The sequence below is a fragment of the Onychomys torridus genome, chromosome 7, assembly GCF_903995425.1.
Source record: "Onychomys torridus chromosome 7, mOncTor1.1, whole genome shotgun sequence".
Taxonomy (NCBI): Eukaryota; Metazoa; Chordata; class Mammalia; order Rodentia; family Cricetidae; genus Onychomys; species Onychomys torridus.
This window is the reverse complement of record NC_050449.1, coordinates 51,065,644-51,199,619: the sequence shown is the minus strand read 5'-3', so window position 1 is coordinate 51,199,619 and position 133,976 is coordinate 51,065,644. Positions and strand designations below refer to the sequence as shown.

General features: G+C 48.1%; 5 protein-coding genes across 10 annotated transcripts; 2 read left to right on the top strand and 3 right to left on the bottom strand.

Moving 5' to 3' along the window:
* Nucleotides 1–27,506: 27,506 nt before the first annotated feature.
* Nucleotides 27,507–27,719, bottom strand: LOC118588057 (60S ribosomal protein L38-like). The gene has a single exon (XM_036194364.1). The coding sequence runs from the start codon at nucleotides 27,702–27,704 to the stop codon at nucleotides 27,507–27,509; it is 198 nt and encodes a 65-aa protein (XP_036050257.1). The 5' UTR covers nucleotides 27,705–27,719.
* Nucleotides 27,720–31,365: 3,646 nt separating this feature from the next.
* Nucleotides 31,366–47,037, top strand: Clk3 (CDC like kinase 3). 5 transcript variants are annotated; one of them, XM_036194135.1, is made up of 13 exons: nucleotides 31,366–32,272; nucleotides 35,520–35,671; nucleotides 36,314–36,530; nucleotides 38,610–38,706; nucleotides 38,983–39,049; nucleotides 41,376–41,492; nucleotides 43,039–43,205; nucleotides 44,292–44,386; nucleotides 44,482–44,611; nucleotides 44,957–45,039; nucleotides 45,509–45,588; nucleotides 45,872–45,962; nucleotides 46,615–47,037. In XM_036194135.1, the coding sequence occupies exons 1-13, from the start codon at nucleotides 31,823–31,825 to the stop codon at nucleotides 46,789–46,791; spliced, it is 1,923 nt and encodes a 640-aa protein (XP_036050028.1). In that variant the 5' UTR covers nucleotides 31,366–31,822; the 3' UTR covers nucleotides 46,792–47,037. The 5 variants fall into 5 exon arrangements, with proteins under 5 accessions (XP_036050028.1, XP_036050031.1, XP_036050030.1 ...); XM_036194138.1 differs by lacking the exon at nucleotides 31,366–32,272 and adding an exon at nucleotides 32,293–32,309; XM_036194137.1 differs by lacking the exon at nucleotides 31,366–32,272 and adding an exon at nucleotides 32,464–32,902.
* A 255-nt stretch (nucleotides 47,038–47,292) lies between these two features.
* On the bottom strand, nucleotides 47,293–85,577 carry Edc3 (enhancer of mRNA decapping 3). 2 transcript variants are annotated; one of them, XM_036194141.1, is made up of 7 exons: nucleotides 85,524–85,577; nucleotides 80,655–80,836; nucleotides 77,589–77,908; nucleotides 65,517–65,852; nucleotides 55,437–55,590; nucleotides 52,944–53,161; nucleotides 47,293–49,620 (listed from the first exon to the last, which is right to left on the bottom strand). In XM_036194141.1, exons 2-7 carry the CDS (start codon nucleotides 80,816–80,818, stop codon nucleotides 49,286–49,288), a joined length of 1,527 nt encoding a protein of 508 aa, XP_036050034.1. In that variant the 5' UTR covers nucleotides 80,819–80,836; nucleotides 85,524–85,577; the 3' UTR covers nucleotides 47,293–49,285. The 2 variants fall into 2 exon arrangements, with proteins under 2 accessions (XP_036050034.1, XP_036050033.1); XM_036194140.1 differs by having other exon boundaries at nucleotides 85,436–85,570.
* A 7,010-nt stretch (nucleotides 85,578–92,587) lies between these two features.
* Nucleotides 92,588–95,103, bottom strand: LOC118587590 (cytochrome P450 1A1). The gene is made up of 6 exons (XM_036193614.1): nucleotides 94,267–95,103; nucleotides 93,672–93,798; nucleotides 93,495–93,584; nucleotides 93,280–93,403; nucleotides 93,042–93,128; nucleotides 92,588–92,897 (listed from the first exon to the last, which is right to left on the bottom strand). Exons 1-6 carry the CDS (start codon nucleotides 95,101–95,103, stop codon nucleotides 92,588–92,590), a joined length of 1,575 nt encoding a protein of 524 aa, XP_036049507.1.
* A 22,770-nt stretch (nucleotides 95,104–117,873) lies between these two features.
* LOC118587942 (cytochrome P450 1A2) lies at nucleotides 117,874–123,196 on the top strand. The gene is made up of 6 exons (XM_036194142.1): nucleotides 117,874–118,701; nucleotides 119,284–119,401; nucleotides 119,980–120,069; nucleotides 120,331–120,454; nucleotides 121,232–121,318; nucleotides 122,902–123,196. The coding sequence occupies exons 1-6, from the start codon at nucleotides 117,874–117,876 to the stop codon at nucleotides 123,194–123,196; spliced, it is 1,542 nt and encodes a 513-aa protein (XP_036050035.1).
* The last annotated feature ends 10,780 nt before the right edge of the window (nucleotides 123,197–133,976 follow it).

Genomic DNA, 133,976 nt, shown 5'->3' with positions numbered 1-133,976 from the left:
TTGACTCAGTCTATGAGAGAAACAGCCAGGCAGTGGTGGCACAGACCTTTAATCCCAGTATTTGGAAGTCACACACCTTTAATCCCAAGAAGTAATATGGCAGGTCAGAGAAAGGTAGATAAGGCATGGAGGAAACAGGAGCTAAAGCCTTTTCGACTGAGGAACCCCTTTCAGCCAAAGGCCTATCGGCTGAGGCTCTTTCAGGTTGAGGAGTTGGTGAGGTGAGAGGTGGTTGGTGGCTGTGGCTTGCTCTGCTTCTCTGATCCTTCAGCTTTCACCCCAGTATCTGGTACTGGGGTTTTGGTTTGTTTTTAAAGACCATTTAGCAATAAACGTCTTAAAAGGAGTGAGGGCCTGATGTAAAGGCACACACCTCTAACCCCAGCGCCTGCCCCACAGCTGACACCTAGTTTGATCTGGCAGGAGAGTGCTGCTCCCAAAGCTGTCTCACTTTCGTACATGCGCTGTTGCACATGTGCACACAAACACCACATAAATTCATTCATTCATTCATTCATTCATTCATTCATGGAAGCGGGGTTTCTCTGTGTAGCCCAGGCTGTCCTGGAACTCATTCTGTAGACCAGGCAGGCTGGCCTCAGACTCAGAGATCCAATCCACCTGCCTCTACCTTTTCAGTGCTGGGATTAAAGATGTGCGCCACCACACCCAGCCAATTTTTTATTTATTTATTTACTTTTTAAAATAAGACGGGTCAGTCTGGCCATAGTGGCACACCTTTAATCCCAACATTTAAGAAGTAGAAGCCAAGCCAGGCAGTGGTGATGCATGCCTTTAATCCCAGCACAGGCGGATCTCTGTGAGTTTGAAGCCAGCCTGGTCTACAAAGAGTTCCAGGAAAGGCTCCAAAGCTACACAGAGAAACCTTGTCTTGGGGGGAAAAAAAAGGAAGAAGAGAAAAAAAGTAGAGGCCGTCTGGTCGAGACAATGAGTTCTAGGCTTGCTGGGGTTATAATGCTGAGACTTTGTATTAGAATAGCAACAATAACAAGAATGATGAATCAGAGTCATCCTTGTCTACTGTATTAGGTTCTCCAAAGGAAGAAAACTGATGGAATGAGTATGTATGTATGTATGTATGTATGTATGTATGTATGTATGTATGTATATGGAAGTTATTACAGTGGCATATGGGCTGTCAAAAGACTTTCACAGGGGTTGCCTAAAGACCATCAAAACATTTACATTATGATTCATAACAGTAACAAGATTACAGTTATGAAGTAGCAACAAAACTAGTTTTATGGTTGAAACATTGGGAAGATTGAGAACCACTGGAGTGGTCCAACAGTGGTCAGGATCTGGTAGTTGGGTCCATGAGACTGAATGGTATAGCATCCCAATCTGGTACTAGAGTCTCAGGGAAGTCTAGAGAGCTGTCTGCTTTCAGTCTATGCTGTAATCCTGAGGAAACAAGTTCTAGCCCCAGCAAAGGAATGACTCAGGAACAGGACAGATGAACTTGCCAGTGAGAGTGAGGACAAGCAGGCAAAAAGTAAAGCTTCCTTCTTCCATGTCCCTTTCTGAGCACCAGGAGAGGTATCCCAGATTTAGCGTGGGTCTTTCAGATTCAATCCAATAAGAGAAATCCCTCACAGATGTGCCCAGTTGCTTGGGTTTTAGTTAATTCCAGATATAGTCAAGTTGACAGCCAAGATTAACCATGACAGTTACCTAGGGAGTTCCAGGACTATCTGGGCTACGTGAAACCCTATTTAAAGGGGGAAAAAGTGAGCAGCACTTTAATCACTGGTCACCAGTCACATATGTCACACCTAGAGCTTTCTGTGACACATGAAGAATAAGCTAACCTCTGGCTGGGGGCTGAGAGGTCACAAGTGACACTGGGTCAGAGGTGTTGGAGACTGTCTTCAGAGCCATTCTGTTGCATTGAAGAGACACCATAACCCAGACAACCTATAAGAGAAAGCATTTAATTCTGGTCTTGCTTACAGTTTCAGAAGGTTGGTCCATTATCACACTGGGAGGCAGACAGGCATGGTGCTGGAGCAGTAGCTGAGAGCTTTACATCTTGATCCACAGGCAGCAGGCAGAGACAGACACTGAGCCTGCTGTGGGCTTTGACACCTCAAAACCCACTCCCCAGTGGCGCACCTACTCCACAAGACCACACCTCCTAATCCTTCATCATCCAAATAGTTCATCAACTGGGAACTAAGCCTGCAATTGTATAATCAGCCTCTGGGGGCTGTTCTCATTCAAACCACCCCAGAGATGGAAACAGACACACAGAGGCTCCTTCTCACTCAGGGTGAAGAGTCTGAGGACCACACCAGGCCACTGCAGTTCCTTCTGTTTCAGGATGCCAGAGGAAACAGAAGCCTTCAGAAAAGGAAGAAAATTTCAGACCTGACAACCTCAGCCATTGCCACACACACACAAATGTCCTTCAAACCATAAAATCAAAAGACAAACAGAGCCGGGTGGTGGTGGCGCATGCCTTTAATCTCAGCATTTGGGAGCCAGATCTCTGTGAGTTCGAGGCCAGCCTGGGCTACCAAGTGAGTTCCAGGGGAAAAGGCACAAAGCTACACAGAGAACCCCCCCCCCCAAAAAAAAAAGACAAACAGGAGGGCTGGAGAGATAGCTCATCTATTAAGAATACCTTCTGCTCTCTCCGAGGACCTGAATTTGATTTCTAAACCCTGCAGGGTAGCTCACACCTTCTGTTCCAGTTCTAGGTGATCCAGTGGCCTCTTCTGGCCTCTAAGAGTACCAGGCACACATGTGTCACACGTGCATATATGCACACAAAATACTCATACACAGAAAAACACAAAACACATCTTAAAAAATTAAAGCCAGGCATGATGGCACATACCTTTAATCCCAGTACTCTGGAAGCAGGCAGATATCTATGAAATAGAGTCCAGCCTGGTCTAATAGCAAGTTCCAGGCCAGCCAAGCTACATAATGAGACTCTGTTTCCAAAGACGAGCAAGGACAAACTGAGGGAAGGTACCCGCAAAGGAGTAGTAGTGAGATGGACTATTGAATGTTTCTTCATCATTAAGACAGAGAGAGAGAGAGAGAGAGAGAGAGAGAGAGAGAGAGAGAGAGAGAGAAAGAGAGAAGGGAAAATGGGGTGTAGAGACTTGGGCTCCCCAGGACTTGGGAGGTGGAGGCAGGACTATCAGAAGTTCAAGGACAGAGTTGGCTATGTAAGGAATCAGAGGCTCCCTGGGCTACATGGGACTGAGTCTTAAGAAAAAGGAGGTGGGAGTCACAGACAAGTGTGTTTCAGAAGATGAAGACAGAGCTGGGAATGTAGCCCAGTGGTAGAACGTATGCCTGGTACTCAGAAGCCCTTGGGTAGGGTCGGTCCCCAACACCACAAAGATAGAGTAGCTCAGAAGACAAAATACAGGCCAACCTCACTAAGCACCAAAGTGCACACCACTGGCACAGCTCTGAGGTTGCACAGCAATCCCAGGCCCTGACAAGAATGAGTGACAGGGACTCCCTGCTGCCGGGGACATGGTCTGACAGATTTGGAAACCATTGCTGAGTAAATGGAACATACACTTGCCCCGGGGCTGTGAAAATTCAATTCTGGGTGTGTGCCATGGAGATGAGCGCTGGTGGCAATAATGTGTGGTGATGTATTGTGTACCCTAATAAACTTGCCTGGGGATGGAAGGACAGAGGCAGCCACTAGATTAGACATAGAGGCCAGACAGTGGTGGCACACACCCTTAATCCTATCACTCAGGAGGCAGAGATCCTGTGGATCTCTGTGAGTTCAAGGCCACACTGGAAACAGAGCCAGGCAGTGGTGGCACACACCTATAATCCCAGGAAGTGATATGATTGAGGGGAAAGGTATAAGGAAACAGGAACTAAAGCAGTTCAGCTGAGACCCTTAAGGGTGAGGATTCGGAGACTTTCAGTCAGAGAATTTGTGGAAACAGGATCAGCTGAGGAGTTGGTGAGATGAGGTTGGCTGTGGCTTGCTCTACTTCTCTGATCTTTCAGCTTTCACCCCAATATCTGGCTCTGGGTCTTTTACTAAAAGACCATCTAAAATTTGAACAACAATAATGAGCAGCCACTGAACCTGGTGTGGGCTGGGGTTTCTTCTCAGGCTTTTACGTTAACTCCTTTAATTTCTATGGTGGTTTGAAGAGAATGACCTCCATAAGCTCAGTATTTTGAATACTCAATCCCCAGTTGGTGGAAATGTTTGGGAAGGATTAGGGAATGTGGCCTTGTTGGAGGAGGTGTAACACTGGGGGCTGGCTGTTTTTATGTCACCTTGACACAAGTATAGTCATCAGAGGGGAAGGGCCTCAACTGAGTGTCTCCATAAGATCTGGCTGTAGGCAAGCCTGTAGAGCATTTTCTTAATTAGTGATTGATCGGGAGGGCCCAGCCCATTGTGGGTAGTGCCATCCCAAGGCTGGTGGTCCCCAACACAGGCAGGCTGGAATGCCATGAGGAACAAGCCAGTGAGCAGCATTGGCCTCTGTATCAGCTCCTGGCTCCAGGTTCCTGCCCTGACTTCCTTGGATGAGGAACTGTAATATGGAAGTGTAATACAAATAAACCCTTTCCTCCCCAGTTCACTTTTTAAACCCTAAGACATTGGCCATTCTTTTCCTGGACACCCCTCCCCACCCTGTGGATGTGATCTCCACCGGATAACCCACTCTCGTCTCTTAACCGGCCTTCATGTAAGAGTTGGCCATGGTATCTGCCTGCATTCCTGCTGCGGCTCCTGAGCCTGTAGCCCCCCGCCTTTGGAATTGCTCCAGGAGGCTCCTCTACACAGTCTACCTGGATCTGTGGACCCCTTCCTGAATGGCTGGATGCGCAGTGAGGATAGAAACTGGGAATTTGCCCACTGAACTGTTTCACTCCACGGAGAGAGCTGGAATCTGGTGAGAGCAGATTGCTTCTCAGCGGGGGACTGGATGGGGAGATTTCAGTTTGGCCAAGGGCATCTCGCACATGGAGAAGACATCGAGTTATTCCTTTGGGGGTGATCTTTAGCAGGAGAGGGGTACCATCCACAGACAAAACCTCCCAGGTTCTGGGCCCTTCTAGAGGCCAGTGTGGGGCCAGCTGTGTCTGGGCTTCTCCATATACCCGAGGGGCCCAGACTCAAGCCCTCTCCTCTTTGCTACTCTGGTCTGTGCTGCATCCCTCCCAGTCAACTCACCCCCTACCCCTTTCTCACAACCTCAGCTCCTGTTTGCCTCAGTGGCCCCAGTGTGGGGAAGGCCACTAGCTTGTTGAAACTGCCCACCCCTCCCCATCTTGGCCTTCTAGGACTGACTCTGTAGCCTGGGCTGGTCTCAAATTCCTGGGCTTAAATGATCCTCCTGCACCAGCCCTTCAACGGCTGACACTGCAGACATATGCCACTATGCCCGGCTCCCCTTGTCCTTCATCTGCCTTAGCCACCGTCTGGGTTGGTACTTCAATGTCCCCAAGCTCAACAACCACACTACCCTTTCTATTCTGACCATTCTTTACCAGTTCCTTCTCTCCAGCTCTGATTCTGACCCCCTGCCAAGCCCCTTAGCCTCCACTTCTCCTTTCCTTCTAAGGGTGGCCTCTCCTCCTTCACAGAGGGCAGTGGGTCTCTTCCAGAGGTGGGATACAGTCTATTTGGGGTTTTTGTGCACGGTAGTCAGGCACCCCATCCACGCTCTGCTTCCATTGGCTCTGGGGAAGTCCAACAGAAGAGAATGGCCAGCCACAGGCAGCAGCAAAGGATTCAGGCTGCTAGGGCTGCAAAGTGGTCCCTGGATGGGCACAGCAGGGTAGCAGACACCCGTTGACAAACATCCCTGAATCCTCTGCCTCCCTCCACTCAGGTCCCTTTCTCTTCTCAAAAGGGCAACCACTTTGAAGTCCAATCCTACATCTGGCTCCTCAAGCACATTCCTACTCAGGATTTTCATGTGGACAATGAGCAGCAAGTGCCTCACAGACTGCACGCCATGAGCAATGTGCACAGAGTGCTTGGTATGGTGGTTATGGATGATCCAGGCCCTGCTCACTGTGAGGCCTAGGTGTTCAACCCCCCTGACTATTTCTTCATCTGTAAAATGGGTAAAAATGCTTAATCTTACCTCAAATAGGTAGAGGATGGTATTAGTTACCTTTCTATTGCTAGGGAGAGACACCATGGCCAAGACAACTTATTTTATTGGGGCTCATGGTTCCAGAGAGCTAGAGTCCATGCTCATCATAGTGGGGAACGTGGCAGTTAGCAGGCAGGCATGGTGCTGGAGCAGTAGCTGAAGGCTTACATCTGATGTACAAGGAGTCAGAAAAAAAAAGAGAGAGAGCTGCCAGGCAGCGGTGGTACGCGCCTTTAATCCCAGCACTTGGGAGGCCGAGCCAGGTGGATCTCTGTGAGTTTGAGGCCAGCCTGGTCTACAGAGCGAGATCCAGGACAGGCTCCAAAATTACAAAGAGAAACTTTGTCTGGGGGGGAGAGGGAGAGGGAGAGAGAGAGAAAGAGAAAGAGGGAGAGAGAGAGAGAGAGAGAGAGAGAGAGAGAGAGCCCCATGACTGGCCCTTTGTCCGCTTGACACACAAACTCATCACTGTTAAGGCACAATTTTTCCTTTCTAGTTCATCCCCAAGAGCACACATTAATATGAACATTATGATATAAAATATTCACAGTTTTACAAGTTCTACAGTCTTTACAAATTCAAACACTTTAAAACTCTGTTTATTTTAAAAAATCCAAAGTCTCTTTTAAAAAGCTAAAATCTCAAAGGGTGGTGGTAATAGACATCTTTAATCCCAGCACTCGAGAGTCAGAGGCAGGTGAATCTCTGAGTTTGAGGACAGTACTGAATGAGTTCCACGACAGCCAGGGCTACCTGGTTTTTTTTCGGGGGGGGGGGGGCGGGGAGGGGAGAAACCCTGTCTCTCCCCTCCCCCTCTAAAAAAAATCTAAAATCTCTTTAAAAATTCAATCTTTCCTGGGGCTGGAGAGATGAGTCAGCAGTTAAAAGCACTAGCTATTCTTCCAAAGGACCCAGGTTCAATTCTCAGCACCCACATGGCAGCTCACAGCTGTCTGTAACTGCAGTTCAGTGGGATCCAACACCCTCTCACACAGACATATATGCAGGTAAAACGCCAATGCACATAAAATAAAAATAAATATATCACTAAAATCCAATCTCTCAACTGTGGGCTCCAATAAATAAAATAAATATATATATTTATTTCAAGAGGGAAGAACCAGGGCACAGTAACAATCAGATCAAAGCAAAACTAAGCCCCAACTGTGTAAATGACTCAGTAGCTAATGTCTGGGAACTACTCATATCTTCTGGACTTCTCCAAGGGGCCTGGGTCACTTCTCTGGCTCTGCCGTCTGCTTGTCTTATAGGCCTCAGTCAGCTCCACTCTACCATTGCTGCTGCTCTTGGTGGCTGTCCCATAGTTCTGACATCTCCGCAATGCTGGGGTCTCTGCTGCAACTGGGTAGCACTTCCGCCAATAGCCCCTCCTGGGCTCTCTTCATGGTGCCAAGCCTCAACTTCTCTGCATGACCACTTCAGTCCTAGGCTTTCAACTGGCATTGAGGCTGCAACTTCACCAGTGGCCTCTCGTGACCTCTGCCAAACCTCAGCTGCTCTCCATGACCCCTTCATGCCTTCAGAACCAGTACCACCTGGGTGACTCTTATACTAGCAAGTACCAGCATGAGGCACAAACTTGGCCACCTGTGGAACACAGTTTCTGTGTGCCGACTTTCAGGAGACACTTCCCAGAACTGATGCTGGTCTCTGGTTTTTTGTTTGTTTGGTTTGGTCCCCGCCCCCCCCCCATGGGGGTTTTTTGTTTGTTTGTTTTTTGAGACAGGGTTTCTCTGTGTAATCCTGGCTGTCCTGGAACTCACTCTATAGACCAGGCTGGCCTCGAACTCAGAGATCCACCTGCCTCTGCCCCCTGAGTGCTGGGATTAAAGGTGTGTGCCACCACCACTGGCTGCTGGTCTCTTTAACCACAAATTTCCCAGTTCCAACTAACCAGCGTCAATCAGTAAACAAAAGATTTCACCTCGGTGGTGCTGGTCTCTTGTTAGTCCGTCTTCATCCCCAGCTGAGCAGGCTCCACAGATTCTTCACACAAATGGTCCCATAGCGTCTTTGCTTCCCTCTGAAACTTCACAAGGCAGGCCTCATCATCTGCACGGCTCCCAACACTCTTATTGTCCATGCTCCCACTGACCATCCCACCGAACACTCAGCACTCAGTGGATTTTCTAGCCCAAACATTCCAAAGCCCTTCCGCAATCCTCCCAAAAACATAGCCAGGTCTGTTACAGCCTTACCCCACTCTCCTGGTACCAGTTTCTGTCCTAGTCAAGGTTACTATTACTGTGATGAAACATTATAACCAAAAGCAACTTGGGAAGGAAAGGGTTTATTTGGCTTACACTTTGACAATACTGTTCATTGTTGGTTGGAAGAAGTCAGGACAGGAACCCAAACAGGGGAGGAACCTGGAGGCAGGAGCTGATGCAGAAGCCATGGAGGAACGCTTACCACTGACTTGTTCCTCATGGCTTGCTCATGGCTTGCTTTCTTACATAACCTTACATAACCCAGGACCACTAGCCCAGGGGTGGCACCATCCATGGGCTGTCTGCCTGCCCATCAATCACTATTTAAGAAAACATTCTAGCTGGGCGGCGGTGGTGCACACCTTTCATCCCAGCACTTGGGAGGCAGACCTAGGCAGATCTCTGTGAGTTCGAGGCCAGCCTAGTCTAGCCTACAGAGTGAGTTCCAGGACAGGCTCCAAAGCTACACAGAGAAACCCTGTCTCAAAAAATCAAAAAAAAAAAAAAAAAAGAAAGAAAGAAAGAAAGAGAAAAAGGAAGGAAGGAAGGAAGGGAGGGAGGAAGGAAGAAAGAGGGCTGGAGAGATGGCTCAGAGGTTAAGAGCACCGGCTGGTCTTCCAGAGGTCCTGAGTTCAAGTCCCAGCAACCACCTGGTGGCTCACAACCATCTACAGAGATGAGATCTGGTGCCTTCTTCTGGTGTGCAGGCATGTATGTAGGCGGAACACTGTATACACAATAAACAAATAAATAAAATCTTAAAAAGAAAAAAGAAGAGAAGAAACTATTCTACACACTTGCCTGCACCCCGGTCTTATGAAGACATTTCCTCCATTGAGGTCCCCTACTTTCTGATGACTAGACACAACGAGACACAGTGTCGTGTTGACATAAAACTAGCCAGCACATCCAGATAAATGGAGGGAGAAGCAAATTCCGCCTGTGGCTGTTGAGAATGCTCCTATCAGCCAGCTGAGAACAAGCACCTTTCTGAGACAGGCTAGGAGACCAAGGGCGTAGCTGCTGTTGGGCAGTGTGGCCTGGGGCAAGTTACCTACTCTTCTTGCAGTCTTCCTGCCTGAAAGGGGGTTATGCAGCTGGCCAAGGCATCGGTAAACAGGAACTTACTGAGTAATCTAGATCCAGTACTCAAGGCCTTCCCTAGCAGGACACAGGGTTCTGGGGGCTCTCTAAGGGCGGCAGGCACATGAAGCCCTATGAGGATCTTGACACACCAACTCCCCTCCATTGGTCAGTCTGTTCCCAGCTCTCCTAGCCGCAGGCTGCACCAGCACAGGGGCAAACAAATGGCCCGTCCACCAAGGATCACGAATCTTAGCAGTTATATTAACGCAGGCATTTTAAGTCCCGTGTCAGACAGGGGACAAGGACGAGGTTTTACCCAGAGACCTTGACTGTAGCTACCTACCACACCATAGCTGTAGAGCTTGCTCCCCCCAGGAGGCCTTGCTCCTCTCTATACCGGGTCCACCTACCCCCTAGAAGAGCGCTGGGCTGACCTGGGTCTCTGGAGCTGCCAGAGCACAGCTGTGACAGTCCCCAGTGCTCAGGGACAGTGTCACAGTGCCTGGGCTTGTCCCACTCACTTGTCTTCAGGTGCTCTCCTGGCCTCCAGGGCTGGGACTGGAACAGACGAGCAGAGGCTGACACCGAGAGAGAGACCGAGAGACACACGACCGCAGGCAAGGGGCAGAAAGGGGAGCAGCGGATAGACCCAAGAACCAGCAAAGCCGAGGCTGGAAATCCTCTTAGGACCTTTTCTTTCCCTCCAATTTGTGTCGAGAGACCAGGGCAGAGGGCAGATCTGTATTTGGGCTGTTCAGGGGGGCAGTCACTCCTCTCACCCCTTTAGTGGGTCCCTAGAGACTCCCCTCAGGGGCTCCAATAAGACCCTGGAGCTCTTAGTGTTGAGAACGGCATCAGTCCTGCTCCCTCAGGACAAAGTTCTCGGTTCCAGGATGCCTGGTGCCGTGGTTTGAAAGAAAATGGCCCTCCAAGGGAGCAGCACGATTAGGAGTTGTGGCCTTGTTGGAGTAGGTGTGGCCGTGTTGGAGTAGGTGTGGCCGTGTTGGAGTAGGTGTGGCCTTGGAGTAGGTGTGGCCTTGTTGGAGTAGGTGTGGCCTTGTTGGAGTAGGTGTGGCCTTTTTGGAAGAAGCCTGTTACTGTGGAGGTGGGCTTTGAGGTCTCATATAAAGCTCAAGCCATGCCCAGTGAGCTGCTTCACTTCCTGTTGCCTTTGGATCAAGATGTAAAGATTCTCAGCTCCAACACCATGTCTGCCTACATGCTGCCTCGATGATAATGGACTAAACCTCTGAACTATAAGTCAGCTCCAATGAAATATTTTCCTTCATAAGAGTTGTCGTAGGGGCTGGAGAGATGGCTCAGAGGTTAAGATCACTGACTGCTCTTCCAGAGGTCCTGAGTTCAATTCCCAGCAACCACATGGCAACTCACAACCATCAATAGTGAGATCTGGTGCCCTCTTCTGGTGTGCAGGCATACATGCAGGCAGAATACTACATACATAATAAATAAACAAATCTTTTTTAAAAAGTTGGAGCTGGAGATATGGCTCAGGAGTTAAGAGCACTGACTGTTCTTCCAGAGGACCTGAGTTCAATTCCAAGCACCCACATGGCAGCTCACAACTGTCTGTAACTCCAGTTTCAGGGGACCCTGACACCCATGGCAAAAACACCAGTGCACATAAAAAAATAAAATGAAATTTTTTTTTTTAAAAAGTTGTCTTGTGTTGAGGATTTAGCTCAGTGGTAGAGAGAGTACTTGCCTAACAAGCGCAAGGCCCTGGGTTTGATCCTCAGCTAAAAAAAAAAAAAAAAAAAAAAAAACTTGTCTTGGTCAGCTGGGTGGTGGTAGCACATGCTTTTGATCCCAGCACTCAGCAGGCAGAGGCAGGTGGATCTCTGTGAGTTCGAGGCTAGCCTGGTCTACAGAGTGAGTTCCAGGACAGGCTCCAAAGCTACACAGAGAAACCCTGTCTCGAAAAACAACAACAACAAAAACCAAGAGTTGTCTTCTCATGGTGTCTCTTCATAGCAATAGGAACCCTAACTAAGACGCTTGGAGTCACTTAAATCCCTTTGGGGACACAGACCACTTTTCTAAAGTCCCCAAGAGAAGCTAAGGCAAAGGACAGGAGCCCGTTCCATAGAGCTCCTGCACTCAGAGGACCTCAGGGAGAGTAAAACTGAGCACAAGCAGGACGCTGCCACCACTCAGTGGGCGTCGCATGAGCAACCACTGCCGGCCTTTCAGCCGTATTTCTGAGTTTGGTGAGAAGTGCCAATGAAGCCTTCCACACTGCATGCTGGATAAACAGACGGTGAGTAAAGCCCATGCACAGTGGGTCACTCACACTTCCTGACCTCAGTCTAACAAGATCCCAGCTCCAGGAAGAAACTGAGGGGACCAGGAAGATCGCTTTTTTTTTTTTTTTTTTTGGTTTTTCCGAGACAGGGTTTCTCTGTGTAGTTTTGCGCCTTTCCTGGAACTCGCTTTGTAGACCAGGCTGGCCTCAAACTCACAGAGATCCGCCTCCCAGTGCTGGGATTAAAGGCTGTGCCACCACCACCCGGCCATCGTCCTTGTTTTACAGACAAGGAAATGGGTTTGGGGAAGGCAAGCCTCGCTCCTACTCACTGAGTGCTTAGTGGTACAGTGAGCCAAGGCTTCTGGCCTTGGAGGACACTCTTCTCCCAACCATCACCCAGGCCCAGACACCCCCCACACATACCCAATGCCCAGAGTCCTGGCCATAGCCCCTCCTCATCTTCCCTGAATCCCCTGGCTAGGGGCATCAGGAGGGACATCTGATCCAGGCCATGCACGTTCCCAACTTGACCTCCCTCTTTGAAGGCCCATGTCCCCAGAAGGCCCCTGCCTACCTGCTACAGATTCTAGGGTGTGGGAGTCCCCCACAGGAGTCCTCACTTGTCCACCAGATCCTGCTCTAGAAGAGAAACCAGCTGGCTATGCTGGCTGTGTGGGAGGAGAGACAGCTGATGAATACTGGGCCCAAGCCCTGAGGGTGGGGGTCTTGACTGATCCAGTGTGGGGAAGGGTAAGTAGATGGGCAGCTACACACTAGGAATTAGGTTTGGGGAAGCCTTGGGGGTCTGGCAGAGACAGAGTTGGAGGTGGCTGCTGAGTGCCTGGTCCTGCACGGCCTCCAGAGCTCACAGGAAACCTACTACCCGGTGGCTCTTACTTCTATCATGTCCTAGACCCTTTTCATCCCAGCCCATGGCTGCATCTGCTCCCAGTCCACCTCCTGTGGGGAAGTCTGGACCAGAAAGAGGCAGAATCAGCTCTTGTCTTGATCTGGTCCTTCCTCAAAGCCCAAGTCTGGCAGGACTCAGGGCCCCATCCTTACAGGAGTCCACCCTCCCAGGGATCCACCCTCCCGGGGATCCACCCTCTCGGGGGTCCACCCTCCCGGGGATCCACCCTCTCGGGGGTCCACCCTCATTGAGGTCCACCCTCACTGGGATCCTTCTAGGGCTGTGGATGCACCTAGAGAAGATGCCTTACTGGCACTGGACAAAGGGTTGATGGTGAGCACTGGCGGAGAGAGTTAAATGGCTTATTCTTCCCTCCACACTGCACACACTGCCGAAAATTCTGGAATATTCCTCCCAGGCCCTCTGTGCTTCACTCACGGCTTCCCTTTTACTGAAGTCCTAAAAAAAACCGCCAATGCACTAATGGCCAAATATTGCTAGCAATCCACAGAGTCTGCTTAAAGGAATTTATCAGAGAAGGAAAACTCACTATCCAGAACAGAGGAATTATTGCCGAGTCCTGGAAGGCTGAGGCACAGTCCCATGCTGTTCTTTCGCCTGGTCTGTCTCCAGCATCCCAAACCATGAAGGAGCGAAGAGGGTACCACATTTGTGCAGCCCAGGCCTTAAAGGTCCCCAAGCGGCCACACCCCAGCGGCATGTATTTCAAGGTCATAGGCAGGTGTTAACAGTTACCTGCTACCTCACTAGGGGCGGTGCTTCAAAGTCATAGCTAGAACCCACTACAATGCATGCTTCATGCTGCCCAGTGATCTCTGAAGTCAGTCCAGGGTAGCACCCTGGACTGCATGCCCAGGTCCTTCCATCTCCCGCCACAGGCTCCCTCCGGCACCCACACAGCCTTGGCCTCTGGTGCCCCCTGCTTCATGTGGGATCCTCCTTGCCAAGCTGTAAATTGCCTGGCCCTTCCAGGGCTCCTGAGGAGCTGTGAGGGCAGAGCAGCCTGGCTCTGGGTCTGGAGAGGATATGTGGTCCCCTGAGCAGACTCCACTCTCCCATTCACTTTGTACACCTTGCCAACCTGCTCTGTGCCCTGCCTCCAGCCTGGACTCTACCTCCACTTCTGCTGTTATCTGGCCCAGCTCCTCCAGTTCCTAGAAACAAGGGCCCAGTGTGGCCTTGAGGACTCCATCCCCCGGAATGAGGGAGACCAGAGCTGTGTCCTGTACATGGGAGGTCCGACCCCTAGGCCCTACCCCAGCCTGGTGTTTGGGAGAGTGTGTTCAGACTACCTGGGGCTAACCTTCATCTGTGAACATGATTGTGGCAGCCTACTGCAGCCCACCCCCCTGAGCTCTGCCCATGGCCTCTGCTGGGGCCTGCCCCGCTCCAGCTCTGCCCATGGCCGCTGTGGGAGCCTGCTCCCCACCCCCATGAGCTCTGCCTGGAGCCTCCCTTGCAGACTCTAGCCCCTCTACAGGCCTGCGGCCTCTGGGTGCTGGGACACAGAGCAGCTAATGGGGTGTGGCCTGTCCTCTGTCTCCACCCCATTCTGACCATCACTAGGTCCAACCACAGCCAGTGGCCCACTCTACTGAGACATAAGCCCTACTCTTTGGAGTCACGGAGACCACTGGGTCTCTGAGTGCCCCAGCTCTTCAGAGTCCACTGAACACTGTTCCTAATGGACCCACAGTGGGTATCTGAGCCTTGGAGACAGCATGGGGACCGGCCAGTAATAGAGCTGGGACCAGGAGTTTGTGGAATTCCTGCTGTCTGGTGAACCCAAGAATAGTCCACCATGGTTGCCACAGGCTGAAGGAGTGGGGTACACCTAGTGCCTGCATGAGAAAAACACCTGTGTGATCCCCAAAGTGAAACCAAACTGGGGTCCACCTTCTGCTGGACTCTCTGGGACTTCCACAGGTCCGTCTCTGGGAAGAGGCAGGTGCTAAGGACACTGGAGCTCCTGGTCTGTTGCAGGAGATGCTGTCTTTCCTTCTAGTTGGCTGAACTCTCCAGGTTCTCACGTCCTTGTCCTTGAGTGTGAGTTCAGGATACAGTGAGTGGGGACTAGTTCTCCATCTTAGCAGCTGACACTAGGTCAAATCCCAGCCCTGCCCTCACACTCACAGTCACCATACTTCTGCCCACGTTCAGAGTCCACTTTTGGAACAGAATAGCTACTGCGGCCCCTGAAGCTTATATTCTTGGGTCTGAAGTCTAGGAACTACAGGTGCCTGGACAGGGAGTTTGGGACCCATTATACAGAAAGAAGAGCTGAGACCTCATGAGGAAAAGAGTGCTAGTGACTGGCAGTGCCTGAACCTCCCACTGTTTTTCAAAAGCTTTGGGGTCCCTGGGAAGGGTTCGGGGAGGGTCCTGATCTCTTGTGGGGTCACCCACCTGATGCCCTAGGTCCTTTCAATCCCAGCAGTCATCGGATTGTTTTCTTTCCCCAGGTCCTGTGTCTTGCTTTTGTTGCTGGCCAGGGAAAGCCTGTGAGGGGCAAACTGCACCTCATCTCAGGCCCACATATCCCCCTCGAGGCTGGGCAGGCCCCACTGCAAACACCACCACTCTGCAGCCTAGCGTTGCCTGCCCTCACGGCTCAGGCTGCGGAGGAGGTAGGCATCCTGAGCATGCCCACCACCATCTGAGCACGGGGCCTCTTCCTGTGTGATCTTCCCGGGGTCATGTAAGGAGACAGAAGAGCTGGTTCCTGAGCTCCTTAAGTCACACCCACCCACCCGACAAGAAAGTAGCAGGAAGCAAGGTGGGGGTGTTGTGGGCTGAGCTGTGTCCCCTAAAAAAGAATTCTTGAAGTCTCCTGCACCTCAAAATATGACCATTTTTGGAGGTAATCCAGGTTGAAAAGAGGCCCCTGAACTAGGTCTTAATCCCATGTGACTGTGATCTTTACAGGAGGGGGCAGGGAAATTCAGAGGCAGGTATGGCCTGGGAGCACAGGGGTGTGAGGGCAGGGAGTCAGAGGGCAGGAATAGCAGAGGCTGTGAGATCCAGCAGAGCCCACCGCTAGGAGCCTAGGGCACTGAGCCTGCAGCAGGGTCTCCCACTGAAATTCCAGCCTGCAGAACTGATTAGCCTGAGGCTGAGGTGCTCAGCTGTGGCTAGGTAGCAAACTACAGGGGGAGTGTAGAGGACCAGCCCCCCCCACTTATTTACCCCAGGAATCTTGAGGATTGAGGGGTAAGAGACTTAGACATAGAGGGTGGAGAGAAACAGAGAAAACACAGGAAAGACTCAGGTGGGCCTGGAGCCTTATCCACCAGCCAAGCGCTTTATTCCAAAGGTCTATTTATAACAATGCCAAGGGGTGGAGCAAAAGACCTCCCCCTTGCTAGTTACAGTCCTGTGGTACCCAGGCCCATGGTCCAATCAACCTCGTATGCAGTCCTGCTGGGTAGAGCCACTAGGAAACCTAGTGGGCTCCAACAAGGGAGCAAGGATCGGACCCCTACATGGCAGCTTCTGGACCCCAGATGATCCTGATTTCAAAGGGAACTTTCTCTTCTTGTGTGGCCCTCTTGCAGCCCCAGGAAGCACGTAATAGTTAGATACACGTTGTAACCACGTGATGATGATGATGATGATGATGATGATGATGATGATAATGAAAGACCCCCCGGCACCCCTATAGGAATGCTATGTTTGCAAGGCTTATAAGGGAACAAAAGACAGTTCCAGGAAATAGAATGGCCCCACCGCAGCCCAGATAGCCAATAAGCATTGCCCTGTTGTGCAAACCCCCTAGCTTGTGAGGCACGTAGGGGAACAAAGGAATTCAGCTAGAAGGCAACCAGAGCAGCTGGAATTCTAGATAGGGGTTGAGTCGACACACATATCTGGTTACCAAGGAAACCCACAAACCGCCCTGAGCCTGAATCCACGCCCCATTTGATTTATGCTTATATATTCGCGCCTCACTTGAATTGTCCAATCAGAACCATTCGCGCCTTGTTTAAACTATCCAATCAGAACCCTTTGACTATTCGCGCCTCACTTGAATTGTCCAATCAGAGCTTTGTAACCATTCGCGCCTTGTTTAAACTATCCAATCAGAACCCTTTGACTAATGCTTTCCCGCGCTTCTTGCTATAAAAACCCATCCCACCAACCCAGAGGCGCGCTGGTCTTCCGAGAGGCTTGGTTGCCCCAGGTACCTGTGTTTTAATAAACCTCATGCTGTTGCATCTGATCGGTGGTCGCTGCGTGCTCATTGAGCCGGGGGTCTCTCCTGAAGGGAGATCTCTCCGGGGGTCTTTCATTTGGCGAGCCAGCCAGGAGACAGAGACCCTCTACTCACTGACCACCAACCCACCATCAGGAGGTAAGCCGGCCGGCCTCGGTATTTATGTTTAAGCTCGAGCCGTCCTGTGTCCGTTTTGTCTCTGTGCTGTCTGTTTCTGTGTTTGAGTTCTGTTCCTGCGCAGCGTCCGGAGGGACCAGGAAAGGAGGCGGGCAAGGCCTGCCGTGAGGCCGGGCCACCTGATTGTAGTGCCGGGAGAGGAGGCAGGCAGACTTGCCGTGAGGCCGGGCCGCCTGAGTCCCGCACTAGGGTATCTCCCCTAGTGTTCTGTATCGGGGTGAGACTGAAGGGGCTGACGAGCCCGGACTTCGCTCACCAACCCTGGAAGACGTTCCACGGGAGTCTGAAGTCCTCTTTGGGGCACGGTTTTTCGGGGCCTCCCAGGTATCCGAGGGATACGTGGTGTTGGCAGGGGACGGAGGGCGCAAACCCTCCCAATCCCCGACTGAGTTCTTGCTTTCGGTTTTGCGCCGAAGCCGCGCAGCGCGATTTGTTGTAACGTCTGTCTGTTGTTTGTCTGTTTCTTGTTTGCTGCCTAATTCTTCTTTATCTAGACACCAGAATGGGACAAACCGTCGCTACGCCCCTGAGCCTCACTCTCGACCACTGGTCGGGCGTAAAAGGCCGTGGCAACAAGGAAGGAGTCATCATCAAAAAGAATAAATGGGCCACCCTCTGCGAGGCCGAATGGGTTATGATGGGTGTCGGCTGGCCCCGAGAGGGCTCCTTTAACCTCTCTTTGATTTCACAGGTTGAAGGGAAGATTTTTGCTCCCAAACCCCACGGGCACCCGGACCAGGTCCCCTATATAGCCATCTGGAGATCCCTGGTAGAAAACCCATTTCCATGGGTCAAGCCCTCCTCCTAGGTCCCTCTACAACCCCTTTGGCTTCTCCCCCGCCCTCCGCACCTCCTGCGATTTCTTCCTCCTCCTTATACCCTATACTTCCCCGCAAAGAGGCTCTCAAGCCTTCCATCCTCCCCTCATTGACCTCCTAACAGCTGAGCTGCCACCTTATCGCGCGGCACTGGCTGCGCCAGCCGCGGGACCGGAAACAGGGGCGCCGGCCATCGGAGGGACAGCAGCCCCTGAGAGGATGGCAACTGGTGGGGACACAGGGGGGACCCCGGCTCCCTCACCTATTGCCGGTCACCTTCGGGCCCGCCGGGATGACACGCCCCTGGGATCCAAGGCCTTTCCCCTCAGAGAAGGGCCCGGCCGCCATCTCCAGTACTGGCCATTCTCGGGCCTCTGATCTCTATAACTGGAAACAATTTAACCCCCCATTTTCCAAAGATCCCGTGGCGTTAACCAACTTGATTGAGTCTATCCTAGTGACCCATCGGCCAACCTGGGATGACTGCCAACAGCTTTTGCAGACCCTCCTGACTGTGGAGGAGAAGCAGCGGGTGTTCCTGGAAGCATGGAAGCTGGTCCCCGGCGACGATGGGAGACCTACCCAGCTCCCCAATCTCATTGACATAGCCTTTCCCCTCACGCGCCCGAATTGGGATTATACCACCGATGAAGGTAGGGGACACCTACGTCTCTATTGCCAGTTGCTCTTAGCGGGTCTCCGTGCCGCTGCTAGGCGGCCTACTAATTTGGCCCAGGTAAGAAGCACCATCCAGGGAAAGGAGGAGACGCCGGCCGCATTCTTAGAAAGGCTAAAAGAGGCTTATAGAATGTCCCCTATGATCCAGAGGACCCAGGGCAGGTGCCAGGAGTTATCCTGTCATTTATCTACCAGTCGAGCCCAGATATCAGGACTAAGTTACAGAGGTTAGAAGGACTGTCGACATTGAATCTTTCAGATCTGTTAAAGGAGGCAGAGAAAGTATTTAACAAGAGGGAAACCCCGGAGGAAAGGGAGGAGAGGATGTGGCAGAAGCAGGATGAGAGGATCAAGACATTGGCCGCCGTAGTGTTGCAGGGCCAGGACAGAGAGGGAGTTAGGATGGGAGAACGAAGGTGACCCCCCTTGGAAAAGGACCAGTGTGCATACTGCAAGGGAAAAGGACATTGGGCTCGGGAATGCCCACAGAGACCACAGGGACCCCGACGACCCAGACCCAAGGCTGTGGACCTCCTTAATCTGGAAGACTAGGGGGGTCCAGGCCAGGAGCCCCCCCCTGAGCCTCGGATAACCCTCAAGATCGGGGGGCAACCCATAACCTTCTGGAGGCCCCCTCAGTGACCGTTCCGCTTTGGTCCAGGGGGCCACCGGTAGTAGGAGATACCGGTGGACGGCTGAGCTAGCAAAGAAAATGGGGGCGGAATGGGACTCTGAGAAGCAGGCTTATACAAAAGAAGACAAACTAGTCATGCCTACTTTCCATACCCAATACATGCTCAAGTTCCTTCATGCACTGACCCATCTAAGCAAGGGCAGAATGAAGGCCCTACTGGCCGACGAGACTTCTGGCGCTATACTACTGAACCAGGACCAAATACTCCAGCAAGTGACCTGTAGCTGCTGTCCAGCATGCACCCAAGTGAACCCCGGAGAGGCCCACTTAGGCAAGGGAACCCGCCTAAGGGGCCATCGCCCTGGGACTCATTGGGAAATAGATTTCACAGAGGTAAAGCCCGGACTCTATGGCTACCGTTACCTCCTGGTTTTTGTGGACACCTTTTCTGGATGGATGGAAGAATTCCCCACCAAGAAGGAAACAGCCAACGTCGTTGGAGGACATTTTTCCCAGATATGGGATGCCCCAGGTAATGGGGTCCGATAATGGGCCTGCCTTCATCTCCCAGGTAAGTCAGAGAGTGGCCAGATTGCTGGGGATTGATTGGAAGCTTCATTGTGCATACCGGCCCCAGAGCTCAGGACAGGTAGAACGAGCTAATAGAACCATTAAGGAGACTTTAACCAAATTGACGCTTGCAACTGGCTCTAGAGACTGGGTGCTCCTACTCCCCTTAGCCCTTTACCGGGCCCGGAATACCCCCGGACCCCATGGTTTGACTCCCTTTGAAATTATATATGGCCCCCCCCCACCTATTGTGAACTCCAGAATCGTAGGGGACTGGACATCCTGTTTCTGCAGGAGGGGGGACTATGTGCCGCTCTAAAGGAAGAATGCTGTTTCTATGCTGATCATACAGGTTTGGTCAGAGATAGCATGGCGAAACTCAGAGAGCGGTTGAAGCAGAGACAGAGATATTTTGAGGAAAAACAAGGATGGTTCGAGGGATGGTTCCGCAGGTCCCCATGGCTCACCACCCTCATATCGACCATCATGGGCCCCCTACTGATCCTTGTGCTTATTTTGATGTTTGGCCCTTGCATTTTAAACAGGCTCATTCAATTTATTAAGGAGAGAATTTCAATGGTTCAGACTCTAGTACTAACTCAACAATATCAACGACTCCATCAGTCAGAGACTGAGCCACCACCCCTGGCCCCTCACCTTTATGCACCTCAGTAAATGAAAGATTCCATTTAGTTAAAAAGAAAATGGGGGAATGAAAGACCCCCCGGCACCCCTATAGGAATGCTATGTTTGCAAGGCTTATAAGGGAACAAAAGACAGTTCCAGGAAATAGAATGGCCCCACCGCAGCCCAGATAGCCAATAAGCATTGCCCTGTTGTGCAAACCCCCTAGCTTGTGAGGCACGTAGGGGAACAAAGGAATTCAGCTAGAAGGCAACCAGAGCAGCTGGAATTCTAGATAGGGGTTGAGTCGACACACATATCTGGTTACCAAGGAAACCCACAAACCGCCCTGAGCCTGAATCCACGCCCCATTTGATTTATGCTTATATATTCGCGCCTCACTTGAATTGTCCAATCAGAGCTTTGTAACCATTCGCGCCTTGTTTAAACTATCCAATCAGAACCCTTTGACTAATGCTTTCCCGCGCTTCTTGCTATAAAAACCCATCCCACCAACCCAGAGGCGCGCTGGTCTTCCGAGAGGCTTGGTTGCCCCAGGTACCTGTGTTTTAATAAACCTCATGCTGTTGCATCTGATCGGTGGTCGCTGCGTGCTCATTGAGCCGGGGGTCTCTCCTGAAGGGAGATCTCTCCGGGGGTCTTTCAATAAGAGTTGTCCATTTGTACAGCTGAGGCCCAGAGAAATACAAGTGACTTGCCCAAGGTCACACAGGCAATATGGAGCCAGGATTTCAGACCCCCATTCACACTCTTCATCTCTGCCTTAAACCCAGTAAGGACCACTGACTCCTGGGATTAAGGACAGCTAGGAATGAAAGCAGAAGGCAAAATTTGTGGGAAGATTTGGGGCCCTAAGTGCTGGGCCTTTGCCAATCAGATGGCATAGCATGGGCTGCAGCCAGCCGCTGGCCAACTGCCAGTCCACCCAGCCAAGCCTTTGCCTGGTAGAAGAATACTGGGGTAAGTTTGGTCCATAGTCTGTGAACCACATGCCCCAGGGCTCTATGAACTGCTGTGCACATTCTGTGCCACACCCGTTTGACAAGTTCAGAACTGGGACAGTTCATAGGTGGTCCTTGGCCAGCCACCTCTCCCATCCTTCCAGCCACATCAGCAGGTCAGCCTAAGCAGAGGCTGGGGCTCTGTGTGGACCCCATCCCACCTCACAGCACGGTATCACCAGGACTCCCTTGTGATGCCCCTTGTTGGTGTCCTGCTCTGGGTGCACACTGCTGGAAGAACGTTCCTATGTGATGTGTCCATGGGAGCGTACATGTACATCTCAGTGTGGGTCTGTGCACGGCCCAGGAGACCAAAAGGAAAAGGCTGCTGGGAGGAGCCAGCAACTGGGTTGGGACTAGAGGTAGGGGTGGGAGTGGATGCGCTTAAGGCACCTGAGCCCTTGATCTGGTTCCTGTCCCACATCCCACAGTAACCCCCTCACCAACTCTGCTTGTCATCTGGGACAGGCATTACTTTTTATTTTTGTGCGCATGTGCAGGCCAGAGGACAACTGTATGAAGTAGGTTCTCTCTTCCCACCTATATGTGGGCTCCAGTGACGGAACTCACATTGCCAGGCTTGTCCAAATGCTGTTCCCTCCTGAGCCGTTTCACCGGCTGCTGTGCAGTAGTTTTCCAGGAGATGAAACATTCCATCTTGGAGAGACTCTCATTAAGACTCAGAAAGTTCTAAAGGGGGTTGTTAAGACTCAGGAAGTAGAGCTGGAGAGATGGCTCAACTGTTAAGGGCACTGGCTGCTCTTCCAGAGGTCGTGAGTTCAATTCCCAACAACCACATGGTGGCTCACAACCATCTGTAATGAGATCTGGTGCCCTCTTCTGGTGTGCAGGCAGAACACTGTATATATCATAAATACATAAATTGAAAAAAAAAAGACTCAGGAAGTAAACAACTCAAAAGGCTTCAGGAAGTCCCTGAAACAAATGTGCTAGGACCCCTCTCCCCAAGCTTATATATGCAGTAAGGACTGCTGAAGGACACCCTCAGCCTGGCCCTTGGAAGAGACATTCCCCAAACTGTTGGTTGAGTAACCTGTGAGCTGTGCAATGAGATGCAGGTTTCCAGCTTCCAAGAGTCATCACCAGGGCTGGGGTGGGTTTCCAGTGACACAGCCACCTTTGAGTCATCTCTGCTCTTAAGAATCTCCCCTCATTCATGTATCTGAAAGGGACCCCAGTAAACGGGCTGTTTTCCCTAAATTGGACCTGGGTGGTATCTTAGTTAAGGCTTCTATAGCTGCAATGAAACAAGTTGGGGAGGAAAGGGTTTCTTTGGCTTACACTTCCACATTGCTATTCATCCCTTAGGAAGTCAGGACAGGAACTCAAATAGGGCAGGATCCTGGAGGCAGGAGCTGATGCAGAGGTCATAGAGGATGCTGCTTACTGACTTGCTTCCCATGGCTTGCTCAGCCTGCTTTCTTATAGAACCCAGGACCAGCAGCCCAGGGATGGCACCACCTACCATGGGCTGGGCCCTCCCTCATTGATCACTAATTGAGAAAACACCTTACAGCTGGATCTCATGGAGGCCTTTCCTCACTGAGGCTCCTTCCTCTCTAATGACTGACTCTTGGATCCTTACTGGGTCTCAGTTCCCCATCTTGAGTGAGCAGATGTTTCTTCATGCATCTGCTGGAACTGTTTCACAGCCCAGCCTGGGTCTCGGATCATGCACAAACTCCCATCCCATCTCCTCTTGGTACACACTGCTTGTTCTTCCTCAAGTGCCCTGCATTCCAGCTTTCCTCCTGGAAAATGCCTACTCAGCTCTCGCGGGGGGGGGGGGGGGGGTCAGAGGTTCAGAATCCCCTTCTGTAGTTAAAAGTTTCTCTGGTCCCACCCAGTCCCACAGCTGCTCAGACAAAAGTAAACACACAGAGGCTTATGTTACTTAAAAACTTATGGCCATGGCCTATGGCTCCAGCTTCTTGCCAGCTAGTTCTTATAACTAAACTCAGCCCATTTCTATTGATCTATATGTCGCCACATGTTCTGTGGCTTTTCCTACTGCCCTGCTCCTGGTTCATCTCTCTCCTCACTGGCACACTAAATTGTAGTCACTTATTTCTTTTCTTTTTTCTTTTTTTTTTTCAGAGCTGAGGACCAAACCCAGGGCCTTGCGCTTGCTAGGCAAGCGCTCTACCACTGAGCTAAATCCCCAGCCCTGTCACTTATTTCTTGACCTGTATGCCCTCAAGCCATATACTTTGTGTGTTTGTGTATCCTTCCTCATGATGCAACCTGGGAGGTGATCCCTGCTCCTCTAACTCCCTCCTGAGGGACACTGATACCTCCCAGAAACTGGGGTATGTTGATAGAAATGAGGCATTCTGGACTCAGTGTGGGCCTTGGGTCACTCCACCCCACCCCTTTATTCTTTCAGAAATCGATGTACTCACTGTCTTGTTAGCTGGACGGTAAGGTCTCCTTCATGTCTTCCTACACTCCCAGAATCCCTCCCTCCTGACACTCCAGTTCTCACACATCCTGAGTTGAGCAGCTCTGACATCTTACACAGCCCTCCTCTCCTGTTTCTTGGTGTAGCCATGAGTAATGAAGATAGGGCTTCCATCTCCTCAGTTCTTTGAGACAAGGTCTCCTGTAACCCAGGCTGGCTCAAACTCATTGTGTAGTTGAGGATAACCTCCTGACCCTCTGCCTCCACCTTCTAAGTGCGAGGATTACAGGAGTCTGCCATCATGCCCACCTGAGATAAGGCTTCTTAAAACTAAAATTTCCCCCAAGTGCCCCATAAAAGAGCCAAGATGTGACCAGCAGGAACACAGACACACAAGGAAGGAGTTGGACTCTGGCCATATGACTCAGGGTTCTGACCATTCTTACCAACCAGCGACTGGCCAAGCTCTTGCCAACGGAGCCATCTCGCCTGCACAATCTAAGAGTGCCCAGGCAGCCACCTACCAGGCTCCTGGTCACAGACGACCAGCAGAGCTGCCAGCAGCACTGACTTCTCCCTAGGCAGCTGGGTGCACTCTGTCTTCAAGGCCTGAACATGGTCCTCTAATACACCGGCTCTCCCTGCAGCTGCTGCAGCTGCTCCAAGAGAGCCCTTCTGTGGCTCTGGCCCAGCTCTTGTGAGTCTCTTATTCACCTAAGATCCCAGAACACCCAGAGTAGAGGCTCAGCCTCTGCTGGGGTTGTGGGGCCTGGGCTAGCCCTGAAGGGTTTACCCATGTAGTCCCCTCCTCCCTGGACCCTGGAGCCACTCTTTCTTGGGAACACTTTTTTTTTTAAATGTATTCATTATGCATACAGTGTTCCGCCTGCATGTATGCCTGTGCACCAGAAGAGGGCATCAGATCTCATTACAGATGGTTGTGAGCCACCCTGTGGTTGCTGGAAATTGAACTCAGGACCTCTGAAAAAGCAGCAGGTGCTCTTAACCTCTGAGCCATCTCTCCAGTCCAAAGTAATGAGTTCTTAGCCACAGAGCCATCGTGTGTGTGTGTGTGTGTGTGTGTGTGTGTGTGTGTGTGTGTGTGTGTGGTTTTTTGAGACAGGGTTTCTCTGTGTAGCCCTGCCTGTCCTGGAACTTGCTCTGTAGACCAGGCTGGCCTTGAACTCACAGAGATCTGCCTGCCTTGGGGACACTTTCTTAGTCACTGTTCTATTGCTGAAAGAGGTACCATGACCAAGGCAACTCTTATGAAAGAAAGCACTAATTGGAGGCTTGCTTACAGTTTTAGGGGCTTAGTCCATTACCACTGTGGCAGAGAGCATGGTGGCAGGCAGGCATGGGGCATGGTGCTGGAGAAGTAGCTGAGAGCTGCATCCTAATCTGTAGGCACAGAGAGAGGACAGGAGAGGAGAGGAGGGAAGGAGGGGGAGAGGGAGAAAGGGAGAGAGGGAGAGAGAAAGAGAGAGAATGAGTGAGGGAGGGAGGAAGAGAGAGGAGAGGAGGGAGGGTGGGAGAGGGGAAAGAGAAAGAGAGGGAGGGGAGGATGGGAGGAGGAAAGGAAAGCAAAGCTTAGGCCTGGTTTTTTAAACCTCAAAGCCCACCCCCCAGTGACACACTTCCTCTAACAAGGCCACACCCACTCTAACAAAGTTTACACCTCCCAATCCTTCCCATTCTTTCAAACCATACCACTCACTCCCTGGAGACTAAGCATTCAAATATGTGAGCGTCTGGGGGTCATTCTTATTCAAACCTCCACACCAAACCTTCCAGGTGGTGAGTTCCCACCATTCCAGCTGTAGAGACCAACTTCCACTCTAGACCTGCACTGGGTTACCAGGCAGCAAAGTGGGCCAGCTATGGGAACTGCTGGGTAGATGAACTCCTCCAGTCACACTGTGTGGAGACCTGTTTTTGGTCTCTCCTGGTCACTCTCTTTCCCACCTGTTCTCAGTAGCCCTTGACCGGACTCAGAAGCCCCCAGGAATAGTGCCAGGCCCTCCTCTCTCTGCCCCCCTCCCCTGCAACATGTGCTGGGCCCACTCTGTACCCTGATTTCTCCTACCAGGGGTCTTAGCCCACCTGGGCAAGCATCAGCTGGTGCTTCTGCACAGAGGTGCAGAGGCCATTCTAAAGCCAAGGCGGGGGGCTCAGCTCCCTCCAGAGAGACTCTGCCTGGGCTCTGAGGCATCATCACAGCTCTGCCCCTGGATCTGCTATGGATATACAGTGCAGGATCCTGGGACTTCCTCCCATACAAGCGGCACGTTGTGGCTGAGGCCTCCCCACAACTTGAATTGTGCACCTAGGTAAGCTCTTCCCTACAGTCTGGTCTCAGTTTCTCTATCTGCCCGGGGGAAACTGGACTGAATGGTGAAAGGTGGAGAAGGGATTTCCTCTGCTTGGGTAAAAGCCTGCTGATGGTACTCCTTCCTTGAGTCCTGCTTCAAGATGGAAGCCCAGAAAATAAGGTACAGGGCAGAGTTGAAACTGTAACAGAGCTGCGGGCAGAGCTTTGCCCTCCATCCACTTGGGAGGGGCTCTGGTGCCTGTCATCCCTACCCTTGGGGTCTCTGGGCTAGGTTCTGGGCCAGGGGGCTGTCAACACATCTGGTCCAAATGCCTTTCTCACCACTGTCTGCAGTAGAAAGACAAAGGGGCGGTCTGCCTGTCCTCCCCCTCGGGCTCCACTCTCAGTCCCCCACCCTCCCTCGGTTTTCTGGCCTCCGTCTCTTCTGCTTCTGTTGTCCCTGGGGTCCCTGCAGCAGGTACCTCTCCCGCTCCTGGTGGGCCAGAAAGCATTCCATCAGGGAAGAATGCTGAGGGCAGCCGACCTGCAGGGCAGCTGGGCAGTGCTGGCTCATCCTCCCGACCCCACCGGGCAGGGCAGAGGCTGCAGCCTCTGATAAAGCAGATTCCCATCCAGGGGCCCAGCTGATGGCTGTACTCAAGGGAGGCGGGCTGTACTCGAGCTGGGCTGCTCAGCTGTTATCTATTCCTGCAGGGTTTCAGACACGCTCTCCACCCCCAGCTGATCTCACACACACACACACACACACACACACACACACACACACACACCCTCTCTTGTAGCTGAAGATGGCTCCAGAGCTCAAGACAGCAATAAGAGGACTGAGACTCTGTTGTGGAATGCTAGAGAGCAGGGAGGCTGAGGAAATGGGTTGTCACTAGGGTCCTGAGGGTCACCCAGCCCAGGTAGAGAGAGCAGAGACCCATGAGGGCCATCGCTAGGCTGAGACACTTAGTCACTGAAAACTCGGACATCTTGGCAATCTAAGTGGCTCTACTTAGAGCAGAGATGATGTGACCTTATCAGGAAGCTTCACCCTACAAAGTCACCTCCCCATCTCTGGTGATGGTGATGGGCACTTTATCTGGTTATATAAGGAAGCTCTTGTGCTGAGCACAGAAATCCGAGCCCTTCTGACTCCAGTCAGTGAGTGCCCCTAGACTCACCCAGCACATGACTCCCAAATACAGGCACAGCTCCAGGAACAGCCATGAGAGGGCTGTTCAACAGGGCCTCCCTGCTGGCTATTCCATCCCCCCACCCTTCAGACTCCCTGACTCTTTTTTTTTTTTTTTTTTTTTTTTTTTGGATTTTTTCAGGGGTTTTAAAGGTCAAAACAGAGAGGTCTGGTTCATTTCAGTTCCTTCACTGCCATCCAGGGGGCAGGGACTGTTTCAGCTTCTCAGCCTTCTCCTTGTCTGTGATGACCAGGGTGTAAAGGTACCTGCTGCAGCGAACCTTGAACTTCACATTATCCTTGTTTTTCTTGATCTCGACAGATTTGGCATCCTTCTGCTGGGCTATGAGCAGAAAGTCCTTGATTTCCTCAATTTTCCGAGGCATGGCGATGGACGCTTGGCGCTGGAGACTGCACCTGCCCAAAATACTCACAGCCCTCCCTGACTCTTAGAACATGAATCCAGGTATAGGCAGAAGCTCTGAGCACGCTGGAGCTTTTATCCTGGTACAGATGAATCTAGACTTCCTTGGGGCTGCAGGTGGGCAAAGAGGACCTGAGGGAGAAGATGGGAGACTAATTTTCTGTTTGAGCATTGGCTCACAGCAGGCCTGGCTTAACCCCAGCTTGTGCTCACACTTCTGCAGAATTTGAGCTTGCTCCAACAGGGCCTCTGGCACCGCTCACAGGTGGCTGGCCAGCTTGGTCTACTGCTTCCTGTTCTCTGCCAGCCCTACTCAAAGCTCCTTTGACTGCCTCCCGTCCCACTCTGGGACGCTGTCTGAGCACCTGCCAGGAGGAGAGGAGCCACGCTGTGCCCTGGATCCCAGGAGGCTGGTGCTTACCTGAGCACTTCAGTGGGGCTCAGTGGGTGGACACAGAACAGTGGCCACAGGTGGCAGGGGTCCCAGAGACAGCTGGCAGGGCTGGGTATGAGGGCCACAGACACTATGCAATAAGCCCTGCAGTTTTGGAATATGGAGCTGAGATGCCGAACTAGGGTCCATCCCATGCCTCACCCCTGGTCCAGGCTCCCTCGATGATTTGATTGACACTTCACATAAACATCAGCCTCAGCTCATCTAGTTCTCAGTTCTAGGCTTCCCTGAGCTATGGGTGCTGACTTTGAGTAGCCTTCCTTAACCAACAAGACCTTGTTTGATCCTTACAAGAGCCAGTTTAGGAGGGGAACTGAAGGTGAAAACAGGATGCTGGATGTCTCAGGTTGGGCTGGCACTCCCAGAAAGCCTGGAATTTGCACTCAGTGTTGTCCGGATCAAGAGCCTGCTTTCCCCAACTCTGCCACTGCCCAGTGATCGTCCTCCAAGTACAGAATCTGGAAACCGTAGGGCTCAGGTGGACGTTTGCAAGCTACTACTTTATGATGTGGGGAGCCAGAAGCCTTCATCTCCACTCTGGCGCCTCTCCGGCTTCAGCTCTTGCCCTCCATGCCCACCACTTTGGTGAGGGGACTCACAGGCTAGTTCAGCTGGTACCACCTTTTCTCACCACTGGCTTCTTCACCTCCAAGGGCTGGACCGAGTCCTCCTGGGATTTCCTCCACTCACAGGATGTCGGAGGACCCTGTGGCCTTCCCATTCCCAGGCTCCAGGTCTGCCGCCCTAGCTTTAGGAAAGGCCTAGAGGATATTTCCATTTGAGCAGATGGTGCCCAGGCCCCTCTCCTACCCCACCTTTCACAGCTTTGCACACCTTACATTCCTAGAACGGTCCCTCTCAGGTTGGTACCGACTTCCAGCAGGCCCCTCCCCCTCCAAGCAGATTGTCTCTCTCCACTCCAGGCCCATTCCCAAAGCCCTTCTCGTTTGCCTTCCTACACCAGCACCTCCCAAGGCCACTCAAGACAGACCGTGAGGACGGGTCCCCGGTCCTGGCACAGCGCCCGCAGCTCCACTCTAACTGGGCCTGGGAGAAGAGAGGCTTGCCGTTAGGCTGCCCTATTGTCCTCTTGAGAAGCAGGGCTATGCTGAACTTGTTCTAAGAGGTCTTCCAAGTCATGGGTGTGAGGAACTAAGGGAGGGTGGGATCACATCACAGAGAAGGGGCATCTGACCTCTCTCAGGATGCTTTCCAGGGAGGGGACCTGTGGGAGCCCACAAAGATTCCAACTTGTGGTTTGACTCAAGGTCAGAGAGTCAGAGTTTATGTTGCTCCCCAAGGCTGCATGATAGGGTGCAAAGACATGGTCACCAGATGTCTTATACTCCCAGGCTTAATCACAAGATGCTTTGCCATGGTGCGTGGTTACCAGGTGTTTTGAAGGGACTACACTTGCTTGTACATTATGCTTTGATCTTGAGAGAGGGAAGTCTTTTGCCTCTCCCCTTGCTAGTGTATAAAAAGCCCATTAGAAATAAACTCGAGGGTTGGGGATTTAGCTCAGTGGTAGAGCGCTTGCCTAGCAAGTGCAAGGCCCTGGGTTTGATCCTCAGCTACAAAAAATAAAAATAAAATAAAATAAACTCGAGGCTGCTGGGCCCTCCCAAAGCTATCCTGTGTCTCTTTTTTGGTTTTTCGAGACAGGGTTTCTCTGTGTAGCTTTGCGCCTTTCCTCTGCCTCCCGAGTGCTGGAATTAAAGATGTGCGCCACCCCCGCCCGGCCTGCATCTCTTTTAATTTGTCTACTTCTATATTTCCTATTAAGCATTTCCCAGTTCCTCACACCCCCTTTCAAGGGACCCTTTGATCGGTCTGGGCTGACGCCCAACAGTGACCTTGTGGCTGAGGCTCAAATGTGCATCAATTCATTCCAGGCAAGACAAAGCTGGATTATGGCAGAGGAGAATGCAAGGGCAGCTACTTGAGAGCACTAGGCCCAAGGACCTAGGAGGTTAAAAAAAGTGCTGTCGGGCTTGAGTACAAGCACAAGGGCATCTCCTTGGTGCCCTGGAGTCATGCTGAAGACCAGTCACACAGAAAAGGCTTATGGACAAAGGGCAAAGGCTGGGAAAAGTGTGGTGCCTAGGGGCAGCGGGGGAGCAGCAAGCCTCTTCTGGGGGTGGTCTGGCCTGAGTTCCCTCTCTGCAGAGTACTGGAGAGAGGAGGTGTGTATTTATTAGGGAGGAGTGAGTCAACCCAACTTCACTTCAGGACCGATTCTTTCCTTCTGATAGGTGTGAGTTCTTTGAAGAGAGACAGGAAAACGAAGATCTAACAGGACACCCTCACGGAGGAAGGCCAAACTGCAGCCTCTGGAGAGGACCCGGCTAGGGGACAGTTCCAGTCTAAGTCAGCGAGGGGTGCCTTCTGGAACCGGGGTGGGGGTGGGGAGCTTCGGGCAGACGTCTGGATTTTCCCTGTTAGGAGGGCAGGCAGGAAGACTGCCTAAGTTACCCCATTCCTGACGTCCCGGGGTAGGGCAGGAGACAGAAGCTTTTTAAGGATGTTCGTATTAAACTGGGGGATACTGGTTTCCCATAGCCGTGGAAACGTGGGCGGGCAGGTATTGGGAGGTGTTGACACCACAGAAACGTGTTAAGGTAAGAAATTCTGCAGTGTGGCCCTGAGCCTCAGGTGGGAGCTGCATCTTCTGACAGCAGGATTTTTCAGTATCCTTGGCTCCTGGGGCGGGATCAGTTGAATGTCTGCGTGGTTGGAAGATGACTATGGGGCCAGTTTGAGGCTACGTTAGCAAACATAATCACCCAGCTTTTTTGCTCAGCCACTGTTTATTTGGGTGGTGATGAGGATGCCGGGCCACTACGTCAGAGCCAGAGGCTAAGGTCTCTAGAGACAGTCTCAGCACGGGAGGGAGGCTGGGGGGCGGCAGGGCCTGGGGGGCGCGCATCTCCTCCTGCACGGGGAGAGCAGGGCACCCGGGAAACCCTGGCCGTCCTGGCTGAGTCAGCGGGATCCTGAAGGGAAGGGATGCCCCACCCTGGCCGGCTGCTCCAGCCTCACGGGCCTCGCGTGGCGTGGGGCAATTAGGTGCCGCACCCGCCCGCTTGGCTGCGCGACGCGCGGGGGCGGGGACGCCGTCAAAGCGAGGCCTTCCTAAAGGACCGCGACCTGTTTTTTTTTTTGGAAAAATAGGACCTCATAATCCTGCCACGACAAAGCGTGGGGCAGTAGGTGGGAGGGGTCTGGTCTGGGTGGCCTCACGCCCGAGGCCGCAGCAAAAAGGCCGGCCGAGTGACTCGAGTGGCAGAGCTGGATCGCGGCACGGCGCGGGGCTTTTGTGTGGCGCGGGTTTCCTAGCCCAGCAACCGTGCTGATTGGCAGCGAGACGCTCTGAGGTGTTCAAGGGAAGAGGACGTCCTCGCCGTCAGACCCCACCGCCGAGGATCGCGGGGATCTTCCCGGAGACCGCACGGCCAGCTCGGGCGAGCTGGGGCGTGGCGCCAAGACTTTCAAAAAACCCGCACCAGCCGAGAGCAGAATGTGTCGTTTGCTTCTTGCGCGCAAGCGGAGTCGCGCCCGCCTTCTTCTGACCGGGCGCACCGACCGCTTTCGTCTCTAGCGCCCTCCCGGGCTCCGGGAGAACAATGCCGGTCCTCTCCGCGCGCAGGAAGAGGCTAGAGAGCACGGCCGGGCCGCCGAGGCGGAGTGGACCCAGCCTGGCAGTCCGGTGGGTTCCTCCTTTCGGTCCAGAGCCGGCCTCCGGCCGAACTCGCGGCCGCGCACCCATGCGGCCTCGGGGACCTACGTGCGCTACAGCACGGCGAGGAGTGGGCCGCGGCCCGAGGCTGCTCCCGGGACCTCCCGGAAGAGACCTCCACCGCTGCGGCCCCGACCCCAGAGGGGCAGGCAGGTCCCCCAGAGCCTGCGAGTTGGGGGCTAGAGCGGCCAGGCCTCTGGGCCGGGTCGAGTCCCGGCCGCCGACGGCTGCGTCACGCGAAGGGGCGGTGCTGCCACGGGCGGAGGCCGGAGCCGGAAGCGGAAGAGGCGCTCGGAGTGGGGAGTGGGGCCTAGCCGCAGCCGGAGCCTGGGAGACGGTGAGTGTGGGCCCCAGCCCGCAGCCGGGCGGCTTGGGTGAGTCGGTAGGGACGGGCAAGCTGGTACGTGTACCTCAGCTCCCGGTCGGGTCTCGGCGTGTACCTTTTTCCCTCTTTGGCCCACGTCAGGCCGCGGTCCCGACCTCTCACCCCTGACCCGCCGCTTCTCTCCCGGAGGGCGGTCACTGTAGACCCCTTTTCTGGATCCCGCCGTGTTGGAGGCGGAGCCCTAGCGGCCTCCGAGGCGGCTGGGAGGTTCCACATTGGGCCCCGCGCCGGCCAGCCGGCTGGGGTCGCATCCGACCTAGGCTAACCTGGAAAAGCTTTCCCTGCCCCGGGCTCGAGGCTTAGCCCGCAGACCTCCGCCGCGCGCCGCCTGGAGTTTGATTCTGGCCCAGGCTGGCCTTCCCTCTGGTCGCCGGGTCTTCCCTTGGCGGTTACGGGGAACGGGGCTCGGAGATCCCCGGGATCCGGGCGGAAGGAAGGGACACGAGTGCGGGCCTCCGGCCCCCTCGGTGTTTTGTTATGATGGAACCGCTCCATCCCGGAGAGTGGGCCAGACCAAGCCGGGAGTACCCATGTCCAGGCTGCTCCTCGGTCCGGCCGGGAGCCTCTATGCTTTAGTTCCGGGTGCGGGTGACCTGATGCTTGGGTGGGAATTGCTTGAGTCTGGCCCCCGTCAAGGCGGAGTTGGCGGCCTTCCAGCTTCCCTCCTCCGTGCCCTTGAAAAGGAGGAGCGTTTTGCCCGGTGGCAGCCGCAGCTTGCGAAGTGGCAGGTTTGAGGTTGCAGTGGTGGGACACTGCCAGCCAAAAATAACCATGGGTCGCTGGGGTGGCAGGAATCCGGGAGGGCAGCCGCTGACCTGGCTGGCTGCTCTTCTTGTCAGCCCGGTTCTCCAGCCAGGAACAGCATATGAGAAGCCAGCTAGGCCTGTGCTCAGAAAAAAGCTGGCATTCTTAGCGTGGTTTCATTGGTCACATTGCCTTTTTCTTCATTGTGCAGAGCCTTCCAAAGCATAATTGTGGCCCTTAAGTTTTAAAAAGCCCCTCTGCTGAGATCTCAGGAAATCAGAGGGAATTTATGAGAAATGGGCCCCAGAGCCCTGGCTGGGATGATGACGTGGGACACCTGGTATTTCCCATATTTCACCTGCTCAGGATGAGTTAGTTGCAAGGGAGGTGATCTCCATTACTACCCTATATGTGGTACTTCATGACCACCACACTTGGCCGCCTTTGCCAGTCTGGGAGGTATTATCTTCATTTTCTAGGCATGGCAACCGAGGTCTAAAGTGTGTAAATAAGGCCACGGGGCCAATAAGTGGCAGCACCAGGATTGAGTTCAGGTTTCTGCCAAAACTTCCTATTGGGTCTCTTGGAAAGGATTATAAATTAAGGCATTCATCATAACCCTGAGTGTTACCTGGAACCTTCTCAGGGTTGATGAAAGGCTGTCTCCTTGTGGCCCAAACCTGTGCTAGGCTTTTGACTTTATAGGGAAGACATACTTAATTCTTACAGAACCTGGAAGAGGTCATTGTTCCCTTGTTTGAAAGAGGCGTTGAAGTTCAGCGTGGTTTAATAACTTGCCCAAAGGCAAACAGTGAAGTGGTAGGGCCGTGGATTAGGTTGGCAATGGACTCTGAAGCTGTGACTTTCCACTCAAATAGACACATGGTCATAAAAATTTTCTAGGTCCCAGAAGGAAAGCTTTGGCCTGGTGTATATTAGACCACATCATCACATCCTCCAGATAGTCTTTGTCTGGTGAGGATGGGCAGGACCATACTTGCCTGGTGGGAAGATATGTGCCCTGGCTAGTAGAATGTCTTTTGGGTCAATTAGTGAGACTTGAGATACTGCTTTCAGGCCATAGCTTGAGCATCTGCCATAAGATAATTGGGGAAAAAACAAAAACAGAAACATTATTCAGATGATTGTGAAAACAACAAATCTACTGATTTTATGTAGTGTTTATCTCCAAGGGTTTCTGGGTGGCCCAGACTTTTCAGATGGAAGGTTGCTAGTGGGGAGATCGAAGGCAGTGCCTTACTTAGGGTCCCCAGAGACTCCCAGAGGTTTAGATGAATTGGCCTCCTTATCCTGCTCATATGCAAGTAGCTGTTTCATTTTTGGATTATGCTGGTGAGATGGAGCAGCCTTGATGGAGTTGTTTAAAAGGTCGTTGGCCAGGCAAGCCTAGGACTGCAAGACTAGAGAGGTTGGGTGTGAGCAGTTGCCACTTTGGAAAGCAAACAAGCAGTTGGTCTCGCCTGGCCATCTGGTGGAGAAAGTGTGAAGGGGCAGGACATGAGGGAAACCGGTACCAGCCTCATGTAGCCATCGTCCTCAACTGGTTGCTGATACAGTTTAGGAGTCTCCTGTATTGGATAGACGTCCTATGGCTAGGGATAGTGAGTGGGAAGCCTACCTACTAAGTGTAGACCTGCAGCCACCTCTTCTTGGCACCTCCAGAGATAGACACAGGAAACAGTATTGATCAGGGAGCTTAGATAGGGTGGCTGGCAGTGATGCTGTTGCTGAAAGGTGGAACATCTGGTGTGAGACCATTGATATGTGCCTCAGACAAGCAGCTTAGACTCTCTGAGGATTGTGGCACCTTCCTGGGCTGAGACTGGATGGACCAGCAAGGACCCATGCCCACTTGGCTAGACCCTAGGAGGTAGGGAATATTGATGAGACATTGTGTCTTTGCTCAAGGGTTAGTGTTTTCCTTTCTACTGTGGCTCCTCAGTGACTTAAGAGTTTACAATTTTTCAACTTCTTTGAGTTGAGGCCAGTTCAGCGCTTTAGCCAGGCAGCTTTCAGTCTCTGAACCAGTACGCTGGCTCCATGCCACCAGTTCATTAGCTTCAGGCTCCTCAAACATTTAGGTTATAGGATCCCATAGGCAGGAAGAAATTGAGCAAAGAAGCTCTTCTTTCCCCTGTCCTTGGCATCTCTGCGGCAGTCTCAGCATCCCTCTAAGAGATCTACTTCTATCTGGGCCCTGACTCACTCAGTTCAAGTGTTTAGGCCCTCGGCCATACTGGGGGCACCTGTTTGTTTATTCACCATCCGCTGTTCTGTCATTGTGACCTCAGAGTTCTTCTTTACTTCATAAACCCCTAGTGGGGGAGGAAGGGCTGCCCCTAAATAGAACAATGGGCCTCTTCTTCAGGAGCACCCTGTGGCTGGAAGCAGTAAGCTGTGTGGTGAGCAGGGCTTTCTCTTTCTTGTGGCCTAGATGCATCACTGTAAGCGATACCGTTCCCCAGAGCCAGACCCATACCTGAGCTACCGCTGGAAGAGGAGGCGGTCTTACAGTCGGGAGCATGAAGGCCGACTACGGTACCCATCCCGAAGGGAGCCTCCTCCAAGGAGATCACGGTCCAGAAGGTGAGTGGGAACTGGGTTGGAAGGAAATGCTTCTTTCACCAGCTAGATGAGCAATGGCCTGGAGGCTCTGGTGGCTTTAGGGTCCTTTAGATGATTGCGTCTGCCCAGCTGCCCTGTGGGTCCTTGCCGTGACCGTGGTCCTTGTCTATCCTTCCATTCTCTGTCCTCAGCAGAAGCTACTTTGTCACCCTTTCTTTCTCTGCACAAAGTGACCCTTCTTCTCCCTCTGTATTTTCTAGGCCAGTACCCCACCTGTGAGCCTTCCTCAGTGGGAAGTAGGAACATTGTCCTAGCCTTAGAAAGACTGGTCCTGAGTCCTGTCTGAGCCCCAGACCAAAGGAACAGTTGTCCCAGGCTAGTCAACTCTCTCTGTTGGAGGCTTTCCCCTGTGCTCACCTTCTTCTTCTGTTTCTTCCCTCTCCTTGGCACTGGAGGGACACTTATTACCTAAGACTTTGGAGAGTAAGCTTGGTCCCTTTGTCCCCTCTCCTCTCCTGCTCACTTCCCTCAGTTGGGATGCTTCAGCTCTAACAAGCTTTCCTTGAGAGCCTTTGCAGGGGCCCTGCCAAAGGCCTCTTGCATGCTGGCAGGAACCTGGCTGTAGGGCGCTTCTTGACTCATGTCCCCATCTCCTGTTGGCAGCCATGACCGCCTACCCTACCAGCAGAGATACCGGGAACACCGTGACAGCGATACATATCGGTGTGAAGAGCGGAGCCCATCCTTTGGAGAGGACTGCTATGGGTCTTCCCGTTCTCGACATCGGAGACGGTCCCGAGAGAGGGGCCCATACCGTGCCCGCAAGCATGCCCACCACTGTCACAAACGTCGTACCAGGTCTTGTAGCAGCGGCTCCTCGGTGAGTGGTGGCCAGAGTGCGCTAAACGGGGCCTCAAGGCCCCATCCCTTTCTAGCCTTCTCTCAGGCTGGCCGGTCTGGGTGAGTACTGGTAGCCCTGTGCACACATACCATTGTGTGTGCACACACATATGCGTGTGTATGTGTGCGTGAGTGTTTGGCACAGGGCTGAGCAAGGATGTTATGCCCTCCATCTTCTGGCCCCTTACCAGTGGCAACTGTAGGGGCTCTGGCTCCGGCGCTGGCTGGTTTCCAGCCTGTCTGTGTCTACCCACTGTTCCAGACATAGGCTACATGGTACACATGTCTGGGATACACGTCTCAGGGATCATACTAAGATTGCTGGTCTGGGCTTTATATGGCCTGGTCTTTTTCATATCAGGTCTTATCCCCTTCAACCCCCTCTACCCCCAACACATAGCTAAGTGTTCTGATGAGTGTGGACTTGCCCACCTCTGCCGCCTCAACCTTCATAGCCCTCCTCTCCTGGAGGACCAGAGTCTGTATTACCCAATGAAAAGGGATGCTCTACCAGTCAGATTTTTTTTTTCCTTTCTTTTTTAAATGCTGGAAGTCCAACCCAGAGCCCATACATCCTAGGCAAGTACTCTACCACTGAGCTGTGTCACTCCCTGGTCCCCACACTTCCTCTTGGTTTTTGGAAATCTTATGTATTCCAGGTTGGCCTAAAACTCCTGATCCTGTTGCCTCTACTTCCTGAGTGCTGGGCACCACTGCCTGGCTTTCTAGCCCTTTCTCTTTTTTTGATATGGATCTTGAATTTCTGTGTTGAGCCTTCTAAGTTGCTGGTCTGTAAGAGTACATCACTTTGCCCTGTCAGTCAGCTCAGATTGGGAGCTTCCAGTCTGACCTCCAGCCAGGCTCTCTTCTGCCTTGTTCCTTGATAGGTGGGGTACTTGTGGTGAGGAGAGGCAGCTATCTGTGTGATGGGGCCCCAGGCCTCACCTTGTTGCAGACCACTTACAAACAGGTTGGCCAGCATTCTAGGGTGGTGAGTTGAACAGACCAAGAGCCCACGCTGTATTCAATCCCGTGGAAAAGGAAAGTCACTTGTGTGCTTCTGAGGTTATGTGCTGTCTTCTCTTCTCCCCATCTGTTCTCCCCATGTGGTCCTCTTGCTGGCCAAGAGGCCTCTGAATAGCAGTGGTGAGTTCTCTGCCCAGTGCTCGGTGACTTGAGTGGCATGGGTTGAAGGTTGACTTGCAGGTGAGGCATGGCCTGGGGCCTCGCACAGTGCCACATGCTGCCACTGGATGGCAGTGTAAGTCTGTTGCTCTGCGTATTTTTGGTGCCCTCTGTTGTTGTGGGACGGGTCCTAAGGCCAGGTCAGGAGCTGGCTTGGGGCCTGAAGGTCGGCTGTCCCAGAGGATCTCAGCCAGGCTCATTTCCTGCTGGAGACTGCTGGCAGAATGCTGTGTCTGGTAGTTGGTCAAGTTTGGCCAAGGATGTCATGTGGGGGCAGGTAGTAGTTTGGTTCTCCGTGGCAGCTGTTGAGCATGTTGTAAGGCTGTGGGCGAACAGAGGCAGGCAAGGACAGTCTGAGCATACTGCTGTTGCTGAAACCAGGATAGCCCTCTGACCAGTCCAGAAGGTTGGATCCAGGTTGGGCCAGCCGCCTTTTTGCGTCGTTCACTCTCACTGCATCTTCAGCTCTGGCCAAAGGCATGGGAGGGTCAGGGCGGGGGAGACTCAGAAGAGGAGGGAGTCAGGGCTGTGGCTGTCCTTGGGGCCTGGCCCCTCTGTGTCAAGAGGCTGGACGTCTTTCTGAGCATTTGTGGCACTCTTCTTAGAGATAATGTCCGAGTTTTCTTACATACCTGTAGCTGTTTTTGCTTTTCTGTTTTGAAGTCAGTTTGTGTCTTGACGTGTCCCTTGCAATATCCCTATCGTTATATATGCTGTGTGCCTTATGAAATGCTGGGATCTGGAAAATCCAACCAACCAACCCACCGGCTCCTCACCGTCTCCACCTCTGCCTTTGACTGACACCTCAATCTGTCAATCGGAACCGCCTACCATGCGATTGGTCGGATGGCGTTTCGGGGGGCGGTGCATGCAGAGAAGCCAACAGAGCAGTAAGCGCAGCAGCCGGAGTGTGGAAGATGACAAGGAGGGCCACCTGGTGTGCCGGATCGGCGATTGGCTCCAAGAGCGATGTACAGCCACCTTTCGTAAAACTTTACCTCTCTACTTCCTACCCCCCTTGTTAGATGAGACCTCTCCTGCGTGGAGGGGCCTCTAGTGCGCGTGGCGCCTTAGTGGGGCCACCAGTAATTGCCTGAATGACACAGACACTAGCAACTTCTGTTTTTAAGAGTGTAGCAGTGAGCAAGAACCTTTGTTGTTTTTGAGGATTTGAATGCTGTGAACTTGCAGGAGCTGCCAAACTCCTACCCTCCAGACTCTCATGCCCAGCTTCTTCTCTCTCACAGATGAGATCGTGGGGAACTTGGGCGAAGGCACCTTTGGCAAGGTGGTGGAGTGCTTGGACCATGCCAGGTGAGCATGCTGGGGCAGCACAGCCAGCTCTGGGAGTGAGCATCCTTGGGAGAGCTAGTTTGAGGCGCAAGAGGGTACAGCTCTTTTTGGAGGGTAGCTCCACCACTGGTGTTGGGTTTTGCTGATCTCATGATATAAGGGAGAAATTCTTGGGATTTGACAGGCCTGTGACATCCCTGTCTAAGAACTTCTGGCTAGTGTGTACCTCTGCCCTTTCTGAGCTGTGACATTGATAATAGGATAGGACCAAAGCCCTCTGTGGCCTGGAGCTGCATCCCATGAGCTTTTCGAGATTTTCTGCCAGGCCTCATCCTTTTCTTCTGGTTTCTTGGGCAGAGAAAAGGAAAAGACAAATGTTCTGGGAACCTGTAGGGAATCCAGTGCAAGCCTATGCAGTGCAGGTGGAGTTGGAGTTCAGCTCTGCCAGCAGCCCTGGAATAAGTTACACCTGTGTTAAAGATAAGACCACTGTGGGGAGACCTTGTTCAGAAGTCAAAAGTAATGGCCTCTCCTCCCTCTTGGCCAGAAGGTTGAGAATGCTGCTGGCCTGGCCTGATACTGCCTTTGCCCCTCCGTGTCTACCTGAGTGAGAGGTCCCAGTGAGACTCTGGCCTTCTCATGTAGCAGCTGCCGCCCATCCTAGTGTTAGGGTCTTGAATAGTCCATGTTGAGTGTGTCCAGAATGGAGAGGCAGAGCCTGTCTGTCATTCTGCTGAGGCCACATCACTCCCTCCAGTCCTGACAGTGTAACACTCTCCCTTATCACATGCCAGACTGAAGTCCTTGCTTCTTCCCTGTAGCTGCAGGTGAGAGGCAACCTTCTGGGAGCCAGTTGTGTTCCTGCCTTAATAACCTCTAATTGCTTTAGTGCATTAGCTAAAGAGTGCTGGTGTCCTTCCTCATTTGAGCCATGCCAGTCACTGCTTCAGAGATGAGACATGAACATCCTCTGTGGTTGCCCAAGTTACACCTCAGCCTTTGATGACTGAGCTGGGCCTGCTCTTGATGGTTCTCCCACATTAAGTGGGCTTCTCAGAAAGAACCATTAAACCCAAAGTCAGCCATTCCTTCAGCCCTGAGATAGGAAGTGCTACTGTGACTGAGAAGCTTCCTTCTGCTCCCAGTTTCCATTCAAATACTGTTTCGCCCACCATGACCCAAGAATGAGTGTAGAGGCACATATCCACTGTCTTGTGACCAGATGTAGACAAGACAGATCCAAGAACTGTAACACAGGAAGATAGCTACAATGTGTGGGCTATCCGTCTTTGAAGCTAGGGGTGGGAAATGAGCCTCTGAAGTCACTAAAGGACAGACATAATGTCTTGGGAAACTTTAAGGAATTCAAAGGGAGTCATTGCAGGGCCAGTGGAGGTAGAACTCAGCTCTGCCAGCAGCCTGGGCAGGGGTGTCTTTTGGAATAAGTTATATCTATGTTAAAGATAAGACCACTGTGGGACGAGCCACCTTGTTTCAGAAGTAATGGCCTCTTCTCAGCCTGCACTGTGCAAGAAACCAGAAAAATGGATGAGGGCTAGCGAACCCGGGCATTCTGAAATTCTGAAGTTCTCTTTGCCCGTGGGCCTATGAATTTGTTCCCAGCATCAAGGCCAGCCCCTTGAGGCACCAGAGGGTACATCCTGGTGGGACAGGGCCACCTCATTTCAGGTCTCCACTGGCACCTGAATACTAGCTCTCATTGACAAGTCTTGGCAACCTAGCCTGGCCTGTTTCCTTGTCTGCTCACATCTTGCAAATGGCCTGCTAGTGGGGGAGTAGAGTGTAAAGGGCAGAGCAACGACAGTGGAACTCTGATGGAACACTGAGAAAGAGTTCCTGGCCCTCTGTAGCTGGTGGTAAATGCTGAGGCAGTTAGATAGTTGGGGGAAAGGACCTAGATTAGAGTGTAGTATATATATATAGGAAGTAGCCCAGGCATCCAGTGAAGAAGTTAAGCCTCACTATTGCCCACAGGTCAAAAAGTATATGGTTGAGCTCTGGGTAGGGTAGCTTGGCCTGTGAGGTGCTTTATCAGATAAGCACCAGGGACTGGGGTTGGTCCAAGATTGGCCTCAACTCCTCTGCCTGGATTCTCCTTGGGGAGTTGGAGGTTTCTGAGGTCCTAAACATATATGACAGCATGGAAGCCAAGAACATTCATACAGATGCCAGGGGATCTTCTCTGGTGTTGCTTTCAACCAGCTGGACCTCAAGTACACTGTCTCAGGACCTATAGTTTATGTAGTAGTGTTAAGAGTTCCTGGATTTCAGGGAAGGGGAGAGAGCTGGGCTGATGAAAGCCTTAACTTCTTTTCCCCATCTACAGAGGGAAGTCACAGGTTGCCCTGAAGATCATCCGTAATGTGGGCAAGTACCGGGAGGCTGCCCGTCTAGAAATTAATGTTCTCAAGAAAATCAAGGAGAAGGACAAAGAGAATAAGTTGTGAGTGTCTGCAAGGAGGGGGGGGGTCACTCTGGGGTAGCATCCTCCAGTTTCAGCTACCTGGACCCCCAGGGACTTCTCAGTGTCCTACAGGAGTTTGGTACTGCTTTCTCACAACACTCAGGGGAGTGTGATGGGTTCTTTCTGGAAAGAACTCTTGGACTTCAGGCTCTACCCTATCTGGCTTTGTGGGTTTTTTGTTGTTGTATTGTTTTTTATTTATTTTTTTGAATGCCGAATGCCATTTATTGAAGGAGGGAGGAGATCTTAAATACAGGCTTACAGCACAATGGGAGAACCCCTGAGGGCAGAAGTTCGCTTCTGATGTTGGTTTTTTTTTTTTTTTTGGAGCTGAGGATTGAACCCTGGGCCTTGCACTTGCTAGGCAAGCACTCTACCACTGAGCTAAATCCCCAACCCCCGCTTCTGATGTTTTACAATCTTGCATCTAAGCTGTTAATGCCCAATATGCAGGATACACAGACAAGGAGCTTCCCTTAAGCATTCAGGAGGGTGGAATCTCGCAGGGAATTAGCATAGGGAGGACATCAAGGTCAAGGTCAGCAAGCAATGCAACATTTACCCAAAACGGGCCAGGGACCTATAGGTCCCCCCTTTTTTTTACTAAAAAATGAGCTTCTGACTTAGGTTGCATGGGACGTCAGCAGGTCACCTTACCCTTCATGGAGACACCTGTCCGGGCCACATAGGTGCTCTTCTTAGGTTGGTGAGCACCCCCCAGGCATTACACGTCTCTGAATACTCATTATCATACAGGCTCAATTGTGTGAGAGCTGCAGAGTTAACTGTTGTCAAAGACCTCTAAGTGGCGCTGGGCTTGCAGTCTGTGTGTTCGACACAGAAAAGACCAGCAGGCAACTGGCTTTCTGTTTTGAAGTAGTTCCAGTCCTCAAATTTTTTTTTTTTTTTTAATTTATTTATTATGTATACAGTGTTCTGCCTGTAGGTATGCATGCTGGCCAGAGAGGGCACCAGATCTCACTACAGATGGTGTGAGCCAACATGTGGTTGCTGGGAATTGAACACAGGACCTTTGGAAGAGCTGCCAGTGCTCTTAACCTCTGAGCTATTTCTCCAGCTCACTAGCCCTACATTTATCAGTTGGGGACCTCTCAGATTTGTGACACTTGTTTGGACACTTAAAGAGAGCTTTTCTTTGGCAGTTAGATACCAGTCAATCTCTCAAGCACTTCACTGTGCTACACTCAACAGAGGGGAATGTACCTACCCAGGCCCTCAAGAGAGCTCAGCAGTACCTGGAGGCCTGTGCTCTGTACTAGTGTAATTCTATCTTGGTAACTGTAGCAGGGCTGCTCACCATCCCAGCCATGCGTGAGCTGGGACCAAAATGTCCCTCCACACAGTAGGAAGTACAGTTCTCACTCAGAGCTCATCTGTGTGATAGTGGACTGAGACATGTGCTCTGGCTCTGAGGCCTGCGTTGTATCTTGGTATGCAAAACAATGATCTTATCCTGGGAGTCAGGTGAGGCAGAGCTTGAACCCCACCTATCCTTTTCTTCTAGCCTGTGTGTCCTGATGTCTGACTGGTTCAACTTCCATGGTCATATGTGCATCGCCTTTGAGCTCCTGGGCAAGAACACCTTTGAGTTCCTGAAGGAGAACAACTTCCAGCCTTACCCCCTACCACATGTCCGGCACATGGCCTACCAACTCTGCCATGCCCTTAGATGTAAGTGCCCATTGTTCATTGGAGCATGGAGTACTTTGCCCTCAAAACAAAATTGCCTAGTGGTCTTGCCACTTCCTCTAACGCAAGGTCTCTTGGGCCTAGGGCCCTTGGCTGGAAGGTCCTTCTGTCTTCAGATAGGAGTGTGAGGACGATGTAGGGACTGCATGTGCCAGCTTCTTCCCCAGGTGCTTAGGAAGAAAACAGGAAAGTACTCTAGAAGTTGCCTAGCTACTGACCCTACCTTCACCTTCATAGAAAAGAGGAAAAGGAGGGTGGGGGGGGATTTAGTTCAGTGGTAGAGCGCTTGCCTAGCAAGCAGAAGGCCCTGGGTTTGGACCTCAGCTCCAGAAAAAAAGAAAGGAGGAAAAGGTAGAAGGTGGACCTGACTCTCAGGGCCTGCTCCCCAGACTCTGTCACTCACCTCTCCACCAACCTCGAATAGCAGCTTTGGTGGAAGCATTGCTCAGTGCACTGTAGGACTTGTGTAGAAAGACAACTTGGAAAGTGACAAGTGAAAGGCCTAGAGCTAAGATGTGCAGGGCCTGAGTAGGTGATAGGGGGAAAGAACCAAGTAAGGGGCACAGTTCTGCAAAGGTTTAGGATGTGTTGACTCGGTCCATTGGAGAGGGAATGCAAGTATGGCTCAGATAGGGTTGTGGAATTGTGAGGATCTTACAGGCCAAATGGGAACATTGAGGTTTAAAAGAAATTAGTAGAAAGCGCCAGTGAAAGAGATTGGGTGCAGAAGGCTTTCCTGCTCAGGGATGGCTTCATAGGCATATGATCCAGCAGTCACACCTTTGGTACAGCGAGCCTTGTTATATAGCTAGTGGTGAGAAAAGGATTCACTAATGCTGCAGCTTCAGTGAGATGGGAAGGCTCTGCCTCTGTAGAGAGTAGTAGAAGGGTTTTTTGATAGAAAGCATTCCTTCCCTTACTGTTTTGAAGGCTTATGAAGAAGCCTTTCAAAGCTCTTAAGCTGGGAAGGGCTAAGGCCAGCTCCCTGCTAAGGTTGTGTGTGAGCAGTTCTGGCTAAGAGCTGGCAGGCAAGCCTAGGGTCTCAATATGTGCTTATCCCTCCCCTAGTTCTACATGAGAACCAGCTGACCCACACAGACTTGAAGCCAGAGAACATCTTGTTTGTGAATTCTGAGTTTGAAACCCTCTACAATGAGCACAAGGTAGAGCACTGACTGGGTGGGCAAGAGTGTGGCCCTGCTCCAAGGTAGGTCAACTACCTGGGCAGACTGACCTAGCTGGCCTGCCTTGCCTTCAGAGCTGCGAGGAGAAGTCAGTGAAGAACACCAGCATCCGAGTGGCAGACTTTGGCAGTGCCACATTTGACCACGAACATCATACCACCATTGTGGCCACCCGTCACTATCGCCCACCTGAGGTGATCCTTGGTGAGTGGCTTTATAGCCTCCAATATTGTTTACACTGGGCAGTTGTCAAAATAAGTAGCTGAATCTGGTGGCACACACCTGTAATCCAAGTCCTTAGAAGGCAGAAAAGATTAGTTTAAGGCCAGCCTCGGGCTACACAAAGACCATCTCAAAGTGAGGCAGGTGGTAAACAGTACCCATCAGTCTGCCACCCAGAACTGGATAATACCTGAGACACTGAGGTAGACTTGGTCTTAGTCAAAAACAGCCTTGTTAGTGGGGCTTGGGCAGGAGCTGTGCCAGCCAGAGTGGTAGCTTCCTTGGACGGGGTACTAGGTCTCATTATCTTACCATCTTGGCTTACAGAGCTGGGCTGGGCACAGCCCTGTGATGTCTGGAGTATTGGCTGCATTCTCTTCGAGTACTACCGTGGCTTTACACTCTTCCAGGTATAGTACTGAGTTGGTGGGTTGCAGGGCACATGGTCAGGAAGCTCTGTGTGGTTAAGAAATCGATACCTTCCATCCCTACCAGTTACCATGTGAAAATAGACTCTTAAGGGTTATAGTTGCCCAGGGAAGGAATCAGTTGAAGAGTCTAAAGCAGGTAGGGATGATTTCATCAAGGCTAAGACTGGGTACAAGTAGATTCTGCCTGGGCAAGAGCATATCAAGGGCATCCTGTGGCATGAAGAACCAAACTGGTGTGCTGTCAGTCAGCCAGGTCTACCTATGGGGCCAAAGAGCATGAACCTGGCCCTGGTACCAGGGCTGTGGGCTGCCACCAGGTCAGGTTGAGACAGTTTTCCTTTCCTGGAGCAGGGAGAGCTCTTGGCCTATCTTTCCTCACCATTTATTCTTCCATAGTGGGCAGAGGTTGGGCCTAATTCCTACTTGCTCTGTCCCTGGTCTTCTGCAGACCCATGAAAACAGAGAACACTTGGTTATGATGGAGAAGATCCTAGGGCCCATCCCATCACACATGATCCACCGTACCAGGTAAGAAGTCTCCATGGCTCTGGGTCAGCTAGGTACCAGAGATAAAGACTTTGCCAAGTATTCTGTGGTTCTCCAAGCTCCTAATAGCCTTTCCTGTATGTCCCTTGAACCAGTCTGGTAAAAGCTGTTGCCCCTACTACCCTTTGTAGGGTCAGGCCCATACCTCTTTTCTTGCCCTGTTGCTACCAGAAGACTGCCAGGAACCACTTTTTCCTACCTCCCACCTGAGCCCAGACCCTGAGGGCTCCCACTCCTTGACTCCCCTTTCTCCTCGACTTTCTAGGAAGCAGAAATATTTCTACAAAGGGGGCCTGGTTTGGGATGAGAACAGCTCTGATGGGCGGTATGTGAAGGAGAACTGCAAACCTCTGAAGGTCAGTTTCTGGCTCCCCCAGCTCAGCTCATGCCAAGGAGACCCCAGGCATTGGGCAAACAAGCAGCAGAGACAGGACGGGCAGCCAACAGCTGCCTGATCATCCCAGTTTTCTGTGAGGCAGCACCCAAGACTACTGGGTACTGGCAGTGAGGCTTTCTGCAAGCTGCCCCTGAGGGGGCCCTTAGCCATGCCCCTTTCCACATGGGGCTGAGAATATAATGGGGAAACACACCAGAAGAGCCTGCCAGCTGTCAGACTGCTGCTTCTGTCCCTCTCTCTGCTCTGAATTTTGGGAAGAACTAGGCAGGACTGAGGCAAGGGGGAGGGAAAACCTAGATGTGGCCAGGAAGGAGGCCTGTCAACTGTTATTTGGTACCTGGACAAGTGCATTTCGCAGAGGTGATTTCTACCCACCCATCAGAACTTTGCATGTGGGGTAGAAGCACCAACCCAGCAAGATCCCACCCGGTAGCCTAAGTTCTGAGCATGAAAGGAAAGGAGCTGTTCTGTCCTGGAGGGCAGAAGTAGTCCTCCAAGGAGGCATCATTGCCTCCTCGACCCATCCCAGCAAGGCATCCCAGAGGCAAGGGGACTGCGGTGGCTTCCCACAACCCTGCCGTCACACTGAGGCACCTTGTGTCCTTGAGCAGAGTTACATGCTCCAGGACTCCCTGGAGCATGTGCAGCTGTTTGACCTGATGAGGAGGATGTTAGAGTTCGACCCTGCTCAGCGCATCACACTGGCAGAAGCCTTGCTGCATCCCTTCTTTGCTGGCCTGACCCCTGAGGAGCGGTCCTTCCACAGCAGCCGTAACCCCAGCAGATGACAGGTGCAGGCCAGCACACGAGGAGCTGGAGAGCTGGACTGGGCTGCTGGCCCCTTTTCTCCAGCCTCTCCCACTGGCCTCAGAGCCAGAGCCACCAATGAACAGTGCAATGTGAAGGAAGGCAGGAGCCTGCAAGGGACGGGGGGGTGTGGTGCCCAGCTGCCAGAAAGCACAGATTGGACCCAAGCTATTTATATGTTGTAAAGTTATAATAAAGTGTTTCTTACTGTTTGTAACCCCCTGGTACCAGTGTGTCCATCTCCAGGCTCCTTGCCTTCTCCCTTCTCTGACTGACCTTATTAATAAAGTCTTTCTTAGCAGCTCAGCTTGTGGAAAGCTAAGTGTGGATTGGGCCAGACACAGGCAAGCCAAGAGTAAGCCAGAAGCTGTGACATCCTCTAGGGCAGCAATTCTCAACCTAGGGGTCCAACAACCCTTTCACAGAGGTCACCTAAACACAGATTCATCAGTAGCAAACTGTTATGAAGTAGCAATGAAAATAATTTTATTGTTGGGGCCTGCCACAATACAAGGAACCGTATTAAAGGGTCAGCATTTGCAAAGTTGAGACCCACTGCTCAGAGTTATGTAGAACAGTTTTGGCACCAGGATAGGGATGAGGTGGCAGACTTGCCAGACCTAGAAGGCTCTTGCATCTTTCAGTCCCAAGGGTACACATAGTGTACTACAGCCAGTCAAGAAGAATCCAGTTGGCCTTGGCCATTGTGTCACTATGTACATACCCAGCAACCCTGGTGATTGGGGAAGCTACTTCATACTCTACAAAGCAGTTCAGATAGCACAGAACTCTCACTTTATTGTGCTGGCTTTGGGTTTCCCAAGAGCTGCATGAGTTGCTGTTAGATCTGACCACCTGACTGAAACCAGCCATTAGGCAAAAACTTCCAAAAAGAGCTGTAGGCAGGAGTGACAGTTTCAATAACTCAAGCAGGGTTTAGGCCAAGGGCAGGGAGAAGAGGGAGAGGCTTCTTAAAGTATCACTCTAGGGTCACCAGAATTTCCTGATGCTAGCCATCCTCAGGACTAGAGTTCTACCTCATTTTACAGTGGTCTGTGTCTAGTAACCTGTAGTGGCTGCCTGCTGTTCCAACCGTAACCCTGTGTTCAGAGAAGAGGCCCAGCTTGAAAGTTAAGTCTTGAAGCATGCAGCTGAGGCTCCCAGTCCTTTGGCCTCTTTCCTGCAGCTGGAGAGAGAAGATGGAAAAAAAGGAAAGGCTATCCTCATCTGTTGGGGCCATGTTCCTATAAGAGATAGCCTGAAATGTACAGTACTGTGCCCATCTGCCTGTCCACCTACACACCTCTCAACCAGTGATGGGCACAGCAGAAAGAAGCCTGCAGGGGGAGATCTTCAAAGTACAAATCCTTTGTAAAAGTCCCTGCTAAGGCTCCAGGCACGGTCCTATTCTACTATCCAGGAAGATCCTTAGGATAATGCCCTAATACCCTAGCCTACCAACAGGGTCATCCAGAACTGAGCTCATTTTTGGCATGTTTGAGACAGGCCACTACTCCCAAGCCTGCACACTTGGGAAGGGCAACTATAACTATAAAAGGTTAAAGCCCAGATAAGAACTGGAGTGACACCATGGCATAGGGAGGGGCATGTAACCTGTCCTAGGGTAACTGCAGGGGACCATTTCCAGAGGCAGGCAGAAGGGGAAACAAGGAATATTATTTATGGGCAAGGAGGTAGGAAGTGATGGCCTAGGACAGAAGCACCAAGAAGCCGCCTGTGGCTCAGCACCAAACTCCCCCAGGGTCTCCCCAGTACTGAAAAGCTGTACCACGAAGTCTGGCCCGTAACTAGGAGGTGGGACCTGTAGCTTGACAGGCACAAAACCTCCATTAAAGATGACAGCAAAGCAGCCAGCCCAGAATCTCACCATAGTCATCCTGATACACTCCCCAGGAAAAGTTCCAACATATATCTCAGGAGGGCCCAAAGCTTCCAAACAAACATGGGTGGCACTGGGGGAAAGTAGAGACGCACTTTCAGGATCTAAAGAGCGCACAGATCTACCTTCTGGGTAGCTGCTGTGCAGCCTGATCTACATGATTAGTGTGAACTGGCGAGCTGCAGGGCCAGAGAAGCATGGAAAAGACAAAGCCTTCTGAACCGGGCTGGGTGGAGGCCCCAATAGGCCCTGGCCCATGCCCAGTGGCTATGAACCTGAACCAGTCTTAGAGCTGCCTATGTCTGTGAACAAAGCCCCACTTGAATGGAGGCATGGTAGGATAGAAAGGTGCCTGGAGCCACTGGTCTACCCCTGACATGCATGCCAGTGGGAAAGCCTTCCCTGATGAAGGGCAGGCGGCAGGCAAATTTTAAGTATGTTTTGTTTTCTCACAGAAGAAACAAACCCAAAAGATAATCTACAAAGTCCAAAAAGCTTCACATCCTTAAGGCGTCCGTTGTTGGGTTTGGTGGCAGAGTGCAGGGGAAAACAGGGCCCAGCTGCCCAGAGCCCCTCTAGGCAGAGTGCAGGGGAATGACAAACTTGCAGCCAAAGGGTGAGTGGTAGTTGATGCCAACCTCCTGGAAGACCTGCTGGGGAATGCCAATGTCACACAAATAGACTCGGCCTGCGTGCTCCCCAAGTGGCAGAGGCAGGCCCAGTGCCAGGGACCATTTGGCATCGATTCCTTGTTCAACTTCATGCACAGGAGGGTCTATACTGAGCACTGGTGCCCGGTTCTGGTTGGCCCAGGCCACAGCTGCCTTGTACCAGGGCTGATCCCGCAGGAAGGCATTCTCAGGGCAATCCAGGCAGTTGATAACTAGGTCCACAGGGCTAGTAGGGAGGTCTGTAGATGGAAAGAATACATGTGAAAATTTCCTGAAGCAGTCCAGACCAGGGCTTCAGCAGCTCTATGAACATCCAGTTTTCTAGTTAGTACTATTCTAATGCCTCTCCAAAGGCCAGCCTTCGAAAGGCCATAAGGCCCTTACCTCCTCTCCCTTGCAGATAGGGCTTTATATCTGATTAACCTCATGATGTTTGTTACAAGTTCTGGGAAAGCAGAGTCAGTCTTTTCAGGGGTGCACTCTGGGTCCATTGTCTGGCTGGCAATAAGTTTTTGTTGTTGTTGTTGTTGTTTTTAAGATTTATTTATTTATTATGTATCCAGAAGAGGGCACCAGATCTCATTACTGATGGTTGTAAGCCACCATGTGGTTGCTGGGAATTGAACTCAGGACCTCTGGAAGACCAGTCAGTGCTCTTAACCTCTGAGCCATCTCTCCAGCCCGGCAATAAATGTTTTTAACTCAAAAGGCTGGCCTGCCCTTCTCTGGGAACTCCTTATGTAAATGGGTCCTCTACTCAGCCCAAACTCAGGAACAGGGAAAAAAGATCTCTGCTCTCCCCTTTAAAGGGCTCCTCTAACAGCCAGTGAGATGGTTCAATGCTTGGTAAAAGCACTTACTGCCAAGCCCAATAACCCAAGTTTGATCCCCAGGACCCACATGGTGGAAGGAGAGAACTGACTCCTTAAGTCATCCTCTAGACCTCCACTCACATGCCATAGCATGTGCACACCTACAAGCTTAAGTAAAATGTAATTAAAAAAAAAAAAAGGCTCCTCTGCTCTTGATTAGGCTATAGACCTCTGTACCAGTATAAGAACAGGAAGTCAGCATGTATGCCAATCTTGGATTAACCTAAGAAATCAACCTGACAGGAGCAGAGACAAGCCTAAACTGCAGGGTCATTATCCGCAGGCCAGCCTCCTGAAGCACCTGCCATAGGAAGCTTTTCAGGTAGCTAAAGGACTGGCTGGAACTTGACACTACATTAGAGACTGCGATCCATTCCCAGCAATCATCCTAGCACTCAACGTGCACTTAATAACATTGCTCAGTTAGAGATCCACTGCTTCCCTACTTCAAGTGCATCTGTATAAAGGTCCTGTGGGCCACGAATGGCTCAAGTGATTAAGAATGGACCCCTCTGTGTATACACAGGAGCCTGCGGCTCTAGTCTAGGTTCCTCCTGACTTGTCATGTGTCCCTGGAAGGTCTTTCCTTCTTGGACCATCTTTGGTCCAACTCTTACCCCTTCTCAATTGAGTCCCACTACAGTCTGACATTGATTGTTCCTACACCAAAACTGCTTACTAAGTGTCCCAGGCCGCCGCACTGTTAAATCTAATTCTCAGTCTTCCTGTGTTAACTTAGAGCTCTTTCCTCCACCCGGCTTTCAGCTACACAGGCCACTGCACCTCCTTCTCCCCCCGACCGCTTCTGCCCTTCTCCTTGACTTCGGAAATAAATAACTCAATTCTCTGCCCTTCTTTCCTTTTCCTGGCTAGTCTCAGCTTCCACACCTCCTCAATACCTGAAACTCCAGGCTGGATCCTTCCTTTTACTCCAGAACCACAAAATTTCCTGCATAAGCAGCATCAGTTCCAACCCGAGTGCTCAACAAACATCTAACCTGAGGTGTTCTTTCTCTGTCAAGTCCCACTTTAGAGGCAGTTACTCAGGCCAAAAAATTTAGACCCTGCTCTCTCTCTCTTGTCTATTATTTTAAGTGTCTGTATGAAGGTGAACGACATATGTGGAAGCCAGAAAAGGGTGTCAGATCCCCTAGAACTGGAGCTATAGGGTTTTTGAGCTGCCATGTGGTGCTGTGAATTGAGTCCAGGCCCTCAGCAAGGAGAGTAATTGCTTTTAACCCCAGAGCCATTTCTCCAATCCATCTTTTTTGTTGTTGTTGTTTTGTTTTGTTTTGTTTTTCGAGACAGGATTTCTCTGTGTAGCTCTGCGCCTTTCCTGGATCTTACTCTGTAGACCAGGCTGGCCTCGAACTCAGAGATCCACCTGCCTCTGCCTCCCAGTGCTGGGATTAAAGGTGTGTGCCACCACCGCCCGGCTTTTTTTTCCTTTTTCTAATGTTACTGACCAGCCTAGGCTGGTCTCTAAACTGAGATCTCTGCTTCGGCCTTCTGGGCTGCTCACTGGAGTCATTCTGTATCTTCTCTTGCTTCTTTCCAGTGAGCTGACTTTAACTTCACAAATGATTCAGAAGCTAACTACTTTCCACCATCTCCACCATAGGTAGAGTCTCAACTATCAGCTACCCCTAATTCTCACAAGAGCAGCTTAGAACTCTACTGTACCCCAATCACCCGCTCAAAGTCCAGATGCTTGTCTACGAGCTGAGCTAGATAAGAAGCAGGTTTGAGTCTATGGGTTGAAGGTAGCCTGATCTACAGAGTAAGTTCCAGGTCAGCCATGGATATACGGTGAGATTCTGTCTACTAAGAAACATGACTCTCCATCCCACCTGGAGTCAAAGCTCAAACCCTTGTGGTGACCTGAGATCCGCCATGACCAAACTCCGAAACACTCTGCCCAAGTCTTCAGAGCACTGCCCCTCCAGCTGCATTTTACTCTGTGATATTTAACACTAGCCGACCCAATGCTGCTTCCTTGTCTGTTCATCTCTCCTAACCACGTTGTGCATCACATCATGGGAAACTTACTTTATTTCTTTGAGACAGGGTCTTACTATGTACCCCTGAAATTTGATATGTAGACCAGGATGTCCTTGAGCTCACAGAGATCTGCCTGTCTCTGTCTTCCAAGTACTGGGAATAAAGCCATGCCCCGCAATACCCAGCTGGGAAAATGGATTTAAAAAAATCATTGCCATGTTTATTCCCACAACTGGGAAAAAGTACCCATCCCATAAATATTTATAGAATGAGTTAGTGGGTATCCAGACCTCTCGGAGTGGCAGGAAAAAGGTAGGGCATGGGTTATTTCCTCTAGGTAATTTAGACCCCTTATAAGCAGAACATTCTGTATGCACGTGTACATACATACACATATATTTCCCCCAGATAGATTCTCACTATCTAGTCCTGACTGGCCTCAAACTCAAGAACCTTCTGTCCCCATGCTCTGAGTGCTGAGATTTCAGGTGTGGGTCACCACCATATAGAACATGCAGAAAATTCTATCCATGTGATGCCTTTCTACTTGGCACCACCAGATGGCACCACCAGACTGTCATGCTACCAAGGAAGCAGGAAACCTTGGTCAATCCTTAGAGGGCACTTTAGGTCTTTACACAGAAAGCAGACATTCTCCCCTTGAGCTACACTCCGATGCTGATGCTCACCTTTTAGGCTAGACACTTGCTGACCTTGGGTCTTGCTGAAGAGAGACAGTTCGTTAGTGATAGACTCCAGCATCTTGACAAAGTTGGGCAGGAAGAGGATGACTTGCACATCATGGTTAGCTAGGTGCCTCCCACAACTGATACCCTGAGCCCCCTTCACATGGGGCCCACACAGCAGGGCTACTGTAGGCCTCTGGTGGACATTCTTAGGATTCAACCTAGAACACAAAGTAAAGAAGCAGTCACTGGACACAGACTGGTCAATCCCTTAAGTCCCCATCACAGAAACAGGTCACTGTTGCTCTCAGGGGCCTCTCACTCTCCATTGCTGACCAAGCCCTAGGCCCCAGAGAAACCCAAGCCCACTACAACTCTGACAGGCCTACAGCATGGCCCTCACTGCTTGTTCTTCCCACTAGAAGTTCACCTAGAACAAGTAGCATACAACCCTGTTTGCCAGAACTATGTTCTGACCCAAGAACATCTTCATGTGAACTTCTTCATGTGAACTGTTAGGTTCAAACCTCCATGGGGAAGAACGGCTCCGTCTCTGACCCCAGACCCCCAAGGTCACTTGGTTCCAACCAGGCCAGGCGCCCTCTTCCTCCCTGCAGTTGTACCAAGTCCTGGTCCAACGCTAGTTGCTCTCCTTTTCCCTATTGTCCTTCATTATCTGCCAATCCAAGTGTGCTCTGAGGTGCCAATCATCTGGTGAGGGCAGTGCTGGGGCCAACTCCTAGTGTTTCCTAGGGAGCTGTGTGAGCAAATGGCTGAAAAGCAATAAGCAGCACACAGGTATTCTCAACTGAGAAAGGCACCAGGGAAGGTCCTGCCTTGGAGGAAGCAGTCACTTGTGCTCCTGATAGTCAAAGCTGTCATGCCTCTGGTTTCTGAAAGCTGATGCTAAGGAGGGGCCACATCACTGGCGGAGAGATAGAAGAGGTAAACTGCAAGACTCAGGGGTGGGGCACCACAGGGAAGGTGCAGGAATTGTCACAACAAAAAGGAATTTCAGGATTTCCCTTCCCAAACACCCTTGGGAAAACTTAGTACCAGTCTCTACAGACACCAAGCTAGTCCCTAACCCATTATTTCTGCCTCTAGAGCAGTGGTTCTCAATATGTGGGTGTCGACTCCTTTGACAGTTGAACAACCCTTTCACAGGGGTCGCATACCAGCTATTTACATTATGATTCCTAACAGTAGCAAAATTACAGTTATGAAATTACAATGAAATGAGTTTATGTTGGGCTCACCACACCATGAGGAACTGTACTGAAGGGTTGCAGCATTAGGAAGATTGAGAACCCTGCTCTGGAGGAAACACACTACTTCTTTCTCCCTGCAGACAGACACTGGCATCTGACTCCCAGGTCTGCTTCCCAGTGGGCCCCTCCTCACCCCATCACCAGCCTTCACCAACATCAAGGTAGATTGGTGTCTAGCACCCACAGCACCTATGCAGAGTGGAGATCTGGCTCCCAGTACACCAGCAGTGTTACTTGGGTGATCCTTCCAACTCTGGAGCCATAGTTTGCTCCTCTTAAATCACCGGCCTGTAACATTTCCCTTCAATGTGAAGCTCTGAGGAGCACATAAAAAATTCTGTTGTGGAAAATGGCACTTGGCACACACACAGAACATGGACAGAAAACAGTGGCTGACTCCCAAAGGCCTATTAACACTGCTACAAAGGACAGGGACAGATCTTCTGAGGACCCAGACTAAGAAAAACAGTCCCCATTCTAGTGGCTATTCAGAGAGCTGGGTGTGCAGCAAGCTATTCCTTCTGGGGGAGACTCCTTCCCTCTTCCTACACAGGAGCATTAATCAGGGACCCTGCACAGCAAAGAATAGGCCCAAGCAAAGCACAGAGAGGAACAAATACTCCTAACTCTAAACAAATACTCCTAACAAAGCAAGAAGTAGGGGCCAGAGAGAAATCTATCCATCCTGGAGCAAACTTGCTTTCATTAAGACTACTTTAGATTTAGGAGTCACTGTCCAGTCAAACACAGCTGGAGAAGTCCTAGACACTTTTCTCTCTGCTTCATCACCCCAGCAGCTCAACTTCCTGAAGACTTTCTAGCTACTAGAGGGCATGGTCAGTGCTGTGTGTTGTCACTGGTGTGCTCAGTGTCAAGCACCAGGTCAGTACACTGCTCTGTTCCTAACAACTTGGGCAGGCAGGAACTAGCTCTTCTGCTAGGTTCTTAAGGTGTTTTTCTATGTTTCAGATATGGCACTCAAAACTGATGTGCTTCCTAGTGAAAGGCCAGATCTCTGTAAGGCTTTTCAAAGTCAGGCCTGACAATTAGCAGGAAGCTCAAGGCCAGTCAGGAAAGGAAGAGAGGAGGGACTTCTAGGCAAACAAAGACATCCGGTACACAAGGGGGGCTCACATGAGATGAGCATGCCTGGCAACAGTCCCCGTGTGCGGGCCAGGCAGGACACCATCACCCCACATTCGGCACTGTCGTCTAGAGCCCCTACCTGTTGGGTCCTCCGAGGAGAGTCAGTGCCATCTGACTAGCACACACACCAGTCATCTCCAGCCTCCGCTCTAAGGTCAGCCCATGCTTCTCAGCCACAGATAACAGCTTTTTATGTAGCTCATATGAAACACTTGGAACCACCAGGCCCGAGTCTGTGGTTAAAAGAGGCAAGGAGCAAGGGAAAATTACGATAAGAAACCAGGTTAAAAAATAATAATAATAATGTGGGCATTCTATGCTGATTCTGTAAATGCCAACTTTTTTTTTCTTTTTTCTTTTTTTGGAGATAGGGTCTCTCATGTAGCCCAGGCTTAAACTTACTATGTAGCCAAAGATGACTTTGAACTCCAAATCCTCCTGTTTCCACCTCCTAAATGCTAGAATTACAAGTGAGCACAGCCACACCCATCTTACTCAGCATTGAAAACTGAATGCTGGAGGCCACTTAGAATATATAGCAGATGACAGCTACTATTCAACAAGTCGACCCAGCAGACACATAACTCTGGATGGGGAGCCCCACTTGTCCAAGTCCACGGTCACTGGTGGTTTCCGTCTGTAACTTTCTCGTGCGCTGCCACAGTTCCTCCTAAAAGACAGGCTGTGGGCTCTTTCCACAGGCCACTGGTGTGTGCTTTACATTGTGGGGGCACAATTATGTCTGTGATTTGTCAGAAGTATGACTTCTTCTTACACTGTGTAATTTGGGTGAATAAAATATACTTTCTTAGCCAGGCCTTTCTTTTTCCATGGCCTCAAGACAATTACAGACCTCAGAGCAAATCCAAAGTACACCCTGGAGATGAACTGCTCAATGACACGTTCCCAGGTGTCTATGGTGAAACCAAGGTCAAGCATGAAAAAAACCAACTGAACCCAGAACTTTGTGCATGCTAGGCAAAAACTCTACCAAATGAGCAATATCCTATGTCAAATGGCATCTTTTTAAGACCAAGCCTTACAAGGCATGGTGAAGCACGCCTTTAATCTCAGCATTCCCAAGGCAGAGGCAGTCGGATCTCTGTGAGTTTGAGGCCAGCCTTGTCTACATAGTGAGTTCCAGGACAGTCAAGGCTATGTAGAGAGCCTGTTTTAAAAACAAGACCAAGCCTCACCTGGTCCATTCTCCTCCTTGAGGCTAACTTGAGGAGCAAATGACAAAACACACACACACACACACACACACACACACACACACACACACACACATAAAACTTGCTCTAGACTAGTGGTTCTCAACCTGTGGTTTGAATGACCCTTTTACAGGGGTCACCTAAGACCACTGGAAAACAGAGATTTGTACATTACCATTCATAACGTAACAAAATTACACTTATGAAGTAGCAATGAAAATGACTTTATGACTGGGGTCACCACCACCTGAGGAACTGTATTAAAGGGTCGAAGCACTAGGAAGGTTGAGAAGCAGCGCTGTAGAGAACACGAAGCAGGAGGAAGAACCTGCCCGCCCTCCTCAGCATTCAGCTTTCGGCCACTATGCACAGGTGCCACAGCATAAAGTAGGGAAAAGTCACCGGACATGGCGTTTTCCTCGTGAACAGGTTGCTCCTCTTTCCCAAGAACTGGAACAGACACTAACTAGCCCTTTGACCCTTCCAAACACTGCTATTCTCACCAACTTCTCAGCAGGAAGTTCCACCCATCTGCTCTCCACTTCCATTCATTTCTCTCTTCCGCTCAATTCTTCCTCTTCAAGAAAGTCAGACACCAACTTGTTTTCTCAAATGATGTGTCATTTCCCCCTATTTGCATACTACCCAACCTTCTGGCCACAGCACAACAAACATCTGTCAAGCTACTTAAACGAACATGTTTTCATTCACCAGAAACCAAATCCTAGGAATGCTGTCTGGTAACTAGTATACTTGGAAAAGTTTACGCGGTGTGCCCCGCAAACATCAGTATCTGTAGACCAGGGACATCCTGGAGAGCAGGAAACCAAGCAAAGAAGAGATACCAAAGTAAAAACTTGTGACCTGAAGCCCTTGCCTTAGTAACCAAGATCCGAGGTGCTCTTTCTACCCCTTTCTAAAATTTAAGTCACTCTATCCCACGTGCCAAGGCGGAGGGGGCGGCCTGACTGACATGTGAAGAGCTGGTTAAAACAGCCATTTTTTTAAGACCTGCTTCAGACAGGCACATATGATCAGGACCAACTAGGAAGCTCTCACAGCAGCGAAAAGGCTGTCCTACTTTAAAGCTGTCCAGACTAGTCACACACCTATCCACTTCAAGAACTTCTTTACCTGCAAAGGCACGCAAAGGAGAGCTTTCACTCAATCTGCATTCCTTCACGTGTTTACCTGAACTAGTACTGCTGGGTTTGTAACGGGTGGTCTGCTACCCTATCAACCAAGTTTTCCAAGCCTGGCTCTTGTGTTATACATATAGACGGGAAGCTCTCTGGGAACAAGTAGATCCATTTTCAGCCCATTGCTCCTTCATAGCCCTGAAGTCTAGGAATGAAAGTCTTGGGTATCAAGAGAAACAAGCACTCCCCACCCTGGCTAGGAGCCACTACAGCTGGAAACGGAGGTTCCTACCATCTCCCCCAGTCTGTGCAGAGAGGAAGGGGTACTGCTGATGGACAAGAGAAGCTAGATTCCTCTTTGCCTGCAGGCATATGCTGGGGACTTTACTAGAGCCTGCTCTGTTTGCTTCTCCAAAAGGAACACATAAGAATCACAAAATATTCCTTTTAAACATTATAAAGAAAGTTCAAGAAGGGTTGGGGATTTAGCTCACTGGTAGAGCGCTTGCCTAGTAAGCACAAGACCCTGGGTTCAATCCTCAGCTCTGGCAAAAAAAAAAAAAAAAAAAAGACAAAATAACAAGAACAGTCAAGAAGCTGGACTGGCCTATGAGAACAGTCAGGGATAAATAAGCTCTGAAGGAAAGGAAGAAGAGCATAGCGGGTACACTGTAAGTAACGACACTGGGGGTCTGGCGGGACCAAGCCTAATTTTGTCGGGGTTGGAAGATGGTCTTCATTGTTTGAGAATCAAGACAGTCAAATCAGTCGCTGGGTTTCTCTGAATATTAGTATGTATTTTACAGCTGTACTGAAGCAAGAAAGTTTCAGGCCAGCCTGGTCTATCTCAGAAACCGTCCCCAAATCAAGACAAAAATCATTACTACAGGGGTGGGATGGCTCAGAGGTAAAAGCCTGTCAATCAGTGTTCAACCCCTGGAGTCCACAAGAAGGTTGTCAGAGAGAAGCATGTGGGGTTGGCCTCTGACCACTACATGCTCACTGTGGCAAGCACCACACCACACACTGAAGGTGTATACCACCATCCCTCTTCAAATCCTGTCTCAAAAAGACAAACAACAACAAAAAATGCCCCTCGCCAATCTACAAATAAAGAACATTTGCAAAACATTACAAACAACTGCAAAGCCTTGTATATGTAATATATTTTAGATAATGTTTTTGTATCAAATTAGAATTTCCTGAGAGCAATCTCATAGTCTGATTGTATAGAGCAATAAATATCCCACAGAATATATGTACTTGGGGGTGTAGGTACAATGGTTAAGTGCTGCTAAATTCTAAATGATCTAGGACTGTGCTGTGTACACATACATAAACCAATGTGCCAAACGGTAACCAGGATGTTTTGAATGAAGGATGTGTGGTTAGTCACTATACTATTCTAGTAGTTTTTCAGAATCTTTAAATATTTTCAATATGGAGTTTGCACACCTGCACACCACACACACATACATAGTTTGAAAGAAAAAGAAAAATACAGTTAAGTGCTTCAAAATATGATCATTAAGTGTTTGCAAAATAACAAAGCACTAAGCCAGGGGCAGGATAAAGAGCAGAGTGAGAAAAACAATCATCAGACCCTATTTCCAGAGTTTAGAATCTGAATGGAAACAACATATGCAACACATAGGCAAGAATCAAGGAGAATAATATATTCCTAAACTGTGTCATCTGAGCACAGTGCCAAGTATGAATTTCAAGCTAGAAGCTGCCCAGAAGGTGTTGCCTGAAAAGGCAGGCAGGATTATAGTCCCAAAAGAGGAGCCTCCAGATGGAGAGAGACCAAAGACAAAACTCCAGAGACCAGAACAGGCAATGCACATTCAGTTAAGACACCGTCTCCCTCAAAGACTGGCCTGAAGGTTAGCTGAGGAGAAGGGGCAGTGCCACATTTCAGAAGGCTTTTCAGACCCAACTGTTGTGTAAAATAAATGAAGGCAGACAAAGTGAGAACGGAGGAGAGGCCAAACAGAACTGATCTCAAGGGCTATCTGGGGATTTATGAGGCAGCCCGAGAAAGTAAAAGGTCATGAAAACGTCAAGGGCACCTTGGAAGAAGAAACCAGTTTGGAGGCAGAATGAGCACTCTGTGAGTAAAGGGGCGCTCTACCGGGGCTGCCCCGGAAGACACCGCACTGTCCCATTAGAAAAGGTAGGCTGAGTTCTCTGCACAAGCGAAGATGGAAAGATGACTCCAAAGTCTCAGGCTGAACACCTCAAGAATGGCTATTCCAATTAAATACTGGGAATGACAAGGAGCTGGGGTGTATCTGGGCAAGAACAACTTGGCTTTGATGTGCTACCTTTAAGGAAGATGGTAGATAATCTAAAATCAAACTTTTTCACTCTGGATGAACCACCATGGCACTGAATGAACAAGAAGGTATAGATTAGCAATGCAGTCACATTGGTAGGGATCATCCCACAATCAAACTGGGGATATCAGTTCCTCCAGCCTTTAGTTTGAGTTCAGACTCTTTAAAATGGGGCAACAAGCTGCATGAGTCCCTTCTCAGTGGAATGATAAAACAAGCTGTCTTACTGTACAGCCCAGAAATGCTGACGGTTCCCAATCCTAGTAACTTTTTGTCCTCCGCAATGGAGGCTCTGCTAGGACTTGAGGTGCCCAAATCAATCAAAAGGCCATCAAGGCATTCTGCTTGCAAAGACTTGATTTCAGAAACTAGGTTCATTACTTCTGCTCACAAGGAAATGAACAGCGTAGCACAGGCACACAGCGTTACCAGTCAGTTACGTGTTCTAGTCATAACACACTGAATTCAACCCCTGTTGTCTCCTCTGAGGCTGGCCCTTGGACTGTGCTCCCGTTTTAGCCTAATGGGAAGATGATGAGTCTGGAGGCTCATGGGGAGACTAAGGTAGGAATTAGTGGGTTGGGTCCATGGTCTAAGAGGTCATAAGGTGTGACTCAGTGCCACTGCATCAGACATTCGATTCCAAGTGAGAAGCAGTTGCCTCAAGAGCATAACAGCTGCTGAGGGAGGGGGGCCTCCAAATTCCCCGCGGTAAATACTTCAGCAGCTTCTTCAAATCCAAATTTTCTTCCCGAATTCTTCCTGAGCATATACATTCAAGCATAACAGATTTCCTCACTACTTGGTTTGTTTGAGACAAAGTTTCTTTCTGTAGCTTAGACTGTCCTAAAATCCAGTGTGAAACTTAAGCTGACCTGGAACCTACAGCAGTCTCCTCCCACAGCCTCCCAAGTTGTAAGACTAACTGTTCTCAAGATAAACACACGGTTAGTCTTGGAAATGCTAGAAGGTTCTTGAAAGGTTCTTGGTAACAACAAACAGGGGAAAGTGGCCAGAGCTCAGAGGCAGAATGGAATGCCAACTATGGAAGACAACTGCCAGGTAGGAGTGATGGTCAAACCTGTCCTAAGGGAAGGGGATGTCCCATCGAGACTCAAAGATTCCATTTTCCAGGGTGGGAAGAAACACAAGACGGAGGAAACAAACCATCTCTGGCCAGAGATCAAAGTAGAGCCTGCAGACCAGAAGTCAGAGGAATGGGTCTAAAACCAGAGAGCTTAACTCAAACTTGGGACTGGATCCTTTCAAGACAATCAACATGTTAGTGTGGTTTTTGCTGCTTTCTTAATCTCAGTAGACACAGCATAGAGGTAGAGGATAATCCTTCAGCACAGCTGAGAGGATGGACAGGTGCAAAGGATCAATGCCTCCAGCACCAGTGCCCAATGGCCCGACCTGCCCTCTTAGAAGGAGGCTAGACAGCAGAAAATAAATGGTAGAGGTTAGTAAAGTCTCCCCATGAAACCAGAGATGGCTCAGCAGTTAGGAGCATGTACTGTTTCCAGCACCCATGTCAGGAGGCTCACTACTTCTGCAACTCTAACTGCAGGAGAGCATGCACAACACACACACACACACACACACACACACACACACACACACACACACACACACACAAATTGTTACAAATTGTTTTTAATTAAATAAAACCCTCCAGTTGTTCTCAATGTGTAGACAAGGCTAGCAAAGATATACAAGGCTCTCTGTGCTCAGGTCCAAAGCTATTTTTAGTGCCTTCCAGTCATCCCTACAAATTCCACTCTCAACCAAACCAGCTAGTGAACAATCTTCCAAGCTTTTTACTCACACTAGTTATCAATTCCTTCCTAGTTTATCAATAAACATCCTCTTCTTCTCAGCCTAGCAAATCCTGCCCATGAGCTTCTGTTCTGCTTACTGAAGCTCTCAACCCCATCCTGCTTGCCTGCCTTTCAACACCTAGCACACTTACTATCTGCTCCCTCACACAGGGTCTCTTCCATCTCCTAGTACTCCCCACTCTTATCCTCATGCTGAGTGAGGATTGAGCCCAGGGCCTTGAGTATGCAAGTCAAGCTCTTGACTGCTAAGCTAGTCCCCAGCTCTTCCTACTACAGCCTTTTTCTTGTGTTGTTTGTTGGTTTGAGACAGGCTTCTCTGTGTAGCCCTGGCTGTTCTGGAACTGCTCTGTATACCAGGCTGGCTGGCTTCAATCTCTCTCTCTCTCTCTCTCTCTCTCTCTCTCTCTCTCTCTCTCTCTCTCTCTCTCACTGCTGGTGAAGAAGAGTGTTAAGGGGAGTATGTGCAATTACCAAATAAGTGCTTATATGCTGATGACACCACTTAGCAGGAATATATAGGACAGCATCAGCATCAGCAGCAAGCTGTTAGAATTCTAAACCCAAGCTACCACCAAGTGGGTAATAAACATGCTGCTCTTCTTTCACTACTCTAGGTATCAGAAGAAATGAAAGCATTGGGTATTCAAAACATGAATGCCACAGGGCTAAACTGAAGGGCTCTCCAGGCCACTCCTGTAAATTACTGATTAGACTGGTCCACTTCTGAGACAGAACTTTTTGGAGACTGCAGTCTGTTTGCCATTAATTAGATTTCTCCTTTTTTTTTTGGGGGGGGGGGGCTTATTAATTTATTTTATGTATATGAGTGCTCTATCTGCATGCACGTCTTTATGCCAGAAGAGGGCAACATATCCCACTAGAGATGGTTGTGAGCCACCATGGTGCTGGGAATTGAACTCAAGACCTCTGGAAGAGCAGTCAGTGCTCTGAACTGCCAAGCCATCTCCCCAGCTTCCCAGATTTCTCTTCTTATACTGCAGTCTTCTCTTAACTTGTCCATATTGACAAGAGAAAAGGTATGTCAACTAGACTGTTTCTCCAAGTATTCTGGACAGACTGTCTTACTCTGATATTAACATTTGGAACTGAAAAATGTCCAGCTCTTCAGTATTTGAATATTGCTCAGGGGTGGGGGGGGCTAGAGAGATGGCTCAGCAGTTAAGAGCACTGGCTGTTCTTCCAGAGGACCTGGGTTCAATTCCCAGCACCCACATGTCAGCTTACAACTGTCTGTAACTCCAGTTCCAAGGTACCTGACACCCAAATGTAGGCAAAATACATGCACATCAATTAAAAAAAGAAAAAGAAACAACAACAACAAAAACCAGCCAGGGTTACATGAAATCCTGTCTCAAAAACGTGTTATGCACCACTTTGCCAGGCAGAGGTGGAGCATGCCTTTAATCCCAGCACTTGGGAGGCAGAGGCAGGCGGATCTCTGTGAGCTTCAGGGCAGCCTGGTCTACACAGAGTTTCAGGACATCCAGGGCTATTACACAGAGAAACCTTGTCTGGAAAAACCAAAACCAAAACCAAAACCAACAACAACTGTGCTTTGACTCTGGAAATGAAAATCATCTGTAGGAGAAGCTGCTCAGTGATGTAACTGTTGCTCTGTGTCTAGCACAACAAAGGGTCTTTATTCCTAACCATGGTTAGGGACAACAAGAAAACCAGGTGGCGAGAGCCTGCTGGGCTTCTTGTCCCCTGCTGCCATGCTCTAGTAGAATGCCACTTATCACTACACAGCACAAGCTGCTATCCCTGAGTTCTTGATCAAACACAACCAACACATGTGGCTTATAGTGTATTTTTTGGTGGCAATTTTAGGAAAATAATTTCAAGAGCACAGAACTTTCCATTCCTGTCATTAAAAATAAAAGATAGGGGTTGGGGATTTAGCTCAGTGGTAGGAGCACTTGCCTAGCAAGTGCAAGGCCCTGGGTTTGATCCTCAGCTCAAAAAAAATAAAATAAGAGTTATATGAAAACAAAGTTGGAGAGGTGCAGTGCCTAATAGAAAAAAACAATGTGGTAGTTTGAATGAAAATGACCTGGTAGGTTCATAGGGACTCAAACCTGGAGATCTTCCTGACTCCCAAGTACTGGGATTAAAGGTGTGCTCCAGGCAGTGGGAGGTATGAACTTGTTAGAGTAGGTTTGTCACTAGAGGGTGAGTTGTGAGGTCTCGGAATGCTCAAGCCAGATCTCGTGGGACATTCTCTTCCTCCAGAGCTAGATGTAGAACTCTCAGCTCTTTCTCCAGCACCATGTCTACCTGCACACTGCTATGCTTCCTACCAAGTGATAATGGACTAACTTTCTCTGAAACTGTAAGCTAGCTCCAATTAAACGCTTTACTTTATAAGAGTTGCCTTGATCATAGTGTATCTGCACAGCAATATTAACAAATTAGCACCTGTTTTGGTTTCTTTAGGAAATGTTTTCTCAGGTTCTTCAGGGTCTGAAATGTTTTCCTCATTCTCACTATGGACTCTTACTTTTTTAGTCACTTAACTACAAGACAGACCATAATCTTCCCAAACTCAGGAATTCCTGTGGTCTAAATAATTCCAGGAAACCACATACTTCATAATCCAACCACCTGTGCAGAGTCACAGGGACCACAGCACAGAGCTGCAGCAGGAACAGGCAGTTGGTAGACCAGGCCAGCCAGGGCTCCATAGTGAGACCCTGTCTAACACAAAACAAACCCTTGACACTAACTGAGGGAGGGGCTGGAGTACTGACTGCTCTTCTACAAGACTGGGGTTGCATGCCCAGCACCTCCATGGCTGCTCAAAACTGACTGTAACTCCAGTTCCAAGGAAATCCAAGGGCACTGCATACATGTACAGACATCTATGCAAGCAAAACACCCACACATCAAATTAAAAAGTAAATCTACCTAAAAGAAAATCACTAAGGCAAGAGAATTACACTATAATACAGTGGCTTTCATAACTACAAGGGGACTACTTTGTTAGGTGAGCATTTTAACCAGCCAAACTCTCAATGACCAAGGCTACTGGGAGATAAAAGCAGTAGGCTAAACAAATGTTGAATTCCTTGAAACTCCAATTTTAGCATATGGATTTTATCCATCTTCAATTCTTCTTGCATCAGCCAATAACTAGTAAGCAGAGCTACATTTCTGATGAATATACAGACAGTTATCAGGGAAACCAGACTGAAGATTAACACAGAATCTGCCAGATACAGGACATAAAGGGACAAGTATTGAAACTGCTAAGTTAGTCACTGTCCCCAAGACAGTAACCCTGCACCAACCGCTAAGTCACTAATTTCTGATGCAAGAAGAATGCAAGATGCTGACTCCTCCTCCTCCTCCTCTTACTCCTCCTCCTTCTTTTTGTTTTTTGAGACAGGGTTTCTCTGTGTAGTTTTAGTGTCTGTCCTGGAACTCACCCTGTAGACCAGGCTGGCCTTGAACTCAGAGATACGCCTGCCTCTGCCTCCTGAGTGCTGGGATTGAAGGTGTGCACCACCACCGCCCAACAATGCTGACTTCCAAACAACTGAGTTTTACTATTTTAAGCAAAATCAAAAGGAAGAGTAGCCCATGGTGGACACAATGTAACTCACCTGTGCAGAATTCCTTGTTGACACTGTGTGGTACTGTGATCCTCCGGTAGACAATAGGCTCTGATTCCAGGATGTTTTCGTCGTGGCGGTACCTAGCAGGCCGTTCACTTGGGACACCCCGGGAACGGGTGCCACTTCTCCGTTCATAGGTGTCAATCTCCTCAAACACAGCTGCCTTGTCAAAAAGGGCCAGGTTCCCCTCAAAGTCAAAATCTGTGTCTGGGATCTCCTCAATATCATCTCCAAAGCACTCATCATCTTTATTCTTCATTTGGCCATTCTTTAAACCACTTTTCTTTGGGGTTGCCTGATTTGGGTGCCTGCTACTAGATGACCCTGGGGGATACATAATGAACAAAGTCAGTGTGCAGGAGTCAAAGGGTATTTCTAAATCACAGTAGGTAGATGACCCTGGGGGATACATAATGAACAAAGTCAGTGTGCAGGAGTCAAAGGGTATTTCTAAATCACAGTAGGTAGCAAGGAGAGCAAAAGCACAAACTTCATATAGAATAATATATTTGAAAAACCACTCAAGTAACTAAACATGAAACGAACAATATTCCTGCAAATCTTAATCAGTGCTGTCTTTCGTAAGGGAAGAGGTGATAACAGAAGCTTTTTGTCCATGAGGTTACCAATACACCCCCCAGGCTGGCCTTGAACTCCCAAACAGCTTGGATTACAGGTGTGCACAACCAACAAGACAACAGAAGCTTATCAAATGAGAAGAGAAGCAGCAAGAGCAGCAGCATGTCCTCAGATCAGGATGGCTGCTGCCACCAAGGAAGAAAAAAGGTCCCCAGGGAGACATTATTCAGTTCTTCTCGGTGCACTTACTGGAGTCCCTTCTAACTTAATTTACTCTCAGGCTAGATCACAGCAGGTAAGAATCCAGACAACAGATCCAGATAGTCTTTCAATCTTTGGTTACCACGAGCTCTTTTCTCAGAACTTTATCTCTTCTATACATAACCATTTTCTGGATGATCAAAAACAAGTGACCACAGCAAAATAAATACCAACACTGCAGCAACCAGCCACTCTGTCTCTTAGACCCTCCTTGGCTGCTACATAGCCATCAACACTACTCTGAGCAGTCAAAGAGAAAGCCCTGTCAAGTTCTCCAAACCAACCATTCACAGAACAAATGACACCTACACATACAGGCAGGCAACTCATTTCAGCTCAACTGTATGGTTCCCTTTTCACAATCTTTCAATGTGCCAAGAGTTAGGAGATCTTTAATCTAGTTTTGTCATCAAAATGCTACATAATCTAGGAGCTGAGGAGATGACGGTCATTAAAGTATGTGCAAGCAAACATAAGGACCTGAGTTTGGACACCTAGCACAGATGTAAAAGCTGGATGCAAAAGTGGACGCATGTGTAACTGAAGGATCCCTGATAGCCTATTGGTGAGCCAGCCAGCCTAGCCAAATCACTGAGTTCCAGGTTCAGTGACAGAGATTCTGTCTCAAAAAAATAAAGCGGAAAGGGATGAAAAAGGATATCCAGTGTTGACCTCTGGCACCAACATGCACATGTGGATGTGTACTGGCATGCACACATTCGTATTACCACATGAATACATACATGCACAATGCACATGCACAGTTATATAATTTGTGGATATAGTTGAAGCCCAGATGGCAGAGTACTTGCCATGCATGCACTAACCCCTGGGTTCAATTCCTACCACCACAAAGACTGGGAATGGTGGGGCACTCCTGTAATCCAAGCATTTGAGGAGGCAGGACAGAAACTCAAGGTCATCCATTGGCCTAGGCTACATGAGATCGTTTTAAAAACAAAAACAAAAAGCAAGAATTATATATAATCATATATTCGCTGTTCAACTTCCTAGGGCTTCAATCTCCATTAAGTTAAATGTTCACAGCACAGTTTCTAGGCAGTCAATAAACAACTAACAAATTAATCAACACTAGTGAGGCCATTTTAACATTATTCTGAAGGGTATATACTATGCAAATATAACTCATGTTGTTCTAATGTCTCAGTATGGAAAAGTTGTGCCAGCAGGGAATATGTGACTTTGGTCCCTGAGAAAAAACAAAACATGATGAGGGGAAAGAGTAGAGACACCATTAACAACAGATTATAAACTACTACAAAGTAAGAAGTGGCTAGACTAAATTCCATTTTCAATTGTTTGCCAAACATTTAGTGAGAGAATGCTGAGTGCTATAACTGGGCGTTGGGAACACATTATGGATAACCATTTTCACACCCCCATCACCACCACTGTCTGTTGTTGCTATCACTGTGTGTGTGTTGGTACTCAGGAGGGAACCCAAGATCCTGCATATTTTAAGCACATGCGCCATTACTGAGCTAAATCCCTAGACTTTTCATCATCTTAGATTTAGTTTGAGACAGGGTTTTGTTAGGCATCCCAGGCTACCTTCAAACTAGTTATCCTCCTGTTTCAGCCTCCAAAATGGTGAGATTATAGATTTGTGCTATCATGCCCACATTGTCTTAACCATTTGGGGAGTTTTCTGGTGGTACTGGGGAGCAAGCTCAGGCACTATCCTCTAAACACTTTCAAGTACACAGTTTCGTGACATTAAGTAGTCACACTGTATATGCCAATTTTAAACTAAAGCACAGAAAAATGATTACCTGGCTTTAAAAGATTCCAGTTTTGTTTTTGTTAAGTGCATTTAAGGATACTACTACTGCCAAGTGAACAAGAAAATTGCAGAACTATCATTTTCCCTATTTCTTTGTACTGATTTCTCTGGACAGTATGAGGTCTTTAAAAATTAATCTCATCTATAGTATATTTAATTTGTGCTGAAATGAGATGATATTTTATTTGTGCTTTAATAAAGTTTGCCTGGAGATCAGGGGGAAAAGGCCAGCTATTGTAGTAAACAAAGAAGCCAGGCAGCGTAGAACACGCCCTTAATCTCATCACTTAGCAGGCAGGATCTCTGTGTGTTCAAGGCCACACTAGGGAACAGAGCCAAGCATGGTGACACACACCTTTAATCCCAGTAACAACCATAGAGGTCTGGAGGTCTGTACAGACAGAAAGTGACAGAGTTGTGTTGGAAGAGGAAATGAGGTAGCTGGGCTAAGAAAGCCACTGACAGGGCAGAACAGCAAGGCAATAAAGGCATGGGTAGACAGGAAGTAACTCACATTTGGAAGCTGCAGAGTTGGTGAGGTAAGGTTAGCTGTGGCTTCCCCTATTTCCCTGATCTTTCTCTAAAGCTTTCACCCCTATATTTGGCTCTGTTTTTTATTTAGTAAGACCATTTAGAAATTCATCTACACTGCTCAGTAACTTGTTGGCAGAGCATTTACCTAGTATGCATGAAGCAATGGGTTTAATCCTCAGCAATGGGTGGAAGAGGCACCTCCCAATTAAAAAATAACAAGCTTATTCTGTATATAAATCCACACTGACTACCACTAATAATCTTTATCTTGAATATATCATATACTGAGAGTCTACAAAGTATCATCTAAAGGTCAAATCCAACCTGGCTGTTTCTGTAAATAAGGTTTCAGAAACACAGTAATATTCATCTGTCTACAAATGGTCTAAGGCAGTTTTGTTGGTGTTTTGTTTTTTGTTACAAAGGCAAAATTAAGTATTTGAGATGAAGATTGTAGTCTGTAAAGCCTAAGATATTTTCCATCTGCCTTATTAACTGGGCTTGGAATGACCTTCAAAGACTCATGTGTTGGAGGTTTGATCTCAAAGCATCAACTTGAGATGTGGGGCTTTGGGAAAGTGATCAGACACTGAGACCCCAACCTCATCAATCCGTTAACAATTTGATGGACTACTGGGAAGGGATAGAACTGAGGAAGCTGGATCTAACTGAAGGGAGTAGGTTCTCGGGACAAATCCTTGTCCCCCGTGTCTTATCTATTTACGTCATGTCCCAACTCTGTATGCCACATGGTCTAGTCTAATTCTTTTTTTTTTTCCCCAGGCAGGGTCTCTTGATGTATCCCCTATTGTTCTGGAACAGTAGACGAGGTTGGCCTTGAATTCACAGATATCTCTCTGCCCCTGCCTCACAGGTGCTGGGATTAAAGGCATGTATATTATGCCTGGCTTCTAGACTAATTCTTTTTAATTTGGTTTATTGCTATTGTTGAAACAGGCTCTCCGTAGCCAAGGTTAGATTAGATCTCAGGATCTTCCTGTCTTCAACCCTCCCAGCAAACAGGCATCCACCACTATACTCAGCTAATTTGTATTTTACGTCTCATATCTAATGTGTATAATACAAATGTGGGGTAAAAGTTAGTAAGTTTTGAGCTAATCAAGAGCTCTTATGACTATCACAGAAATGTATAAACTTAATACAAGAAACTTAATGAAGTAGTATCAGTCAACAAGTTTATAAATAGTGTGTGTTCAATATTGTCCTAGATAATAGTTACTGAAATGCCAAGTACAAAATCAAAGAAAACCCCTGCAAAGCTTTCTCAGCATGCTGACAAAACACCCCACTACAGAGGCAGCACAGTTCATGACAGGAAATGCTGTGTGCCCTGAAGATTCTGGGCACTAGACACTATTTCTGTCTTGGCTGTAGAACTCTACAAATTTAACTTTGTGGGGTTGGGGATTTAGCTCAGTGGTAGAGCACTTGCCGAGCAAGCACAAGGCCCTGGGTTCGGTCCTCATCTCCAAGAAAAAAAAAAAATTAACTTGTACTCAGAGCTGTTTATTTAGCTTTCAAGTATCTATTGCTTGTGTTCTCTCCACAAGACTCTTCATTCAAGAGCCATACTCTAAACTAAGTATGATCTATTTTTTTCAATACTGTCAATATTTTTTTTCCATGAAAATACTGATATCCCAAGTCAGGAAAAAATGACCAGAAAAACAAAACGTTTTGTTTTTTTTTTTTTAAACTGAAAAGCAGGTAAGATAGTCAATTCTCTTAGCCTCCCATTTCCTCATACTTACTTCAGTACAAAATACTTGGAAGTTCTTTGCAAATAAGCTTGCTCAGTACTTGGCTCACTTAGCCCATGGGTCTGGCTGTGCATTAAGCAAGCTGGCCTCTGGCCACTGAAAGAACAAGGAACTTCCCTTGGAAAAGATAAACAGTACTTCCCAGGTTTGTATACCTTTCAAACAAGAGCCAAGCATGTACGACTGAAGCTGGCTTTCCTGTGCCATGTTCCTGCCAGCCTCTGATACCCAGGCCCTTTGGCCAGGACACTTTGTAACAAACCCCCTGTTGTGTAACCCTCAGAGTCACTAACTGGCTTCTGTCATACATCTATTGTAAAAGACATTGTCCTACACTTAAGGTTCTAAAGGATACCCAATAGTCAAACTGAAATATTTTAGTTCTAGACTCAGAATTTATGACAGAAAGCCTGACAATATTAGAGACATTCTGGCTATTTCCTAAATCATAGCCCTGCACTTTCTAGAATGGGAAATGGATGAAGCACATCTGAAGAGATAAAAAGTCAAGAAGACTTCTGAAGAACAATGGAATCGTAAGTTCCAGCTGCAGATGACTACCAAATCTAACAGTCTACTAAAGCCCAGCCATGCTGCAACAAGTTTACCCAACTTTTTTTGTTTTGTTTTGTTTTTTCGAGACGGGGTTTCTCTGTAACTTTGGAGCCTGTCCTGGACTATCTCTGTAGACACCAGGCTGGCCTCGAACTCACAGAGATCCACCTGCCTCTGCCTCCTGAGTGCTGGGATTACAGGCGTGCACCACCACCGCCCGGCACATCCAACATCTTTAAAAGGTTTAATTATACTTCCCAATTTCTATCTTCAAAACAGGAAGGGGAAACCTAGTGCCAAGTAGACTTAATATTGTACCTATGATTTTAATGTACTTCTAATTTTGTGTATATGTGTGTCTGGGAGGGCGTGAGGGTGTGTGTGTCTAAGAAGCCAACAGAAAGCATTAGATCCTCTAGAGCTGAAATTACATGCACTGTGAGCCCCCAAAATGTCGTTATCTGTAAGACAACCTCTGCTTTTATAAAAATGGGCTCAAGGCCAACTACCTACTTTCATGTCCTATGAGCAAGAGAGCCGTAACCATTTAATAGTATGTAGCCAATGACTGTCACATTTATGATTGTAATGTGATTTCAAGAGTATTTTTAATCTGTCCCTAAGAGTCACTATTTTCAGCTGACATGGGATTTTAAAAATATGATTTTTTAATTTTAAATTTATTAATTTGCACCCATGACACAATGCCCTTGAACTTCTACCTCTCAATTGCATAACACCAAAGTCTAGTTTATGTAGCACTGGGGATCTAATCCAGATTTTCCTGCTAGGCATGCTCTCTAGCAACTAAGCTACACTACCAGCATGACAAATATGATTTTTACTCATACAATGATCTATACACTTAATAAGAGGTCTCCTGTAACCTGGACCAGATGGTTGATCCATTGACTTATTTGTTAAGTTTTTTGACAGTCACAGAAATTATTCTTTAAACCCATTCTCACCCAACCCAAGAAGACATGAAGATGTGCTCCCTCCCCACACCCCCAAGACAGTTTCTCTGTGTAGCCTTGGCTGTTCTGGAACTCAATCTATAGACCAGGTTGGCCTTGAACTTAAGAGAGATCTGACTGCCTCTGACTCAAGTGCTGGGATCAAAGGTATGAACCACCACTGCCTGACAAGATGTACGTATTCTAAATCTTATCAGTGTTGGATTAGCTAACTAGAACCAACAAATTCTTCAATTTATAGCTCACCTTGGAAGAAGACTTACAAGAACAGAAAAGAGGGCTTCAGAGTTGGCTCAGCAGTAAAGAGCACTGTCTGCCTTCCAGAGGTCCAGGCTCTGTTCCCAGCACCCACACAGCAGCTCACGACCATCTTAGCTCAAGTCCCAGGGTATCCAATGCACTCTTCTGACCTCCTCAGGCACCAACCAGGCATAAGGTGCACATACATACATGCAGGCAAAACAGCCACACACACTTTTAAATCCAGCACTCAAGAGGCAGAGACAGGTGAGTCTCTTTGAGTTCCAGACCAGTTAGGGGTTCTTAGTAAGACAAAACAGCAAAACTAAATATATGTATATATATTTGTTTCTTTGCTGTCAGTTATAAGGATGACAGTGGTTGGCAATGAGCAAAGTCCACATTTTGATTTTTTAAATACTGTTTTCCAAAAAAGCAAACATTCCTCCCAATTCATTTCAGGGCTAAAGCAGAAAATATACATGATAAGCCTTGAGTTATCTTTAGTGTCATAAAATAGGGAAAAAACATTTCCCTATGTCAGTAGTATGTCAAAGGGATATGATACAATAAAAAAGTGTTTCTATAACCAAAGCTGAAATATCTGGCACCAAATGGCACATAGTAGCTAGGGATACCACTCGCAACAACCTGCAATGCCCTGAGTTTAATCTCCAACACCAACCAAATAATAATAAAGTAGGGGCTGAGGAGACGTCTCAGTGTGTAAAGTGCAAACATCAGGGCTTTAATTCAGGTCCCTAGCACCCCATCCCCAACCCCACAAGACCACATCTGAAATTCCAGCTCAGTGACTAGCCAATGTGGTCAATTGGTGGACTCCAGCTTTAGTGAGAAACGGTCTCAAAAAATAAGGTAAGCTGGAAAGTGTGATAGAAGAAAATACTTAATGTCAACCTTCGGCTTCTACTAGCACATACAGATGTTCAGACACATGCACACACATGTGCACAAACACATATGGTACACCACAGGCACAAACACAATGAGCCAAGGACAAAATAAACACCTATGAGTCAAACTCTACTACTATAAATGACTCAATAAGCCAACACTCAGGAGGCCGAGACATTCAGAGCGCTGCGAGTTCTAGGCTAGCTTTGTTTACATAATGAGTTCGTAGCCAGCTAACAGCTACATAATAAGATCCTGACTCAACAAAAGGAAAAAAAAGGCATAAATAAATACATGGGGTAGGGAATCTCTGGTATAGGCAATTCCAAATAATTTGTGGAAACACTACTGCCAAGGAGAAGAAACATTGTTTACTCTTTGGATGTGGGCTACACAGAATTATTTTCCAAAGGAGAAACTTGACATGCTATTTTAATAAGATGACCAAAGTCATGGTGGAAATCATAAATTATGGTCATTGTACATACCCCTGATACAATGTAATAAAAACAGTATTTTAGCTTTTGTGTTTTTCTCTCCCTCCACCCCCCAAAAAACCTACTAATCTAATTATAAGAAAATTATCAACTGAGGGACTTTCTACAAAATACCTGACCAGTATGTATCAAAACTATCTGTCAACAAAAATAGTAAAGTCTATGGCTGGAGAGATGGCTCAGTGATTAAGAGTGGATGCTGCTCTTCCAGAAGATGCTAGCAGGTCACAACTGATTGTAACTCCAGCTTTAAGGGTTCTGATATCCTTTTCTGACCTCCTTGGGTGCGCACACACACACACACACCACCACCACCACCACCACCCCAAAATAAAATAAATCTTGTTCACACATATACCAAAATAAAATAAATCTATAAAAAAAATGTCAATCCAAAATTAATAACTTCTAAATGTAATGAATGATGGCAACAGGTAAAAACAAGGGCAACCTGAATAAAATATGTACTTTATTCAAAAAAAGTTAGAATCTAAGTGGAATGAGTCATTCTCTATCCAAGCCATTTTAACTTTTTCTCAGGATACAGAAGTACTACTCCATGCATTTCAGTCTCTTGGTTCAAGCCATCACCAAGTAATACAATTGCTTATAGGTATTTAAATTGCCTAGAAATGCCTTTTTTACTATTTTTCCACTTAAAGTAGGCATTTTGTTTTGTATAATTTATTTTTACTTTATGTGCATTGGTGTTTTGTTTGCAAGTGTGTCTGTGTGAGGGTATTGGATCCCCTGGAACTGCAGTTACAGATTGTTGTGAGTTAACATGGGTGCTGGGAATTGAACCTGGGTCCTCTGGAAAGCAGCCAGTGCTCTTAACGGCTGAGCCCTCTCTTCAGCCCAAAGTATTCCTGTGACTTAAAATGTTAGCTCTGACACACAAGCTAGAACTGAAGCAGCACACTAAAACCTTACAAGACCACAGAGACAAACAAGGAGCTCAAAGGACAGTAGGTGGCATCTGGAACTTTTTGTAATCAACTCTACTGTGTGCTCCAGAAAGCAGCTCATTCTAAATTCTGCCTTTCAGAAGGTAATGCCTTGGCCTTAGCATGACTCTAGTTTATGAGTTTATATGAGTTATTAAATTTCCAATATATTTTGCCACAACTTCTAGGTATAAAATGCAAGTAAAATTAAGAATAGTATAAGGCTAGAGAGATGGCTCAGAGGTTAAAAGCACTGACTGCTCTTCCAGAGGTCCTGAGTTCAATTCCCAGCAACCACACAGTGGCTCACAACCATCTGTAATGAGATCTGGTGCCCTCTTCTGATGTGCAAGAATATATGCAGACAGAATACTGTATACATAATAAATCTTTTTTAAGAAGAAGGAGGAGGAGGAGGAAGAAGAGGAAGGAAGAAGAAGAGGAGGAGGAGGAGGAGCAGTGTGCTGGATAGTTCTGTGTCAACCTGACACAGGCTGGGGGGAACCTCAATTGGGAAAATGCCTCCATGGAATCGGGATGTGGGTGAGCTTAGGGCATCTTCTTAAGTTAGTGACTGATGGTGGACGTTCTGGGCGGTATCATCCCTGGGCTGGTGGTCCTGAATTCTATGGGAGGACAGGCTGAACAAGCCATGAGGAACAAGCCAGTAAGCAGCACTCCTCTGTGGCCTCTGCATCAGCTCCTGCCTCCAGGTTCTTGCCTTACTTAAGTTCCTGTCCTGACTTCCTTAATGATAAACAATGATGTGGAAGTATAAGCTAAATAAACCCTTTCCTACCCAAGTTGCTTTGGTGTTCCATCACAGTAATAGTAACCATAACTAAGACAAACAATTTATCATTTAGAAGTAATTTTAAAAATATTTATTTGTATTTATATGTATTGTATCTATGCATATATGTATGCAGTTACCCAAAGAAACCAGAGGAGTGCCGTTGGAGCTGGAGTTACAGGCAATTGTGAGCTACCAGACTTAGGTGTGGATAACTGAACTCAGGTCCTCTGTAAGAAAAGCAAAAGTGCTCTTAGCTATTGAGCTATCTTTCCAGGCCTAGAAGTAATTTTTAAAATTGTATTTATTACTTTATGAGTATGAGTGTTTTGCCTACATGTACATAAATAACATGTACCACATGTGTGCTGGGTTGCCTTTGGAAATCAGCAAAGGGTATTGGATTTCTCTAGGACTAGAGTTACAGACAGTTGTAAACCATTTGGGTGCTAGGAATCAAAACAGGGTCTTCTATAAGAACGAGTGCTCTTAACCATCAAGCTGACTATACAGCCTCCCTAGAAGGAATTTATGGTGATATTTTATTTGTGCTGAAATGTGATTTTATTTGTATGTTAATAAATGAAGTTGCCTTGGGGTCTGAGCTAATAGCAAGCCATTTAGCAGAAAAGTATGGCAGTGGTAGCACACGCCCTCAATCCGATCACATGCCAGGCAAAGTCTGTGTGTTCAAGGACACAGACAGCTTGGTGACACACATCTTTAATCCAACTACTAACCATAGAGACCTGGAGGTCTGTATAGATAGGCAGTGATGAAGAAGTCATGTGGTTGGGTTTAGAACCAATGAAGGCAGAACAGAAAGTCAATAAAAATACAGACACACAGGAAGTAGCTCTCTTTTCTCAGGTGAAGGACGGCAGTGTCTGGTAAACTAAAGGCTATTTTCCAGTGCTCTGACCTCTTGGGCTTTTAACTCTTTATTTGGCTCTGTGTTTCTTATTTAATAAGACTGTTTAGAATTACATCTACAGGAATTATTAAAAGAGCATTCATGTGTATTTAAGGAACATTAACAGATGTAAACAAATCTGTTATGTGTCAAAATTACATTACTCTAGTAGACATGTTAAAAAACATTACAGGTTCTAGCTGGGTAGTAGTAGCTCACACCTTTAATCCCAGCACTTGAGAGGCAGAGCCAGGCAGTTCTCTGTGAGTTCGAGGCCAGCCTGATCTACAGAGCGAGATCCAGGACAGGCACAAAAATTATATAGGGAAACCCTGTCTCAAAAAAACCAAAAACCACCCCCCCACACCAAAAAAAAAAAAAAAAAAAAAAAAAAAAATTACAGGTTCTAGTAATCCATCTAGGTTCTATAATCTACGGTTCAACACGTGGAATTCAACAATCTGTCACTAGCAAACAAAATTGGAGATCAATGTATACCAGTATATGCTCTCAGTTATGTTCTAGTGGAGACAGTAAACACAACAAAGTTTAAATGATCAGTTTGAGGGCTAGTGGGAGAGTTCAGAATATAAAGGTGCTGGACACCAATCCTGTCAACCTGAGTTTGATCCCCAGGACTCACATGATGGAAGAAGAGACCCAACTCCTACAGTTTGTGCTCTGACCTCCACCTGCATTTACATGCACACATACACATAAATAACTGTGCTTTAAAAAGAAATGAAAATAAAAGAGTTTGGGCTAGGGATGGAGCTTGGTGGCAGAATGCTTGCCAGGTATGCACAAAGCTCTGAGTTCAATCCACAGTACCTCAACAAACAAATAAAAGAATCAGAATGTCAGAAGTGATGGCAAGAGTGATGCCTACACTAGCCCCTCCTCTCTGAGAACAGAATCTTACTCAAGAATTAACTGCAACAGCCCAAGCAGAGTCAATTCAGACATCACAACCACCATCGGTTATTAGATTCAAAACACCAACACAGTAGAGATCCTCAAATCTTCCCGAAGGAAGAAAAGTGGAAGAGCTGGCGAGAAGCTTAGGGACACCTCCGATGACTCGGTTTCTCTTCCTTGGCATCTTAAGGGACCAGCCCTAGAAACAGATGCATACTATATTTTGTGAAACTCCGGCACTGCTCCTTTTCATAAAATAAGGGAGTCACTTAAAGAGCAACAGCAGGCAAGGGCTTTCAACACTGAAATACTAGGTCATGAGGAACAGCAATCTGACTGTACTTACAAGAGTTGTGCCGACGACGGAAACTTTTGGACTGACTCAAGGATTCCATGTGCCTGTCCACATAACTCTTCGAACACTGCTGCTGCTGAGGAGAAACGGCAACATCCTGGCTCTTCACGTCTGTCCTCTTAGGGATGTTCTGAGGGGTACTACTGGAAGAGGTTGGCTTCTTGACCACCTTGCCCGTACCATTCTGATTGATACCCACTTGGTACCCAACACCAGAAGGGCCTAATTCTGTCTGATGAAGGTCTCCAAACTGCTGCTTGTCTCCAGGGCCTGGTATCTCCAGAATTTTTAATTCTATAATATCACCTGCCCTGCAATACACAAAAGTACAAGTCTCAAAATTATAATAGCAAGAGGAAAGTGGTAAGGATGAAACTGGGATTAATGGAAATCAGTTACCCCTCTGCAAAGCTGCACTTCAGGGAGTCATGAGAAGTGAAAACTAGGAAAGGTAGCAGAGCATTTAAAGACAGTGCTCAGCCACCAACTTTTAACTCACACCCTACCGGCCTTTAGAGAGAAGTGTTAATAACTAAACTCTATAGCCATCTTAGATTTTAAGACTGTTAGTAGCTTTTTAAAATTCTTTCACCCACTTGCTCATTCAACAAGCATATATAGTGTCCTTACTATGTGGTAAGCCCTGGGCTAGGAGCAGGACATACACGAGTACAGTACATACTTATAAACAACTCAGTCTAAGCATTGGAAAAGACAAATGTAAACAATCAAGTGTCAATACCAGGACAGAGATAAGCACAGGGCACTGGAGAGCCCAGAAACAAAATCCATGAATTCATACTGCATATGAATGGTTGAAGCTATGTCTAGGGTGTACACGGTGGGAGACAGTAAGAGCGAATCAAGTAGAGAACAGTAGGGAGAAAGGCATCTCAGCTACGAAAATGTGATGTCATCCTCAGGAAGAACCTCCAATGTTGCCTACAGTATTAGATAGGAAAGAACGCTTGTAGAGGGCCATCAGGAAAATAAAGTGATAACCAGGGTCCAGATCGTGAGTACAATGGGTGATAGGAAGGAGGGAGAAACAGCAAGACATTGTGGCTCCTGCCTAGAACCCTACCCCAGGGAGCAGAGGCAGGATCACCACAACTCTGAGGCTAGCATGGCTTGTACAGAGAGTTAAAAGCTAGCCAGGACTACACAGCCCTTGTCTCAAGAGTCAGAAAGGATCCTTATTCTTTTTCTAAAGCTCTCTCCTGCCATACGGCTGTCTGCTACCACGTGGAGGAGATCTATGCTGGCAACTCCAATGGCATGACTTTTCCCCTTCTTTCTTCCATTTTCCTCCACTGGGTGGCTGCTGAGATAGGGATTTTCTTTCAAACTCTAATAAAAGCATCCTCTCAAGCTCATATTTGGGGAAAAAAATTTTTATGATTCTTAAATTTTCTTGTTTTTTGTTTTTTTTCCTTCAAGCCTGGACAAGGTGTGGTGACACATGCTAACAGATCTGTGAGTCCAAGGCCAGCCTGGTCTACATTTTTGAGATCCTTTTCTCAAAAAATGAAATAAAATAAAATAAAAATTTCCCCCTTGGGCTGGAAAGATGGCTCAAGGTCTAGAAGACTGGCTATTCTTCTAGAGGGCTTACACTGACTGCAGCTCCAGTCCCATGGGATCCAATGCCCTCTTCTGGCCTCCCTGGGCACCAGGCACACATGTGGTACACAATATATAATGCAGGCAGATACTCACACAAATACATTTTTTGTTTGTTTGTTTTTTGAGACAGGGGTTCTTTGTAGCTTTGGAGCATGTCCTGGACTAGCTCTGTAGACCAGGCTGACTTCGAACTCACAGAGATCCACCTGCCTCTGCCTCCCAAGTGCTGGGATTACAGGTGTGCGCCACCACCACCCGGCATACAAATACATTTTAAATATTCTTTACATTTATTTATTCATTGCATGGGGGAGGGTGGGGATGGGAGGACAGGGTGTCCCAGTGTGCACACAGGTGGGTTTCTCTGAGTTTGAGGCCAGCCTGGTCTATAGAGTTCAGGACAGCCAGGGCTAAACAGAGTAATCCTGTCTTGAAAAATCCTGTCTTGCTGTTCTTACAGAGGACTCAAGTTCAGTTCTCAGCAGCCACACTGGCCTATAACTCTACCTTCAAGTTATCCAATCCTCTTCTGGCCCCTTCAAGTAACTCAATATACCCCCAGACATATGTGCATGCATATAATTAAAAATAATCTAATAATCTTAAATAAAAAAAGAAAAATATAGGTACTCACCCAAAAGTTTGTACAGGCATAAATATGAAGGAACTGCTCACACCTGACAGCCTCATTTTGGGAGTATAAATACAGGAGGCTGACTCTCAGAGTGATGAAGATAGGAATGTGAAGATAAAAGTGGGTGAGCTCTAGTGGCAAATATTAAGAAAAAATACCGCAGGGCGGTGGTGGCGCACGCCTTTAATCCCAGCACTCGGGAGGCAGAGCCAGGTGGATCTCTGTGAGTTCGAGGCCAGCCTGGTTTACAGGGTGAGTTCCAGGACAGGTGCAAAGCTACACAGAGAAACCCTGTCTCGAAAAACCAAAAAAAAAAAAAAAAAAGAAAAGAAAAAGAAAAAGAAAAAACTACCGTAACTAAGGACTTTAGCTACTGGCTACAGTGTGCTTCTGAGGATAAATCACACATGTATGCTAAGGGGTGGGGGGAAACCGATGAGACCTTTGATATAGGAAAGCACAGATAATACAATACTGAAAACAACAACAACAACAACAACTTTGAGACTATAAAAGTTATGCTGAATTTAAATAAAATTCCATGTCTAACAGAGAGGTAAGAAACAGGTTTCAAGACCCTAAATCATTAGCTTGAAACTGTATTATAACACAAAGTCTCCAGTGAGATCAGCAACAGAACAGAACAGATCAGAACAGCCTGTAAGACTATGAACTCTCCTTCCTGACAAGACTCAATGCAAAGCAGAACCCAGCCGAGAAAACAGTCAATGAGACCCTGACTCCAGCACCACAGACCACCAGGCTGAGTCTTTAAGGGTGTTAGTCAGGGTACTTACCGAAAGGTGACTTCTGGTACAAGACACTTCACTCCATTGTGGAAGGGCCGAGTAAGAGAAATGGTCTGGCTGACCTGATCCACTGCTGACACTCTTCCCTGATAGACACCCAAGCTTTCGCCACAGTTGATTGACACAATACTGCCTAGCCACTCCATAGCCATATTCGAGACCTGGAGTCACTGTGAAGAGAAGAAAGCATTCAGTGAACCTGGAAGAAAAACTTACTCAGCAGGTATGTCAGGCTCTGTACTCAGTGCTATTTGATGATGCTCTACCAGAGGTGATAAAACATAAAAAAAAAAAAATAAAACAACTTTGGTAAGAAACAAAGCAGAACAGCACACACCTCTGTATTATTTATATTTATATTTCTTTTTTTTTTTTTTTTTTAAGATTTGTTATGTATACCGTGTTCTGCCTGCATGACAGAAGAGGGCGCCAGATCTCATTACAGATAGTTGGGAGCCACCATGTGGTTGCTGGGAATTGAACTCAGGACCTCTGGAAGAGCAGTCGGTGCTCTTAACCTCTGAGCCATCTCTCCAGCCCTATTTTTTTATTTTTGTTTTATTGTTTTGAGACAGGGTCTCACCATGTAACTGGCTGGCCTAAAACTAGCTTGGTATACCTCAAACTCAGAGATCTGTCTGCCTCTGCCTCCTGAGTGTTGGAGTTAAGGGTATATACCACCATGTCCAGCTGAAAATACCTTTAGTCCCAGTGTTAGCGGGGAGGCAGAGGCAGGTAGATCTAAGTTGAGGCTAGCCTGGTCTACACAGAGAGTTCTTGGTCAGCCAGGATACACAGTAAGACTGTCTCAGAAACCAAAACCAAAAACCTTTCTCAGTAGAGACATGCAGATTAATAAGCAATATTGACTATGTATACAAAGACCATGGGAACACCAGCCGATGGTGGCACATGCCTTTAATACCAGCACACCAGAGAGAGAACCAGGGGGAATCTTTGAGTTTGAGGCCAGCCTGGGCTACAGAGTGAGTTCCAGGACAGCCAGGGCTACAGAGAAACCCTGTCTCAAAAAAACTGAAACAACAACACAAAATGAAAAAAATCAAAACAAACAAACAAACAAAACAACCCAAAGACCATGCAGTTGTTTTAGTGTATGCATTACATATAAAGGTACAAAATCTTTCAAAAGAGAAGGCTGGGGATGTGGCCCAGCAGTGGAGGAGTATTTGTCTAGCAAGTACAAAGTTCTTGGTTTAATTTTTAGCACCATCAAAACTTAAAAAACTAGAAAGCTGAACAAAAAGGGCTGGAGAGGATAGGCAGTTAAAAACACTGGCTGCTCTCCCAGAGGATCCCTGTTCAACTCCCAGCATACACATACTGTGGTTCATATTAACTGTTAGTAACTCCAGTTCCAGGGAATGATGCCCTCTACTGGCCTCCTCAAGCACTGCACACACATGATGCGCAGAAATACATTCAGGTAAACACTCATACACATAAAAATAAAATAAGTTTTTAATTAAATAAATTACTACATACACAAGATACTTACTGTAAGCTTACTTCCTATTCCTGATCAGATTTTGCCTATTTTATGTGAGAGTAGCATAAATTTTCTTGCCTATCACTTACACCCACTCCATCATAATCCTATTTTGGCACTTGCTTTAGGTATTAGATACATTAAAAAAGCTGTTATGAAAAAAAAAAAAGTATACCACACCTGGCTATTGGTCGGGCAGCGGTGGCGCACACTTTAAACTCAGGAGGCAGAGGCAGGCGGGATCTCTGTGAGTTTGAGGCTAGCCTGGTCTACAGATCAAGTTCCAGGATAGGTACCAAAACCACACAGAGAAATCCTGTCTCAGGAACAACAACAAAAAAGCTGTCATAAGAAAAAACAAAACAAAACAACTAGAATTAACCAAATGGGAAATAGCTTCTTTTGCTTTTCCAGTCAACGTATATTATTTTTAATGCCCTGGTATTTTACATTCAAATTTATACTGTGTTAACCGAATCATGTTAACACTTTGAAAATGTGACTTTTAGTTGATAAGTGCAGGCTTAATTTATTTTTTATTTTATGTGCATTGCTGTTTTGCCTATCTGTATGTCTATGTGAGGGTATCGGGTGCTCAGGAACGGGAGTTACAGACAGCTGTGAGTTGCCATGTGGGCACTGGGAATTGAACCCAGGACCTCTGGAAGAGCAGTCAGTGCTCTTAATCGCTGTGCCATCTCTCCAGCCCCAAGTGCAGTTTTTTAAAATTTGGTTCTATATTAATGTGTAACTGTCCATTTTTACTGGAAATTCTCCTGTAAAATACATTGAAAATTCATCAAACAGGTTTATTCTACAAAGAAAGAAATTTCCACTTGGGTGTGGTGGTGCACAGTTATAATCCCAGCACTTGAAAGGCAGAACAGAAGGATTGCAGCAACTCTGAGTCCAGCCTGGTTCAGAGAGCAAGTTCCAGGCCATCCAGGGCTACACAGAGAAGCCAGGTCTCAAAAGCAGCAAAATAAACAAACCAAAATTTCCTAGGCCTGAGCATGTAGCTCAGTGGTGGAATGCTTTCCTGGAATATGTGCATGCAATTCTAGATCTACTCCCCAACACCACCAAAACCAAAACTTTCCCCCTAACACAGACACTAAATATAAATCAAACAGTGTAACCCACTGGACTCCTCATCTAACAACTACTCCAAGGAAATGTGTTTCATTCATTATAAGTCTAAGGCCTCCACGCTAAAAAAAAAAAAAAAAAAAAGCTACAGCTGAATGAAGCTACAAAGAGACTTGGGGAGGGGAGGGAGGGGAGGGGAGGGGAGGGGAGGGGAGGGGAGGGGAGGGGAGGGGAGGGGAGGGGAGGGGAGGGGAGGCGCACAGAGCTTCTCTGTGTAGCCCTGGCTGTTCTGGAACTCATTCTATAGACCAGGCTGGCCTCAAACTCAGAGATCTGCCTGTCTGTCTCCCAAGCACTGGGATTAATACTACCACACTCGGCTAGCGCTAATTTTTTTTTTTTTTTTTAACATGCAGTGTGTATGTTTTGCTGGAGATCAAACCCAGAGCCTGTGCTTGTTGCTAGACAAGCTTTGTCACTGAGTTACATCTCTGGCACAAGACAAATCTTGAGACCTTTTATTTTTTAACTTTTCCATCTAGTTATATAAAAGTGTATCACTCCACAGTAGAAAACAAACAAACAAACAAACAAAAACCTAAGACAAGGCCTCACTATGTAGCCTGGACAGGCTCATATTCAAGATTCCCCAGGCTCAGCCTCCTGGGTAATATCATTACAGGTATGTATCATGACATCTGGTCATCCAAAAATTTTCACAGTAATCCCCCCGGAGCTTCACCCTAACTATCACAAAGGGCTCCATTGGGTCTCTACAAAGGTGCTGCTATTCTGACATCATGAAACATCAGTTTCTGCTGTCTTCAGACTTCACAGAAGTTTGAAATGCAGGGTCATGTGCCTGGCTTCCTTTCAGCAACAGTACATCTGTTAAATCCAACTGTTGCGTGTAGCAAAAGTTCATTATACTGTCTGTAGTTTATTTAGGTACACCTCAATTATTTTAGCCCATCTACTAAGATAAAGTTGGATTATTTTCGGTTCGGAGTTCCATTTTAAATAACTAACATTTTTACTTGTGTTCTTGTTCATATTACACAAAAAATCAGAGTCGTCAAAACTGTATTTATTAGAAACGGCCACGTAGAATCAGGTATAGTGGTGTACACCTATAATTGCAGTACTCCAGAGGCTAAGGCAACTGGGCCCAAATGGGAGACTGTCTTAGTAATACTCAAACCAATAATCTTTGGTAGTTAACAAGCTAAGGCCTGAGGTGGCACAGGCCTTTAATTCCAGCACTTAGGAGGCAGAGGCAAGAGGATCTCTGCAAGTTCCAGGGCAGTTTGGTCTACACAGAATTCTAGGGCAGCAACCACTTTTACTTCAGAGAAAACAACTAGGAATTGTGTGGCCAATACATAAAATGAAAACAAAAAACTGGGTTACACCCCAGGGTTCCAAGTGAGATACTAACGTCTCAAGGATAGTCATTTGTACTGCGGAAAGAGTAAGGCTTCTCTTAGCTCTGCAATTGGGAGGCTGAAAATCAACTAACGAAGCTGATGAGGACCGTTCCTCCAACACACCCCAACACTTAAACCACTGATCAAGTTTTACTAACAAATGCAGTCACCTCACAGAAAGGACTGGTAAGTGGAGCAGTACACCGGGAGCGGTCAACTGTGCACACTGGCAGGGCATCACTAGCTCTATTTCCACATCCCAGTGTGTCACGTTATCAACCACCATGTGGTACCTTGCACTCTTCCTGGCTATATTAACCTCATTGGCCAAAAGGAAATGGACGCAAAGAACAATGAGTGGGGGGTGGGGTGGGGGGTTAGACAGGAGAGAGAGAAGAGGGAGACAGAGACAGGAGAGGAGAGAAGAGAGGAGGAGAGAGGAGAGGAGGGGGGGGAAGGGAGAGAGGGGAAGAGAGGGAGGGAGAGAGAGGCACACACACACACACCCCAGTTCCTGCCTGCCACACACATCCTGCCCGACACACACACACACACACACACACACACACACACACACACACACACACACACACAAACCCACACAAAAACCAGTTCCTGCCTGCCTGCCAATATAAAGCTCTACAAGGCCTGGAAGCCCGCAGCCCTAAAAAGCAAACCGAGTTGACCACCCCGGAAGCGCCAGCCAACGAGCACCGCGAGCACCCGGCCTCCCTCGCGCTCACCTCCCCACCGTCTACCCCAGCCTGGGCAGCACACCGCGCCAAGCCGATCCCACGACGCCAACACACCACCAAGGAGCTTCACGCCCACCTCCACAATCACAGAGGCAGCCGCCAGCACCGCCGCCGGAAACGCCCCCGTGCCGCACCGACCTGGAGTGATGTCACTTCCGTTGAAGCGTAATAGGCTAGAGCCCGGAGCCCCGGGGGCGGGACTCGCGGGAAATTTGAGAAGGTTGAGGGAGTGGAAGTGGACTGGTAGTTTGTCAATTTGACACAAGCTGGAGTTATCTGAAAGCAGGGAACTTCAATTGAGAAAAAGCCTCCATAAGACCCAGCTATACGCAAACCTGTAAAGCATTTTTCTTAACTAGGGATTGATGGAGGAGGGCCTACCCCATTGTGGGTGGTGCCATCCCTGGGCTAGTGGTCCTGGGTTCTGTAAGAAAGCAGGCTGAGCTAGTCATGAGGAGCAAGCCGGTAAGCAGCGCCCCTCTATGGGCTCTACAACAGCTCCTGCCTCCAGGATCCTGCCCTGTTTGAGTTTCTGTCCTGACTTCCTTCAAGAATAAACAGTGATGTAAAGTATAAGCAAAATAAACCCTTTCCTTCCCAAATTGTTTTATGGTCATGGTGTTTCATTGCAGCAATAGAAGCCCAAACTAAGACAAGTTGGTAGGAGTGGGGTATTGCTATGACAGACCTGATTATGTTTTTGGGAAGATTGTTAAAGGACCTTGGAACTTTGGGCTAGAAAAGCCCGAGTGTTGAGAGCTCAGTGAGTTATTCTATGGGAGCTTGGAAGATAACGTTGAGGGTGTTGCAGACGATGGAAGCCTGACTTATGAAGTTTCAGAGGGACATTTAAAGACTATCAGGAACATCTGTCACTTTTAATTAACATTCTGTGGTTCTAGTTAGCTGGGGCTGAAGAATCAGCTTTGATTAACAAGAACTGCCAAAGTGAAACCTTGGCTTTGCTGGGATACTCAATGTTGTTCAGCAGGAACTGAGAAATTAATGGTGCTTAAGAAGAGAACAGCATTGTTGGGGTGAAATCTACTAAGTGTTTCCTGAGAGCCATCACAGAGAGAAAGGGGGGAGGGGGAAGGAGGAGAGGGAGCGAGGGAGGGAGGGAGGGAAGATGTGAGAGAGAGAGAGAGAGAGAGAGAGAGAGAGAGAGAGAGAGAGAGAGAGAGAGAGAGAGGGAATTTGGGGACTAGAGAGATTCCTGAAGTTAAAAGCACTTGTTGCTCTCCTGCAACCATCCATAACTCCGGTCCCAGGAGATCTAACGCCCTCTTCTGACCTCTCAGAGAAGCTCATGGTGCATGTCTTAGGGTTTCAATTACTGTGAAGAGACACCATGACCATGGCAACTCTTTTTTTGTTTTTTGTTTTGTTGTTGTTGTTGTTGTTGTTTGTTGTTTTTGTTTTTTGTTTTGGTTTTTCAAGACAGGGTTTCTCTGTGTAGTTTTGGTGCCTGTCCTGGATCTCACTCTGTAGACCAGATTGACCTTGAACTTGCAGAGATCCACCTGCCTCTGCCTCCTGAGTTTTGGGATTAAAAACATGCACCACCACTGCTCAGTGCACAGCAACTCTTATAAAGGAAAACATTTAATTGGGTGATGGTATGTGATTTTTTGTGTGTGTGTGTGTGTGTTTTGACAAATAAAGCTTGACTTTATTTTTTTTTAATTTTTTAAAAAAGATTTATTTATTATGTATACAGTGTTCTGTCTGCACATATCCCTGCAGGCCAGAAGAGGGCACCAGATCTCATTGTAGGTGGTTGTGAGCCACCATGTGGTTGCTAGGAGTTGAACTCAGGACCTTTGGAAGAACAGCCAGTGTTCTTAACATTTGAGCCATCTCTCCAGCCCTGACTTTATTTTTATTTATATGACTTCATTTTATTCATAAAGGCAGTGGTGGCACAAGCCTTTAATCCCTGCACATAGGAGGCTCATGCCTTTGATACCAGTACCTGGGAGTTGGAGACAGGAATATAAGATGGGTGGGGACATGATTTCAGCTTTCCTTGTGGTGGGATCAGAGGCATGATCCTCTCTAGTGCTGGGATTAAAGGTGTAAGCCACTAACGCCTGGCCTCTATGGTTAACTAGTGGCTAGCTCCACCCTGAAAATGATTCAATCTATTATCATTATGGTGGGACATGGCAGCAGGCAGGCAGACATGGTGCTGGATAAGGAGCTGAAAATTCTACATCTTTAATCCACAAGCAACAGAAAGTGATCTGTGTCTGTGACACTGAAAGTAGCTTGAGTATATCAAACCTCAAAGCCCACCCCCACAATGATGCACTTTCTTCAACAAGGCCGCACCTACTCCACATCCACATCTCCTATATTAATCAGAGTTCTCTAGAGTCACAGAACTTATGAAGTGAATCTCTCTCTCTCTCTCTCTCTCTCTCTCTCTCTCTCTTCACACACACACACACACACACACACACACACACATAGGAATTTATTGGAATGACTTACAGGCTGCAGTCCAATGGCTACTTGTAAATGGAAAGTCCAAGAATCTAGTAGTTGTTCAGTCCACAAGACTGGGTGTCTCAGCTGGTCTTCTATACAGGCTGGAATCCCAAAGAAGCAGGCTCCAATGCCAGTGAAGGAGTGGATGTGCTGACCAGTCGAGAGCAAGCAGGCAAAGAAGGAATACACTCTATTCCTTCTCCTCTGTCCTTATGTAGGCCTCCAGCAGAAGGTGTGGCCCAGATTAAAGGTGTGCCTCCCAGCCTCAAGGTCTGGATTAAAGACATGTATCATCCAGCCCTAAGATCCAATCAAAGGTGTGTTGTCTTCTTGCCTCAAAATCCAGATCACAAGTGTGCCCTCCATTTCATTCCAGATATAGTCAAGTTGATAATCAAGAATAGCCATTATGCCTCCTAATTATAGTGCCACTCCCTTTGGGGGCCATTTTCTTTCAAACCACCACAGTGCGCACACACACACACACACACACACACACACACACACATATATATATATTCAGACAAAACATCCAATATACATAAAATATATCTTTAAAAAATTAAATTTTTATGAGCTCATGGATTCAAACACACTTAAGGGGTTTCAATTTTGTGGGAAAAAATTTTAAGTCAGTGTCTTGCTATACAGCCCTAGCTAGACTTAAACTCAAAGCAATCCTCCTGCCTGAGTTTTAAGATTAGGCATGTGCCACCATACCCAGTGGAAATTACTATCAATACTCAAAGTGTCCTATCTTCAGGAGTTGAAACCTGTTAAAGCTTGTTCCAGAGTGATTCAATCCATTCCTGGCATCTTTGTAGTATCTTTACCATCTGGCATGACCAAGTGTTCCAGATTTTTTTTAACTACATCTTCTGTCCCAGATTTGTGGGCAATTGTTTTCCTAAGAAACCCTGTGTCACAATCTGGGCATTAGGAAGTGAGAATGCTCATTTCTATATTAAACATAGAGGATAGGCAGCGGTAGCACACGCCTTTAATCCTAGCATTCCAGAGGCAAAAATCCATCTGTTCAAGGATACATCCAAGCACGGTGACTCACACCTTTAATCCCAGGGAGTGATGGTAGAAAGCAGAAAGGTATATAAGGTGTGAAGACCAGAAACTAGAAGCATTTGGCTGGTTCAGCTTTATGCTTTAGAGCAGCACAGTTCAGCTGAGATCCATTTGGATGAGGACACAGAAGCTTCCAGTCTGAGGAAACAGGATCAGCTGAGGAACTGGCGAGGTGAGGAAGCTGTGGCTTGTTCTGCTTCTCTGATCTTCCAGCATTCACCCAATACCTAGCTCAGGTTTGATTTTATTAACAAGTACCTTTAAGATTCATGCTACAGGGGAGCATATGCACATGTTGTGGGTGTGTGCACCTAAGTGCCCTGAGATACCAGAAGAGGGTGTCAGTTCCCCTGGTGTTGGAGTTATAGGCAATTGTGAACAGCCCTACGAGGGTGCTGAGAATGGAACTTGGGTCCTCTGGAGGAGCACCAAGAACTCTGAACTTCTAAGCCATCTCCCTGGGCCTCCTTGGTTTGCTGCTGTTGGTTTTGTTGTTAGCATATTTACCAATCACTTCTAGCTTTAGAATACCTTCCCAATTTTGGAAGAGACCCTTTACCTCCTGTAAGATGAATTGCTAAACAGTCTTATTAATAAAAAACCCAGAGCCAGATATTGGGGTGAAAACTGAGAGATCAGAGGAATAGACAAGCCACAGCCAACCCCACCTTAACTGACTCCTCAGCCTCCAAAGAGACTTACTTCCTGCATACCCATGCCTATATGCCTTTCTGTCCCTGCCATCTCCCTTCCTTTCTCCGCCCAGCTACATCACTTCCTCTTTCTGCCCAGCTCTGTCACTTCCTGTCTTTCTGTACAGACCTCAAGACTTCCCTGGTTACTGCTGGGATTAAAGGCCTGTGCTACCATGTCTGGGTCTGTTCCCAGTGTGGCCTCAAACTCACAGAGATCTGGATGGATCTCTGCCTCCCAAATGCTAAGATTAAAGGCTTGTGCTACCATCACCTGACTATAGTGGCTGGCTTTTTCCACTGATACTCAGATAAATTTTATTGGGGTACACAGATAAAATATCACCACAACCTCCCAATTCCCTTTGCCCTGTGTTCCCTGATAATCACTAACCTAATTTCCAACTCTGTTTGCCTACTCTGGATAGTTTATAGGCTCCTCTATATTATAGCATATAATACAAATTTGTTTGTTGTTTCCAAGCAGGATCTCACATATTCCAGACTGGCTGCAAACTTTCTGTAGCTGAGAGTGATGTTTAACCTCTGACCATTCTGTCTTTATCTCCTGCTTGCTAGAATTACAGGTGTGTGCTACCACAAGAACTCAAGGCTTTGGCATGCTAGACAACTCTCAACTGAGCTACATTTCCAGCTCCAAAGTTTTTGTTTGTTTTTGGTTTTGGTGGGGTTTTTTTAAGATTTATTTATTTATTATGTATACAGAAGGAGGCGCCAGATCTCATTACAGATGGTTGTGAGCCACCATGTGGTTGCTGGGAATTGAACTTAGGACCTCTGGAAGAGCAGTAGGTGCTCTTAACCTCTGAGCCATCTCTCAGACCCTTGTTTTTGTTCTTAACAAAAACTGTAAGATTGGTAACTGGGCACCATTGTTCCCTCTGACTTTGGTTTGCTCCTTATGGTGGCCTGAAGTTCTTGGTGAATGGAAACTGTCTACTCCAATCAGAAAGCATGAATGGTAACTGCTAGCCACTACAAGCTGTTTGAGGAGGAAGTTGAGTGGGGTGATACTAGGAAGGGTCACATCCCAAGATGTAGGTCCTCTTAGCACGCTAGTCACCAGAACTTCTGGTTATGTGGGTCTGGCATTCACCCCTACTTGATTCTGCCACAGACATTCCTGAGGGATGAGGCTTTCTGCATTGAAATGTGAGCTCCTCAAGAGATGGCTTCTCATCCTTAAGGAGGACTCTGCTCAGATGCCCCCCAAAGACCTAGGGCCCCAGCATCCCTCCTCACCTAGCTCCATCACCAGCTCTAGAACCCATGTTCCCTACACAGGACTAGTAAAGCCCTGGTTACCACCAATTAGATGATATGCTTATGGATCGGAACTTTCCACCAGCTTTGGGGGCTTCTGAAAGCAGCCATTTGTTTAGGTTTAAGAGAAAATACTCCATCAGTGAGTGACAAGTTAGAGAGCCAGACCCCACTAACATCTGCCCGAGAGCAGTCTCTTCACGTCTCCATCTCCACCACTCTTCTCTTCCCCACAAGAAAACACAGTGGAAGACTGAGCTCAAGGTGTGAATGTGGCCTAACTTCAGATCGAAACCTTTCCACATGGCTGGCCAGTGGTGGCACACACCTTTGATCCCAGCACTCAGGAGGCAGAGGTAGGTAGATCTCTTTGAGTTCAAGGCCAGCCTGGCCCACAGAGCAAATTCTAGAACAGCCAGAGCTGTTACACAGAGAAATCCTGTCTCAAAAGAAAGAAAGAAAGAAAGAAAACAATAACAACAATAAAAACATCTTCACATGCAGTACTTCCAGGTAGTATTTTATTTATTATAGTATTTCCTATATATTTCTAGATACTCGAGTTAGGGTTTTTTCTGGCATTAAATGCATTGACCTAAAACTCTTAAGGTATGACTAATATAAATGCATAAGCAAAATACAGGCCAAAAAAAAAAAAAAGATGCTATGTACAAACTTTTGTTTTTTGTTTTTCCAAGACAGGGTTTCTCTGTATAGTTTTGGTGCCTGTCCTGGAACTCACTCTGTAGACCAGGCTGGCCTCGAACTCACAGAGATCCACCTGGCTCTGCCTCCCAAGTGCTGGGATTAAAGGTGTATGTCACTGCTGCCTGGCTGTACAAACATTTTTTAAATGAACATTTTATACAGTAAAGGAGAGAGACCAAGAGCTGGTATAGTGGTCTGTGACTGCACCGTAGTACTCAGAAGGTTCGTAAAAGAAGAAAAAGAATATGGAATTCAAGGCCATCCTTGGCTACATAGCAAGTTCAGAGGCAGTGTGGGTTACAGAAGATTGTCTCAAAAGTCATCCCTTTACTGTTGACCTGGTCTTACTGTCCAGAGAGTCTGTCCCTCTGTTCTTGGATCTTCCTAGACACAAGACCCAACACTTCCTGAACAGGAACAGGGGCTTTGCAAGGACAGGAGAAACCTGTTTATTCCAATGAAGAGTGAATAAAGGTGATCCTCCACAGACAGTGTCCTTGACCCATGTGGGAAGGCTGCTCAGCCTTAGCAAATGGCAAGAGCACCTCAATATTTTGAGCTGTCTTCTCCCTCTGTTCTGGATAGCTCCCCGTTGTCAATGAAACCCGATAGATCCTGGCATGACCTGCTCTAAGCATTTTTCAAACTGGCCAGCCACTGGAGCACCCAGAGAGCTCTTCAGGGCTTTTCTGAGGCCCAGGGACCCGCTTACCCTTTCAGGTCTCCTAGCTGATGCTGAATTTAGGAAGGCTTCTGCTGTGCACAGTGTCTGAAATCAGCATATAGAGAAGCAAGTCCAAAGTAGGAGACAGGCACAACTCCCCAAAATCTGTGTTTCTGGCTGAAGTTGAATAGCCCCTTGGTCTGGTGACTACAGGACAGTCTAATCCTGGAGATGCTGAGGCCCAGAAGACCGCATCTGCACTTGGAAATGCTCGCAACGGGCATGCTTTAAAGTCAGCCCATAAATAGGAGTCATGTCCACCTTCTCTCCTGGTGACACATTGAATTCCATTTGCTGCAGCAAGATGGCCAGGAAGAGAAAGACCTCCAGTCGGCCAATGGTCTCCCCGATGCACCTCCGCTTGCCCAAACCAAAGAGAATGACTTTATCACTCAATGCTTTGTCCAGAGTGCCACTGGAGGTGAGAAACCTTTCAGGACGGAACTTGTTTGGGTCACCCCACAGTTTCCTGTAAGCAAGGGAAGAAAGTTGAAGTAGATGATCAGGGGCTCATAAGTATCAATTAGGTCATACCCAAGGGGCAAGAGGGTCTGAAGCCCAGGAGAGGATGGACCTAGCCCACCCAGCAGTTTCCACTGCCCTGTCAACTTACTGGTCATGGTTAACGTGCCACTGGCTCACAAAGATGCAACATCCCTTGGGGATATAGAATCCACACAGACTTGTGTCTCTTGTGGTGCTGTGGAAAGAGAAAGCTCAGTCAGGCTCAGGGCCACAGGAGAAATCTACCCCCGTCTCCCATGCCATGTCCCTCTCAGGAGCTCCAACTGGCTGTGTACACTAACCTAAGGTCTAGTATCAAAAATCCATGGCTCTATGGCCTGCCTGACCTGTGGGGGATGGTGAAGGGGACGAAGGATGAATGTCGAAAAGTCTCCAGGATGAAGGCTTCCAGATAGGGCAGCTGAGGTCTGTCAGAAAACCGGGGCCTCCGATTCCTGCCAATCACTGTGTCTACAGAATACAGGAATTCAAGGAGATTAAGGGGTTGCCAAGACAATCATAGTCCCCCACTTAGGGTCCTTTGAATGGAGCCACCGCCTACCGAGCTCTTCCTGGATCTTTCTCTGTACCCTAGGATTTGTCACCAGGTACATGAGGCTCCAAGAGATCGCAGTTGTGACTGTGTCAAACCCTGAACAGGACGGAACAGAGGGGGAAGTTAGGTATGCGGCAGCTTCGGGTACCTGAGCACAGAAATTATGCACTGAAGAGCACATACCAGCTCCAAAGAGGTCAAAAATGATACTGATGACCTTATTATCCGACAGCTGGATGTTGGCGTTCTCATCCAACCTTTTGTCCTGACAGTGCTCAATGAGGCTGTCTGTGATGTCCCGGATGTGGCCCTGGGAGACAAAGGAGCACAAAGTGAAAAACATCCCTAGTCCAGACCTACCTCTCTATCTAGGTCACTAGCACCTTTGTTCATGAGGTGACACTCTGAGGCCGCTATCCTAGCTCCCCTTGGCCTCTCCAAGTCTCTTTCCTGCCTCAGAGAACAGATGGCCCCAGCTCAAGGGACTCTCGAGCACAGAACCTGACACTCTTAGTAATTAGATATTCTTTAATGTTTTTCTACCATGAGGCCAGGAGACAGGTTCCTTAACTCCTCTTGGTTCAGCAAGAACTGGCCCAAGGCACCTCCTATTCAGTGGCTCTTGTATGATGGATGTGCAGAGGGATTAGCCAAGAAAAGTTGTAGTGACCTGCTGAGGATGCAGTGCGCTCTGCTCCTGGCTTCAAGCCTGTCTGTGGCCTTCTGGCCCTGGACCCTACTTGCTTCCCACCACCACCTGCTTCTCCCAAGCCTCTACCTTCTCAAATGTTCTGTAGTGGTCTTTGATTAACTTCTGTGTAAAGCTGTAGAACCTCTTATTCAAGTCCTTGAAGACATCCAGGGAAGAGTTAGGTAGGTAGCGGAGGATAGGGATGAAGTCAGCCGGGTATCCAGAGCCAGTAACTGCCCCAAATTCATTGCTCAGATTGACTATGCTAAGCAACTCTTGGTTATCATGGTCATAACGTTGGCCAAAGCACATGGCACAGATGACATTGGCCACAGACACTACTAAATACCTATAAGGGTCGAAGTGGCCAACCTCTGCCATCAGCTTCTGGAACTTGATGATTAGGTATTCAGCCTCCTTGCTCACATGCTCCTCCAAGTAGCAAGAGGATGCAGAAGCTGGGTCCGAGGCTATGGAGAAACTCTTCAAGGCATTCTGGGCCAGGCGCCGCCGGGCAGCCCATACTGGTCCAGAATCTGGGTTGAAAGTCATGCTCTGGCCATTACCAATGAAATTAAAACTGTAAAAGTCTGGCCGGCCCTTGAAATCCTCACCCTTCTTCACCAGGGCCTGGTGGATGGTGTCCAGGCCACTGAGCACCACCACAGGTGTGGAGCCAATGCGGATCTGCAGGACATCCCCATACTGCTGACTCAACTTGACCAGTGACAGGTGTGGGTTCTTCCCCAGGGTCAATATATGCCCAATAAGGGGCCATCCCCAGGGTCCAGGTGGAGTCTTCAGGCCTTTAGGAACCCGGGTCCCTGTGGCTCTGACCACCCAGAATCCAAGGCAGAAGATGGTGATGGCCAGGAGCAGCTCTGTAGCTGACATGAAGTCTAGAAGTCCATACACGGAAGGCATGATCTAGGTGGCTGCTGAGAGTTTAGGCAAGAAGAAAGAAAGACCATCAGACTGAGGGTGAGGGATGAGTATCCTGAAGTGTTACTCTGCTGGTTAAAGAAAGGAGAAGCCTTCCACCTAGAGCTGCTCACCAGGCATGGAGAGAGACAGAGATAATTTGTTGAGCTGCCACTGTGTGCCCAAAATTCCACAGTTCTTTTTTCCCAAACACAGAAAGGCTTGGGTCAGGTGGGCTAAATTCGCTTGTAGAGAAGTCTCAGTATACCCTGGAAGCTAAGTGTGATTTGGTTTTCTTTTTTATATGATATATTTTGATCATATTCTTCCCACATACACAGTCACTTTTTTATTCAATCTTAGCCCTAAGCCTATGAGGAAGGAAGGCTTCAGTAAGACTCAGAGAGGGTAAGTAATATTCTCAAAGCTACACAGCTAGGAAGTTTGGGTACACTTTCAATCCAAGCCACTCACTTCCAGAAAACCTCTCTTTACCACTGTGAGATTTCTTTTTCTTTTCTTTTTTTTTTCAAGACAGGGTTTCTCTGTGCAGTTTTGGTACCCGTCCTGGATCTCACTCTGTAGACCAGGCTGGCCTTGAACTCACAAAGCTCTGCCTCCCGAGTGCTGGGATTAAAGGCATGTGCCACCACTGCCCGGCAACTATGAGATTTCAAACAGTGACTTCCAATGTCTATGGTTTCCATTAACCCCAATGCTGTCATTTACTTTGTATTTCCTAAAATCAGTTTTACATCCACCAGGCAGCAGCATCCTAAACCATCTCTGTGTCTAAATACAGCTTTGATTCCCCCCCCAACCCATTCCAATAAATGCACAATTAAAACATATCACCCAAAAAGTCTCTTTGGGTAAGCCATCTTATTGGGGAACTAGAGAGCATTTGCTCCTTTGGCCTCATTTCATACTCTAGCAGGGAACTAACCCTCCAAATGGGGCACTGACTTGCCCAAGTCAGTCAGCAATAGTGAGAAAGCCAGGACCCAGAGCTCTTAGGGAAAGTTCCACAGAATGTCCAGCTACTATCACAAGTGCCTCCCTTTGAGAACCAAAACATTCGAGTTCTCAGTTCTCTATGTTCATCTCAGGGTCTAAAGATTGTCACTTAACCCCAGTAGAGGACAGAAATGGGAGAGGGCACAGACAACCAACCCCCAAGGCACATTTCTCTCAGGTCTGGTTCTCCCAGCTCAGCTGAGCCACACTTCAAAAGCAGCTCCGAGTAACAGTAATCCAGGCCAGGCTTTTTGTTGTGCTCAGTGCTCATGAATGAATAGCCTGGCTTCCCTCATTTTTGCAGGTCATAAGAAAGCAAAAAATAAATGGAAGATTCCCACCAGGCTAGGGCTGTAAGAAAACTACTGACTGGAATCTGAAAAACCAAGAATGGATCTGAACTTAACCAGAACTGAGAGGACACTTTCTCTTTAGGCTTGTTCCAGAAAAGGTATGCAAATTTACAGTCTGCTCTAAGCTCTGCCCAGTCAGGAGAGCACTTTGCAGTGAAGTACCGTCCTGGTGGTCCTGGACTAGTCCTTTTACCTTTGAAACTTCAATGACATAACCCAGAGAGAGGCAAGAGAAGGTTGCCCAAGTCAGCTGGGAAGTGGTGGTGCACGCTTTTGAATCCCAGCACTCAGGAGGCAGAGGCAGATGCATCTCTGAGTTTGAGGCCAGCCTGGTCTACAGAGCCAGTTCTAGGACAGTTAGGGCCAAACAGAGAAACCTTGTTTCAAAAAACAACAAACAAACAAAAATAAAGATTGCCCAATTCAGAGGGCACAGATCCTAGGAAAAGCTCTGAACCACTTAAGACAAGAAGATGTACAGTTCCTACCCTCAAATACTACAATCACCTTGAAGGGAGAGGGTTTTCTGGAGGAGGTGACACTCAATGCACACTGGAGAGTCAGTTCCTTCAGTGAAGTGAGGATACTGTCTCCCTGTGTGTGCCATAGTTTCTCCTTCAGCGTAACTGGCATTCCCTTTGGAAGATGGGAGAGCCAGGGGGAATACAACTTGGATTCTACCAGCTGGCAGTCTATCAAGCTGATTGTATTCCAGTAAGGATGGAAGAGACAGTCTGTGGGATAAGGAACCCCTGAGCAGTGGGTGCTGCCAAAGCTCCTGCTGAGGCCAGCCAGAAACTCAGCTCTGACTTGCTACCCTTTGGGAGGGTAGGGACTATCAGGGGTAGTTTTAAAATAAAGCAGAGAACAGCTCAGTGCATCTCCTCTATCCACGCAGAGAGGAGCCCTCTCCCCCGCTGGCAGTCCTGAGGAAGGAGCTGTGTGTGTGTGTGTGTGTGTGTGTGTGTGTGTGTGTGTGTGTGTGTGCAGGAATGAGGAAGCCCCCAGCCATCAGTGAGGCAGTGGGAGTTGACCTGGAAGTGGAGGGTCTCTCATTTCTATCTAAAGATCTGACACTGGAACTTAGGCAAGTCCTTTTAGTTCTCTGGCCTCAGTTTCTCCCCTAAGGAATTTGCCTGCTCACAAAAAAAGGCTTTTAGTCTCTTATCATGGAGGGGCTACCCAGCACCCCCTCATCCAAACTATCCTTTTCTTGGGAGGAAGAGGCAAGCCAGGAGCCCCCAGTACTCACCTTTGGCTGTGAGGAGCTGCTGAACTGAAGTGTGCTCGCTGAGCAGCCCAAGGAGGATCAGAGAGGGCTCCAAGGAACTACCACCTTCAGGGTCAGGGTGAAGGCATCACCACCTTTATAGGACTCGGTGTCTGTGGCCACGCCCTCTCCCCTGGAGCCCAGTGGTGGGACAGAGGGAGGGGCAGCCTTAGGGAGTGCTCTAGGCAGGAGGGGGGTGAGATAGCCAAGAAGCCATTAAGGGGACATCGGATATAGGTGTGGGCACACAAAAAAGTGAAGGCTGGGGTCATCCCCACTTTCAGAAAGGTGCTCCATGGACAGCACAGAATCCTGCTTGGGGGGGTGGGTGAGGGGAAATCCTGGGGCAGCCTAAAAAGCGAGTATTGGGGGCTCCATTCTGGGCAACGGGGGTCCACTCTTTTCGCACCCCGAAAACACTGGGTGTGTATGATCCTCTCACCCACTACAAGCCAATGGGAGCCAGGAAAGGCTGGTGGAGGGACAGTTGCTGGGTGGTGACTTGGTGACTTTCCTTCTCTGGTTCCTGAGTCCAAACTCGCGTGAGAAGCGCAACGACCCCAGCCCCGAGGTCACGGACAGGAAGGCCAGTGGCGCCATTGGACTGACTCTGTCCTCCACAGACTGGGTACCGGCCGAAATTCGTGCTGCTTGATCTAGGGGTGGCGATGGAAGGCAGGCGTGCAGATCGCACCTCTAGGGTCACCTTAGGCACGCTACAAGCGTGGGGGACCCCTCTTGCAGCTCCCTCTGGGCTCCCGGGGCTTGCTAGTGTTTTGCATACAGAAAGCAGACTACATAGAGAAATCAGGCGGCGGGTCGCTGCGGAGCTAGCTGCGGATAGTGGAGGAAAGGGTGGAGGGAAGATTCACGGGAGTCCGTAGGAGGGTCAGGGGCCACAGAGGGGATGCTTGGCACGCGCAGGCTCTTGGGGAGTGCTTGCGTGAGCTTGCTCGGTCCTCTGGGGGCAGAGGTCGGCCTCCCTGTCCCAGCCCCACCTACTGGGGGCGAGGTGCCGTGAGTAGCGTGAGAAGGGACTGGCGGCCCGCGTGCAGCCACCCAGCTACCCAGCTCACAACCGGGCGCGGGTCCCAGTGTTGTCACGCTAGCAGGGGGAGGGGAACGGGGTGAGGCTCTTAAAGGGCCAGTCTCTCTTGGGGCGTTGGGGTGGGGCTTGAGAGATAGAAGTAGTCTAAGCTTTGCCAGGGCGGTGCAAAGGGCCAGGTTTGCGTGCGGAGCTCGGCTTCTGCCTGAGAGCAAAGGCCTGACAGCTTGTGTCCACATTTTTAGTGGCAGGACACGCTGCACCACCCGGCACGCCTAGCTGGCTGCTTTGCAGGCACTCTCTGGCCCTGAAGAGTGCTCCCAAAGTAAGATGTCTAAGGAGAAAAGCTAAACTTGTTAACTCAGTTCAGCCTGTTCCTAGCTAACATCTTCACCTGCCCTGTGAGCCTTGAGCCCAGAAATAACACTGCCATCTGCTCTGTGACCAAACCAGAAAAACAAAAACAGTCTCCACCACCCTCACCTCTCCCTCCAGTCACATGTCATCCTCTTGCATTGCCCAAATATTCTCAAGTGCCTACTATGCACTGGATACTAGGCACGGATCTAACAATGCTCCTTTGACGGAGTTTACCCTCTGCAGGAGGGAGACAGGAGATAATAAAACACAGAGACTGGCATGGTGCAAAACAAAGGGGGGGGAGATAGAAAACTAAAATGATAAGCAGGGGCCAGTCTACACCTGCAAATGGGGTGGCCTGGCCAGTGTGCGCTGAGATGACCCTTGAGTATGGGTAAAACCTCCTAGGTATCTACCTGAAGGATGCACCTGACAGAAGGTACATCCTAAACACTAGTTCCAGAGGGGCTAGTTATGTGTAGAGGTTGTAGGAATGGGGGAGGTGTCCTGACATTTGCCCCTATGCAAGAAGCACCCCCACTGAGGACGATGAGAATATGTAGTGTGGATATGGTGTGACCGTGGTAAGATTATTCAGGCTTCTGTGCTGGAAATAGACTGAAGGGCCAAGAATAATTCTGTCCATTTTGACATCTGCCAGTCTCATCCAGGTCCCTGTCACTACTCCCCTTTGCTCTTTGAATCTTCAACTCCTTCGTCCCCACAGTGCCTCCCAGAACGTGCAGAAATGTTCTGTCATCACTTTTACTTAAATCTTTCCAGGATCTGAAAATAGAAGCCAGAATCTCTTGCAGAATCTACCAGGTCTGCCCATGGAGGCATCTGGTATTCCCAATGCTGAGTCTTAAATGAAACATGGCTTCCCCCTGGATCCCTTTCTGCATCCTTTCCACAGCAGGTTAGATTCCACCTGATGTCAATTCCAGAACTTCTCCATAGCCATCCTCAGGACATCTGACCCCATAGCTGTGACCCTCATCCAATCTGCCTGCTCTTCCTCTATGCCCCAATGCAGAAAATCTGCATGTGGAAAATTAATCAGACATACAAGAAGTCTTTGTGAAGTAGACATGATTGCCAAAACTGCATGATCAGATGGGTACATGGCAGCAGTGGTATTGAACCCCAAGTGTGCAATGATAAAAATTAGGCAATGAGCTCTGGGCATGGCAGTATATACCTTTAACCCTAATACTTGGGAAGCTGAAGCAAGAGGATTTTCATGAGTTCAAGGTTGGCCTGGGCTACATAGTAACGTTAGGCCAGCCAGGAGTACATAACAGACATAGCAAGACTAGCAAAATAAAAAGGATGAAGAGGAGGATAGCAACAAAGAGAGAAAAGAAGGGGGGATAGAGCTGGGCGGTGGTGGCGCATGCCTTTAATCCTAGCACTCGGGAGGCAGAGCCAGGCGGATCTCTGTGAGTTCGAGGCCAGCCTGGGCTACAGAACAAGATCCAGGAAAGGCGCAAAGCTACACAGAGGAACCCTGTCTCAAAAAATAAAATAAAATAAAATAAAAAAGAAAGGGAAGATAAATTTGGCAACAGGACCAGCAAGGGACATAGGAGGCAAGGTCTTCTCGGCATCTTTACAGGCATGCCACTCACTCACTGCATCTCTAACTCAGCCGAAGAAATTTCATCGTACCCACTTTGGACCAAGAACCGGAGAATTGAAAGAGCTTGTGGCCAGGAAGCAGGAGCAAGACACTTCTAGACCCCTCAGCCTGCTCCGCAATCACTGTCTTCCTCTCATTTCTGTTGTCCCTAGCAACGCCTTAGCTCCAGAGTCTTGTGAAAGCCTGCTCCTCATGGCAGGAAGGCCTAGTTCCAGACAGCCAGGAACACAGGAAGCCCCACTGCTTGGCTCATGATCTCTACCGGGCTCTTGACTCCAAAAACTTTCTTAGCTAATAAAACCAGTCCTTCTTACTTCTCAGCTGGAGAAACTGATGCCAGAAAGAACAGGCCCAGTGACCTGTGGCAGATGACATCAGAACCTAAAATTCTGGCATCTTGCTTCCAGGCAATGGCTCTTCCTGCTAAGGGGAGCCCCAGAGTGACAAGCTCAAGCTCTAAGCCAAGACCTTCATCTCCCGAGACCATGTGCGCTGGGGTAATGGGGGTCTTACATTCTCTATCACCAAGGCTTATCTGGGCTAACAGCCACAGTGGGAGGAATGGGGCTCTCTCTAATCCCTCACTAATAGACAAGCAGAAGGTTTGGAGACCTTGGCACAGAGTTTAACACCAAAGCCGAGGTCAAAGTTTATATGCCTTTGCGTGAGAAGCTCATTGACTTTCTGAGTGACTGATACCAGGAACACATTGGGAGGGGAGCGGGCTCTGGATTCAAGGGAGGTAGACAGCTTGGGAGTCAGACTGGCAGAGTCAACAACTTTTGATCAGTACTGCTGAGGGATAGGTCGCAGAAGCCAGGAAACAAACAAGACTCTACAAAAATCCCCTACCCCACAGGAAATAAAGGAGCCACATCCCAAAGAAAGCCTTAGCAGAGTCCAGGGATGCTACAGAAACCAGAGATGGCTGAGGCAGGTGACATAGGGACTCTGGGGAGCTTTGAATGGATATGAGGAACTTAGAAGAGGTATTGCTGACCGGGGTGTGACACACAGTATGAACAGACATAGTAGTGGAGGGAGGGAGAAAAAAGTATGGGAAGTTTGGGTAGATGTGGAAACATGCAACTTGTCTCTCAATATGTCCCCATCCCACCCCGTCACCCTCCAGTGCAGCCAAGATATGAGCCCTGAGTACCTCCCCCTATCTGTGCCCAGACAGCCAGCAGGATTCAATTGGTAGTGCCCAAGGCTCAGATGGCACAGCTCTCCACGGCCTGGGCTCTTGTCTGCTGCAGTTAAATCAATGTTAGTTTCCTAGGACAGTCCTGCTCTAACCCTGTTGTAGTGGTCGGTATTGCTGGTCAACTTGCCTGAATGTAGAATCGCCATGGAAACCTACCTCTGAGTGTTTCTGTAAAGGTATCCCTGAAGAGATTTGACTTTCAATGTGGATGGCTCTGGGGTCAGGGTCCAGGACTGGATACAAGGGAGAAAGTCAGGGTAGCAGCATCCCAACTGCAGAGGCAGTGCGGCCAGCTGCCTGTGTGCAAAATTGCTACGCCCTCCGGCCACAATCGAGCCAAACTACACCCTTCTTCCCTCAAACTGTTTGTCAGTTACTTTGACGCAGCAACAAGAAAAGTCATGAATACACCTGTTGCTCTGACACAAATATTTAAAGTGCCCTCTTTTATTCTTAAAAGATTCCAGACCAGTTGGGAGGGGACATCCTACATTGAGTTCCATGGTCACCCCAATGATGATAGTGGACGTCTCAGGGTTCTGTAAGCCCAGCAAGCAAGCCCAGCATTCAGTCTCCTTTCTGCTTTCAATTCTGTGTCAACTGTCCTTTGGGGACTGCTGGATCCTTACTCTCATCTGTTAAGTTTGGCGAGGTTGACCCTTCCCCAGGCTAGGGCAATGAAAGTCCTGTGGAAGTTTTTGTTTTGTTTTGTTTTTTTGTTTTTTGTTTGTTTTATTATTATTTTTGTTTTTTTGAGGCAGGGTTTCTCTATGTAACAGCCCCGGCAAGTTGCATAGGTGATATAGTGGTGAGCATAGCTGCCACTATGGAGTTTTGATGGAGCTACTAGGAGAAAAAGGAGGTTCTCTTTCTGCAGGGGCTGTTATACTGGTTATCTGGGGCTCATTTTTAAAGAAAGTCACAGAGGGAGCTGGGTGTGGTGGCCAGTGTCTATAAATGCCAGCACTTTAAAGTGGAGACAGGTCAGGCTCAGCTGTAGGGAAGGGTCTGGGCTAACTTGGTCTATAGAAGACACCGCCCATCTCCCCATCCCCCATCTTACTGGACAGTGGTGGTGCATGCCTTTTATCCCAGCACTTGGGAAGCAGAGGCAGGCGGATCTCCAAGGTCCAGGCCAGCCTGGTCTCCAAATGTAGTTCCAGGACAGCCAGGGCTGCACAGAGAAACCCTGTCTTGGAAAAAAAAAGAAAACCGCATCTCAAAAACAAATAAACAGTGCCGTCCAGATTATTCATACACATACAAAGTGTCAAAAGAAAAAAAAATGGGGGGAGAAAGGAGGATGGGGGACAAAAATCAAGCAACAAACCAATCACAGAGAGGGCATTGATAACTAGATGTATCTAGAACCAGTTTTCCGTAAAGCCAATGAAGCTCATAGACGGTTGCTGATAGCGTGAACTCAGTCCTCACGCTTGTACAGCAAGTACTCTTTCCACGGGGCCATCCTTCCGGCCCCATGGTTTTGTTGCTTTCTGAGGTTTTTGTTGATGTTTTTGCAACACTAGGGCTTGAACTCAGTGCCTTGGTAAACCAGGGAAGCACTCTACCGTTGAGTTATATCCCTATCCTACATCCTTAGTATTTGAATTAAATCATCACCACTGGGCCCTTCTCCACCCCAGTCCCTTTCCCCTCTTCCCGCTGCTGCCTCTTTCTCTTCCCTCTGCCTCTTCCTCTTTTCTTCTTCATTTTATAGTAGGAATTGAGCTTTCAGGATTTGTACAAGAATTGTAACACAAGCCTGCCAGCCAGGGAGCCAAATCCAGCAGCACTCCTGAATGTTAGGCAAACCTGCATCAGGACATGCCTTTAATCCCAGAGGCAGAAACAGGTTGATCTCTGTGAGTTCAAGGCCAACCAGAGCTACATAGTGAGACTCTGACTCCACTGCCCCACCAAAAAAACAAAACAAAACAAAACCCACACAATGTACCTAAAGAAGGCTCACTAAGGCTGGGCAGAATCCTAAGAAGTTACTCCCATCTCTCAGCTTTCTACTGTTCTCCGCTTTAGATTCCGGGCAGCTTTTGTTGACTAGTCATATTTCCAGAAGCCAGTGATGCTGTTGGGTTGTTGTTTGTTCTCTGGTGAGTGTCTGTGAGGGGGCGCCTGTTCTCAGCAGAGCTGACCAGCAGTCTGTGCTAGACTTCACTGTGTGGGCTCTTTCTGCTCTTAGATGCCTCAGGAAGCAGGCAGCTGTGGTCAGGTTCCTGCTGCTCCATCGTTCTTTGCCTCTCTCAGCCTCAACACTACAGTTCCTGGCTGCAGAAATAATGCCAGTCTTCTCAGGATGGACAACTTGGACATTTTTGGGATGTTTAGCCTTTGAAGGCTCTGAGAAATCCTTGCCATTGCCCAGGAGGTGCTTCTGGGGCTGCTCCCCTCCTTCAGTGACTACCCCCTGCCCAGCTACCTCCACTCCAGGACTCAGACGCTCAAAAGAGCGTACGTAGCCAGATGGTTATATCTTCACAAAAGAAGTCTGAGGAAGGAAAACCCAGCTTCTTTCTCTTCCTTCCCTCCCATCCCATGCCAGAGCCTTCTAAGGGGGACACGTAAAGGAGCAGAGAGGGAGATACTGATAGCCCGCAGGGCCAGGTCACAACACACAGAGGAGACAGCGCAAGGGATGGTCAACAACCTGGGCCTGCTGAGCTGTTCACTTGCTCTCGCGTCTTGTTTTTTCTTTCCTTTTTTGTTTGTTTTCTTTAGACAGTATTTTGTTATATTGCCCCTATTAACCTTGAACTTGATACATATCCTAGACTGCCCTGGAACTCCAAATCCTTCCCGAGTCTTCCACGTGCTGAGATTACAGGTGTACACTACCACACCCAGCTTGTTTGTTTGATTTTTATTATTTTATTTGCTTATTTCTGAGGCAGGCTCTTGCTATGTTGCCTAGGCTAGTCTTGAACTCCTGTGCTCAAGAAATTCTCTCATTTCAGGGTCCTGAGTAACTAAGGGGTTTGTTTTGTTTTAATTAGCTTATTGTTAGACTCTTCCACATTATAAGCCTTGCCTGCATTATACATAAATGGAAGTTTTCTTCTAGAACAGTAAATGATTCTGTGTGTGTGAGTGTGTGTGTGTGAGTGTGTATGTGTGCGTGTGTGTGTGTGCGTGTGTGTGCGTGTGTGTGCGTGTGTGTGTGTGTGTGTGTGTGTGTGCGTGTGTGTGCGTGTGTGTGCGTGTGTGTGTGTGTGTGTGTGTGTGTGTGTGTGTGTGTGTGTGTGTGTGTGTGCGCGTGTGTGTGCGCAAAGCTGGGGAATGAACCAAACCTCACGCCTACTAGACAAGTGCTCTGCCACTGTGCTGGCTAGTTTTATGTCAACTTGGCACAAGTTGGAATTGTTTTATTTATTTATTTATTTGTTTGTTTGTTTGTTTTTGGTTTTTCAAGACAGGGATTCTCTCTGTAGTCTTGGCTGTCCTGGAACTCACTCTGTAGACCAGGCTGGCCTCGAACTCAAGAGATCCTCCTGCTCTGCCTCCTGAGTGCTGGGATTAGAAGTAGTGTGCACCACCACTGCCCAGCTGGAATCATTTTAGAAGAGAGAGAGGCTCAGTTGAGAAATCCTTCTATCAAATTGGTCTACAGGCAAACCTGTGATGGATTTTCTTAATTAGTGATTGATGTGGGAGGGCCCCAGCCTATTGAAGGTGGTGCCACCCCTGGGCATGTGGTCCTGGGGTGTATGAGAAAGCAAGCTGAGCGAGCCTTAGTGAGAAAGCCAGTAGGCGGCGTTCCTCCGTGGTCTCTGCATCAGTCCCTGCCCTGACTTCCCTGGATGATAGGCTACAAGTTGTAAGATGAAATAAACCCCTTCCTCCCTAAACTGCTTTTGGTCATGGTGTTTTATCACAGCAATAGAAAAGTAAGACAACCACTAAGCTCCTTCTCCCAACTGGCAGACTAGTTTGTGCTCAGAGAACACCACTGCACCCACTGTATGACAGATGAGTAACAGAGGGGACCAAACAGGGAGTGGTAGTGCGCATGCACCTGTAATCTCATGACTCACAGCCTGAGGCAGGAGGATTGCCATGAGCCTGGGCTATACAGTGATCTCCCTTCATAGTCTAGAGAGGGAGAATGAAGCCAAACAACTCTGACAGCATGATTGTGATACCATGAAGGGACCATGTCCAAAGAAGGATAACCCCAAGGAGACGGGCTTGGAATCACACACTGGAGGGCTTGGTTTACCGGAGGAATAAAGATGCTTGGTCAGCAGGCCTTGAATGAGGAAGACTGGTTGGAGGAGGGTCAGGTACGCTGCGTAGTGGAAACAACTCGTGTGGGTGCAGAGGCAGAAGCTGGAGGAATCCTATGATGGCTCCTGGGGCTGATGGAAGATGGGAATGTTGGGGAAGATGAGGAAATTTGTTTTAAATGCTTTGATAAGCTAACAAGCAACTTTGAGGGAAATCTGTCATGCAGTTTTACAAAGTTCCCTTAGGTGGCGGCATGGAGCACTGATTGGAGAGCCGTGGGTGTCTATGCTTAAAATTCAAGAGAATATAGTACTCAACATGTCAGTTCTGTTAGCACATTTCACAGCTGTAGCAAACAAACAGCAAAAATAGAAAACCTTTTTTTCAGGCGGGCAAGATAGACTGACAGGCGGAGTTTAATCCCCAAGACAGTATCTTGACTGGTTACCTTGACCTGGTTTCCTGCCTCCATCTCCCAAGTGTTGGGACAGCAGGCATACTCCACCATGCCAGGTTTTATTTGGTGCTGGAGCTTGAACCTAGGCCTTCATACATGCCAGGCAAGCCCTCTACCAAGTGAGCTATCCCCACAACCCTCAATAAATGAGAGACGCTCAGCACTATCTTTCCACTCATCATAGCCTCAGCCCTCCCATGCCCTCCTCTTTGAAGTGAACTCCCCTGATTCTTCACTCACAGTAACTTTCTACTTTTGCCCTCTCCTCTGCCCATGCCCACTGTTGTCCTTTCCTACATCTGGCTCAGGGTCAGTTACTTGCCATCTCTAGGTCTCCATTGAGTTAAGCAGGAAATGGGACTATAATCTATCTTCTATCTGCCTGGTAGTAATAGCAGTGGAAGCAGAGATGTCCTATGTTAACTGGTAGGAGAGCCCAAGCTTAGTAGATGATCGGGGGACACTAAGCGTTCTCACATATCTGTAGGTCCAAAGCAGGAAATTCCCTAAGAGCCATCACCAAACTCTTGTGCAGATTTGTATCATTGCACATGAATGCTAATTAAGTTATGAAACCTTTTTCTGGCCGTGTGCTGTGTGCTGGTCCCAGTGCTAGAGACTATAGGTATACATAAAAGTTGAGGCTGTGTCAATCTCTAGGTTATCCAACTTTCCATTCCTACAACAAATCCTTGAGCTTATCAGCTTGGAGAAACAGTTTCCTGGCTCACAGTTTTAGAAGTTTTAGTCCACAATCAGAAGGCCCTGTTGTTTTGGACTTTAGAGGAGAGAGTGTGTCAGAGCAAAATTTCTTCCCCTAAAGCTAGGAGGTGAAAAGAAAAAAAGAGAAAATCTAGGGTCTCACAATCCCTATCAAAAGTAGTCCTTTGGTGACCCCAAACCTCCAACAAGGCCACAATTCAAAGTTTTCACCTCTTCCTAATAGCGTTGATCTGGGAACCAAACTTCAAATATATGAGCCTTTGGAGAACACTCAAATACCCCAAGTCACAGCAAACTCCAAGTTACATGTAGTTGCTGTGGAACAATCTCTGCAACTATTTGTTACTGTCATTGGTTAATAAAGAGCTGATTGCCAATGGCTAGGCAGGATAAAGTTAGACAGGAGAACCAGACTAAGAGAATGGCGGGAAGAAGAAGTCGGAGGAGTCCCAAGCCAGACTTAAAAGAAGCAATATGAGAAGTTCATAGATGAGGTAAACAAGCCTGGGGGCAGCACATAGATTAATAAAAATGAGTAAATTTAAGTTGTAAGTTGTCTTAGGCTGGAGACAAGTCTAAGCTATTGGCTGAGCATTTATAATTAATAAGTCTCTGTGGTTATGTGGGAGTGACTGCCAAGACACAGAACAACTCCACCTACACATAGTCCTGAAGGGAGGCCAGTGATGGGTAGGGCTGCAAGAATTGAGAGGGTCCTGGCTAGTGTGGTGATAACTGAGCAGGGTATAAAACTCTGTTGAGCAAGAGTTGGGTCAGAAAGGCAGAGTGGAGTTCAACACATGGGGAGAGACTGTGGAAGCGTTCCTTCTCTCCTGCCATGCGGTGATTCAAGATTCCTTGAAATCACACAAAGATCCAAACTGGGGATTGGGAAGATGTGTCAGTGAGTAAAGTGCTTTCCACACAAGCATGAAGACCCAATTGCAGACTCCAGAAACCCACATAGAGCCAGACTGTAGCAAGTACCTGTAATTCCTGAGCAACTATTGCAAGATGGGAGTTGGAGTCAGAAAAATCCCTGAAAGCTCAAGGGTCAGAAGTCCTGTCATGAGTAGTGATGAATAAAATAGACCCTGTCTCATAAAAGGTGGAGGCTGAGAACTGAAACCTGAGGCTGGACCTGATCTTGACAAACGCATGCCCACATTCATACACAGGAATATTCACACATCATACATACAAAAAACTTTTAAATAAATTTTTAAAACAATTTTTAAAAGCTGGGAATAGTGACCTACGTCTGTAAGCTAAGCATTGGGGAAGAGGGGACAGGTGGACCCTCGAAGCTGACTGGCCATCTCATCTAGTCAGACCATGGGGCTTCAGGCTCACTGAGAGATTCCTTCCAGAAAGAAAGGTCTAGCCAGACACACACCTTTAGTCCCAGCACTTAGAAGGCAGAGGCAGGCAGATCACTGTCTTTGAAGACATCCAGGACTGCAGATTGAGACCCTCTCTTAAAAAAGAAAGAAACAAACAAAACCAAAGAAAGAATTGTTTCTTTGGGGCTGAAGGACTCAGGTTTGATTCCCAGCACCCATATGACATCTCCCAAAAATCTGTATCTTTAGTCCCAGGGGATGGCTTCTTCTGGGCCTCCATGGTCACCAGGCACATATGTAGTACACAGGCATACATGCAGACAAAACACCCATACGCATAAAATAAAATTTAAAGAGCTGGAGGGATTGCTCAGTAGTTAAAAGCACTGGTTATTCTTCCAGAAGATCTGGGTTCAATTCCCAGCACCCACATGAAGACTCAAAATTTGCATTAATTCCAATCCCAGGGGATCTGAAACCCTTTCTGGACTCCAGACATATATGCAGGCAAACATTCATATACATAAAATAAATTTTTTAAATGTTTGAAATAAAATTAAATTAAAAAATAAGCACACCTTTAATCCCAGCACTCAGGAGGCAGAGGCAGGCAGATCTCTGTGAGTTCCAGGCCAGCCTGGTCTCTAAAGCGAGTTCTAGGAAAGGAGCTAAGCTACACAGAGAAACCCTGTCTTGAAAAACCAAAAAATAAAAATTAAAAAATAAAAAATAAAATTTAAAAAAAGGGGCTGGAGAGATGGCTCAGAGGTTAAGAGCACCAACTGCTCTTCTAGAGGTCCTAAGTTCAATTCCCAGCAACCACATGGTGGCTCACAACCATCTGCAATGAGATCTAGCACCCTCTTCTGTATACATAATAAATAAATAACTCTTAAAAAATAATAATAAAGATAGCTGGGCATAATGACTCTTATCTTTAATCTCAGCACTTGAGAGATAGAGGTAGTTGTTTTTCTCTGAGTTCAGGGCTGGCCTGATCTACATATTGAGTTCCAGAACAGCCAGGACTATGTAGAGAAACCCTGTCTCAATGAAACAAAAAAATAAAGATAAAATAATAAAGGTGGGGCTGGGGATTTAGCTCAGTGGTAGAGCGCTTGCCTAGCAAGCACAAGGCCCTGGGTTCGGTCCTCAGCTCCGACAAAAAAAAAAAAATAATAATAATAATAAAGGTGGAGCCAGACATAGTGGCATACACCTTTAATCCCAGCACTGGGGAGAAAGAGGCAGACAGATCTGTGCATTCTAGGCCAGCCTGGACTACATGGCAACATCCAGGCCAGCCAGAGAGACGCACTGAGACTCTGTCTCAGAACCAAACATAACTGGAGAAAAAAAAAAAAAAGGTCAGTGAAATGATTCCTAACGATACTCTGCTGTATTCATAGATTCATAGCCTAGCCTAACTGTCAGAGGCTTCACCGAGCAATAGATGGAAACAGATGTATAGACCCACAGCCAAACACTAGGCAGACCTCAGGGAATACTCTGGAACAGGGGGAGGAAGGATTGTAAGAGCTGGAAGGGCCAAGCACACCACCAAAACCCCACACAACCAACTAACCTGGGCTCATAGGAGCTCACAGATACTGAACCACCAACTAGAGAGCTTGCACGGGACTAACCTAGGCCCTCCGCACGTATGTTACAGTTATGTAGCTTGTTCTTCTTGTGGGACTCCTAACAGTGGGAGCAGGGGCTGTCTCTGACTCTGTTACCTGTTTTGGGGACCTTTTCCTCCTACAGGGTTGACTCATCCAGCCTCAATAGGAGAGGAAGTGCCTAGTCTTACTGCAACTTGATATACCATGGCTGGCTGATAAACATGGGCTGTCTGACCTTTTCTGAAGAGAAAGGAGTGGATAGGGGTAGGAGTTGGGAGGAGAGGAGGGAGGGGAAACTAATCGGGCTGGGAAAAACCTAGTTAATTAATTAATTAAAATTAATAAGCAAAAGTTGGGGCTAGGTGGCTGGTGGTAAACACCTTTTTGTTGTTGTTGTTGTTGTTTTTTGTTTTTTGTTTTTCGAGATAGGGTTTCTCTGTGTAGCTTTGCACCTTTCCTGGAACTCACTTTGTAGACCAGGCTGCCTTGAACTCACAGAGATCCACCTGGGTCTGCCTCCCGAGTGCTGGGATTAAAGGCGGGCACCGCCGCTGCCGCCACCACCACCACCTGGTGGTAAACACCTTTAATTCCTGCACTCAGGAGCAGAGGCAGGCAAATCTCTGAGTTTGAGGCCAGCCCGGTCTACAGAGTGAGTTCCAGGCTGCACAGGGAAACCCTGTCTCAAAAAAAAAAAAAAAAAAAAAAAAAGTTGGGGCTAGAGAGAAGTCTCAGCAGAGGACCCAAGTTCAGTTCCCCGCACCCATGTGATAGTCAAGGTGATCTACAAGTCCAATTCCGGAGGATATGACCCCTGAGAGCTCCTGAGTTCAATGTGGAGCATACTCACTCATGCAAGCAACTGCACATAACATAAATAAAATAAATAACACTTTTTCCAAAAACCAGACCAAATTAAGCCATACAATTAGAAGTCAGGATTGGCCAGGCAGTGGTGGCACACACCTTTAAGCCCAGCACTGGGAGGCAGAGGCAGGTGAATCTCTGTGGGTTCAAGGCCAGCCTGGTCTACAGAGTGAGATCCAGGACAGCCAGAGTTGTTACAGAGAGAAATTCTGTCTCAAAAAGGAGAAGTAGAAGGAAGAAAGAAGGAGGAGGAAGAGGAGGAAAAGAGAAGAATTCAGGATTGTAGCTATTTTGAGGAGGGCATGTGCAGGGGCTTCTGGGGTCTGGTGACATTCCACCTTCTAATCTGGGATCAGTTACCCCTCTTGGTGAGGTTTGTAAAGATGCGCTGAAGCCAGGCACTAGTGCTAAATGCCTATAATTTCAGTATTCATGGACCCCAAGCAGGAGTCTCCTGAATTCTAGGCCAACCTGGACTATATTGTAGGGAGCAAAGTAAGCCCCGAGTGAGTGAAGTCCTGAGTGAATGTGTGCTATTGACATAGGAACAGCCATGCCAAGGACCCCAGAGCCTCAGACCCATGGAGAAAATGGCAAAGTCATCTTCCCCAAAGTGAAGCTCAGATGCAAAACCTTTCTTCTGATCTGTGTGTGGATGTTGACAGTTTGTGCAGAAAATGTCCACCATGTCCCCTTCCTGGATATTTACAGCCTGAAGTCTGCTCCCTCCAGAGACTGCTCCGACTGAGGTTATCTACACCTGTCTCCTTGATCCAACTGTGTGCCATAAACCCGCCTCCTTATCTGTTTGTGATAACACCACCTCCTAGTTCAGCTGTCTGTAATAACCCCCACTTCTCTGTTCAGCTTGATATAATAAATACAGTGAACTTCCAGGGTACTGAAGTTTCTCCATTTGAGAGCCCAGAACCAGATCCCAGTGTTCTTCTGTGTTCTTTCTCGATCTCCTCCCTTTCCCATCCTCGCTTCTCTCTCTCTCTCTCTCTCTCTCTCTCTCTCTCTCTCTCTCTCTCTCTCTCTCTCTGTGTGTGTGTGTGTGTGTGTGTGTGTGTGTGTGTGTGTCCATCTGTCTGTCTTGTCTTCATTCTCTTTCGGCCCTAGTCATGTTCAAGTTCCTGGAAGTGTGCATGGACACTGTACTATATAGTAAGACTGTCACAAGTGAAGCAAAACAAAACAAAAATGTCATTGACCTAGGTTTGATTTGTGCACTTTTCTTTATTGTGGGGTTGTTTTGTTTTGTTTTGTTTTGGAGATACATTCTCATGTAGCCTAGGCTGGCCTCAAACTCCCTATGAATCCAGGATGACCTTGAACCTCTGATCTTCTTAGCTGCACCTCCCAAGAGCTGAGTTTATAGGTATGTATCACCATGCTCCATTGACAAAATGCTAAGGATCAAACTGGGTCTTGATGTGTGGTAGGCAAGTGAGTCCTGTACCAACTGAGCTGCATTCCCAGCCCTCTTGGAGTTTAATTTTTTTTCTTTTGGTTTTTCGAGACAGGGTTTCTCTGTGTAGCTTTGGTGCCTGTCCTGGATCTCACTTATAGACCAGGCTGGCCTCGAACTAATAGAGATCCACCTGGCTCTGCCTCCTGAGTGCTGGGACGAAAGGCATGTACCACCACCGCCCGGCCTGGAGTTTAATTTTTAAAAACATTAAAACAAAAGCAATCTTTCATAGATAAATGTCCAAATATTTATGTAACTACTCCCCACTTCATGGGTGTGGGCTGTGCACAGTGATTTCTTTCAAAGGGTAGAGAATGAAAAGAGAGGGAGAAAAAAATGACTTAAAAGTGGATAAAATCCAGGGTCTGTGTTGAAATTGGAGCTCGTATGCCCAACAAAGGCCACATAGAAGCCCAGGGTCTGGGCCATACCCTGTGGCCTTGTTAGTGCCCAAGGGCCTTGCCATTGCCAGAGCCATGCTGATTCAAGTGGATTATGGTGCCACCAGGAGCCATGGTGTCATACTGCCCGAGCTGCTGCTGAGGGCCAAGTCTGGGTTCGTGGCCCTGCTGCAGCTGGGGTCTGTGTTGATGTCTGTGGCCTGTGTTACCACAGAGGGGCATAGGAACCATGTGTGATGAAATCAAAGGGCCATACTGAGCTGGGCCCACCCTTTGCTGGCTCTGGGAAAGCTGCCCCTTACTGGACACTGCAGCAAGAGAGATGTCCTACACACACACACACACACACACACACACACACACACACACACACGCACGCACACACACGCACACACACACACACTCAGGAGAGATGGCCCAACCCCTCACCACAGGCATGGAAGAGCTGGCTCTTATGGCATGGCCTAAGAGAGGTGGCTACACCCCTTACCTGAGGAGGGCAGCCCTAGTGGCCCAGACTGACCAGCTCAGCTACTACACAGGCCCACATCCAGGATGTTGAGTTGGCCCACCCACGCACCTACTCTACGACCTGCTGGAGTTCATGAAGGGACTAGACTCTGGGCTGCCATAGAATATCTGACAGAATTTCAATGAGGGTCCAGTGATGATGATGTACCAGAAAATAGAAGCCTTGAACCAGACCAATGACTCATTGCAATGAACATTTGCCAATAAAGCTGACAGACAAAAGGGTATATATACTACATGGCACACTGAGGCTCCCAATGACACTAAGGAATGAAGAGTTGTTGGAGAGGTGGGAAAGACAGAGGAATGAGGGGCTTTTGATTGGCTTGGTTTGGTTTTAGCCTTTTTTTTTTTTTTTTTTCAATTTTCTTTTGTGGAGGATGCTGCAAGGATGAGGGGCAGATGTGAGGGACTGGGACATGAGCAGAATTGGGATGAATGATGTGAAGGTCCCAAAGAATAAAGAAATTGTGTTAAACCTTTCGTCCCAGCACACAGGAGGCAGAGCCAGGCGGATCTCTGTGAGTTTGAGGCCAGTCTGGGCTACCAAGTGAGTTCCAGGAAAAAGGCACAAAGCTACACAGAGAAACCCTGTCTCAAAAAACAAAAAACAAACAAACAAAAAAAATTGCCGGGTCCTGGCGCACGCCTGTAATCCCAGCACTCGGGAGGCAGAGGCAGGCGGATCTCTGTGAGTTTGACGCCAGCCTGGTATACAGAGTGAGATCCAGGACAGGCTCCAAAGCTACAGAGAAACCCTGTCTTGAAAAAAAACAACAAAAAAAATTATAAAATATATATTTGGAGAAACTTAACAGTCACTATTCACTCAACTGATCAAAATCTCAAAGACAATGGTTGTCATGTTAATGTCATTTTACCTCCGAGACCCTTCTGCCAACAACTCACAAACCTCAGGCTTGCCAGAAGAAAAACACCAGACCAATTCTAAAAGCAAGATGTACAACAAAACACTTGACCCAGGCTCCTGAGAATAATCAGTCATCAAAAGCAAGGGTAGTCTGAGACCCTGTCACAGCCAAGAGTTTCCACATCTACATTATCACCTAGTATCCCAAAGGGGATCCTGAAGCAAATAAATAACATTAAATACAAATTGATGACATCTAGGAGCTGGAGAGATGTCTCAGTGGTTAAGAGTCCTGGCTGCTCTTCTAAAGGACCCTGATTCCCTGTACCCATATGGTGACTCAGTACCATCTATAACTCTAGACCCGGGGGAATTTGATGTCCTCTTCAAATGGGCACTACACCCATGTGATTCACAAACATACATGAAGGCAAAACACTCATACATGCCTAAAATAAAATAAAAATAGTTTTTTTGTTTTTTGTTTTGTTTTTCAACACAGGGTTTCTCTGTGTAGCTTTGGTGCCTGTCCTGGATTTCACTCTGTAGACCAGGCTGGCATCAAACTCACAGAGATCCGCCTGGCTCTACTTCCCCAGTGCTGGGACTAAAGGTGTGCGCCACCACCATCCAGCTGTTTATTTGTTTTTTTAAAAGCACATTTTTTTGCCAGGCATAGTGACACAGGCCTTTAATCCCAGCACTCAGAATGCAGAGGCTGCAGATCTCTGAGTTGAGGCCAGCTTGGTCTACATAGTTAAGTTTCAGGACAGCCAAAGCTACATAGACCAATCTTGTCTCATAAAAAAGGGGGGAGGGGGGAGGCATCTAAATAAAATAAGTCATGGAGTTCAGTTAATGAGAAAGAAGAAAACAAATTTGTATAAAATTTAGCCATATTTCCAGGTTGACCCTTTTCATTGAATGAGCTGAAGCCAGTGAAGACACAGACAGGAAACAGCATTCCCTCCTTCCCGGATGTCTTCAAATGGACTCTGTGACTCTGTCAGAGACCCCGTTCTTGTAGGAGTACTTTCTTGTCAGGACCACCAGCCCACAAATAATGACACAGAGACTTATTATCAATTATGAAAGCTCAGCTTTAGCTTAGACTTGTTCCTAACTAGTTCTTGTAACTTAAATTAACCCATATTTTTAAATCTACATTCTTCCATATGACTCGTTACCTCATCTCCATGTTGCCCATCCTGCTTCCTCCTTGTCTGGCTGGCAACTCTGCCTTTTTCTCCCCAGAGTTCTCTCTCTGTTCCGAGGTCCCGCCTGCACGCCTAGCTATTGGCTGTTCAACTTATTACACTAATCACAGCAATACATTGTCACACGTTATACACACATTCCACAGCACATCCTTCCTTGACACTTGCACATATTGATCCTGAAGCAGTGTGTGTGTGTGTGTGTGTGTGTGTAAAAATAATAATATTAATATTTTTTCCTTAGACAGGGTTTCTCTGTGTAGCCCTGGCTGTCCTGGAACTTGCTCTGTAGACCAGGTTGGTCTGGAACACAGAGATCTGCCTGCCTCTGCCTCCTGAGTGCTGGAATTAAAGGTGTTCACCATCAGTGCCCAGTTTACATTTTTTAAAGTTTTAAAATTTCTATCTATTGCATATGGGTGTGTATGGGGGGTCTAGCACCAGCATTCATCTCTCTGCATTCTAACTGCAGGTGCCATGTGACCCGCTGCCTCACGTTTCAGCTGCTGTGATGTCCCGGCCACCATGGACTATACTACAAAATTAGGAACCAAAATAACCCTCCTTCCTTAGCTTACTTTTGATGGGCAGTTTGTCGAATGGAGAAAAGTCACTAGTATAATGCAACTCCCTATCTGCCACCCCAGGGAGCCCATGCTGCTCCTGCTTGGCCCGGATTGGGGGATGGACATGTCCCTTTCTTGTGGGTGCAGTGCAAAAGAGGCCATACCTGTCCACAGGCTTCATTTTTACATCCCAGACTCTGCCTTGTCTTTGAAAGTGTTGTTTTCTCTACGCTGGCCCATAAAATGCCATGGATATTTATCTCCGGGGACCCAGAACCTCTTCTGATTCAAAGAGCTATTCCTGAGCCCCCAGTAGAAGGTGCAGCTGAGGAATCATGGCTCAAAGCCAAAAATTGATCCTTCCAACTTTTTTCGGTATCTAGCTTTGATATCAAGTGACCCGGACAGTTGGGCCAGTCCAGAGAGGGTGGTGGTATAAAAGGCCCCTCGTCTGAACCCAGAAGTCCTGGACTGACTCCTACAGCTCTGTGATCTCCAGGCCCTGCCCTTCAGGTATGTCTGTGTGTCTTTTCGGATCATGGCATCTGCTTCTACATCCTAAGTGCTATTAGGGGACCCTGCGGGAACCGATGGAGGGCTGAGGTTTTGCTCCTTGCTTCTCAGCCCTGGACCTGTGTGTGTGTGTGTGTGTGTGTGTGTGTGTGTGTGTGTGTGTGTGTGTGTGTCTGTCTGTCTGTCTGTCTGTCCGTCTGAGTGCCACAGCTCAGAGGACAATTATCTGGAGTCAGCTGTCAGTCCTCTCTCTCCACCATGTGGATCCCAGGGATCAAACTCGGGTTGTCACGCTTGGCAGCAAGTGCCTTGATCCACTGAGCCATCTTACTGGCCCCCTATTTTTAATTTAGCAGTTTCAACTAGGCTATCTCTAAGGACAGTTGCCTGGAGTGAAGAGATGGGAAGAAAATACCCACCTGGCATTAGGTAGCCCTGGATCTGGTTATAGCCTATTTCAACCTCCAAGCATGGAGGTGAATGAAGACTAATTTTGGGAGAAGATACCCCTGCTTGGTATTAATAGTGTCATGGAGGGGAGGAGTATCACAGGCCATTGGTATCATCCCAGGGACACTGACCCTCTGTTGCTTGGGCAAGGGGGCATCTCTGTTCCCTGGGTGTGTAGTGGGTTCCAACTGGGAGCCCACACTATGTTGGACCCTGTGGCAGAAAGCCCAGCAAACACCCTGTGACTGGGGATGTTGGGGGCTGTCTTTACCTCATTGTTCTGGAGTGGCCATTTGCATCCACTCCGGTCTCAGAATTGGAAATGAGAGAAGAGGTAGACTGTAGAGCCTGGGATGGAAATCCAGACACTAAAGTTGGTAAATACAAGACTCTTTTCCAGCCCTTGCATTCTGTGATGGGGTAAGGACAAATTCCAGAGGGAGCAGGATATATGACAGGTATATCTTCTCTTCCCTGGTGTGCGGCTGGAAGCTAAGCATAGAATGTATACCTACTGAATGAGTGAGTAAAAGAATAAACGGAGGCTCAGAATTCCTCCTTAACCACCCATTCCTTCCATTTCCCTGCAGCTGGTCCAGATGGCATTGTTCCAGTACTTCTCCTTGGCCACAGAGCTACTACTGGCCACTGCCATCTTCTGTATAGTATTTTGGGTGGTCAGAGCTTTAAGACCCCAGGTCCCCAAAGGTCTGAAGAGTCCACCTGGACCCTGGGGATGGCCCTTCATTGGGCATACGCTGACCCTGGGGAAGAACCCACACCTGTCACTGACAAAGCTGAGCAAGCAGTATGGGGATGTCCTGCAGATCCGCATTGGCTCCACACCTGTGGTGGTGCTGAGTGGCCTGGACACCATCCGCCAGGCCCTGATACGGAAGGGAGATGACTTCAAGGGCCGGCCAGACCTCTACAGTTTCACGCTTATCACTAATGGCAAGAGCATGACTTTCAACCCAGACTCTGGACCGGTGTGGGCTGCCCGTCGGCGCCTGGCCCAGGATGCCCTGAAGAGTTTCTCCATAGCCTCAGACCCGACCTCCACATCTTCTTGCTACTTAGAGGAGCACGTGAGCAAGGAGGCTAACCATCTAGTCAGCAAGTTCCAGAAGCAGATGGCAGAGGTTGGGCACTTCGAACCCGTCAATCTGGTGGTGGAATCAGTGGTTAACGTCATTGGAGCCATGTGCTTTGGAAAGAACTTCCCCCGGAAGAGCGAGGAGATGCTGAGCATTGTGAAGAGCAGCAACGACTTTGTGGAGAATGTCTCCGCAGGCAATGCTGTGGACTTCTTCCCCATCCTGCGCTACCTGCCCAACCCAGCCCTCAAGAGGTTTAAGAACTTCAATGATAAATTTGTGCTGTTTCTACAGAAAACAGTCCAGGAGCACTATCAAGATTTCAACAAGGTGAGACTGGGAGGCAGGTTGTAAACCCTATCACCACCATGGGCCCAGAGAACATCCCCTCAAAACCTACTCCAAGGTACTCAGACTGCCATGTGCTGTCAAGGCATAGGAAGGCTCCGGGCCACTCAGAGCAGCTGTGTGACCTGCAGCCATCCCGTGCATGTGCACGTTACAGCTCCCCTCTGGGGGCTTCTCCAAACCCAGAAAACAAAGGCATGTGAATGGAACCTTGGCAGGGCTTCGCAATATGGGATGTCACTAATTTAAAGGCGATTGTTCTGCAGGAACATGACCCTCCAGTGAGGCTAAGCTCCAGCTTCATGTCACTTTTCTTCCTTGTGTTCACACCTACTTCCTCCTCTGAAACCCGACCCCTGGGGTTAGGGGAAAGAAGGGTCAGTGGCACATGAAATGACTGTGCTCTATTTAGAGATGATGCCAGTTCAAAAATCTGAGTCCCAACCCTGTGCTTGGAGGCCAATGCTGTCCCCAGGCCCTGGGGACATATCAAATGGGATGGGGCATGGTCTAGCATCTTGGCCCTCAAAATGCCAAAGCTCCCCTAAACTTATGTCCTCTTAGAACAGTATCCAGGACATCACAGGTGCCCTGTTCAAGCACAGTGAGAACTCCAAAGACAATGGTGGCCTCATCCCTCACGAGAAGATTGTCAACATTGTCAATGACCTCTTTGGAGCAGGTAGGAGCCAAACCCCTGCCCCTCCATCCATCAGCTCCTCTTTACCCATACCCAACCTATCAACTAACTCACCAACCACATGGCAGGTGACACAGGACAGACACCTGCCCTAGGATCAAGGTGTGACCTCATGTTGTGCCACCAACTCAACCAAGTCCCTCTCCTTTTTGGGGCCTGGGTTTCCCTACCTGGAAAGTAAAAGGGTTCTTCAACCTGGAGTCCAGGCTTGTAATTCCAGCCGCTGACTATGAAACCAGTGTCTATTAGGTTCTTGTTTGATTTGTTTTGGTTTTTGATTTGGTTGCTCTTGACTTGTTTTGTTTGAGGCAAGCTCTCACCTCTGTATCCCAGGCTGGCCTCAAATGTGTGGAAATTCTCCTGCCTCGGACTCCCTAGTGTTGGGATTCTAGGAATAAGCCACCATGTTTGGCTTTCAAGTTTCTATTGAGGACTCAGCCCTTGCTTCAGGACACACAGGGGTGGAAGCCAGAGAGGGATAGTGCTTGCTCCTGCTCCGTTTAGAGCGGTGCTTGTTAAAAGTGTTTTCCTCCTCCGTTTCCTTTTCCCCTGCTGCCCAGGATTTGACACAGTCACAACAGCTATCTCCTGGAGCCTTTTGCTCCTTGTGACACATCCCGACGTGCAGAAGAAGATCCACAAGGAGCTGGGTATGTGTTGCTCCCAACCCTCTAATCAGAGAAGCCTTGAGACTCCAGGTCACTTGATCTACAAAAAGGTGTTTATGCGTCCAGTGTGTGTAAGTCCTAGGAACATGGCATCCCCCACTGGTCCAGATAAAGTGTGTGAGTGGGCTGGTAGGGTCGCAGAAACGTGAGTAAACAAAGTCCAACATACCGTGACACCAGTACAAGAAGGACACATGCATGGAGCAGACAGAGCATCCCATGAGTTCTGCCTGTGCTTTGCAGACACAGTGATCGGGAAGGACCGGCAACCACGGCTTTCTGACAGACTTCAGCTGCCTTATGTCGAGGCCTTCATCCTGGAGATCTACCGATACACATCCTTTGTCCCCTTCACCATCCCCCACAGGTAAGGCCCCTGTTCTCTGTCCCCTAAGTTCTCATACTGTTGCTTCACCCAGCTCCTCAGCTCCAGGCCCAACTTAGGCTGCATCTCATTCCTGAACGTGGTAACCTCAGCCTCTGAACCCGTCAGTCTCTGGTCTGACCCCACCCAGTCCAGTCGCTTAAGGCCTCAGCTGTCACTCATTTCCACTTGGGTCTGCTCCCTGTGGATATCTCCTGCTCCAGCCAGACCCTCCTCACTGTCCCTCACAAGGGTAATCCAGCCACCGGCCAGCTTTGCTCAAGCTGGACCTTCTGCCTAGAAAAACTATCCATCTCTTTCTCTTGCTCCCAAATTCTACCCTTGCCCAAAGCCAATCATGACAAATGCATCCCCTTCACCTAGAAGCCTCTTTTGGCTCATCTGCCAAGTAGAGCTTCATCCCCCGATGATTTGTAAGACTTACAGCCCAAGTTCCTGGATTGTAAGAGTGAACATTTACCTCCGCTCACACCTTAGCCTAGTTATTCCTGGCACAAACCTGTCCCAACCACTGATTTCTCGGCTTCAGGGTCTGCCCCAGTGCACATCTGAGCACAAGGAGAGTCTAGTCAACAAGTGTTGAACTTGAAGAGCAGGATCCCAGCAAAAGGAAGGACAATTGCCCCATGTTCCCTGCTCTTCATGTGACCTCCCAGTGTGGGGCTTGGAGACTGTGGTAGTCAGACACTGGGATGGAGTGGAGGCAGGAAGAGCCACACCACAGTTTCTCCAAGCCCCAGGCTCCTCTTCTCTCCTCAGCACAACGAGGGACACCTCATTGAATGGTTTCCATATTCCCAAGGAATGCTGTATCTTCATAAACCAGTGGCAGGTCAACCATGACGAGTGAGTACGCAGCCCTGAAGGGAATGGTGAATCCTCAGCGATCAGGAAGGTTGTCTGTCCCATCAGGGAGGCTGTCTGTCCTTCAGGAACTGCTTACATAAGGAGCACCATCTCATTGCTAGATCGCCTGTTCCAAGTGACATTTACACCCAATTTCTCAAACTTCAGTGTACAGAAGAACTGACTAGGTATCTGGTGTGGATGGCAAATGCCTGTAATCCAGCCTACTCAGGAGGTTGAGGCAGGAGGATTACAGTGAGTTCAAGGCCGGTCTGGACTTATTGGTGAGTTTTGGGCTAGTCTAGCTATATACCCATCTCAAGGAAGGAAGGAAGGAAGGAAGGAAGGAAGGAAGGAAGGAAGGAAGGAAGGAAGGAAGGAGAGAATTTGACTAGGAAGTTTCAATTGGATAGATAATGAGGCTACCTCAAATATCTTATGGGAATGGGCTAATGATCTCCTTGGAAAACTCTGTAGGGTGCAATCCATCCAAACCAGGACATATTGACATTAGAATGCCATCTATATTTGTATTGTCAACTTTTAGTCCAGAATAATAAGCGAAAGTCGAGCAAGCTGGTGATCTCCCTTGCTACTGGAATTAGGAGAGAGAAAAACCTGTTTCCTTCTTTCAGTTTCCTTTTGGTAAAGCATTATTTCCTTGAAATATCCAATTAGGACGGGAGCTATAGCTCACTGGTCATATATGCGATGTGGAAGGCCCTCGGTTCAATTCCCAGAACCATATCAAAAATAAAAATTAAAAAAAAAGAAACTAAAACAAAAAAATATTAAAACCACTATCAGCCACTGTGCAGCGGTGGTGCACTTTAATCCCAGCACTCGGGAGGCAGAGCCAGGCGGATCTCTGTGAGTTCAAGGCCAGCCTGGTCTACATAGAGAGTTCCAGGAAAACACAGAGAGACCGTGTCTCGAAAAGCAAAAAGAAAAAAAAAAAGCAAAACAAAACACTATCTTGGACCGTGGGAATGGTTCAGCAGGTAAAGGCACGTGCTGCCACAACTGACACCCCGAGTTCAATCCCCAGGCCCTACATGGTAGAAGGGAGAACTGACTCCTGCAAGTTGTCCTCTGATCTCCACATGCACACACAAGCAAATAAATAAAAATATAATTAAAAAAATTAAAAAATAATCAAAAGCCACTATCTTTAAGGTTGATCATTTTTGAGAGAATTTTATTTTAAAGAGATGGTAACATGGCTGGAGGTCAGCTCTGTTGGTAGAGTGCCCTGGGTTTGATCCCAAGCACCAGAGGTGGTGCACATGCCTGTAATCCCAGCACTTGGGAGGCAGAGGCAGAAGGGTCAGCATTTCAAACAAGGTGACCCTGGGGTTACATATGAAGTTCAAGGCCAACTTTAGACACATGAGACCCAGTCCCAAAGCAAACAAATACAAAAGAACCATAACAAAAGGAGGTAAGGCCAAGTCTGGTGCCTCCCCACACGCTTTAGTGACCGTCAATCTTTTCCAACACTGTGTTCACAGAAGCTGGGAGAACATAACTACCCTTTCCTCCCAGAACCCGCCCTGCTCAAAGCCTATCTGTTCCTCTTGCAGGAAGCAGTGGGGAGACCCCTTTGTGTTCCGTCCAGAGCGGTTTCTTACTGATAACAACACAGCCATCAACAAAACACTGAGTGAAAAGGTGATGCTCTTTGGCTTGGGAAAGCGCCGGTGCATTGGGGAGATCCCGGCCAAGTGGGAAGTCTTCCTCTTCTTAGCCATCATTCTGCAGCAGCTGGAGTTCAGTGTGCCACCAGGCACAAAGGTGGACCTGACACCCTCCTATGGGCTGACGATGAAGCCTGGGATCTGCAAACACCTCCAGGCGAGGACACGCTTTTCCAAGTGAAGATGGCCGAGGCAGGGGAGGAGGCATCCATGGGGCCATCACCTCTGTTTCTTTCCCTTTCTTTTTAAATAACAGCTTTTCTGAAGTACAATTCTTTCACCATATAATTCACCTCCAATCAATTTTAGAATATCATCTATCATATGCCCCTAAACCTATACCATTAAGATTTATGACTATTCCTTTTAACCTGTCCCCCTTGACCCACCAGATGCTAATCTAGTTTTTGACTAAATACATTTGCCTATTCTAGCAATTTCACATAAACCCATTGATTGATGCATGGTCTGTGACTGGCTCTTTTCACTTAACACAGTTCTTTCAAGGTTCACTCATGTTGGCATGTAGGTTAATAAGCCTTGCTTTCTTGAGTCCTGGTCTCCATATAGGCCTCGTTCTGTTTCCTCATAGTTAATGGTAGGCACTTCCATTCTGCTTTCTCCTTCCTCTCTTCTTCTAGGACTTGAGTCTTTGAATACTTGAGAGGGACAAAGAATTCCAGCCTATGTCCTATCCTCAAAAAGTAGGAAGTGTGACTTTCCATGGTCAGGGGAGCATAACAACCCCAAATGTATGTGGGTTGGCTGGAGAGTAAAAATGGGGATCTGGGGAGATGATTCTGTGGGTCAAAGTGATTGCTGTGCAAGCATGGGGACCTGAGTTTGAGTCCCCAGCATTCATGTAAAACAGGGGGACACAGCTCTACCTGCCTATAACCCCAAAGCTGTGGAACAGAGACAGGTAGATACTGGGGGCTTACTGGCCAGCCTAGCCAAAAAGCCAGCTCCCAGGTTCAGTAAGTAATCCTGTCTCAGAGAAATAAGGCACAGCCGGGTGGCGGCGGCGCACACCTCTAATCCCAGCACTCGGGAGGCAGAGGCAGGTGGATCTCTGTGAGTTTGAGGCCAGCCTGGTCTACAGAGTGTGTTCCAGGAAAGTCGAAAAGCTACACCGAGAAACCCTGTCTCGAAAAACCAAAAAAGAAAAGAAAGAAAGAAAGAAAGAAAGAAAGAAAGAAAGAAAGAAAGAAAGAAAGAAAAGAAATAAGGCACAGAATGACAGAGGAAGAACTCTGACATACTTCTCTGGCCTCTGAATGTACATGCATGGGTTGGACATGCACACCTATACATGTGAACATATACACAACACACCAAACATACATACAACACCACACACACACACACACACACACACACACACACACACACACACACACGGGGGGGGGAATGTGGAAATACAAGTCACAGAATGGAAGTCACAGAATGGAAGATAATTGCAAAACACTTCTGATGAGAGGTTAATGTCAAGGACATGTAAAGACCTTCTGTAATTCAAAGATGCCCATTTCAGAAGTGGACAAAGGACTTGAGTCAACAGTTCCCTTAAAAAAGATATACAGTTGGGGCTGGAGAGAAAGCTCCGTGGTGAAGAGTATTAACTGCTCTTCCAGAGGCTCCTGGTTCAATTCCCAGCAATCAAATGGTCACTCACAACTATCTATAAACTCTAGTTCCAGGGGATATGTATCCTCTTCTGACCTCCACAGGCATCATGCATGCATATGGTACACAGATATGTATACCATACACATAAAAATAAATAAATCTGTAAAAGATATATAATTGGCCAATGAGCATAAGACAAGACATCTGATATCAGAGGTCATTATCGAAACATAAGTGAAAACCATAATAAGGTGAGGTGAGTGGCAAACAAACACCTGTGAGCCCAGTTACTCAGGAGATTGGTAGGAAGTCATTTGAGCCCAGGAGTTCAACATAAGCTTGGGCACAATAGCAAAATCCTGTTCCCACAAAATTAAATTTAGCTAGATATGATGGCATGTTTCTTGTTTGTTTGTTTTTGTTTTGTTTTGTTTTTTTGAAACAAGGTTTCTCTGTGTAGTTTTGGTGCCTGTCCTGGATCTCACTCTGTAGACCAGGCTGGCCTCGAATTCACAGAGATCCACCTGCCTCTGTCTCCCGAGTGCTGGAATTAAAGGCGTGTGCTACCACTGCCTGGCTCTCTTATACAACTCAGGACCACTTGGCTGGGAGTGGTACCTCCCACAATGAGATGAGCCCTCCCACATCCATTATCAATCAAGAAAATGTCCCACAGACATACCCACTGGCCAGTCTAATGGAGGCGGTTCCTAATTTGAGGTTCCTTATTTCCAAGTGACTCTAGCTTGTGTCAAGTAGACAAAAGCCAACCATTATAAGTAGGAAGTCAGTAATTTTTAAAATGGAGCATAATAAGTATTGAGGAGCTTGTGGAAAAAGTATAACCTTCATACATTGCTGGTGGAAATACACCATGGTTCAGCTACCGTCAAAAAACGGTTCAGTAGTCCCTCAGAAAGTTAAACACAGATTTATCATATGATGTGGTCACACCACTCCTGCTCCCCCATGCCTTCCCTACCATGATAGAGTGCATCTCCTCAGACTGTAACCCCTGTAATGTCTTCCTCCCTTAAGTCGTTTCCTGGGAGGCATCTGGTCACAGCAGTTCGCACCTGTGGTAGGCTCACAGAAAGGAATACTGTTCAGCCCTCGGGGGCACATTCACAGAATAAGAACAAGAGGTTTCCACAGGTTCAGAGGAGGCAAGAATGAGCAGCTGGTTGGTCTTGTTTTTAGACTTTTTTAAACAGAAATTTAAGGAATCTCTGTTTAGGATTATGAAAGAATTCTTGACAGTGGATGGTAGTCACTGTTGTAGCACACTATGGACTACTTAACACCACTGAACTGCATGCTTAAATGGTAATGTAAGAAATATTTTGCCACAATTTTGTTTGTTCTTTTGCTTTTGTTGCTGTTGTTTGTTTTTGTTTTTCGGAGACAGGGTTTCTCTGTGTAGCCCTGGCTGTCCTGGAACTCACTCTGTAGACCAGGCTGGCCTTGAACTCAGAGATCCGCCTGCCTCTGCCTCCCAAGTGTGCCACACCACATCAGGCTCCATCTGCACCCTTGCTCTCTCAGTTCATTTCTGCTTTCTTAACTCATAAAGTTCCAACCAAATATGTTCTACAAGTTATAATTCTCCAAGCTGAATAAGAATGAGACAGACTTATTTCCAAAGAGGTGGGTCCAATGGTTATTGCCCAACAGTCTAGAGAGCCATATCATGGTTGTCTGTGGCTTTCAAAAAAATAATATTGGCAATTATGTATTTAAAAAAATGTCGGAGCTCCTAACAACCTGTCAAAGTGCTGAGAATAAGTGACTGTTAAATGCTCAGCCCTAAATGGAACATCTGTGTGATCCTTTGAAGGCTTAGGGAAGAGGAAGTGGAAAGATTGTGACAACCGAGAAAGCAGGTGCTTTGACCTACAGTCCCTCTCTTCATGTATACGCTCCTTAGCTCTTGGCCAAGTCCATACAATGTTCTGGAGAGATGGTTCAGAGGGTTAGAGCAGGTCTGCTCCCCTGTAGTTTAATTTTCCAGAGTGCACATCAGGAAGTTCACAACTGCCTGAAACTCCATCTCCAGGGCCCAGACACCTTGACCTCTATGAAACGCGTGCACACACACAGTCACAGTCACAGATACACATGCACAACTACACACAATTTAAAAATAAGATAGATCTTCTTGAAAAGAAAGTAATAATAATAATGTTTAGGAAGTGAAGGCAGGGCCAAGCTGTGATAAACTCTGGAGGAAGGGAGCCTCTTTCTGGAGTTCCACCTGTCTATGACCTGCCTATTATCTTCAAATCCAAGGCAAACTCCTCAAGTAGTTCCAGACAGGAGGAGACCCAGCTCATCTCTTAGAATAAGAAGGGCACATCCTGAGCAATCTCAGTCTAAAGAAAGAGACTGTGATGCCCTAGGATTCCAAACTGATTAGGCCATAACTCCGCCCTGGCCATCTCAAACTGGAAAAGGGAGAGAGGGCTCCACATTGAGGAGGAAATCCCCCTGCTCAGAGACAGGCCACTAAGGAGAAGAAGCCCAGCCTTTGGGGTGCTAGGACTAGTGGCCTTGTTCTGGGACTCCTTGTTGAGAGAAGAGACATGGCTCCAGTCTGAAGGGGCATAGACTTCTTCCCTCCAGAGCCTTCAGTCCAGTGGAAGACTCCCTGGCCATGATAGTTAATCTTTTTAGAATATATATTAGTTATACATGACAACAGGTTTTAATCATGACTTTGTCATAGGTGTGTTTTATGTGTTTGAGCACACTCACCCCCATTATCCTCTCCTGTCACCCTCCACTCCGAATGACTCCCTTCCTCTTTCCCGCCAGTCTTCCTTCTGATTTCATTGGTTTTTGTTTTGTTCTGTCTGTCTCTCTGTCTCTGTGTGTGTGTCTCTCTGTCTCTGTGTCTCTCTGTCTCTGTGTCTCTCTGTGTCTCTCTCTGCCCCAATGAGTTTGACTAGGGTTCTTACAAGAGCATGGGTGAGGGGTTGTTTATGGGAGTATGGAGAACTTGCAAGTGGCTACACCACTAGAGAAAATATCTCTGCCTCCTCCAGGAACCATTGCTTGTCAAATTCAGAAAAGGCTGGGGTCATGAGCCTCTCCCATTTGTGGAGAACATTGGCAGGCCTGGTCTTGATGAGTAATCACTGCTGCTATGAGTTTCATGAGTGCAATGGCCCTGTCATGCCTGGAAAACATTTCCCAGCTCCCCATCACTTCCTCCGCTCTCACAGACTTGCCTCCTCCTCTCCGAGCCTTCAAAGGGCTGATACAGATGTATCAACCATGCATGTATTCAGCCTTACAGCAAATGATACATTTGGGGCTGAGCTCTTGACAGTCTCTTATTCTTAGCACTTGGACCAGTTAGAAGTCTCTGCAGGAGCTGCTGCCCCCTGTCAAGGAGGCTTCTCTCATCAAAGTAGGGATAACACGAATCTGTGGACAGAAAAGAATTTAGAAGGCAGTTTGACAACACAACCATTCAGCAGTAGTATCGATCCCATCAGAGCCCATGAGCTTGCCAGCGATGAACTATTGATAGAAGGCCTCAAATTCAATCAGAAAAAGTGGTTGAGCCTTAACAGTTATGCCACGATTGTGCAAGTGGGCACATATTGGTGGTTAATCTTGATTGTTAACTTGATTGGATCTGGAGTCAACTAAGTAACACATCTCTAGATGGCCCCTAGAGTGGATAGGCAGCACCCCTCATCAGCAGCCTAGACATAAAGAGTCTGGGGGTGGGGCTGGAGAGATGGCTCAGTGGTTAAGATCACTGGCTGCTCTTCCAGAGGACCCAGGCTTGATTCCCAGCACCTGCATGTTGACTAACAACTGTTTGTAACTCCAGTTCCAAGAGATCCTCTGGCTTCTTGGAGCACCAGGCAAACATGTGGTGCACAAACATGCATTCAGGCAAAACACCCACCACAAAATAAAAATAAATAAATTCTTTAAAAAAGGGAAAGCATGCGAAAGAAGAGAAAGACATATCAGATAAAAGAAGCTGCTGCTTTTCCTGATCGACTTCCCTTCTTTCGTTTCGTTTTTGGCTTTGTGGGGTTGGCTGGTTGGCTTTGAGACAGGATCTCTGTATGTAGACCAGGCTGGCCTTGAACTCACAGAGATCCTCCTGCCTCTACCTCCCAAGTGCTGGGATTAAAGATGTTTACCACCGACACCTGGCTCCACCTTTGCTTTTCGCTAGAGTGTGCTCCTTAGGCCTTGTTGTATAAATCACCATATTTCGTGGTATCTATTAAGTCCAGCACCGCTATTCCTCTGGAGTGTACTGACTGATACACTGGGGTACCACAGTGGCACTTATACACCCTCAAGAGACACCAGGCAGATGTCTCCATACTTCTTCCATCCAAGGTCAGCAGGTCTCAGCTTCCTGTAAAGTTTCAGGACAGATCTGTTGATTGGCATCTAATGGTCGGTGATTGGCATCTAATGGTCGGGGACCAATCTGACCGCACGTGGACTGGAGTTGGCCTGAGCTTCTCACGCACACCTGGCCAATCTTTAACCAAGTGGCCTGGGGCTCCACTTTGGCCAGAGCCAAGGTAGGGAGAACTGGACCTAGAGACTTTGCTCCTTCACTGGCCACTCCTGTCTCTGACAGCTGGTGAGAGGCAGATGGAGCCAGTTCTGTCTTGGTCTGTCCTGAGCAGCCCCTGGGCATACATCATCTCAGGCTGTTCTCACTCTGGGAGGTGGGAAAACACTGAGGTATGGTACACCAGGGTGGACGATTTGCGCAAAGAAGAAATGGTAGAAAAGGCCCTGAGGTGGGATCCTGCCTCTGTCTCCCCGTGGAGGTTGAGGGGCTTCTCTGGACCCACATTCTGTACAGCTCAGATCCCCATGTATTTAACTGAAGCAACTCCCATCAATCAGGTCTTTCCTGGAGATTGCTTAGGCTAGCCTCCACCACCTCCCACCCCACCCCAGTATTGGGAATTGTAATTCGGTGATGGAACAAGGTAGGGGTTAGTCACAATATCCAGATTATTGGGAGGTGAACAACAGGCACACGGGAATGGTGTCACAGAAGAGAGCTAGCAGAGGTACACAGGGGCTGCCAGTGGTCGCCTTTCTGATTTTTCTGCTAGCAGTGAAAAGCAAGCTCAGTCTAGCTCTCAGCCAGGCATAAAGACCCCAAGATAAGGTCTGCTGCCAGTTCCACAGACCAACTTCACTGTCTTGAGTCCACAGCAGCGTGCCCTTTTGGAAGGAGCCGTGGCACTGGACCACGTGATCCTTCCTGGCCATTTTATCTTCAAGGTCATTTCTTTCCCAGGATACCCTTCGTCCCTGGGCAGATGAACCCAATCACTAAGTTTCCTCTCACCCAGATCTGCCGGGTAAATTTCATCCTACGGCAATTCATTCCCCAAGGAAGGATTTTCCGGTTGGCAAAGGAATCTTTGGATGAGGTGGGCTGTCTGTAAACGATGTGAGCGCCCCATCTGCACTGAGGAACCCAGACATTGCTTCTCCCAGGCCTCGGTTTCTAGAGTTCAAAGTCAGGCCCTGCCTGAGTCAGCCCTCCCTCCACGTTATTAAGAGCTTCCCAACCCTCAGCGAACCACCCACCGCAGCTAGTCACCTAAGGTCCTGCTTTCTGATTATCCCCCGACCAGGACACAGTGTCTACAGGGTCCTCCTGGTCTGGCCTCTCTAGGGTTGTGTAGTAGGGACAGTTATAGGCAGGGAACACCCCGGGGCAGCTCATTCTGAGGAGGAAGGCAGGCAGCCTCTTGAGCTGAGGCCACCTGTGCTGTCCTGCTTTCCTGCCTCCCTGTGGCTTCCGCAGGACAGGAAGGTGACATTTGTTTGCTTTTTCATGCCTCTCCCTTCCTCCATGTCTGCACTTCTGTCCTGGGCCTGCAGTTCAAGGTGTCCCACCTCAGCAGGGACTGGGAAGTGGGAAGTGATAAGCAGGTGGCTGGCTCTAATTCACTAGCCAGTTGCATAACCTGAATCTGGATTTTCTCATCTTGCAATTGAGGATAATAAGCCTACCTCACAGGGTTAGTAAGAGGCTTAATGAGATGGATGTATAAAGTGTCAGGCCTCAGGTGAGTAGACACACACACACACACACACACACACACACACACACACACACACACAGCAGAAATGCTGGGAGACGTGTTCTCAGTGTAGGAGCAAAGCCACAGGCTTACCATGAGCAGCTGTATACACCTCTGGCACACATGTGGAGTCAGTATCCCCAGGACTTGCACCCTCTTCCCTGGGGTCTTGCCAGGGCCCAGGCTCAGCTCACTTCCTCCCACTCCTACCCACCCAAAAGCTGGTGAGGGCTGGGGAGGGTGATAGCGTGCCAGGGAACAATAGGCCCACAACTCCTTCCGGCCCATTGCGTGAGAAGGAGCTTTGGGAAGGAAACTCATCTCCCAGTGGGAGAGGCCACCGCTCCCTTGTCGCCAGCCCTGTGGGAGTTGCAGGACCCTCTCTCTGTTCCAGGCCTCGTTCGCTAGGCTTCTCTTGTCTATATCACCTGGGCTGGCTTCCCCCACACCTTCCTTCAGAGAAGGGCATCCCAACTAGGCAGCCCTGACCCCTGTCTGCAGCTGGCCTAGGTGCCTCCCAGGAGTCCAGAAGCCTGCTCTCATTTGTCTTTATGTCCCTTGTGTGTCCTGGCCCAGAGCAGTCTACATGAGTGCTGAGCACTGACCAACAGAGAGAACAGCCTAGGAAAGGAAGCCAAATCTGAAGGCCATTGGAGCCTAGAAGCCGAGCCAGGAGAGACGGAGAAGGATCAGCCTGGAGAGGCCAAAGTGCCTGCCCTTTACATAGGAATGAAGTAACAGCCCCCAAACGCCACAGAGAGTGAGGTCTGGCAGTGAGGACACTTGAATACTTCCAGCACTCAGCTCACCATCTCAGATGTGGAATAGCCCTTTCCTCTACATCCCCTGCTCTCCCAGCATCTCTCCCCTCAGACTGGGAGCCCCTACAAACAGGTCAGGGAGAGAGAACAGCTTTTCTATTCTGCTGGTTCGTATCCCGCTGAGAGCTCAGAGGGACCCCACCAGGCAGGCTGCTGATCAGGACTCCATTTCTCCACATAAAAGACAGGGCAGGGGCTCGGAGACTAGCTGAAACTGTCCCTGCCCTAGGCCCTGCTGATCTGGGCCATATAAACAAAGCCCTGTAGCCTGTAGGGAGATGCTGAAGTCTAACTAGTTCTTGCCTGTGTAGACAGTCCCTCATTGTTACCCCCAAGTTCCTGGGCAGGAACTCTACTCCTCTGTGCATGAACTTGGTGTCACCAGTTCCAAATCTCCGCAGCCTCAAGTGTGACTATTGCCAGGGAGCAGAGGAAGCAAAGAATGCTTCCCAAGGCTTCCCAGGTCTGGGCTAGTTGTCTCCCACAGCCGCCCCCACTGAGTTCTCATGACTCCAGCTAGAGGCTTCTAGGGCCCAAGGATGGCAGGCACACCTACAAACACATGCCCAGCCTCCAACACATACACACCTGTCTGGCATGCTGACCTACTTGAATGCACACCTGGTGCACTCACCCACAGACGTACACCTGGCCACACTTGCCTGTGTGCCCACAGAGAGAAGACCCTGTACAACGCAGGCCTTATGCACACACACACCCCTATCCAGACTAGTATGGGATATGCAAATCCAACTCCCACTTGGCCATGCTAGAACGCTGTCCAGTGGCTCCCGGAAATAAGAGCTTTTTTTCTCTCTCTCTTTCTTTCTTTCTTTCTTTCCTTCTTTCTTTTTCTCTCTCTTTCTCTAGCTATCTCTTTCTCTTCCTTCCTTCCTTCCTTCCTTCCTTCCTTTCTTCCTTTCTGTCTTTCTCTCTTTCTCCCTTCCTTCCTTCCTTCCTTTCTTCCTTTCTTTCTTTCCTACTGGGGGTTAAGCCTGTGATCTCACCTAGGCTGGGCAATGTTTCCACCACCCAGATTTTTAAAAAATTATTATGTTCATGTGTGTATGATGGGCAAGGGTGTAGGTCATAACATGTATTTGGAGGTCAGAGGACATCTTATACGAGTCAGTTTTCTCTACCATGTGGATCCCAGGAACAGAACTCAGGCCTTCAGGCTTTGCAGCAAGCACCTCTACCAACTGCACCTCGAAGGTGGGTTATTTTTGTTTTGTTTCTCAGTCATGTGGTCCAGGCTGGCCTGGAACTTGTTATGTAGATGAGGCTGACTTTGAATTCCTGATCTTCCTGCCTCCATCTCCCAAATGCTGGGATTGTGGGAGAGTGCCAACTCTCTCTTCTCTCTCTCTCTCTCTCTCTCTTGACATTGTCTTTCTCTGCAGCTCTGGCTGTCTTAGAACTTGCTCTATAGACCAGGCTGGCCTCCAAGTCACAGCATTCCTCCTGTCTCCGTCTGCCCAGGGCTAGGATTAAAGAAATACACAGTATAGCTATCTTAAAAAGAAAAAAAAAAACTATAATTTTTTTAAAGATTTATTTATTTATTATGTATACAGTACTTTGTCTGCATGTGTCCCTGCAGGCCAGAAGAGGGCACCAGATCTCATTACAGATGGTTGTGAACCACCATGTGGTTGCTGGGAATTGAACTCAGGACCTCTAGAAGAGCAGTTGGTGCTCTTAACCACTGAGCTATTTCTCCAGCCCGAAAAAAAAAAAACCTATAATTTTATTCTTAAATTTGGGGTGGGTGGGTGTTAAGACAGGGTGGCCCAGGCTGTCATGAAACTCATGACATTCCCATCTTGACCTCCTGAGTGTTGGGATGACATGCATGAACCACCATGCCTAACCTTAAAAAAAATATATATTTCTCAAAACATTATTATTCATCCATTCATTTATTTGCTCACTTATTTGTTTATTTTGGTTTTCTTGGAACAGAATCTCACTAGGTAGACCAGACTAGCATGGAACTCAAAGCCACCCTCCTCCTTATCATCCCAACTCCTGGTATTACAGGCAATGTATTGCATCACTACACTTGGCCAAAAGCTATAACTTTAAAAGGAAAGCAAGAAACTCTAATAAAAACAACACATGGGCTGGGCAGTGGTGGCACACATCTTTAATGCCAGCACTTAGGAGGCAAAGGCAGGAGGATCTCTGTGACTTCAAGGCCATCCTGGTGTACAGAGTGAGTTCCAGGATTGTTACACAGAGAAACCCTGTCTCAAAAAACAAAACAAAAAAAGCATGGTTTTTACCAATCAGATTGGCATGGTTGAAATGTTCAATAAAAGACTGTTGGTCAGAGTATTGAAAACCAAGCACGTGGATGGCGACATACACCGATAATCCCAGAGTTCAAAGTCATATTTAGCTACATAGCAAG

Excerpts from the sequence above, each read along its gene's own strand:
- LOC118588057 (XM_036194364.1), bottom strand. The coding sequence starts at position 27,704 with ATGCCTCGGAAAATTGAGGAAATCAAGGACTTTCTGCTCATAGCCCAG.
- Clk3 (XM_036194135.1), top strand. The coding sequence starts at position 31,823 with ATGCCGGTCCTCTCCGCGCGCAGGAAGAGGCTAGAGAGCACGGCCGGG. Across the intron at positions 38,707-38,982 it reads CGATTGGCTCCAAGAGCGAT|ATGAGATCGTGGGGAACTTG; the intron begins GTACAGCCACCT and ends TCTCTCTCACAG. Across the intron at positions 41,493-43,038 it reads AAGGACAAAGAGAATAAGTT|CCTGTGTGTCCTGATGTCTG; the intron begins GTGAGTGTCTGC and ends CTTTTCTTCTAG.
- Edc3 (XM_036194141.1), bottom strand. The coding sequence starts at position 80,818 with ATGGCTATGGAGTGGCTAGGCAGTATTGTGTCAATCAACTGTGGCGAA. Across the intron at positions 77,909-80,654 it reads GTACCAGAAGTCACCTTTCG|GGCAGGTGATATTATAGAAT; the intron begins GTAAGTACCCTG and ends TGTGTATTGCAG. Across the intron at positions 53,162-55,436 it reads CTCCTCGGAGGACCCAACAG|GTTGAATCCTAAGAATGTCC; the intron begins GTAGGGGCTCTA and ends TTTGTGTTCTAG.
- LOC118587590 (XM_036193614.1), bottom strand. The coding sequence starts at position 95,103 with ATGCCTTCCGTGTATGGACTTCTAGACTTCATGTCAGCTACAGAGCTG. Across the intron at positions 93,585-93,671 it reads TTTTGACCTCTTTGGAGCTG|GGTTTGACACAGTCACAACT; the intron begins GTATGTGCTCTT and ends CGTCCTGTTCAG. Across the intron at positions 93,404-93,494 it reads AAAGATCCAGGAAGAGCTCG|ACACAGTGATTGGCAGGAAT; the intron begins GTAGGCGGTGGC and ends TGTATTCTGTAG.
- LOC118587942 (XM_036194142.1), top strand. The coding sequence starts at position 117,874 with ATGGCATTGTTCCAGTACTTCTCCTTGGCCACAGAGCTACTACTGGCC. Across the intron at positions 119,402-119,979 it reads CAATGACCTCTTTGGAGCAG|GATTTGACACAGTCACAACA; the intron begins GTAGGAGCCAAA and ends CCTGCTGCCCAG. Across the intron at positions 120,455-121,231 it reads CCCTTCACCATCCCCCACAG|CACAACGAGGGACACCTCAT; the intron begins GTAAGGCCCCTG and ends TTCTCTCCTCAG.